Source organism: Microtus pennsylvanicus, chromosome 2 (assembly GCF_037038515.1).
Source record: "Microtus pennsylvanicus isolate mMicPen1 chromosome 2, mMicPen1.hap1, whole genome shotgun sequence".
Lineage (NCBI taxonomy): Eukaryota > Metazoa > Chordata > Mammalia > Rodentia > Cricetidae > Microtus > Microtus pennsylvanicus.
Window position 1 is genome coordinate 103,247,153 of NC_134580.1, and position 144,179 is coordinate 103,391,331.

At 44.0% G+C, this 144,179-nt stretch overlaps 2 protein-coding genes across 2 annotated transcripts; both read left to right on the top strand.

Annotated features, from left to right (window-relative positions):
• Positions 1-4,603: 4,603 nt before the first annotated feature.
• On the top strand, positions 4,604-89,420 carry Slc12a1 (solute carrier family 12 member 1). Its single transcript, XM_075962673.1, has 26 exons — positions 4,604-5,011; positions 12,358-12,489; positions 12,632-12,707; positions 17,693-17,788; positions 20,745-20,884; positions 22,107-22,217; positions 23,006-23,117; positions 25,237-25,364; positions 30,612-30,696; positions 40,166-40,317; positions 41,436-41,543; positions 41,859-41,982; positions 44,434-44,535; positions 46,545-46,700; positions 50,878-50,977; positions 51,724-51,835; positions 57,490-57,630; positions 60,966-61,072; positions 63,514-63,596; positions 72,159-72,302; positions 76,608-76,739; positions 77,276-77,387; positions 78,723-78,809; positions 84,917-85,052; positions 87,076-87,143; positions 88,149-89,420. The coding sequence occupies exons 1-26, from the start codon at positions 4,604-4,606 to the stop codon at positions 88,282-88,284; spliced, it is 3,288 nt and encodes a 1,095-aa protein (XP_075818788.1). The 3' UTR covers positions 88,285-89,420.
• A 12,042-nt stretch (positions 89,421-101,462) lies between these two features.
• Positions 101,463-110,880, top strand: Dut (deoxyuridine triphosphatase). The gene is made up of 7 exons (XM_075962016.1): positions 101,463-101,602; positions 101,959-102,112; positions 103,646-103,737; positions 104,783-104,827; positions 109,981-110,055; positions 110,187-110,257; positions 110,508-110,880. Exons 1-7 carry the CDS (start codon positions 101,530-101,532, stop codon positions 110,562-110,564), a joined length of 567 nt encoding a protein of 188 aa, XP_075818131.1. The 5' UTR covers positions 101,463-101,529; the 3' UTR covers positions 110,565-110,880.
• Positions 110,881-144,179: the final 33,299 nt, after the last annotated feature.

The window sequence follows — 144,179 nt, forward strand, 5'->3', positions numbered from 1 at the left end:
CGACATTAGCCTGACTGAGTACCGGGCTGAGAGCTTCGAAGGGGGTGTCCTTTGGCATCTGCCTGTCCCTTTGTACAATACTGTGTCTGGTTATCAACTTACCCTTCTCTTTATTTTAATAAGTAGATTCCTATCCCTGTCTTTAATGGTTGGTCTCAGAATCAGGGGTGGAAATAAAAATAAGTCACAAACCAATAATAAATATTGATAAAATAGTCCAAACAAGGACTATGTACAAACTGGTGCTGTTTAAACATAAACGTGAATTAGCTCATTTAATCCTCACAATAACTCAGCAAGCTACAGGCCATTATTGTCTGCATCCACGTTTGCATGTGAGAACATTAAAGCACACACAGTGAATGAGTCTCCTGAATTCATCCAGACAGGAAGTAGCAGGGACCAGAATTGAAATCAAGCATTCTTCAATCACTGCTCACACTTAACCACTATGTCACACCACAGCAGAGCCACCCAGCCAACTGGAAATCACCTGGATAGTTTCTTATTAGACACAGAGGACTCATTCAATCATCCTGATTGAAAACCAATGACAGAACCTGCACAGAATTGTGTGCCCTGTCTTGATCACCAGCTCTCATTTTGGAGCAGAAACTTCTTTTGTGAAAACTCAAAAATTAGATACGATTTTAAAAAATTGACCCTCCATGCAGAGACAGAAAAGTCATACCACTAGGAGGTGTACTCAGACACCAGGAAATGTACCCAGCCCCTGGGAAGTGTACCAATAACTGGGGAGTGCATCCAGCCCCTGAGAAGTGTACCCAGCCACTGGGAAGTGTGTCCAGCCCCTGGAAGTGTACCCAGACACTGAGAAATGTGTGCAGCCCCTGGGAAGTGTGTCCAGCCACTGGGAGTGTACCCAGACCCTGGGAAGTATGTCCAGCCACTGGGAGTGTACCCAGACACTGGGAAGTGTACCCAGACACTGGGAAATGTGTCCAGCCCTTGGGAGTGTACCCAGCCACTGGGAAGTGTGTCCAGCCCCTGGGAAGCATATCCCCTTCCACTTGAGCAGCTTAAAGTAGTTTTCCCACTAGGTAGAAATCTTTTCAATAATTAACTAATGTTATTCTCAAACCGTTCACTGCCTATGCAGAGAAGAGGCAAGGTGAGTAAGCTAAAATGACTTAATTAACATTTTCTAACTGCAAAGTATTGAAACCATCTTTTGAGGGATAATATTTTGGCTCCTATGCTGAGCAATAAAAGGTCACCAGGTCTCATCAAAAACAAGATAATGAGCTAGGCCTGGTGGCAAAGGCCTACTTCCAGCTACTTGGGAAGCTGAGGCAAGAGGAGGGCAAGTTCAAGGTTGTCTGGAGTACAGAGTGAACTCTGGGCCAGCCTAGACAATTAGCAAGAACCTGCCTCAAAATAAAACATCTAGAAATGGGGGTGGGAGGCTCAGTGGTAGAGTGCTTACTTAGCATATGTGAGGTCCTGGGTTCAATTCTTTTTTTTTTAATCTTTTTTTTTTTATTGAGAAAAGGAAGGAAAAAAAAAAAACAAGTTTCCACCTCCTCCCAGCCTCCCATTTCCCTCCCCCTCCTCCCACCCTTCTGCCCCTCCTCCCACCCTTCTCCCCCTCCTCCCACTCCTCTCCCCCTCCCTCTCCAGTCCAAAGAGCAGTCAGGGTTCCCTGCCCTGTGGTAAGTCCTAGGTCCTCCCCCCTCTGTCCATGTCTAGGAAGGTGAACATCCAAACTGGCTAGGCTCCCACCAAGCCAGCAGATTGCATAGGATCAAAGCCCCATACCATTGTCCTTGGCTTCTCATCAGCCCTCATTGTTTGCCATGTTCAGAGAGTCCAGTTTTAACCCATGCTTTTTCAGTCACAGTCCAGCTGGCCTTGGTGAGCTCCCAGTAGATCAGCTCCACTGTCTCAGTGGGTGGGTGCACCCCTCGTGGTCCCGACTTCTTTGCACATGTTCTCCCTCCTTCTGCTCCTCATTGGGACCTTGGGAGCTCAGTCCAGTGCTCCAGTGTGGGTCTCTGTCTCTATCTCCATCCCATCACCAGATGAAGGTTCTATGATGATATGTAAGATATTCGTCAGTATTGCTATAGGCTAGGGTCATTTCAGGTTCCCTATCCTCAGCTGCCCAAGGAACTAACTGGGGACCTCAGCTTGGGCTCCTGGGAGCCACTCTAGGTTCAAGTCTCTTGCCAACCCTAAGGTGGCTCCCTTAACTAAGAATTGTGCTTCCGTGCTCCCCTATCCAACCTTCCTTTATCCCAATCCTCCTTTTTCCCCTAGTTCCCCCCATCCTCCCCTTCTCACTTTTCTCTCCCCGTCTCCCCTTACCTCCATCCCACTCCACACCCAAGATCCCAATTTTCTACCCGGCAATTTTGTCTACTTCCCATAGCCAAGAGGATAACTATATGTTTTTCCTTTGGTTCACCTTCTTACTTAGCTTCTTTAGGATCACCAATTGTAGACTCCGTGACCCTTATTTATGGCTAGAAACCAATTATGAGTGAGTACATCCCATATTCATCTTTTTGGGTCTGGGTTACCTCACTCAGAATAGTGTTTTCTATCTCCATCCATTTGTATGCAAAATTCGAGAAGTCATTGTTTTTTACCACAGCGTAGTACTCTAATGTGTAGATATTCCATACTTTCTTCATCCATTCTTCCATTGAGGGGCATCTAGGTTGTTTCCAGGTTCTGGCTATTACAAATAATACTGCTATGAACATGGTTGAACAAATGCTCTTGTCATATGATAGGGCATCTCTTGGGTATATTCCCAGGAGTCTGGGTTCAATTCTTATGGCAAGAAAGAGAGACAGAGACAGAGATAGAGAGAGAGACAGAGACAGACAGAGATAGAGAGAGACAGACACAGAGAGAGAGACAGAGAAGCAGAGACAGAGATAGAGCGGCAGAGACAGAGAAAGAACGGAGACCGACAGAGACACAGACACAGACAGAAAGAAAGGCAGACCGTGGGACTAAATTCATCTAGTACCAAACAACTGAAGCAATATTTTTGAAGGATTTGCTGTTGAGCAATCTGTGAATTAAAGAAGCTTTATTTTGTTTACTGTCTAAAAGGATTAATGATTTACTACGAGTTACTAGTTGATGTGGTACTCACGGTTCCCCAGGGCTAGTGACTGGCAGGGCTTCTTCCAGCACTCCAGGCCAATGACTGAAAAGTCATCTCTTTCAAGAAGTTTTTGACCAATGAGGAGAAGCCTAAGCTTGTGGGCTGAAAGCTAAGGCTCCATATATGCTCGTGTGCCATGCTGAAGTGGCCTGCGCTCCTCAGAAGGCGGCTGCCAGATGGGAAGGTAAGTATGTGGGCTGGGCAAGAGCTTCCCTTCATAACATGGCAAAAAGCGGACCCCGAGGACTGGGCTGGAGATGTCAGGGACCGAGCAGTGTTAAACGGTCTACAAAGCTAAGGGATATGAGCTTCACTGGTCATTTTACCAGGAAAGGTTATTTATGAGTTTAAGTTATATGTGGGTGGGTTTTTTTTCTTAATTCAGAGAAATCCCTTAAAGCACTGCTTGAGAGTTTTTGTTTATATCATTCTCATTTTTTTCTACCTTTATTTAAAAAAAAATCAAAATTTAAGGTATCTGCAAAGAAATATCACTCTAGAGACAGTATTTACCTTTGGCACATCACTGTAGAACTATGGAAATTATTGTGTGGCCTATTGAACTCACAAAATATTTCATTAAAAGGAGCGAGTAGAATGTAAGCCTTTAGTGAGAGCTCTAATTTATTTTCATATCCCAAACACTCATTTCGTAAGGCTTCCTTAATGGCATTTATAAAAAGCACAAATACGCGAGCAAGCGAAGCACTTCAAAGGCTACTAAAAATTTTGAAATTTCGCAATCATCTTTGCCAGCTTCATTTTTTAAAATTTTCATTCTGAAATGTAACTTTTTACTTGTTACACGTGTGAAGGCCTTTCTGAGATACATTTATCATTGACGATGTATGGATTTTTGTAACAAACAACACACACTTTTCAGCATTTTCAGGTTTCCTGTTTCGTATATCAGCCAGTGTATAGTGCTATCAAGGTAAAAGACTTTGCCATCTCGGCATTTAGCCGGTCCGTGGAGGCTCCTACTATTCCTAATTGCTAGTAAGCTTTCTAAAAGCCCCAGTGACTTCCAAGCAAACAGGACAAACAGTCACATGCTAGTGACTTCATCGGAAGTTCTGTTTACAGAAATCAATCCCTGGTTATTTGTTAGGATTTTGTTGCTCAGGTAGCAGGGATTCCTGAACAGGTCATTTTTAGTGAAACAAACTTAAAGTTGTGTATCTTAAGTTAAGTGCACCTTAAACCACAGCCCTTCTTAGGTTTGCATGCATCGCCTGGAACAAATTGAATTTTCTTTCTTAATAACAGCGTTGAAGATCATTCTGAAGATTAAATGGGAGACAATACAACAACGATCCAGCAGGAATCTAATTATTGGGTCATCCAGGGCCAAAGCTGAGCCCTCCGTCCTGTAAACATACTCTTGTCTGTTTTGAAGCAGAAATACACAGAGTTAAAAAAAATACCTAAAATAGGTAGTTCCAGAGTAGATTCTAGGAGATGTCAGTGAACACCCCTTCCAGCTCAGTGCCCAGTGGTGCCAGCCGTTTTCAAGTTCATGTCGTAAACGAGAGCCGTGGCAGCGCCGCCGCCATGAGCGACAGCACGGACCCCCCACATTACGAAGAGACCTCGTTCGGAGACGAAGCCCAAAACAGACTGAGAATCAGCTTTCGGCCTGGGAATCAGGAGAGCTACGACAATTTCATCCAAAATGGAGACGCTGCTAAAACAGACACCACCTTTCATGCCTATGACTCTCACACAAACACGTATTACCTACAAACCTTTGGCCACAACACCGTGGACGCTGTCCCCAAGATTGAGTACTATCGCAACACGGGCAGCGTGAGCGGGCCCAAGGTCAATCGGCCCAGCCTTCTGGAGATCCACGAGCAGCTGGCCAAGGTAAGTTTGAAGGGCATGGTAAGTGCCCTTCCCCAGCATTCCCTCGAGGTAAGAACACTGTACACTCGGTGCTCCAATAGAGAGGGCTGCTGTGTGCCAGCCGTCTTCCTTACACAGCTGTCTCTCGTTCCCAAGAAACAGAAAAGGTCCAGGTGCTTCACAGATGGTTGCTGACTTGGGAGAGAAGTGCAGACTGAACTCCGAAAGTGAGGCAATGTTTCCTATGGTGTGTGTAATAAGGTTCCTCAAGTCCCAAACGGCTGAACATGAGTTCTAAGCCGCTTCCACCTTAGTGCTAACAACTCCACAGCCATTCTTAAACAAACCGCTGTGCTTCCATAGTTCATATTGTGGCAGCCACCCTGTGGCGGAGGCTGAGTGACGACTCCTTTTCCTATTCTTTAAGGAAAGAGCAAAAATACATAAGATTCGGCCTTGTGTACCTTTGCCGGAGGCTCTCGGCTCTTCCAGATTTAAGCTCAGAAACCCAGTGGCCAGACTTCCTATTTAAAGAATGCACAGGGGGTTCAAAGTCCCTGGAAGACTCTAAAGCTGTGTACATCATTTAGAAGCTTAGATTTCTTCTGTGACTTCCTCCAATATTTGTTGACAGACTATCTTCCTACCTTTCTGGCCTTTGTAATGAACGTCACTGGTATTTGGTTTTTGGTTTGGTTTGCATGGCACTCCGCATGTGTGCCTATTTGTATATGTGCCTGTCTGCATGTATGCCTGTCTGCATGTGTGCCTGTTTGCATGTGTGCCTGTTTGCATGTGTGCCTGTTTGCATACGCAGGTGTATGTGGAAGTCTGCGGCTGGTGTTGGACATGGTCCAGTTCTCTTCCTAGAACCCAGAGTTTGACAACTCATAGCTTAGCTAGCTTCCTCTGTAGATCTCCTGTCTCTGCTTCCTCGGTGCTGAAATTACAGGTAGGACAGACACCATCCCAGGCCCTTTCCATGAGTGCGGAGATTCAAACTCAGGCCCTCACACTTCCCAGCAGGTGCCTTGCCACTGAGCCATCTCCCAACCCCTGAGTATCACTTTGTGGAATATGGTTACAATCTAGGGGGAGAATTGGATATTATATATTCTAATATAGTTTATTTACTCACACCCAAGCTTCCAGGAAAACAGAACATGAACAGTTCATTCCATAATCATTCATTTATTCATTCTGGTTCTGAAACATTAAACAGGCTAGGCATGGTGGTTCAGACCACCTCAGCACTCTGGAGACAGTTCGTAGTCAGCCTGGTCTACAGAGTGAGTTTCTGGACCACCAGGGCTGCACAGAAAAAAACTTGGTCTTGAAAGAAAGGAAGGAAGGAAAGAAGGAAAGGGGAAAAAAGTTATAGTCTCCAATCATCCCTACCCCCCACTCAGGATGGGTTCTGTCAAGATGATTCTGGAAAAGGCACTGGCTCTTTTCTTACTTCCTTCTCACCTTCTTCCCGGAGGAAAGACATCTCCAAAATTTACTCCCTGGGCTGTCAGGGGCCCAACTCCATACTAGGACTTCCACTCTGTTCTGTTCTACCCAACTCCCCACGAGCCTTCTCCTCTGTCCTCTGTGCTGTATCTGTGACTATCTGCCAACTTTAGGCTTTCTCTGAGCTACCTGGTGCTATAACAACAACAACAACATTGTGGCTATTCAGATACATTATCAGTTTCCAGGGAGAATTTTTTTAAGGAAGGTCATTTGATATTTTAGGTAAGCTGCTTGTCAGTTTCTTTCTCTAAATGAGGGGGTAGGGGAGAATGGCCGGGAACAGGAAAGGGGGAGAGAAAAGAAACAGCAGACCAACAGGAGGGCATGGTGATCCCAAGTTGTGGAAGGAGCAGAAGGAGGAGTTAAACAATACACGGAGCTTCCAATTGTCTGAAGAAGTAAAAAGAACCAAAACTGTCCAGAAAAAGACATAAAATTCTCCCCACCAAGTCCTGTACGCTACATATAACTTATAAAGCTGCCCCCTTCAATATTAAAATTCCATCCATTCCCACAATTTACAATGAGGAAAAATAATACCTTAGACCTCATTAAGAAGAAACTAGAAGCAGGGCCTGGTAGGTAGTTCAGGCCAGCAATCCCGGCTATGCCTGGAACCTGATTTCCAAGTCAGAAAATGACTTGACAAAGATTGGCCTATAGGTAAAATGAGGGTGGAGAATTAAGGTTCAGGGACCTTAATGTCTTCATTGCAGAATGAGATCAAAGCCAGCTAGGGCAACTTTGTAAGACCCTCTCTCAGAATTAAAGTTTGAATTTAAAACAAGATTAAGCAAACAACTGATATGGCTCATTCTGGGCGCACTTGCCCAGAATGTACGAAGCTATGGGTGCAGCCCCTAGCACTGTTAACGGGCTGCAGTGGAGTAGGAGGAAAGCTGCTCTTAGGACAGACATTAGAAAGAGAAAGGCACATTATGAGTAAGTTCTAAAGGCCTAGCTTACGAAGGTCTTGAAGTTAGGGAGATAAACTCAGAAGCACTGGTTTCTCAGTATGCCATCTCAAGGGCCACGCAGAACGCTGGCACTGCCTTTGACACAGCACATTGGAAAGCTTTGTGGACTGGCGAATCAGTTTTTGAACAGATGGAATAAGACCAAGGCTTTTACATTGTTCCTGGCTCTGCTTTCTTCCCCACACCGTCGACCTTGGCGATCTCTCCACATCAAAGAACGCACAGTGATCAGTTGGCGTCTGAGGAGGATTGTACTTCATAGAAAGCATTGTTTCCAGTTCCCCTCAGAATGCATGTGATTGGAGCTGCATTCATTTTTTAGTATTGGGAGAGGAGAGACTTGTCCAAAATTGCCTTCCTTTCTCTTTAAATGCACTTTATTTTTCTCTGCGCTGAATCTGCAATACACAAGGAGAAATCTTGGGGAATGGATGGTCATTCCAGAGAGTTAAAAATGCTTTTATGAACAGTTAAGGATCGTCATTTAGGGAAACAGAGTGTAAACAGGAAAATTAATTCAGATTGTGACAAAAAGAAAAAAACAGCTACAGGCAAGATGTCATCACAAAGCTTTTCGTCTTTGACACATGGGCCGGCAGCATCCAGATGTCCGTGAGCCCCCTAGGCAGAGCTTAAAACCCTTGAGGCACCCACGAGCCCCCTCTCAAGTCAGTTCAATATTCGAATGAGACATTGAATTTGCTGTTCTTCTGGCATACAAAGAAAGCATATATCGAAGAGTGAAACCAAGATTTGCTTGACCACATAAAAGGTGATTTTGCCTAAATAATATTTTTTTTAAAAAAAATCTTGGATGTGTTCTCATTTTAACTTCTTAAGAAAGCAAAGAGTAGCTTGCTGTAGGACGTGCCCTGGATTTATTTCATGACAAAATTAGACTCCACCTGTAGTTTACAAGATGCAGAGCCCTTTTGCTCCTGTATTATAGTGAGCCAAGAAAACAGCATCATCCTTGTGAATTTACTGTTAAACATTAGCACAGAAGGAGAGATACATTAGAGGTCACTGGCTCCGAGTCCTTGATATCAATGTACTTAAAACTTCAAAACACTAGCAAGTTCCATTTGTCTATGAAAAGAGACATTGACTTTGCTTTTGAACAATTTAGGAAATTATTGCTGTACTAACTTCCATGTCTGGTGGTTTACCTGCCCTGCCTGTCGACTGTTCTTTTTGTATCATGCTCCACAGTCCAAGTGACAGACTCGAAAACCATGAAACTGTGAGCAGGATTAGCATCCACCAGGAAATAAAAGGCTTCTTTTGATGGATAATTTTAAATATGCGATTTATTTTTTTATCCTGCCTTATTGTTTTGAGGGTGGTTTTCTCATTTGGCTTATTGTTGTTTTCAGTTGTTCTTGCTCTCGTTCTCCACATCTAAGGGCCAGCGTCTTCACTGGAGTTCATCAAGAGCATGGCAATCTCCTAGGTTTTCCTCATCAGCTTTTACCAGAAAGCATAGGCTTTATTCCCAAAACCACATCCAAAACGACAAGTGGCCAAGGCTTTCTCACATGACCCCCAGCCACAGAATGGCGATTAACTAATGGTGACTAATACTGGTAATTATAAAGTTGGCTTCTTTTTTTTTTTTTTTGATTTTTTGAGACAGGGTTTCTCTGTAGCTTTTTGGTTCCTGTCCTGGAACTAGCTCTTCTAGACCAGGCTGGCCTCGAACTCACAGAGATCCGCCAGCCTCTGCCTCCCGAGTGCTGGGATTAAAGGCGTGCGCCACCACCGCCCTGCTAAAGGTGGCTTCTTGAACTAAATTGAAGAAGTGAATTTTCTAACCAAACAATCCCTTCAACATTCTTATTAACACACCCGTAACTCCTATGCTTTTAAAGACTGTATGTTTTAGTCATGGGAAGTAAAAGCTGTGGCTGGGAGATGTCTCCAGGTGGAAAATACTTTGCAACATTGCTTGGTGTGGATGCATAGGGCAAGAGAGAGAGGTAAAAACAGGAGACTGCCTCTCCAGGAGCTCTACGGCCACTCAGCCTGGCATACACATCAGCAAAGAGCCAAGAAACCCTATTGCAATCAAGACGGAAGGCAAGGACCAACAATCGTGGTTGTCCTCTGACCTTCACACACATGCCATAACACATTAATGCCTGCACTCATACAAACACAAACACACATGCACATACATCATTCACAGCACAAACACATACATCCTATATACTCATTCACACACGTCAGAAACACAGACACATGATACCCAACACGTACAAATAAAAGTAAAAGCTACAGGTGACTGTTAGATGCCTTATGTGTCTAGAAGTCATAAAAAGAAAACCACTTTTACTTGGTGTGTGAAAAGCACCTGATGCTTTTATCAGAAATATATTGTACTGTGTGGGCCTCTATTTAGCCAGCCCATACGTGACCCATGACTACTGAGTGCTGAAAATGAGGCTAGTCTAAGCCAAGATGTGTTGTCAATGGAAAATACACATTGGATTTTAAAAATTTAGCATGGAAAATATTTATATAAAGGCTTCCTGATACTTTATGATGACTATAAATTTGAATGGTGGTATTTTGTACAAACCCAACTAAGTAAAGCACAATCTAAAATTCCTTGTGATTCCAGTCCCTTCTCCAAAGTGAGGGACCATGACTGCCAACACACATTTACATTACAAATATCTGTAATGCAATTTCCTAAATGAATTTTAAAATTTGATTATCATGTGATGATTTTTCCCCTTTCAAAGTAGCTACTAGAGACCGAGAGCAAACACAACAGCAAAGCATGGGCTTAGCATGAACTAGACAAGAGGTTCTCAATCTGTGGGTTGCAACCCCTTTGGGGTCAAATGACCTTATCACAGATGTCACCTAAGACTGTTAGAAAACACGAATATTTACATTATAATTCATAGCAGTGACAAGATTACAGTTATGAAGTAGCAACGAATATGATTTTATGTTTGGATGAGGTTGGGAAGAAAGAAAGGACGTGACTTGAGATTCATTCTCTTTCTCTCCCTTTTTAAATGTGCCCTGCACAAAGGGAACAATGAAAAATGGATAAGAAACAAAGACTAAATAAAATACCTGAAATTATTCAGATATATACAGAAGAAAAATTAGAGAATGAGAGCTCTTCTTAATTTGAAGTAAACATATTTTCTCCACGTTGTATTCAAGGGCTATCATACAAAAAAAAAAAAAAAGATCTTTCAAAAGGAAGTTTTTGAAAACTGGCCACAGAGATAAAATCATATACTAATTTTTTTCAAAAATTATTTATGTATAGTTCTTATTGTTTCTACTGAGGAGTCTTGCAGAAGACAGGAAGGAAGGATTGTAGGAGCCAGAGGGGTCGAGGTACCAGTAGAACAGGCCCAGAGAATCAACTAAGCAGGGCTCAGAGGGGCTCACAGAGACTGAAACGGTAATCATGGAGCCCGCATGGGTCTTCACTAGGTCCCCTGTATATATGTTATGATTTTTCAGCTTGGTGTTTTGTGGGACTCATAATGGCTGGAGTGGGAATATCTCTGACTCTTTGGCCTGCTCCAGGGACCCTTTATCTCCTACAGGGTTGTTTCATCCAGCCGTGATGTGAGGGTTTGTGCTTAGTCCTTATCTTGTTATGCTGTGTTTGGTTGATATCCTTGGGAGGCCTGCTTCTTTCTGAAGGGAAATGGAGGAGCAGTGCATCTGGGAAAGGGAGGAGGTGGAAGGGGAAAGGAACCAAGAGGAGGAGTGGAGAGAGGGGAAACTGCAGTCGGGATGTATCGAAAACAAAACAAAAAATTAAATTAGATTGTTTTAGAAAAAGGAATTTCCTTTTGGGATTAGAGAGATAGCTTAGCTGTTTAGGGCATTTGTTTGTCTCTGCAGAGAACGTGGATTCTGTTTTCTGTACCCACATGGTTGCTCACAACCATCCGTAACTCCAATTCGAAGGGATCTGAGGTCCATTCTGATCTCAGTACACAACAAACACACACATGGTATGCACACGTGCAGGCGGGTAAGCATTCATACATATAAAATAAGTAAATAAGTTAAATTAATGAAAGTTCTCTTATGGGATGAATAGTTTTGCAGTCACACATGCCTTTAGCCTTCTGTAGACTGCCAGAAGCTGCTCTGTTTGTGTGTGCAGAGAAAACACTTCTTTGGGTTTTACTGTTTACTCTCTTTTAGACTTTGGTTGAACAGTCTATTGCCATTACTTATTTTTAAGAAAAGTTGTAGTTTATTAAGAAACTATTTTAACAGAGTAAGTACTGGCAGAGAAAAGAGTTAGGGGAGAGATTATATTCTCATCTAAAAATTAATTGGAACAGGGATTGAAAAAGAAGGGAAGATGGGGTGGGGGATCACTTTAACTAACTGAATGAAATGAAGCAAAGGGGAAAGAATTCCAGCTTCGCTGCATCCAGGAAGCTGATCACTCTGGTCCTCCAAACACGTGGCACAAAAGACTCATCTGCCTTCCCTTGAGTCCATTGTCTTGTTTTTATCCATTTGCAACTTATATTCATTTAAGTTTGACCACTTTTTGCTGTTAGTGGCAGATAGCCTAGGCTCTGCCTACCATCCTACAGCCTTAGCCATGGTTGGAAATGGCTCATAATGGGGACCCATTGGCTTCCAGGTAAGAAGCAATAACAATATTATTTGCTGAAGTTATTGAAATACTTCTTTTTCCTAGAGTTTTATGGCCACTGTTTTGATTTGGCTTTGAAGGTTTTAAAAAGCTGAACCATTGAGAGAGAGAGAGAGAGAGAGAGAGAGAGAGAGAGAGAGAGAGAGAGAGAGAGAGAGAGAGAGAACTGACTGAACCATTACTGTTTTGCTTTGTGTTTCTCTGTAAAAATGCAGAATGTGGCCGTGGCCCCTGGCTCAGCCGACAGGGTTGCTAATGGTGATGGAATGCCTGGAGATGAACAAGCAGAAAACAAGGAAGAAGACACAGCCGGAGTTGTGAAGTTTGGATGGGTGAAAGGCGTGCTGGTGAGAAAACTTCTGCTTACAAAGGAGAGCATCCGCCCGGTGATCTGATGGGCTTCACCGGCTAGTCATGGACACCAGAGTTGCCAAGGGGGTGGGCTGGGCTTGGCTCAGGACCCCTTTCCATCCTCACTTTCATCCACAGGTGAGATGCATGCTGAACATCTGGGGAGTCATGCTCTTCATTCGCCTCTCCTGGATTGTCGGAGAAGCCGGAATCGGTGAGCAATTTCCCCTCCTAAATGATTTTTATGTAAATCGCAAGCTTAATAACAAACTGGGCTCACTATGAAAGCTGCAGAAGATGAAGGTCACAGAAGACATTTACACTTGAGAACTTTTTTTTTCCCCTCTGACAATGCCAGGAAAGAAAGGTGAAAGACTAACTCCTGAGAGACTGGAATTTTCCAGTTTGCTCAACAGGGGAATGGTCAAGCAAGTATTTCTCCCTTCTTATAGAGTTTCATGCATATGGCTGTATGAAGCATATCTGTTTCAAATAACTAGGGTCACACTTTTGGATATATTGACATTTGCATTTTACTTGCCTCAGTCCGTCCCGCTTATGAAGAACGGCAAAACTTCACTTAGCAAAAACAACTTGGAAAGTGCGAAAATGTGCACACAACCACATACGTGACCTGATTCGTAAAAATGCCTTGTTGCTGAACATTTTCCAAAGAAAATAACTGTGTTACTGTCAGATACCAGCCGTAAATAGCAAATGCTCATAAAATATTCCCAACTATAAGCTTTAAAAGATAGTTGAAATGACTCTAGTCATTGCAAGTGATCACTTAGAATGTAGGTAACCAATTTAAAACAATCGTATTTTTAAAAGTTGTATTATTCCAGGAGTGATGATTTATTGCTTTTCAATAATTTGCCACTTAAAAGTTCAGTTTTGCAGAGGGTTTTCTTATTAAGAATATAAAATTTATTTGAAAAACTTAGTTGTGTTTTTACCTAAGTTCCTAACTTACTGTGATTAAAAAAAAAAATCGACAGTGTTCTATTCTATGTACTCGAAAAAGAAAGGTTGAGTATTGAGGGGAGACTTAGATGTGAGTATTGGTATGGAGAACACAGAAGTTCAGCTGCGCCTTTCTATGCCGTTCGGGAAGACATCTCAGTTTGTATATGGAAAGTTCCTGGTGTTATCTACCCCCTTCAACACACCTTCTGAACCAGCAGTTGACAACTCGACCAGGAAGGCTGCCCTCCAATGGGGAGCACTGAGCCAGCCCCGTCGTTTTTTTCCATGTTTCTCGCTCAACAGCTGCTATGTGCCTGGCAGAAAGGCTGCTTGCTGGTTTGATGATGCGTAGCAAATGAATGCCTACAGCCGCAGGGTCCAAAATAACTAGATGCCGTTCCATGGAAAATGTGCAGCTTAATATTGCCAAGGCTTTGCTCCGGGCCTTCATGCAAAATTAGGTTTTTAAGGGCAGTTTAGTAACTTATTGAGATCATCAAGACGCAGTTCTTTGTGTGGAGGTGTGAGCACAGACAGCCCAAGGCAAGAGTAATTCTTTCTAATGTATGTATTTAACACCCATATGTTTGGGCGACAATCGGAACTTTAATCAGATCTTACACAACTCTTCACAATCAACCCAGTTTCAGGTTTATTACAAAGGTATAAAGGATCCTCTCTCCGCTAAGCTGCCTGTTTCACTTTTAGACATTAGTGTCTCTCAACAAAAATCGCTTCGTTTGTATAGTGGAATCACACACACAGTCAGTAGTGATCGCTGTAACTGATATTGTTGACTGGAGTTGTTGGCGTTTTTTTTTTTCTCATGCTCTTTTAAATCTCAGAGCATAGAACGTAGTGAGTAGTAGAAACATCTTATCAACCTACATTGTTATAGACCTAAAACTAGTGGAACCAAACCATCCCTCTGCACCTTTGAGTTCAGGCCTGCTGGTTTGGGTAACTCTTCTGGGGAGGGGTCCTCTTACTGAGCCTCCTACTCTTTAAAACTCAGTCCCTGGTACCATTTGTTGAGGCATCTTATCACACACACACACTACACACACAAAACTGTCCAGCTGACACTGTGTTCGGCTTACTTCTCTCTATACTAGAGAAGAAAAGACACAAACGCAAATGTTTTCCTCTTGCTTTAGGCATAGTTTAGGGAAAGAAAATAAGTTATTTATTTTTGAACCCAGAGCCTGGGGATAAGCTAGGAGGAATCTGGTGATTGTAGTTACAGTTCATGGGCAGCCATGCTGGGCCTCTGAGTCTGGGCTGCCCTAGTCCTGAAAACATGGCAGACTGAGCTGATAATGCTGTCCGGTTGTTCCTCTCTTTGGACACCTAGCTGGGGCAGTATCATTTCCAATTAACTCAACATTAGGCAGGGAAGTGGAACGTGGAAAGTGGATGTGAACCGAAGCAAGTCACTTCCACTCTGAATTTCACTTTGCAGCTAAAATATTTTTAAAAAAATGAGTTAATTCTCCCCCTCAACCAATTATTTAAAGAAAAAATCTTGCTGAGTGGGCAGATACAAGTTGAGACGGGCTAAGGCTAAACTACCCATCTCGCTACAGGAAGAGCAAGAATTATCTGAAGTGGAATAGAAGACCGCAGAGCTGGGATTCACTTTCAAAGCTTTGAACCTAGCAAATGTGGGCATTGCTAACAGGCATCCCCAGTACTTCCTGCAGCAGGTCATGAAAGAGCCACGATTTGAGGAATCAGCGAACTGAATGCTCCCTCAGCTGCCTTGTACCCTGGGACTTTTCCTTTGTTTGTTTGTTTGTTTGTTTGTTTGTTTGTGAGAAAGAAGCAAGCTTCTCAACATGTTAAAGTAGAAACTGGCATTCAAACAGGCTACAGAAATGTCCGCAGCACGACAGAGTGAGGTGGGAATTGCTCAGGAGACAGTGATCAGGAAAGAATGAAGTTAGAGAGAGAGTGATGTCGTGCAATGCAAACTGGCGAGCCCGTGACGTGTCTAGGGGGTGCTAAACATTCATCCTCAAAAATCCTAAAAATCAAAATAATGTGTGGAGGCTGGGAAGAAACCACCAGCACCTGCAGCCACACAGGAGAAGGGATGCTCCTCACAGCGTCTCTGTCACCTAAAACATTCATGTGTGACCGCTTCTTACACCTCCTCTCCAAGGGTCTGTGGCGGGGGTGGCGAAGTAGGAATGACTGCCTTATGTGTGGGAGAGCACTCAACGTGACAGAGCAGAACACTCGGAGTCACTGAACTCCCCAATCTTATCTCTGAATTCTATATCAGTTTCTCGTGACAGGGGGAGAGGAGTGTAAAAATTTCCTTCTGTCCATCTCGGGTTCATAGCCTCATGCTTTACACTGTCAGACATCATATTCACAAATGAATGTGCTGATTAATGTCTTGTGCAAGCACATGGGAGGACGCAGTGGTGGGTGGTGATGCAGAGGGGTGTATATCGTCCTAACAAAGGAACAATGAAGCTGCAGGAAGCCTACTAGGCAAAGAGAAGGGAATTTGAGTTTCTAGGGTGGCCAACCGTGGGGAAGGAAAATAGAGAAATTTGCTAGAACAAAAAAGGACTAATTCAGAAGGTTCCTGGGTTCCCCAAGAATCCTCTGCAGTCTGGTAAGGGCCTGCACATGTCTCTGTGGTTGAGCATCAGTCCTTCCAGATAACGGAAGCATGGACGCATTCACATGCGTGTGCTCCTGACCTGGACAAACAGGAAAGTCAAGAGCTTTCCTTGTGCCTGCTTGGTTTATTTTCACTTATGTAATTAAAAAAAAGTACTTATACCACAGTGATATATTCTAATACATTCTATGCCTTCTATGCCTGCCTAAATGCCCCCCCAACACACATGCACACACACACATGCACACACACACACCTGCTGTGAGTGTCTTGAAACTAAAAGTATGTAAGCCTCTCCTTTGAATTTGGCCTTTGTCAGTTTCTCCTCATAACCGCTGCCCTTCTGGACCACAATATCCTCAAGGGTGGCTTTTTCATTCTGGTGTGTTTGCGGCTTGCATTTCTCACACTGCCAACCACACAGCTAGACATGCAGAAGGCTTGTCAGAAACGCTGGTATTTATGGGTGTTGTGGTTACACTGAGCGAGCCACCAGTGAGTTCTGCCTTCTGTGCACCACGTCAGCCACTTCACACATCCATTCCTAATGTCACTGCCATTCAGGTGTCAGAAAATAAGTAAATTCTGAGAACGCACCGCAAATAAGTTAATGAACCTAAATTCGGCTCTATCCGATTTACCCGTCTACCTAATGAACAATTTGCTAATGAAGACCTTTACTGGGAAAGTCAAAATAACCTTCATTAACACTAACAGCTGGAGGCTGTGGGGAACTTCATCAAAGACCAGGTTCATCCTATGCTTTGACCAACCTCAACTGTTCACTTGGGGGGTCGCACAGCTCTGCACGCCCCTAATCTTAACTCCCTTAGTACCTGAATGGCGATTTCATGGCCAGCTTGTTTAATTCAAATGTGATCCTTCAATGACTACCCAGATGTGTTTGCTTTTATGTAAATGACCCAATGAGCTGTTCCACCATTTAATCGCCCGTATTTTTCCTCTCTCAACCGAGGTCTCGGTGTGATTATCATCGGCTTAGCCGTGACAGTGACAGCCATCACTGGTTTATCCACCTCTGCTATCGCCACAAATGGATATGTCAGAGGAGGTAATTAAGGTTGTGAGCCAGTTCATCAGGCATAAGGTAAAGGTGACAGGCTCCGATAGCTCGCCGCTGACCTTTCTGGGGTGTTTTCGAAGGTAATGTGAGTTGGTTCCTTTTCTCCCTCAGGCAAAGGGTGCAAGAAAAATGAAGAAGGATTTAACCTTTGTCAAATCCCAAACTTTCCCATTCAGGTTCCTCTCAAACAAGAGAGAAGGTCAAATGTCATGTTTCCTCTTTCGCGGCTGGGGTAGCTTCTCTCCCAGGACAGCGAGAGGAGTCGGCTTTTCCTCTGCAGGACTGTACGTTAGACTGTGTTGACCACTGGATCCTTCATCATAATGAGTGCTTCTTGGACTTGATCTTTATGCCAGGCATAGCAACCCAACCTTTGTACAAAGAAACCCCACTGGGGCCCAAGACATGGACTGGAAAAGTTCAATTAAAAGGCAGTAGATGTTGCAGGAGTAGGGACTCCAAGGAAGAAGCATAAAATGTAATATCTTCTGTCTTTCATTGCTGACAGGTCTTGGAGTTCTTATAATTCTTCTTTCCACCATGGTAACCTCTATCACTGGGTTGTCAACTTCTGCAATAGCAACCAACGGGTTTGTTCGTGGAGGTAAAATCTCTAAGATCCCTAATACCCTCATCACATACGGGTAGGCACACGTTTCTATATACTTGGTGGCTGATGGGCACAGGGAAGTGTCGAGGAGCCGCATGCAGACAGCAGCACGGTGAGCGTAGTTCAAGTCCACCCAGGTCACGGCTAACGGAATCCTGGCACATTACAGGTCCTGCGTCAGGAGCGCGGAGTCCTTGGGGAAAGCTCTTCTTTTCCAGGTCAGTCTGTACAGTCTTGCTGGTCATTCACAGGAAATGACTCCTCAGAATGGCAGCGGTTTTAAGCACAGTGCTTTTCAGGTGTCTCCCACACGGCCGCGGAACGGAACCATTATGTTAGAGCATTTCAGGTTTCTGCAGGGAGACGGATCTTCTGTGACTGGCACTTCCTGAAGGAAGGGTGATCTCTCTCCCTACTGGAGTCAAACGCCTTTGTTGGGGGTTTTGCAGGTCTGGGAGTCATCATCATCGGCCTGAGCGTAGTAGTGACGACACTCACAGGTATTTCTATGTCTGCTATTTGCACAAACGGAGTAGTTCGAGGAGGTAAGCCAACTGATTTACTTGTGATTATAAACTATGGCTGCACATCCTGTCTAGAGTTGTCTACTAACTGAGTGTGTAGATTTTATGTTGCCAGCTGGTCCCTAAGACTTGAAAGAAAACAAAATAAAGCAGAGTCCAAACAACAAGGTAAAATTCTTCTCAACTGAAAAAGAAGAGATCTGGAGAAAGGGCTCCTTTGATCCATTTCCTGTGGTGAATCCCAATGGGTGCTCAGCACCAGGGTGAACTATACTGCTCCCTCCTGGGTCCCCGCAGCAGCCTGGGTGTTCCCCAACATCCCGCCTGACAGTGATGATTCTCACGTAGACAGCACTCCTGCCCCAGCCGTCAGGTTCTCCCCAAATACTCTGCTTCTATCACAAAACACCACCAAAAAGAACGTTTAAAAATAAATAAATGAAACAATGAGTTACTGCCAGGTTTTCGGGAGCAGGCAGGCTGGGGTAGAAAACAACGCAGATGAAGATTTTCCCTGTCCTGATTGCCCTTGCCCTGTTCATCGGGTTCACTAATTTTTGCTTCAGCTGTTTTGTCCAAGTCTCCCTGCTTAGGACTTTTTGTTGTCAGTGATGGGTTCTGTGGGGAGGGGTTGTTTTTGTATTTTTAAGATTTATTTATTTATTTTTCTTTAAGTGTGTGTGTGTGTGTGTGTGTGTGTGTGTGTGTGTGTGTGTGTGTGTAGGGGGGTATGTTCACATCAGTATGGGAGCTAGAAGCCAGAAGACGGCAGTAGAGTTACAGGTGGGTGTGAACTACTTGGATTCTGGGCACTCAGGTCCTCTGCTAAAACAATACACACTCTCAGCCACTGAGCCATCTCTAGCGTGATTTTGGTGTTTTGAGACAAAGTTTTACTCTGCAGGGCCAGGTTGGCCTTAAGTCCACGACAATCCACTCATCTTAGCCTTCCAAATCCCTTGGTTGCAGGCACAAGTACCACCCCTTCTTACCCCTGCCCCAAGCAAGGCTTTCTAAAACAACCCTAGCCACAGAACCCCTTTCCTCTCAACTTATGTTTTATTCATTGCTTTTTAAAGATTTATCTTATTTTATGTGCATGAGTATTTTGCCTGCAGCTATGTGTATGTACCCTGTGTACTTGGGGCCTGAGGCAGTCAGAAGAGGGCATCGGAACAACTGGACCTAAAATTATATATGGTCTTGAGCCGCCACGTGGGTGCTGAGAATTGAACCTGGGTCCTCTGCAAGGGCAACAAGTGCTCCTAACCACTGAGCCAATTCTCCAGCCCCTATCTGCCTCTTGTTATGCCCATGTAACTGCTCAGCCAATTTGTAGAGGAAAGTTAAGTTTTAAAATTCCAGGGGATTTGCTCTATGTTCCATTTTGAGAACTTACCCACACCGAGCACAGTTTCTCCTCCATAAAAGGGAGTTTGTTCTGAGTTTTCTTGTCCCATGCTGACTTCGCAAAACGCCCGTGACCAGCTCCGCCTAAGAGGTCATTACAATGTTTAGTTCCCTCATTAGTCCCTTTCTGTGTCAGTCACTGGCCCTAAGCTGTGAAGCGAACCCCTTCGGTTTTCACGTCACGGAAGTGGGTGGCCAATCACAAAGCTATTCTTTAGGGTGGCCAATCACAAAGCTATTCTTTAGTGTTCAGGGAAGAGCGTTGGTTCCCAGCGCTCCCCCGCCCTTCTTTTCATCCCACAGCCTTATTATGGGAATTGACGCTTCATTAGGCTAAACCCGGGAAACAAGCCTGCTTTCCAGAGTGGGTACACACACCCCAATAGAGCTGCTCATTTTACAGATTAGCTACCAGAAAAGTTTATACAATAGAATGGGAGCCAGAAAATAAAATAATAAAAAAGGATCAACCGCTTTGTTCTTTTGAGCCAGTGTTTTATGTAGCCCAGGCTAGTCCTCAGTTTACTATAACTGAGAATGACCTTGGAGACCTAACTCTCCTGCCTCTGCCTCCCAGGACCAGGATAACAGGCTTGTGCCACAGCACCAGAAAAGAACAAGTCTTGCCATCTCATTTTCTACCCTGGTCTGTCAGTTTCTGGAAATTTTGAATTCAAAATTGTACTTCAGTCACACTCTTCATTTGGGTACTCTAAATCAATTTTTTTAAAAGACAAAGCATTTGGGTAAAGCTTGTTGCTATTATTTATTAACTTAGATCAGGATTCTAACTTGGAAGTCTCAACAGATTGAATTTTACTGGCACATACTTTGCAGACTCCGTACAGCTTACAAGGCAGGTATGCCTGCAGGGCCTCATTATGACGACCCAGGATTTATAGCATGCCTAGGAATCCGTAATACTCTTCGTGGGATGATTAACAGTTGGAGATTAACCACGGGACTGGAGAGCTCAGCTTCCCCTCCAGGTGACACACGCTGCTTTCTTGTTGCAGGAGGAGCCTACTACCTGATTTCCCGGAGCTTAGGGCCCGAGTTCGGAGGGTCTATAGGCTTGATCTTTGCTTTCGCCAACGCAGTGGCTGTCGCCATGTATGTGGTGGGGTTCGCAGAGACTGTGGTAGATCTCCTTAAGGTAATTAAAGCTCTTCTTTGTACAGACAAACAAAGTAGCTCAGCTTTTCTTCACAGGGCCCTAGGGGATAGTCTCAGGTCAAGATAAGAGAAGGAGAGTTCAGGATCAGGGCAGGAGCCCCAGGCATAAGGTCAGATGGTCTGGCTTTGACTTCAGCTCTCCCCTTACCACCTGGGAGACTTTAGACCTGTCTCCTCTACATCGGAGGCTTATTTATTTTCTAAAGCTGAACGAGGAGCTAATTTACTGCTTCATGCATTCCCCAGGAGTTCTGTGCATATCAGATGGAGAGGATGTGAATGGAAAGTGTGTAAAATACAAAGCTTCAGGTAGACAACAGGCACCATTTCCTGTAGGCACACCACTAATGCTCACAAGGTTTCCAAAAATGAAGAAAGTTCAAACATGGGCACAACTTGCTGCAGAAAAATGAGGCCTCTCTTAGCTAAGGGCCCAACCCAGGTGCTCTGGGAACGAGGTCTTTAAGCCTGTGTAGTATGGGAACTCCTCACCGTCTCGCCTTAGATGCTCTACTGGTGAAAGTATGTCTATGTGTAAATTAAATGAATCAATGAACATAGTGTGTATTCTTCTTTTTTTTTTTGAGACAGGGTTTCTCTATGGTTTTGGAGCCTGTCCTGGAACTAGCTCTGTAGACCAGGCTGGTCTCGAACTCACAGAGATCCTCCTGCCTCTGCCTCCTGAGTGCTGGGATTAAAGGTGTGCGCCACCACCGCCTGGCCATAGTGTGTATTCTTATGGTCTACTCTCTTCAAGAGATGTGTTACTGAGTTTGTGTTCTCTGTTATTAAGTTGAGCAACGCTTATTTTCCAATATTCATATTGGAAACCTCCCATTTTTATTCTTCTAAAGTTCCCCTTGGCACATAAAAGCAGCCAGCCCTTCTGCTGAAGTACCACACAAAAGGTGTGGCCATGCAGACTTCTGCTCAGTGCTACATTATCTCCCGCATCTGTGGCTAGAAGGAGTGTCTAGCCTTTCTAGGCCCTAGCCTTGTCTATCAAAAGCCTACATCACAGATAAAGTAAAATTAGAATTTTTTTCTATTTTGTCATCTGGAACTTACAAATACTTCATTTTCTTATTATCCTATATGCCCCCAGGCATTTGTGTACAGCTTCCTTTCTTCATGTTGAATATTATAAAAATACTGAGTGCAAAGAACTATTTTTAATCATTTGAGTGATTCCTTCCCCGCAGGAGAGTGATTCAATGATGGTGGATCCAACCAATGACATCCGGATAATTGGCTCCATCACCGTGGTGATTCTCCTAGGAATCTCAGTAGCCGGGATGGAGTGGGAAGCGAAGGTGGGTGTCTCTAAACAACACTGTAACAAGTGCTGGCCAGGCCCTGACTTAGTCACAACAGAGGGAACACCATATTCACAAAGAACAGCTGCTGTTCCTTCACTATAGCAAAAGGCACGAGTACATGAAAGGTGGCCATCATACCACTAAGTACCTGTAGTCGAACTTTCCTTTGGGCCACCAGCTCACACACAATGGCACTGAGACTTGTTGTCACTTATGAAAGCTTGGCCTTAGCTTTGGCTTTTTCCTCACTAGTTCTTATAACTTTAATTAACCTGTCTTCTGCCTCAGACCTTGGTTACTTCTCCTCTGCACCGTACGTCTGACTTCTTCAGTGTCTTGCTATCATCCCTCATGTACCTAGATTCATCCCGAGTTCCTCTCTCTGCCCAGAAGTCCCACCTATTCTCTCCTGCCTACCTATTAGCCATTCAGTTCTTTATTAAACCAGTCACAGTGACACATCTTCCCACAGTATAAACAAATATTCCGCAGCAGTACCAAATCTGGTCAAGACTTGATTGTATGTGTCAGGTCATAGGGCCACATTTCATCTTGCTTGTTGCCATCGTGGTGACACAGCCAGCAAGGTTGGTGCGTTTTCATGTACAACTCTTGTCCAGACCAGCAGCACTGCATACTTGAAATCCAGGTCTCGTCCTCAAGACCTGAACAGGGACGAGGGCAATATATTAAGCTTCAACTGTGCAGTGAGCATGTCCAGATATGAAGCTAGTTTATATTGTTGTTGCTTCTAACTCTGTCCCTTTCCTGCGGTGTCACAGGCCCAGGTGATTCTCCTGGTTATTCTTCTCATTGCCATTGCAAACTTCTTCATTGGAACTGTCATTCCATCCAACAACGAGAAGAAATCTAGAGGCTTCTTCAACTACCAAGGTAAGTGGGGCCAATCAGTCCCTTCTCAGTTAATGTGTCTACGTTGTTCTCTCCATTGCTACCTCTCTCACCCATCCCCAGCTACGAGGATTCCAATGTAGCCTAGGAAAGGCCTGAAGTTGGATTCAGGAGACCCATGGGGTTTCAACACTAGCGTATCAGCTGAGCGGGTTATACAAATCCTGTTTAGGTCTCAGATTTTCCCATTAAATTAATAATGACAACTTCCTGAGGAAACTTTAAAAAGTAGATATGGAGGGTACTTAAAATTTAAAAGCAATTTTGAGAAGTCAGTCTTTTTCAGTTGAAGATGAGAAGGTCTCTTGTAAATCCTTGAATACTGGGCTATCACTAGATGGCTAGACAATAGGAATAGAAGCTACATGAAGGGAATGAGAACCGGGAGCTGGGAAAGATAATCAGCCTCTGCTGAACACTAGCGTCAAATCAAGTCCTCTGTCTTCCTGGGAGACTCTGTAGCACCCAGCCTTGCTGGGACATAACCTGCTGCAACCTCTGTCAACCTTTCAAGCTGAGTTAGGAGACTGCTCAGCCCTCCCCAATAGCTCATAAGCATCTTTACATCCAGTTCCAAGGGATCCAGCGCCCTCTTCTGGCCTCTGTAGGCACCAGGCAGGCAAACAGTATACATACATACATACATACATACATACATACATACATACATACAAAGCTAAACACACACCTGAAAGAAATGATGGGTGAATTACTTGTGTATCTCCTTGTGGTAACATCACAGTGTACGAATTTGACTTTTCTCTCCCAGTTCTGCTTCTTCTACCTTCTTATTTTCTACCCTAGATTACTCAATACACAGCTAAGGCTATAAAACATATAAATTGCTCAATTACATATTCAGTTATTACCTGTGACCCCCTCACCATTTTTATGTGAGGTATTTATTGTGGTTCTTTCGTTTGCTTTGGGTTTTACTGTTCTTTCTTTTCTACCTTTTCCCCTACTTTATATCTTCTGATGTTTTCAACTGTTCCCCACCTTTTCTCATCCCAGATTCCTTTCTTTGTTTGGTTTCTTTCTCTTTCTTTCTGCCTTTTCTCTAGAAGGCTTTCTTTTCATGTAAGTGATTTGGTGACAACCTACAGGACAGGACAGTACTGCTCTAAGGACAAAGCAACTCACCATATTCTTATTCTCTGAGAATTTGGTATAAGGACCTAAGATCCAAACTCTGAGAGGAAGAGCAGAGAAAGCCGAACACTAGAAACAAGTCTACTCTGCAGCCCGCCTCACACGGGTCTCTCAAGGCTTGTCAAAGGCCTGAAAAGACTGTTTAAAGATACATATGTGTGAGAATGTGGTCATGAGGGGGGCATGTGACGTATGTTCTATATTTTGAGGTTACTAACATGTTTCTGCGAAAAAATTTCTTGGCAATATTTATTTGTTTTTATATATTTTAATTAAAATTTTTTATATGATATATTCTGATCATAGTCTTTTCTCCCCCACAGCTCCTCCCTAATCTTCTTCATCTTCCCACCCAACCAACTCCATGCCTTTTCTTTCTTACTCTCCTTAGAAAACAGATAAATAAACAAACAAAATAAAAAAGTAAAAAGAACAAAAAACATAGACTCACACAAAAACCATACCCATAAAGCACAAAATCAGAAGCCCGTAATAGATAAGCAAAAGAACTGCAAGATGAAAAAGAAAGAGAAAATGTTCAAATAAAGCAATATGAGACAAAAGTCTGCAAAACATACCCTTGAGTTTGTTTTTGTATTGACCAGTTACTGCTTGGCTTGTATACCCAGTGAGACCCCAATGAAAGAGACTAATTTTTCCTTCTGCAAGAATTCCTTATTGCTTTTTCCCATTTCTTCTATTTTCAAAGAAGACAAGCAAGCTTGGTCTCTAATGACCTTCCCAGAGCTCTGTCGAGAGATCTAAGACCTAAATGTGTATGTAAAATGATAGGCACCTTGGTGCTCGGAGAAGAGTAACCAACAGTTTCAGGTTCACTCTGCTCCCATTCTAAAGATCCGTTTTCATTTAGAAACACAGAGGTCAAGAACGTAAGCTTCTACAGTGTGCAAAACCCAACAAGGTGATGTTCCTCTCACTTGCATTTCAGCATCCATATTTGCAGAAAACTTTGGGCCAAGCTTCACGAAGGGTGAAGGCTTCTTCTCCGTCTTTGCCATCTTTTTTCCCGCTGCCACTGGGATCCTTGCTGGTGCCAACATCTCTGGAGACCTGGAGGTATGCAGTTTCCTCTGCTTGGTAGCCTTGGTGGTGGGAGTGCAGTTGTTGGTAGCCTGAGAAGCTGTGCAGACTCAATATGACTTATGTCCCAGAGACACAAGAAGGAAGGTTTCTGAATGATTTTTTAGATATTTATTCTATCATTTATCTATCTATCTATCTATCTATCATCTATCTATCATCTATCTGTCCATCTATCTCTTTCTTTCTCTCTCTCTCCCCCTTTAATTTTAAATCTAAGATCTTGACAATATAGTATAATTACAAAACCCATATTCAGTGACATCCAAAGGCAGAGTATACTTATGGGAAGTTATTTTTCAATAAAATGGATTGACTTACTTTCAGAGTCACCCTTTCCCTTTAAAAATCATAATGACTAGAAATACAAGACATTTGCGGGAAAACAAAACCAAATCCACAATAGCAAACAGTCACATGACCACTTGGTCCTCAGTTCACAGCATTCTCCATCAGCTGCCATAGGGATCATTGACTTAACTATGGATGGGATTTTAGTGTTTTAAGAAGGATCATGGCCAAAACAAGATCAGACTTTGTGCTTCTGGAACATGCATAGGCCATCCAACAAAATTAGAACATCCACTTCCAAAGACAGCCCAAGGACTCAGAGAAACCTCTCCTCTTTCAAGTCTACCTTGGGTGGGGCTCAGCCCTATCTTCAAGGTCCTGGGTGATTAATCACTTCCTGGTTCACGCTCTACCTCTTTCTGTTGACATCCCATTGGTCTGGATTTTGGCTCATGTCCTTACCTAGCTTCAAAGGACTCTAATGAAACGTTTACTGAAGTAGGGTAGCCATATACCCCAATAAAGGCTGAGGCATTCCAATAGGACAAGAAGGGTTAGAGGACAATAGAAGTCTCTTTCATAAGACAGACAACCGTTTTATCTCACATACACAAAAAGAAGCTGCAAATCTTATCTCAATGCATTCATAATCAACATCAGAGGTGAGCATTTGCAAGACTCATTGGGAGATAAGTATTAAATGAAAAAACATGCAGGGGTCAATGGGTGGGGAAATAAAAATACTGAACAAATAGTTGTTGGGCTGATCGGAGTTAACTTGGGAAGCAAAGGCTAGAAGTTGGCTATTGGAGAGGAACAAGGCAAGTCTGGCCAAGGAAGCAAGCAGAGTCTTGAGAAACCTGAGGACAGCAGGGAGTCTATTACAGGTTAAACGGAGAAAAACTGAGGAGGCTGAAGAGCCTCACAAGGTTCACAGGAAAGGAAGTGGCTGCAGCTGCTCACTATGGGGCATCAAACTCTGAGGATGTGGCAACTTGGCCTTGGGCTTATTCATTGGCCAAAGATCTTCAGAGAAAGCGTGGTAGGAATAGACACTGACTGAGCTGAGTACTTAGATTTGTTATGCTAGTGACCACACTGCCAAGGTAAATTCTTGAGCAGACAACAGCAGGGAAAGGTCATGCCAAAGCTCAAAAGGTCACAAACCTGCGCCAGCTGCTTCAGCTCCTCTCTTCGCTGAATGAGATCTCGTTACGAACTCCTGTTTTATCACTAAGTAGGAAAATATCAGAGGTCACTGATTTAAGCTTTCGGAAGCTACAGGCAGGTTTTTAAATTGGAAAATACTGTGCTTTCTTTAGACTCCTTAAAAACAAGGTGCTTAGTCAATTCCTCTTACTTAATGTCTGAACGAAGGCCTTGCAGGAGACGGAGGTTAAAGCTCTGCCTTTGTTAGAGCTAGAAGCAATGGAAGGAATTCTTTTACTAAACCACAGTAAGAAAGCATCATAGGTCACAGCTAAATGCAAGCAATGCCTTTTGATGTTTCTACATCAGTTCTATCCGATTCTGGTCTTTAGCACTGGTTTCGCCTCACTGAATCGATTTCACAGCATAGTAAATGAGGAAGAGGTGGATCAGGCTCAGCTAATGGGGTTGAAACAGAAGTAGGACATCGCAAGTGTCTGGGAGGCTGAGGGAGTCTGGAGCTCTAGGAAGGAAGACAGGACTAGAAGCTGCTGCATGGGCGAACTCACCCAGGTAGGTACAAGAGGAAGGCAAGGAAGCTAAGGAAGCACTCAGGGGAGTGTGGGCACCCAGATCATTATTGTAGAAAAGGGGGAGAGGGAAGAGAAAGAGAGAGAGACAGAGACAGAGAAACTGCTTAGTGGATGGGGAAACCAACAGCCCTGAGGCCCAGGAAAAAGGAAAGCAAAAAGAGAAATTGTCTAGGATGTAGAACATAGTTAAAAGCCAGAGTGGTCAGATATGTTCGCTCCCAAAGATGAAATATTCTGGAAAATGGCAAGGAAATTTCTGTATCCATAACTTTATTTCTCTCTGAGGATGAAACCCAAGATAATTATAATAATGTTAATCATAATTGAGTCAGTTCGATTTAGGAAGCGTTGTTTATAGAATATAGGGAGATACAGATGAGTACTTGGCTTCCAGACTCAGCATCCTTCTCAGGATGTCCCCACACTGCAGGGAAGAGTAACCAGGACAACATAACAGATGAGGATCTCATCCTGAGCGTTCTGTATGGAACAGCAATAGCATGGCAAGAACTGTCCTGAAAATCGGGATCTGGAAGAAGATCTGAGAAATATTTCTGAGATGCTAAAAATTAGGAAGTGGTTGTTAGACCCCCCAAAAAGTGGAAACCTAATTGATTACTTATATTCTGTCCTGGCTAGGGGGTCACTTTTACTGACAGGAAGGAGAAACAGCTTAGATTTGGGGTTAATTCTGGAGGAGGGGAGAAACTTAAGAATGTGTCAAATTGCCGAGCTCCCTCTGTCGGGAGCAGGACCGAACAATTCCATTTTATACAGGATGGCACATCAATACACTGACGTCATATGCTACCCATGAGTGCCTTAGCATCAAGTTGACCCTCACGTCACGTGGCCTCGGCAGCTTAAGAACTTACAGTAGGCAGCTGCAGGGGAGCGCTGGCTTCACGTCTGTGTCACAGGCTGCCTTCTACCTTCTACCTCCTATTCCATCACGCTCCAGTTAGATGGTTACAACTTAAGCCAGATCCCATGAAATTTTTGTGAGGTGTGTGCCTGCTTGTGTTCACCTAGGGAGGTGTGTGTGTGTGTGTGCGTGCATGCGTTCGTGCGTGCGTGCTTGCCTGTGTGTGTGGGTGTGGGTGTGGGTGTGGGTGTGTGCTTCTGAAGGCCAGAGGTCATTATCAGGCCATTCCTCAGGACACTTGGTTTGGTTTGGTTTGGTTTGGTTTGGTGAAAGTCTCTCACTGGAAACGAGTCATCAACGAGGCCAGACTGGCTACCCAGTGAACTCCAGGCCTCCACCTGCCTCACCTCCCCAGTGCTGGGATTATAAGTGTGTCCTACGTTTTTCTTTTCTAAACATGGATTTTAGGAATTGAACTCAGACCCTCATGCTTTCGCAGCAGACACTTTACTGAGCCACCTCCCAGCTCCCAATAAATTCTTCCACAATAAGTAAAAGGTTAAAAAAAATGAATTCAATTAAGAAGGGCCCATTTCAGCCCCACTGCCCTTGTCCCCCTCCCCGGAGCCGCTGTATTGCACCACCTGTACATTTGCTGTGGCGTCAGTAGTATGGAAGGAAGAGGCCGGGTATAACTGTACCAGCAAAACCCCAATATGCAGATGTTCCTGGAAGAATTGGAGCATAGGGATAGTGGCTGCACAGAGCTGGTTACACCCAGATGTGGTGAGTGTTTGCTTGGCTAAGTCATGATCTCCAGAGGTTGGGTTTTGTCTGTAGTCACCAAGTGTGACCTTCTCAATGGACTTGATCATCATATTTAAGCTTAGAAAAAACAAGTCCTTAATCTTCATTTGCCTGCATTGATTGCTTGTGTGTATTGATGAGACTTGTGTCTCCAGCTGGGAGACCAGTGCCTACTGGAATTGTACTTTTCTCTGTTCAGTATTTATTGACTCTTTCTGAATGCCAGACAACTGCCTACATAAGAAAAGCACGCCTCGAATTATCTGTTTAATAATTTCTTAAATTGAATTAAATATAATCCAGTGTGTTGCTTGGAAGTCAGTTTGATATAAATTAGCAGTTCCTTCCAAAACCAGGTATAACATGATGAACTAAGTATCATCTGGGCTCAATTTGGTGTGTGCATATACATTCGTAAGCAAGAGAAAAGCCCATTTTCTGGTACAGGGCTGACCTTACGTCTTTCCCGAGCTTACTTGAGGAAATGAAGACCTTAGAGAGACTGGAGAACTTACTAGATGATTCTTTTTTGCTCAGTCAGATAGGTGTTTTTTGTTTTGTTTTTGTTTGTTTGTTTGCTTTAATTAAAAACAAGCCTAAACTCAGGATAAAACAAACATATGCCCAGATACCGTCAACCTGCCAGCTTTGTTTGTGCCTGATGCTTCTACATACAATTCACACGGAGAGAGAACTAGCTATTCATTTCTGTAACTTCTCTCTTCAGCACTGAGGTTTGGCTTGTTTGGTCTCTTTTTTTGGTTTTTTATTTTTTTAACAGTTGGGTTTTTGTTTATTAAAAATAGAACCACTTTTCTCTTTTCCTTTTTTTTTTTGAAAATGAAAAGAGACGTTTTTCATGCATAGGTTCTGATTACAGTTTCCTCTCCCCTACTCCTCCCAGGTCCTCTCCACCAGATCCATTCCCTGCCTGTCTCTCCTTAGAAAACAAACAGGCACCTAAGACACAATAATAAAATGACATGTAATACAATAAGATAAAAGAAAAGCAAACAAATAAAGGACAAAATAACCAAACAAGAAAAAGAACCAAAGATGTAAGGGGGTAAAAAAAAGCCTGACTTATCATGAGACAAAGAACCTCCAACGATGCCGTGAGTTTGTTTTCTGTTGACATGGAGCCTACCCTTAAGAGGGGTTTGTTTCCCCAGTGAGACTCCCCTTGGAGAAAGCTAATTTCTCATTTGCACATGGTTATCAATTGAAAACAGCTTCTGGGTTAGGGATGCAGGCCTGTGTCCACTTCTCCTTTCAGCTCTGAGACCCCATCGGCTAGGGACTGGGGCAAGCCCTGGGAGTTCATACGCAGCACCATGTTTAATAGCCCATCGTTCGCTCCGGATACTCCGCCCGAAGACTCTTCACCTCCCCATTGCTAGGCAGTTTCTTTAGAGCTCGCCTTAGGAAGCATGGTTTAATATCATGAAAATACAGCGAGAACTCCTCACACTCTGACTGTTACTGAGTTCTGTTTTCCCCTCTGCATGTTTTCCACAGGACCCCCAGGATGCCATCCCCAGAGGGACCATGCTGGCCATTTTCATCACCACTGTTGCCTACATAGGTGTTGCTATCTGTGTAGGTAAGGAAAACATCCCTGATGTCAGAATGTCAGGGAGCCCAGGGTGTGTGTGTGTGTGTGTGTGTGTGTGTGTGTGTGTGTGTGTGTGTGTGTAAGACTGCCAGTGGAGCCTATGTAAGTAGAAAGTCTTGTTTTGTCTTTACGGCTGCACTTTTTGGTACTTAATAGTTTGTGTCTTTGGGAGCCGTTGTTGCAATTAAAGTACAATGGAGACATCTTCAGATCAGTGTTTAAAAAGAGCCTATCACGTTGTTGTTATGCCTGACCCAGAGAAGTCCGGGTTTTGCCACCCTTGTGACTGCACTGCTGAGGAAGCTGTCGCTTCTAGCACTCAGCTCTCCTGCCCTCTGAGATACGCGAGAACAAGGGCCGAGCAAAGTAGGGGGAAAAAAATCAAACAAAACCCAAACCCAAACCTGGCAAAGGAAATTATGAAAGATGAGGAATTCATAACAATATCTCATCTCTAACTTGGAAGTGTCATTGACACAAGCTGCCAGGAGATCCGAACAGCCCCAGCTGTTAACAGTGTGAAAGCCAGCCCTGTGCTTCTCAGTGAGCAGAGTTTGCGTTTGTGGCTTTTCCAGCTGCCACAAGGCAAGCTTTGGCTCTACCTACTGCCTGCAGCCACACCTCCTCTTAGGGCCACGGCACGCTTATGCCATAGTGGGAAGGAAGGAATAGGTTTTCCAACACACAGAGAAGAAACCCTCTTCAGTGCACGGTGAGGGATGCAGGCCCAGGTTGGGCAGCTATGGAAGCCTGGTGGCCATTTGACCAAAAGGTGAGCTCCAGTAGTCTCTGCTTGCTACAATCTTAAACTGATTTCTGAAGAAAAGGAGGAAGAGGAGGAGGAGGAGAAAGAGGAGGAGGAATAGGAGGAGGAGGAGGAGGCAAAAAGCTAAGACTGGTGCCTATTTTGCTGCTTCTTGTGTGAGGAACCTGACCGCCCTGTCACATTCTGTGCAGGGTTACAGAGGAAGACATTTTCTGATTCCGTGTGTTAGGACATCAATGACTTCAGAATGACACAGCTTCCAACTGTGGTTTTAGGTGAGCAGGGGCATGTTTAAGAAACACCTTAGGAGCATGGTGACACACACGACCTGCCCGACTTTACATAGATTTTGGATGTTCAAATGCAGGTCCTCATTCATATGCAGTGAACACTTTACTGAGACATGTCCCTTGCTCTTAATAAGAAGGTTTATCTAGGATTAGAACCAGTGACCTCTTACTCCATAAGCAGGGGTCATACCCTCAGACCAATGAGCCACCTTGGGAGCTGTCTTAAAGGTAGTCGTAATGAGTAAGAGACCACCCAGGGTGAGATGGGAAAGCCAAGGGAACAGCTTTATTAGTTGGCCCTTGGTTTACAAAGATCCTATCTTTTATGCATTTTAAAATCCTTATGTATAATTTATATCCATATACTTCAAAAACTCTCAAATATACAGTGGCAGAGATTATAGTCATAAAAACTTATAAGTTAAAAAATTAAAATATATATTCCATCTTTTTTCTTTGTTTCATTTCCTTGACATCTTATCATATATATCACCATCTTAACTTTAATTTAACAATGGCAGTGTTTTAATCTCCAGCCAGCAATTGCTGCTCCCCAGGTTCCAGCCTACTGATCGAGCAGCAGGCTGACCACTCAGGTCTCAGCCTAGCGAGAAGGCTGTTCCCACAGGCACTGGTCCTGTTGCTGGCACTATAGGTAGCTTTAACTAAATCTCTATCATTCTAATTATGAGTAAGACTCAGGATTCAAAGGTTGGGGTGAAAACCTGTGAGGTCAGAGAGGTTGGGTAGCAGCTAGTTAATCCTCTCTCCTTGCTGGTGTCCATGGAAGAATTGGCTTCTACTTCACCAAACTGGAAAAAGCTGTGCCAATCCAAACCCTTCCCTACTACTTCCTGTCTCTCTCTCTCTCTCTCTTTCTCTGATGCCCTCTAAGGCTCTATGATTATTTTCTGTCAATGAGTTGCCCAAGCACCCTCCTGGCCCAAGGTTGATTTTATTTAATTAACAAGAATGCAAACTCAGAGTTCACAGTGTGATCAAATTTTCTCATCCTTGCCCCGCACAGTACTTTCTTGTATTGTATGCAGCGTAATGACCAGGCTAGCTTAATATGAAACAGCAAATTTTAATGAAGGGATAGCTTACAACACCAGGGATCCAGTGATGGGCAGGAAATACAAAAGGGACCGGCGGGGCCCCACCCGCCAGATTTATACATAAACATTAGCCCAAGGCGAACACGCCTCCCATTGGGCTGGGCTTACCCTACATCTCCCCCTTTTGTCTAAATAAGACAGAACTAAACCAAATACAACTATATACAATAGTAACAAATAATAAATATAACAAATAATATTGAGCGAGAAACATAAAACAAAAGTTTTGCTAAACATTCTATCTCAAGGAGTCTAAATAATGTAGAGTAACTACAATTATCTAATCTTTAACTCTGTCAAAGATCTGAGAAGGGAATTAATATTACTTAACAAACGAGAGATATCCAAAATGTGCAACAAATGAAGGAGACAGCTGACTACCTGGGCAATCACCCAAAGTCTCGTTTGCAATGTTGAGTCAACCAACTTTGGCTAAGGCTTAACATAACTGACATACCATTATTAAAGGCAAGGAACTTTTTTAGAACTATCCTGCCCTATCTTGGCAAGATAAGATAATCCTGTTTTATCCACTGATGGATATTTTGTATCTTTGTCAGTAGTTGAGGTATGGGCTTTTCTTAACCCAAAGGCTAGTTCTGCCAAGAAGACAAGCTCCCAGTGGAGTGTCTTTGGTGCTCAACTGTTGTAATAAAAGCATCGGGCTGCTTCCGGCCACCCGGCTAGCTTTACCCGAAATAATTACACAGAAACTGTATTCTTTTAAACACTGCTTGGCCCATTAGTTCCAGCCTCTTATTGGCTAGCTCTTACATATTGATCTAACCCATTTCTAATATTCTGTGTAGCACCACGGGCTGGATTACCAGGAAAGATCTTAACCTGCGTCTGTCTGGAGTGAGAGAATCATGGCGACTCACTGACTCAGCTTCTTTCTCCCAGAATTCTGTTCTGTCTACTCCGTCCACCTAAGGGTTGGCCTATCAAATGGGCCAAGGCAGTTTCTTTATTAATTAACCAATGAAAGCAACAGATTAGAAAGAAATCCCTCCCATATCACTCAACGTTCTCTCAGGAGTAGAGTGGTGTTGCCAGGAGTCTCATTGGCACAGAATTCTAGGTTAGATTAAAGGCCATTTTCTACAGCTCTTTGAAGAGGCTGAAGATTATACTATCTATACTAAATATAATCTCTATGTATCTAAAAAACCTGATTAACCTAAAAATAAATATGACAAACATATAATTCTCAATACCTATCTAACTTGAAGACTAAGAGAATAAACAACTGTGCAATATATTAAGACAATGATCTTCAACTGTATATAAATAATATCAGAGGTAGAAATGTACATTGTAATATGGTAGATATATCAATACAATATAGACAAAGTTATAAGCATACTCTTATATAAAAATAGAGGTAGGAACACTCACATTCAATATTCAATATATCAATATACAAGAAACAGTACCAATATAATTTTCTAAAAACAGTAATTCACAAATATCAATCATCCCATCAAACCAGTTAATCCCCCCCTTTTTTTAAAATACCCCTAATGCCATAAAATATCTCCCCCATCCCCTCAACCCTAAACCAACCACTAAATGATGTCCCTAACCCTGAGGGCAAACTCTGTTGGGAGAGGGGACATCGTCCTCTAAGATTGCTCCCAGCTGACATGGAGGTGACGTTCTTCTCAGGGGGTCCTGAAAGCAAACGATGGTAAAATTCCCAAATTAACCTTAGACCTAAGAAAATTGTAACTAGCCTTTGAGCGTTTTGAGAAGGTCTGGCCAGAGTGTTGCAGGAAATACAAAAGGGACCAGCGGGGCCCTGCCCTCCAGATTTATACGTAAACATTAGCCTGAGGCAAACACGCCCCCCATTGGGCTGGGCTTACCCTACATTGTACCCCCTTTCCCTCTCCCTACTTAGTCCCCCTTCTACTTCCACATCATATATATGTATGCGTATATGTATATGTGTAGGTATGTATGTAGATATATGCACATATAGAGATTTAGACTTAAATCTAAATTCTACATATGAGAATGCTTATTCTGAAATATACCTGAAATATTTATTTTTCTGAGTCTGGCTGATTTTGATTATCATGATGCTTTCTGTTGATCCATTTTTCTAGTTTAATAGCATAAATTTTATTCTTCTCCAGAGTACTTGTTGCTCTTGAGAAGGACCCAAGTTCAGTTTCCAGCACCCACATGGTAACTCACAATCATTAGTAACTCTGGTTTCAGGGCCTTCACTGCCCCCTTCTGACCTCTGCAGGGAACAGGCACATATGTAGTGCCCATAAACACATACAGGCAAAGCATACATACACATAAAAAACCAAATAAGTACATGCAAAAACAACATATTTTTAAATGCTCACAATTCTGTTTTGAAGACTCTACCCTGGAGAACTATTTTAAAATTTAGAAGAAAACATTAACAGATAAAAGTGTTTACCATACAGAGTTTATAATAAAAATAGTGGAAGTATTCAAATGTGAGAAAAAAAGAAACAGAAGTAAGATGGTCTCATCATTAATATTAATGGCTAATTAGGCAATAATAATATTTATCCCAAAGTATTGCCTTATGATTTACTTATTTTGTTCAGTTAACATACAGAGGGATGCATGCCTTTACAGCATCCCCAGAAGTAATTGTCAGTACTCTTGGTCCTGAGTTGTTCCCTTCTTCACTGCTCTTTCCCATGCCCTCCTCTTACTTCTTTCTTCCCCATGCCACTTCCTGCTTCTGCTTTCCTATTTCCTGTGTCCCATTATCCTCTCCGTTTCTCACTTCTCCTCATATCACTTCATCTCTCATCATCTCCACTTTAGTTATATGGCCTACAAACACATATACACTCACATGTGTGCATCATTTTAAACCTAGGTTCTATGTCTGAAAGAAAACAGGCAGCATTTGTCTCTCTGAGGCCGGTTTGTTTCACTTAACATAACAATTTTCAAATTTTCCTGCCACTGTCATAATTTCACTTGTCTTTCTGGCAGCAAAATTTTCATTGTGTAGACATCATGTATGTTCTCTGTCCATTTATATGTTGACAGACATTTAAGCTACGTCCATGTCCTGACTATTGTGGACAGTGCAGTGATAAGTATGGATGTACACATATCTCTGAGATATGTCTACTTAGAACTTTTTGTGTTTATAGCCAAGAGTATATCTGGGTCTTACATTAAATCTATATTCAGTTTCTTAGGGAATAATCCAAAGGAGCTACACAAGTTTACATTCCCATCAATAATAACCATATTTCCACATATCCCCACCAATATATGTTGTCCTTTGTCTTTATTTTTGATTTTAAACTATAATTGCATCATTACCCCTTCCTTTTTTTTCGTATGATATTCCTATAAGCATCTTCTGCAGTGTGGGCTTGGCACACATCATTGCCATAGTACTTACCTGCCTTAGGGGCCCTTATTTCTCCATCAATTCTAAAAGGTAATTTTGCTGGATCTAGCAATCGTGGCTGACAGTTATTTGCTTTGGGTATATCTCATTTGTATATCTCATTCCAAGTGTTCTTGGCTTTGAGGGTGGCTTGTGAGATGCCTGGTGCTATTCTGCTGCTTTTGCCTTTGTAGATGAGTTGCTATTTTCCCCTTACATCTTTTAAGATAGTTTTCTTTTCTCTGTATTTTTGACATTTTGACATCATGAAGCATCTTCTCTCATCGTGTCTGTTTGGAATTCTCAATACTTCCGGTGCTTGGATATTGGTGTCTTTCCCTGATTTGGAGAATTTCTGGTATAATTCAGTAGATTCTTGATGTATTCAGTGCTGGCCTCTTTCTTCTGTGTTGAGGATTCTGTGCTTTAGAGTCTCAGAGTGCTTAGATGCTTGTTTACCACTGGCATTTCCTGTGCTGATATCTGGGCGCCATGCTCCATCGACCCCATCCTCCGTCTCTGACATTCTTCCTTCTGCTTGTCAGGTTTCTTGGTGACCGGTCCTGCTGTGCTTTTTATTTGATTCAGTGAGTTTTTCATTTTCAATGCTTCTGGGTTTTTTTGTTTTGCTTTTCAAAAAATCTTTGTTTCCTTGCTGAGTTTTCTGTGTTGCCAACTTTTTGGCCTGTATTGCTGATCTTCATTTTGTTGACTTTTTTTTTCTTAGTTGAGGATGTTCCTCTCTATGGCCTGATCAAATTCATCTGCTTGTTTGTATCTTCTTTTAGGATATTAATCATTTTTACTAGAAAACTGAAATCATCACATTGCATTTTACATATCTCTGTATCTTTGGGTTTCGCATCCATGGAGTTACAATCTTTTGTAAGAGTCATACTGCGGACTTTTTGAAGTTTCTTATGTTTGCTGTGGTTAGTGCATCTCTTGGTTTAGATGTCTGGATTTTTTTTGAGGGGGAGGACCTTCTTATTTGGTTACTTACTCTTTCAGTCTCAGTCCCCGCCACCAATCAAGGAGGGAACAAAGCTCTGTTCCCGCAATAACATCAAAGCACACGAGACACAGATCAGTTACAGCCACTGATACATCACCAGTGACCATGGGCTGAGAATGATATTGTTTCAGATATAAATAAAGTGAGAAATAAATGAGATACAGGAAGAGGAGGAGAAAGAGGAGAAAAATAGAGAAGTGAGGTGAGATAGATAAGAGGAAAAGAAGGGAGTGGAGAAAAGAGCAGAAAGAAAAATAGAAAAAGTTTAAAGGAATAAATATTTCCCGATTATGAAAAAAGGTCAAAACAAATTTGAATAAATATAATAAAGAGGATAAAAAAACATAGCATATAAAGATTATAAATGTCTGGGCAGGAGAGATTCTAGATAGGTATTAAGAGTACATGGTACCCTTGCAGAGGACCCAGGTTCTGTTCCATTCCCAGTGCCCACGTTGAGTGGCTCAGAACAACCTGTAACTCCAGCTCCAGGAGATCCAATGCCTGTGGCCGCAGTGAGCACCCACACTCATAAGCACATACCCCCACATAGACATACACAGACACATGATAGAAAATATAAACCTTTTTTAAAAGAAAGGAATCAATAAAGCAAATTCAAAATACAATAAAATGTAGAAAGATGGTGGGGGAGGGAGAGAGAAGGGCCAGAAAAGAAACAAAGAAGAAAAAAAATTGCCTCAAAGTGAGGAATAAAAATGCATAAAAATAAGATTAATGTATGAAGAAAACTCAGTACAAATATTAAAAAGTGTCAAAAGATACAATATAGTGAAGAGCCTGCTAAATATGCGGGGCAGAAAGAATAGGGGAGAATGATGTCAGAATGGCTTCTGTCTGGGTCTTCAGAGTTGAAGCTCTGGTTACAAGCAGTGGGGGAGGACAGTCAGCTGAATGTGGGCTCTCATCTCTCCTCTGGTTTATACCATTGCCTGGTCTGTACTGGACAAACGCACGGTGCCTGCCAGGGCTCACTGCACTGCGGCTAGTCTCCTCCGTAGGGCACCAGGGGCCTCTGCTGGCCTCTTTGTGTCCCTTTGTGAGCTGGACAGGTTCTCTCACTTTCCTGAGACTCCCAGGTCATAGACCTGATGTGCCTGTTCCAGCAGAAGGCTGTGGGAATGTGGGAGCTACCACAGCACCAAGATGGGTACACGTGGAGGGCCTGACTTGGCCTACCGAGTGTTAATAACCTGCTGGAGGTTGCACCCGTAGAATTTCTGAGTTCTTGGGCTGTAGAGCAGTGGACCACAGTTATCTCCAGCTTCAGGCTCAGAGACACCACATGCCAGGCTTGATGAGATCTCTCCCTGGCCGCCTGTACCTTTCAGCACATCCATGTCCAGCTCTCTGCTCCCCACAGCCACCACCCTGGTTCTTCTTCACCAAAGTGTTATGACAGACCCAAGGGAGGATCCCCAAGATGCCTCCCAACCCCCACTACCCTGAGTCCCATTGACTAATCACCGATGTTGCCTCACCAGCTGGAGAGATCACTGTCTCTCCAAATATTACAACTGGATTTAAGCTCAGGAGGGCTTTGACTTGTGCTGGGGGCGGAACTGCCTGACCCTCACCTAGCTTGTCTTTGGGAAGTGGCTTCTGAATTCCATGACCCAAGCCAGGGAACTGCACAGAACTAGAGGTTCTGCTAGCCTGGTAGAGTGGGACACCCTTGTTCAGCTTTTTTCCCCCCTTTCCTTCCTTCATGGATTTCCAAAGCCTTGTCTATATTTCTGTTTGGGATGAAGTCTAATATTTTTTATTCTATCTTCACCAGTGCTCACATAGGCAGAAACTATGCAAATGTCTTACTGGGAGGTGCTATCTTTATTATTAGAGCACTTAAAATGATATATATTTGACCAGAACAAGGAGGACACCAATAGACATGCTAGCATGGATGGGGGGTGGGAAAGTCCATGAAATCTCAGCCTCACACCAAGAACTATAGGGAAGTAAGGAAAGCTGAGAGCAGAAGAAACAGTCTTCCCCAGGGAAAAGCACAGCAATTCATGATCGAAGGCTATATGGCCAGCTCAGAAAACATACAGGCAAACAGCATACAGACTAAGTACACTATTCATGTGTTTAGAAGCACACACACACACACACACACACACACACCAATTAAACAAAAAAGAGGCCATGAATTTGAAAGAACAAGACAGGTGGATATGTGAGAGGGTTTGGAGGAAGAACAGAGAAGGGGAGAAATGATATAATTACATTATAACCTCAAAAAAAAAAAAAGCTTTTAAAATTACATCTAAAGTAGGGTTATTGCTCTGTTTTCTAAAATGTATGCAAAGAATTAGTTGAAAACGAGGCCTCATTCTCTTGGTTATTAGATTCCTTAGTGCCTTGCCTCGGTCTCCTCTTGGGTAATGAGAATTATTAAAAATCATGTGGTCAGTAAGAAACTGAGCAAGGTATGAGCTGTGTGCATGTTAGGCCAAAGCACCGCACATTTTAGGAGATCAGAAAATAAGACAGCATCTCAGCCCCCAGGACTCCTATAAGAGAGCCTCAGGGGTGAGGACCACCCATGGCAGTGTGATCGGCAGCTTGTAAAAGTCAGGGTGTACACAGGACTCAAGAGTCTGGGAGCTCCAGCGACCATGTCTCAAGAAAAATTGACATTCGGCACAGGCCCTGGAAATATACGTTCAGACTCAGTGCCAGGCAAGCATGGTTGAGAACGAAGCCAGGATGGGGAGAGGACGTGGCTCAGGGATTTAGCTCAGGGTTAGTGTTTGCGTCACAAGCTCAAGGCCCTTGGTGCTGTCCCTAGCACTGAAAAGGAGCTAGGAAGGAAAGAAATGACAGACATTGTTTCCTCAGCCGCATGTGTGGTCAGAGACGCCACTGGAAGCATAAACGACACCATCGTTTCTGGGATGAACTGCAACGGGTCCGCAGCCTGCGAACTGGGCTACGACTTCTCAAGATGTCAGCATGAACCTTGTCAGTACGGGCTAATGAACAATTTTCAGGTATGAACTTTGAGGAGGGAGTTTATTGCTATTGTCTGCGTTTTCTGAATATCATGTCCAGAGAGGCTTCTGGATCTTCAGCTGATTACATATTGATTTATTTGAATTACATGTGGGAGAGAAAGGAACCATGCAGGTGTGATGTGGTAGCAATCTCTGTTTTCCAGGCACTGTGGTAAGGTGGCAATACCGGTGTGGGTTGTGTCGCCAGGAGGGAGCACCATGATGTTCCCTAGCTTTCAGTCAACTCCGTGAGATACTGTGCTGGGAAACAGAGGCCAGCTGGCCCTCGGGATTCATTTTGTGTACAGGCGTTAGATTAGAGAAACCTAAGGTAGCCCCACATGGCCAAGAGACACGGCAAGGAGAGATTGTGAATGAGAAACTGGGGCAAGGGGAAGTACAGAACTTGAAACATAGCAGTTGTCATCCTACATGGTGGGTAAAGAGAGGAAGAAGCAAAGGGACTGTGACGTCTGCGTCCATCTAATCCTAACAACCAGCACAGAGACATCATCTCAGCCGAAATCGTTATTCCAAAGTATGACTCACTCTGATAGGTTCCTCATAAACATGTAAAACCTTTTCCCAGGGATCATATTGGTCCTGGTCCCGTTCTCATTGCTGTTCTGGGGACATCACAAGTATCTCGATTATGTCAAACAATAACGTTAGGTTTAAAGAGCACAGGAAAAGCAAAGGTTTAGAAACTCTTTGGTAGAAGGAAAACCGATGCGTTAAAAAGAGCAAAGGCAGGCGAGCTGTCCTCACACGGGCTCACCACTCACCACCACCCACTGTGGGGTAAGAGCTTCTCCCACCCGAGCTACAGAGAGCACAGGGGAGGTGCTGTGAAGATCCTTGAAAGCATCCCCTTCCTTAGCTTTTCCGGGGTTTTCTAAATGTTTTGTGGTGGGTATCTAGTATGTGGTAGATAAAAGAAGAGGTCATTCTACCTTAGAAAGAGAAGTATTACAAATTCAAGGGTGGGGGAGCATTGGTTTATAAGGGTGAGACTCACAGGAAGTGGAGAAGGAAGAAACTGTCTTGGAGAACAATTAACTTTCAAACTGTCCGTTGGGTGAACTGCCTTATCCAAAGCCCTCTCTCTTCTCAAGGTCATGAGCATGGTGTCAGGGTTCGGTCCCCTCATCACCGCAGGGATCTTTTCCGCAACACTCTCCTCGGCCCTGGCCTCCCTCGTCAGTGCACCCAAAGTCTTCCAGGTAATACAGCCACGGGGGGTGGGGGGGGCACGCTGTCTCCACTGCATGCGAAACTAGCTGGAATAGCGGTTCCCGTCAGCCATCACTTTCCATCATTTTCTGCAACCGTTAATGTTTGCATCTGGCTCAAATGCTGTGTCTGCCACATAGTCGAGATCGATTCTGATAATATAAAGAATGATGGGCCTCAGTGTTAACTTGCGCCACGCATTGCGCCTCTCTTAATCTTTCCCAAATCTTCTTTTCTGAATCACCTAGAGAAAATGACTGTGCATAGACAGAAATGACAAATGTCTTCTCTTTTTTTCCCATTAGGCCCTGTGCAAGGACAACATCTTCAAAGGACTGCAGTTCTTCGCAAAGGGCTATGGGAAAAACAACGAGCCCCTGAGAGGATACCTCCTCACTTTTGTGATCGCCATGGCATTCATTCTCATCGGTGTGTGGTTTTCGTGTGCTATAGAAAGCCAAAAGAGTCTTCTTATGACTCAGGCTTTTGCTGTTGGCTTGAGAAATTAGCTGGTTTGTATAAAACGCTGTTTGTCTGAGAAGGAAATGAGAAATCCTTACATGAAGAGGGCATTTGAGGAGGGGTGGGGGGCTCTAGGGCTTCTGTCTGTTCTCTGAATCCTAGGAGCCTGGCTAGCCAAGCCCAACTGAGCCCTTCCTCCAATTCAACATGTCCTAACCAGGAGACGCCATCCTCTCCCCACCCTGTTCTGTGCACTAGTCAGATAGCTCCAAGCTGGCAAGCTGAATCATCGGCACCAGTGTTTCTCAAATGTACCTCCTTGACCATGCACTCAGAGTCACCAGGGTGTTTCTGAAAGCCCAGATTTTGCAGACCCAACCCCAGGGCTGCTGAATTGAAATCATCAAAGATTTGGAATCTGCATTTCCCAAGCTCCTCAAATCGCTCCTAGATGGAGCTTTTTTGAGAATCACTTGCCTGGACTATAATTTAAGTTTTCCTTCCCAGGCCAACTAGAAGTAACCACATGGTCTTGAGAAGGCTTCTTTGACAGCTTCATGACCCTTGTTCTCCCTTAAGGCTAAAGCTAAGAGTTCCTTGTGTGTGAAACCCTGGGAACCACTACAATTTATATGTCCTTAGATGATGTCTATGAAGTTGAAGGGTGGCTACGTGTAACTCCTATCAAATTTGCTATATTTTTAAGAAATTAAATTTATTTTTTAAATTTATTTATTTATTAAAGATTTCTGCCTCCTCCCCACTACCACCTCCCATTTCCCTCCCCCTCCCCCAATTAAGTCCCCTCCCTCCTCAGCCCGAAAAGCAATCAGGGTTCCCTGTCCTGTGGGAACTCCAAGGAACCCCCACCTCCATCCAGGTCTAGTAAGTTGAGCATCCAAACTGCCTAGGCTCCCACAAAGCCAGTGCGTGCAGTAGGATCAGAAACCCATTGCCATTGTTCTTGAGTTCTCAGTAGTCTCATTGTCCGCTATGTTCAGAGAGTCCGGTTTTATCCCAGGCTTTTCCAGACCCAGGCCAGCTGGCCTTGGTGAGTTCCCAGTAGAACATCCCCATTGTCTCAGTGTGTGGATGTACCCCTTGCGGTCCTGAGTTCCTTGCTCGTGCTCTCTCTCCTTCTGCTCCTGATTTGGACCTTGAGATTTATGTCCGGTGCTCCAATGTGGGTCTCTGTCTCTGTCTCCTTTCATCGCCTGCTGAAGGTTAATATTCAGGAGGATGCCTATATGGTTTTTTTTGGGTTCTCCTTATTTAGCTTCTCTAGGATCACTAATTATAGGCTCAATGTCCTTGGTTTATGGCTAGAAACCAAATATGAGTGAGTACATCCCATGTTCCTCTTTTTGGGTCTGGCTTACCTCACTCAGGATAGTGTTTTCTATTTCCATCCATTTGCATGCAAAATTCAAGAAGTCCTTGTTTTTTACTGCTGAGTAGTACTCTAATATGTATATATTCCATACTTTCTTCATCCATTCTTCCATTGAAGGGCATCTAGGTTGTTTCCAGGTTCTGGCTATCACAAACAATGCTGCTATGAACATCGTAGAGCATATACTTTTGTTGTATGATAAGGCCTCTCTTGGGTATATTCCCAAGAGTGGTATTGCTGGGTCCAGGGTAAGTTGATCCCGAATTTCCTGAGAAACCGAAGAAATTAAATTTAAAAAATGGTTTATAGAGAGAGATAGTCCAGTAATGTACTCTTTAAGACTTCAAATGCCCTCCGCTGCATTTAAATGTCTTATTACGTGTGTGTGTGTGTGTGTGTGTGTGTGTGTGTGTGTGTGCATGTGTGTACACTCCTGAGCTTGAAAGCAGGTCAGGAGACAACTTGTGGGGAGCTGGCTATCTCCTTCCACATGGGTCCCTGAGATGTAACTCCAGGGGTCAGAATTGGCAGCATACCCTTTCCCTGCTGAGCCATCTTACCAGCCCCCTTCTGCATTTAAATGATCACACAACCAACTTTTTAAAAATGTATACATTAAATTACCTCCTTTAAAAATGATCTAACATATTGTACATATTAAATTATCTCCTTTAAAACCCCATGAATTTCCATCCTCAGAGCCTCTTGACTGTTTATATAGCAAGTTTGGGCACACCAAAGAGGTCATTATGGGCTTAGTCCTGGTATAGACAGAGATCTGGGTTGTCTATTTTCCGATTAGCAGGTTGTCTTGAGTCTCACCCCATGGAAACCTTGGCTGAGCGTACGTACATAGCCTCAAAGAAAAATCACTAACTCCTTAAACTTTGACAGATTTTAGCTGTTTCCGATTTCTAGAAAAGGTTGAGCTCCCAGGCCTTAAGAGCTGTCCACCCCCCCCCCCCCAACACACACACACACTCTCGCTGCTCAGAGGTACATGCACTGTTCTGCTTCTCTTGCAGCGGAGCTGAACGTCATCGCCCCCATCATCTCCAACTTCTTCCTGGCCTCGTACGCACTTATTAATTTCTCCTGCTTCCATGCCTCATACGCCAAATCTCCAGGTAAGCCAATATGAAAACCATAAGCCTAAGCAGTTAGTTTGTCTCAATAAAATGAAATAAGTCTGAAAAGTGTTCAATCTGTGTTTTTATGTTTCCTTATATCTTAGTAGGCAGCATAATCCACTTTATTTTGGTGAGTTGGGGGATGACTTCCGAAATAGAAAAAGAATCATATGAGCAATGGCCTTTTTGACCAACCGTAAAGTCAATTTTCTCCTGTGGCAATAAATTATTCATTGCAAGAGAAACCACATTTATTTCAGCAGTGGAAAAACACCACTATTTATTTCCAGGGTAAAAGTGACCACAGAAGTGGAATAAATGTATATATTTGAGACTTCCTCACTATCAATTTGTTTCCTGCCCATGGTGCAGAAGCGAAGGATGAACAGTTCCCGTAATTACCTGCTGAGGAGAGACAATGCAGATCCAGTGTTGTGCTCACCCCAGGGGCATCAGCACACACCGGGCTGTGCTCTTAAATGCTTTCAAATTCCACACCCAAGAGCCTTCCTCTAGCTCATCACCCTTCCTCTCTTCTCTGCTTCCACTGCCAATAAAATTCCTTCTGTTGCTTCCAGAAAGTCGTCTGGTGGTCATATGACTCTCAGAACATTTATTATCATGAGGACTTCTGTCCAAGACACTAAATAAATACTCTTTTAGAGTTTGCCACCATCCTTAGCTTTATGGGAAGCAAGGTTTGCAAAGGAGGCTGGGGAGCCTCTATCCACGCAGGGCTACTGGGTTACAGAAAGTAACTGAAGAGTTAGAATTTTAGTGTGGTTTGTCTCTTAGCATGAATCTATAAATGCCATGTTTTTCTATTTTAAAAAAACAAAACAGTTACAATAATTATCAGAAGGGTAGAAAGGAATAATAGGAAAAAATAAAAGGGGGAAGAAAAATAGAAAAAAAAACATATCAAGAAGACTCAAGTAGATACACAACCCCCAAATATGACTCCCCAAATCCACCCCACTCCCTCCCCATCCACCTGACCTCCATTGGCCTCTCAAAATGAAGCAGAAGCAAAATTTGGGCTTTTCTAATGGTGTTCTTGGAGTGCTATTTCCATCTTGTGGTCATTGAGGAAATTGCTCCTCTAGAGAGCCATCAATTGTATTTCAGCAAGTCCAGATTTAAAGTTGTATTCATCCATTGACCAAATGCATTCTCCAGCTCAGGTTTTCCCATCCTGACCAAAGTCTCTTTCACTTCAGAAAACTAATGAAACATAGAAACCTATGTGTATTGTAACTGTGGCAGATACTTTATAAAATATAATGCTATGCCGGACGGTGGTGGCACACAACTTTAATCCCAGCACTCGGGAGACAGAGGCAGGCAGATCTCTCAGTTCAAGGCCAGCCTGGTCTACAAGAAATAGTTCCAGGACAGGTTCCAAAGTTACAGAGAAACTCTGTCTTGAAATACCAAATAATATATATAAATTGTTGGGTTTAAGAAACATTTCTAATAGAAACATTTCCCTCTTCTGTAAGATTATTGCTCTTGAAGGTTCAAACACTTTCCTCTTAGAATAATAATAAGGCAGGCAGTCTCCATTGCTCTACAAATGGAGCAAAGGGACCACTCTTGTAACTGGTTCTTGAGTAGATAGGAGATTCTTCCACCCTACCTATTGCAAAAACAACGTATTTTCTAACTTACCTTCTTTCGTCCCATTCCTGATGGTGTTGATTTCAGATGCTTGAGGTCTGGTCATTTTGGAGGACAGCCAGGACACGCAGGAAGCACAGAGGGGTCTGGTTGATGCCCACCTACTTCAGATGTTTTCTATTTCCCAAATCTTACAGCATCGTCTTTGGTATAAAAAAAGACCTCTTTGTAGACCAAGGATCAAAGAACATAGAAAAACAGTTGATTTAGAAAATGAACCTAAAAACTACATTTTTTTTTTATGCCAGAGGAAGACACGTTATCTGCCCCCTACCATAGAGAGTAGATCAGCAGCAAAATTTTTCCTGTGCTATTTTTCCTTCCAGGATGGAGGCCGGCATATGGGATTTACAACATGTGGGTATCTCTTTTTGGAGCAATTTTGTGCTGTGCAGTCATGTTCGTCATCAACTGGTGGGCAGCTGTCATCACCTATGTCATCGAGTTGTCCCTCTATATCTATGTGACTTATAAGAAGCCAGGTAAGAGAATAAAGGCCGCCTAGGATGGCCTTCCATGGCCTTCTCTGTCCAACCAGTGAATGTTTATCATGTAGCTTACACATGCTTACATGTGGTGTGTGCAAGGCAGTCCATCACAATGCTGCATAATCTAAAGACAATGGTCATTAGCAGCATGGAGCACTATACAAGTCATTTATGTATGTACGCTCGTTTAATCTACACAGTGATGCTGCACACCTGATGGTCTGAGGCTCACTTTATAGTTTTGGAGAAATTCCAAAGAATTGATCACTTGCCAAAATAAAAGTCAGGGCGTGATAGAGCTGACATTTAGATCACAGTCATGTGACCACAAACCTCACAAGCCTTCCCTTCCATCTCCTTCTCCTAATGTCCAAATGAGAGAGGGCCCCTGTCCTGAAGGAGTTCTCAGACTCACAGCCAAGAGTGAGTACCACAAGAGCAGTTTAACAGATTGCTGTGGAAATAGGGAGGCACAAGCAACCTTAGAGTTGTTCAAAATTCTTTCTTGGTTCACAGTTTGTACTCACAGAGCCAACTACTCTACATGAATTTAATAAATATTTGTTGATATGAATGGATTAAGTTCTAAAACAATATCAAGCCCACTTGGAGGTGGGTTATGCCAGATCCAGAGAACGAGCCTCCAGGGAGAAGAACAGGGGTAAATTGTGGATACATACAATATTAGTGATGGGTACAATTTACTGCTGGGAAAGTTCCACCCCCTTTAAATGTGCAGCCTTAAGTTTTGGCAAACTTATAAGCCCTTGTCACCATCACAATAAAGGTGTGGGATTTCCCCAAGAGTCCCCTTAGACACCTGTGTGTTCAGCTCTTTCTCAAGAACTTAGCTCCTAGCAACCACTTTTCTAACTTCTGAACCTATGACTTGGTCTTTTCCAGAATACCATATAAATAGAATCATGGTATAGAGTCCTTTTGGATGTCTTTGGGTTGGCATGAACTTTTAGATCTGTCCATACTGAAGCATGTATAAGAAATTTGTCCTTTGATATTGATGAGTGGTGTTCTATAGATGAACATTACACAAGTCTCTGCTGCTGATTGACAGTTCATAGACATCTGGGTAATTTTCAACTTGGAATATATATGTTATATACAATTTTATATATTAGTATCATATGTGTTACTTATATATTAATATATACATATAATTTAAGTAGATCGGTGTTTTTATTTTTGTTAAGTAAATGCTTAGGAGCAAGACTGCTTACACATAGTGTACATAACTTCACTGCCAGATTGTCCGCCACAATAGCAGTATTAGTTTCCATTCCAAACAGCAGCCTAAAACGGTGTCCTGGTCACTCCACACCCTTGTCAGCAGGTAGCATTGTCAGTTGGTTTCTGAAGTCCCTGTAATAGAGGCGTAGACCTAGCCACTGTCACTCAGTTTGCATTTTTCTAGTGACTAATGACACTGGAAATCGTACATGCCATTTATACATCTTATTAAGCAGCTATTTAAATCCTTTGTCTTCTTTTTTTTTATTTTTTTTATTTTTTTTATTGATAAAAGGAGGATAAAGAAAAGAAAAAAAAAACAAATTTCCACCTCCTCCCACCAGCCTCCCATTTCCCTCCCCCTCCTCCCACTCTTCTCCCCCTCCTCCCACTCTTCTCCCCCTCCTCCCACCCCTCTCCCCTTCCCCCCACTCCTCTCCCCCTCCCTTTCCAGTCCAAAGAGCTGTCAGGGTTCCCTGCCCTGTGGTAAGTCCTAGGTCCTACCCCCTCCATCCATATCTAGGAAGGTGAACATCCAGACTGGCTAGGCTCCCACCAAGCCAGCACATTGCGTAGGATCAAAACCGCGTGCCAATGTCCTTGGCGTCTCATCAGCCCTCATTGTTCGCCATGTTCCGAGAGTCCAGTTTTATCCCATGCTTTTTCTGGTAACAGTCCAGCTGGCCTTGGTGAGCTCCCCGTAGATCATCTCCACTGTCTCAGTGGGTGGGTGCACTCCTCGTGGTCCCGACATCTTTGCTCATGTTCTCACTCTTTCTGCTCCTCATTGGGACCTTGTGAGCTCAGTCCAGTGCTCCAGTGTGGGTCTCTGTCTCTATCTCCATCCATCGCCAGATGCGAGTTCTAGGATGATATGCAATATATTCGTCAGTATTGCTCTAGGGTAGGGTCATTTCAGGTTCCCTATCCTCAGCTGCCCAGGGAACTAACTGGGGACCTCAGCTTGGGCACCTGGGAGCCCCTCTAGAGTCAAGTCTCCTGCCCACCCTAAAGTGGGTCCCTTAACTAAGAATTGTGGTTCCGTGCTCCCCTATCCAACCTTCCTTTATCCCGATCCTCCTGTTTCCCCGAGTCCCCCCTCCTTCCCTTCTACCTTTTCTCTCCCCATCTCCCCTAACCCTCATCCCACCCCACCCCCAAGATCCCACTTTTCTCCCCGGCAATTTTGTCTACTTCCCTTATCCAAGAGGATAACTATATGTTTTTCCTTGGGTTCACCTTCTTACTTAGCTTCTTTAGATTCGCCTATTGTAGACTCCGTGAACCCTATTTATGGCTAGAAACCAATTATGAGTGAGTACATCCCATGTTCATCTTTTTGGGTCTGGGATACCTCACTCAGGATAGTGTTTTCTATTTCCATCCATTTGCATGCAAAATTCGAGAAGTCATTGTTTTTTACCGCAGCGTAGTACTCTAGTGTGTATATATTCCATACTTTCTTCATCCATTCTTCCATTGAAGGGCATCTAGGTTGTTTCCAGGTTCTGGCTATTACAAATAATACTGCTATGAACATAGTTGACCTTTGTCTTCTTTTTTTTTTTACTGCTTTTTAACTCAATTGTGAGGCTTCCTTGTGTAGTCTGGCTCCGCTTGCAGTGTGTGCTTTCTAACTATTTTCTCCAAGCCCACGGCTTCTCGCTTCATTTACCTGATAGTTCATTTTTATCAATGCACGTTCTTATTTTTTATCAAGATGAATTGATCTTTCTTTTTTTATATTTTATCTTTTGTAATGCACTTGTGTGTGTGTGTGTGTGTGTGTGTGTGTGTGTGTGTGTGAGAGAGAGAGAGAGAGAGAGAGAGAGAGAGAGAGAGAGAGAGAGAGAGAGAGAGAGAGCTGAGACATCTTCCCTCAACCTAAGGCTACAGACATTTAGAACTTTTGCTACTTTGATAATTGATTACAGTCCATTATCTACTGCAGTTAATTTTGGTATATAGTATGGTTTGAAGTTCCTTCTTTTACATATGAAGATCAAATTGACTAGTAGAGGGTTTTGCCTTAAAAGGGTGAGTATCGGGGCAGCAATTTAGCTCAGCGGGTGAAATGTTTGCCGTGTAAGCCTGAACACCTGAATGCAATCTTTCAAGCCTACAGAGGAAGGAGAAAACCCCACTCTCAAAACTCGCCCTCTGACCACCAACACATTTGCTGAGCCATGAGAGCACACACACACACATACACACACACACACACACACACACTCAACACTTCGTATTACTCTGCTCGATCCTCAGATAAAATATTCACTTGTGCCCACGCCCCACAAGAAGCCTTGGGAGACCTGCCATCTGGGAAGATCTGTCAGTTCACCCCTGAGAGTCCCATCATGAGACTTACCAAGTTCATTTAATATTTAAACACACTGCTTTTGAAGCAGGGAGAGCGCTGAGCTCCCTCTTTGAAAGGTTAGTTTCTGGCAGGCCAGACTGAGACACTCACTAAAGAGCCTAAAACTCTCCTCAAGACCCCTACAAGCAAAACTTCCCAAGCTGATGAGCTCTGCTGCTCAGAAGAGATAGATGACTGCGCACTACCCCTGCACACAGAAATTCCTCTTTTGTTTCCTGTGAAGAATTTCTGAAGGCCTTGGGCTTTCCTCCTGTGTGGGCATCACCACGCAGCCTTTCTTACTGAGCAGGCTTTCTGGGGCTGCAGATTTACACTGTGACCCTGGCTGGAAGGGAGGCACATTCCTAAGGATTCACGTGGTGCTCACGGGAGGGTACAAGGCTCTTTCCAGGAAACCCTATGTTGTATTTTCTCTAACCTGGGCTCTCATCACTGCTTGCATAGGCAAGAAAACTTGCAGGAGAGAATGGTTTACTAAAAATTATTCAAGGCATGCAGAGAAAAGGTCAATTTTGGGGAGGTACCAATTTCCTCCTTTGTCCACAGATGTGAACTGGGGCTCCTCCACCCAGGCGCTTTCCTATGTGAGCGCTTTAGACAATGCTCTGGAATTAACCACAGTGGAAGACCATGTGAAAAATTTCAGGTAAAGTTGGTTTTGGGGGGTCCCCCGGTGTTTCCCATTCCAAGTGTCTTTCATTTAGAGGAAGCCAAATACATCAGTGTAGTTGCAAGTAGCTTTGTGGGCTCATTTCAGACGCGAATAACAAAGCTACCTAATTTCACAGTGGCAGAAGGCCTGCGTTCTTGGATAGAATTCACGCTGTTACCAAGAGCAGAAACGAGCATGTTTTTCCTTCCGTTTTGAGCTCTGCCCGCCTAGAGCCACAGCTCCTCACCCCGCTGTTCTGTGCCTGGAGTCACAAAGACTTAAAGGACACGATGTCAGATCCCCATGTGTGTTAATCCCTGGTTTTATCTGCATTCAATGTGGGACTGGGTGGTCTAATGAATTCCCTGAGGAGAAGCAGTGATTTTAGGTCTTCATTAGTTATATATAATGGTGCTCACAACATAAGCCAACAAGGGAGGTCAGTGAAAATACTGATGAGAGATGGGCAGGCTGTCTGGAGACTTGGGGTGATGTAGTGCCCAAAACAGAAAGACAAGGGGAGCCTGGGACTACCCTTTCCCTACTTCATACTTCTGCTGTGATTAGTTAAACAAAACTTCCTAAGACGACAAGATGCAGTCAGGATAATTCAAGGACTCTGGTGGAAAATCCAAGAAATCATTAAGGAAATGGATGTTCCATTTTTTTCATGTTTTCTGATCTTTTTCTTTACACATGCTTCTTGCACTGGCCAATGCTCATGTCTTCTTTCCTTTCAGACCCCAGTGCATTGTCTTAACAGGGGGACCCATGGCAAGACCCGCTCTCTTGGATATAACGCATGCTTTTACGAAGAACAGCGGCCTCTGCATCTGCTGTGAAGTCTTTGTGGTAAGAGTTGCTTTATCCAAGGGGAAGTATTCACCCAAGGGGAGTATTCACCCAAGGGGAGTGCTCACCTAAGGGAAGTGCTCAATCCAAGGGGAGTGTTTACCCAAGGGGAGTGTTCACCCAAGGGAAATGCTCACCCAATGGGAGTGCTCACCCAAGGGAAGTGTCCACCCAAGGGGAGTGCTCACCCAAGGGGAGTATCCACCCAAGGGGAGTGCTCACCTAAGGGGAGTGCTCAATCCAAGGGGAGTGTTTACCCAAGGGGAGTGCTCACCCAAGGGAAATGCTCACCCAATGGGAGTGCTCACCCAAGGGAAGTGTCCACCCAAGGGAAGTGCTCACCCAAGGGGAGTATCCACCCAAGGGGAGTGATCACCCAAGAGGAAGTGCTCACCCAAGGGGAGTGCTCACCCAAAGTAAGTGCTCACCCAAGGGGAGTGCTCACCCAAGGGGAGTGCTCACCCAAGGGGAAGTGCTCACCTAAGAGGAGTGCTCACCTTGAGATATTCTAGGTGCCGCAGCTGATACCTGCAGTAATAGGGAAGTGACAGGATAGCTTGAACAAGAGTTCTCTTTGATTCAGAACTAGCAGAAAAAGTAATAGTGAATTTAAATGGATAGATGAAATATATTTCTGATTTCTCAGGAGACCACTTAAAAGTGATAAATATTTTTTAAGTTACGGCCTTTGACTCAAGAACAGAACTGGCTCAGAAATAAAATGGAGATATCTGGGTTGATAATTGTCTAAATTAAAACAGTGGGAAAGATCATACCAGAACACTCATGAGTCTATGGAAGCCAATGAGAAGAAACCAGACATAATGGCCTTATAACCACACATGGATATTAGATGAAATATTTAGATAATTGGAGAATTATGCTAAGCATTCCATGCCTTTGACAGAGGTGAGCAAATTTCCTGTTACTTGAGACTGTGAGGGGGACTAACAAGGGACTAGAGGTTTTTCTAGAAGGTTTTCAAAGTAGATGCTAAAAAGTCAACAATAATTATTTACCAATGCTCCAAATAAATAGAAAGCATTGAAATTAAAATTAAAATATATCTAAATCCTCCATACTAACCTGCCTTTGTGTGTATTCTCATTTTTCTCCTTCTCTCTCCTCTCACTGTCTGTGTGCTCTCTGTCTCTCTCAATTTAAATGTTTATCAATGCGTGTTTACATGACTAAATACTTACATAGTCTTCAAAGCATCTTCCCAGTTTCTTATTTGATCTGCAAGCACATAAGACACAGAAAACAAAGAAATTCTTGTTTTTTGTTTTACTAACTGGAAAAAAAAAAAGCAGAAAAACTTAAATCATGTACTGGGCCATCCTAACAAGAAAATGGCAATTGGGATATCATGGCGGCCTCCCAGGGCGCCTATTGTTAGGCCATGAGGAAGAAAGCCTGGACGGCCTGAGACCACTATTTACGTTTCCAGTATTACTAAGGAATGCATGTGAGGGCAGTCAATGCTACAACGACGCAGTGAACTAATTTGCCATATTGCATCTTAAGAAACACTCAAACATCTAAAACTTAGCAATATCCTAAATGCTATGAAAGTTGGCCACGTTCTCTTTTCTTTTCTGTGCTTAGATGACAGTAACTCAAGCAATATTACTAAATACAATTATCCAGTGGGGTGGAGAGAGCTACTGAGTCGGGAAGATTGACAGGTTAGGTTATGGCCAACTGTGACTCCAGAGAATTTGTTAAAAACTTATCAAGAGCCTTTCTCTCTTATTATCAACTTTAGTGCCCTGGATTAGTGGATTTCATTTTGGCCAATATAATATAGGAACCGGTTTTGATGGAATAAGCAGTTTGGGGTGTTTTTCTGCCCTAGCAATTTAGAGAAAATTTGGTTTAGCAAGCAAGAAAATATCTTCAGGACCGGAGAAATGAACAAGAAATATAAACAGTCATATATTGGCAAGGGAGAAAAGGTCTTCCATGGAGACAAGAAACCCTGCTTTTAACTAACCCTTTGATTTCTTAGCTGCAAAAAGGACCACAGTCCTGGAAAACCTTTTCATGTGAAGTAAGTGTGTGATCTGGTAGGTTCATACATATGTTGGATAACACTTCACATAACTCTGTCTCCTTGAAAGGCCCATGAGTCCGACTCCCCAATGCCGAAATTCTCTTGGGAACAGAAAACAGTTACTGTATCGATTAAAGACTTCCCGGTTAGTTACTTCCTATGAACTCCTGAGGCTGCGGATGCTGTCGGAATGTTTAGATTCAAGGCTCAGCTGTCAATCATCTTTCCAAGGAGACAGATGGAAAGGGATGCAGGGGAGGCAGCGTACCACTGGAAATGTCTTTCCCCAAAGAATACTGATGATGGTTAAGCCAGCCTTATGGAAATGTTAAGTAGTGATGATGGGAAGGGAGCTACAATTTTGTTTTCAACTCCAGGAAGCAAGTTCCCCAGGGTCTTTGAAACTGACAATCAAATTCGGAGCCACTATTTAGCTACTTATTAGCTTTGATTCATTTGTACGCGAAGCTTAGTCTCTCTGAATAAAAGAATCATCTGTTTTAAGGTCATTTTGAGAATTATATGTGACTTCATGCACTATTTTGTGTCTGTCAAACAGTGAATACTGAACTAACTTTGTTATTTTTGGTAATGTTGTGATGTTATTATTGAGAGAGTATGATAGTTGCTATTTTCGTTCCTGAAATATGTAGTCTTCAACCAAAACCCAGATACCCACAGGTCCAGGCAGTGGATCTGCTAGACCCCTATGCACCTAACTCATGTTCAGCCATGAAGAGCTATCCCTTCACCCTCTCCCTTCCCTTGTCTTTTTCTTGTTCAGCTTCCAAATTTCAGATGAGGGATGCTAAACTCTTTGTGTCAGTGGGCCTCTCTATAAAGACGCTAATAAAATAATGACATTACAAATAGAGGAAGAATGACATGACCTAAGAATGAACAGTAGGGTGTATGCCATGGTTCATGGGCCAAATCAGAAAAGGAGAGAAAGTAGCCTCTGGTAGTTCCAACCAGAGAAGCAATGAAAGCAAAATCATGAGTCTCTCAACATATGGAAGCATAGTTGATATAAATATACACATTTTTCAAATTGGAGAATTAATTCGTGTGCTCATATTTGGGAATGCTGATGGAAGTTAATCTCAATAATATATTAATTGGGGGATAAAATCCATTTTTGTGATCATGGCATATTTGACTATTGGTTAATTATGCTCCAGAATGTCCCCCTTCTGTTGGTGGCTTTAGCCTTCTTACGTGCCTTCCAGTCTAACTCATATTAATGAGTGCGCTACGAGAACATCATAATCCCTTTTAGCAAAAAGAGATTCTGTATGAAATATTTTTATGGCTTTTCAGTGTGGCAAACTCAGTCATTAAAATAAATCTCTCTGTCACCATTAATGTTTAATCCAGATTTTTGTAATACTAACAGACATACGTTAAATATATTTCTTTAAGTAAGCGCCGTTTTCCCCAGGATTTTCTAGTCATTGCAGGGTAGCTTAGGACTCTGATGGTCTAACATCTTTCTCAGTTGTTGGTTGTTCTTCCGTCTGATGGTTGTCATCAACATTAAGCGGCCTTCAGTACAATATTCTTTCCTCCTCTTGTCGTGGGTGAAGCCTAGAATGCCCACGGGAGGGCTAGGAGTTTAAAAGGCACTGACTTCTGGAACCCTGAGTGAAACTTCTCCCATACTATCATACCTTCCTTACGTCCAGGTCATGGGGCTCAATGACCATCCTCCTGATGGCTCCACCTTTTCCATCTTCATTGAATACTCCTGCTTTTTGACTAACATAAGTGAATCAATTTTGGGGGAATATTGGTAACTTCTAGAACATATGCTGGCAACTACTAGCTACATAAAGAACAATCGATCCAATTTAAACAAAATACCAAAATGGAAATGGCCCCAAAGCTCAATTAGTGCTGTATGACAGAAATATAATATGTACTGTATGCATAGTTTAAAATCTTCTAGTTGTCAAGTAAAAAGACAAAAGATAGATAAAATTGTTTTTAATAATTTCTGTTGTTTAACTCAAATATATCCAAAATGTTATTTCAACATGCAATCATCACAAATGCTAATGAGGTTATGTTACATATATTTGTGTACCAAGACCTCTAGGATATCTCTTATGCTCAGGGGCAACATGTGGATGAGAGCTGTTATATTGGGCAGTGGTGACCCAGAAATTGCCTTATTTGTATAAATATATTTTCCCTCAAGAAAGGACACCATTTGTGCCAGCGCCACATTTAAACCCAGCACTCTGACTCCCAGCTCACTGACATTCCAAAAGTGCGGTAGAGCAGACACAATACAGAATTAGGCCTGGGATGTCAGTGAAATTAGGAACATCCACTTGCAATGGCAGAAGCAGGCTACAGGTAGGCACCTGATGCTTTCTAAGCTTAGCACGAGATGCCTTACTTACTGTTACTACTCAGACAGCCATGCAGGAAAAGGGCATTTATTCCCACATCCAGAATAAGATTTCAAAGCTCAGAGATAACCCATGACCTCCAAAGTAGCCAAGCGTCGTTGGGCTAGAAATGGTCTGTCTGACGCCAAATCCTGAACCTTATTTTCTTGTATCCTGAAATTCTTTGTTTCCTGTCAAAGACCCCTGAGTCTGCCATTCTAAGTGCAGTCTGGGGAACCAGTAGCGTCTGAATCATCTGGAAGCTTATTAGAAATGTGGGTGCTTACTCCCTACTCCACACCCTATAGGGGCAGCCCACTACAAGGGACTCGAAATCAAAAACATCCAAACAAAATACAAATCCCTCTTTAGACTGGAGAAAGTAAGTGGCTCACGTCTGTCTGGCCAGACGCATAGGCGACAAACAGAAATACCTCTGGGACTACATTAAGTCATGAGAGGAAGGGGAGGAACCTGGACCTTTAAGGAAGAGGACCTGTTAGTTGAACATTGGTTTCCAGAATTAAGCCTTGAGCTTACTAGATGCTTTACCACCACCATGCCTGCCTTCGCTTCCCTTAGGCTGTCTCACTTCTCTCATATCATAGACACAAGGCCTTTCGTCCCCACCAAATTTAATAAACGAGAAGGAAGCATTAACTTGCCCAATTATAAGTGTATTGATGCAGGGAAAGAATAGAATGAAGGAATTCTTACCTCACCTACAGGCAGTGCTTAGGTACCAATAGAACTGCCGGGACGTGCGCTTGTGGCAGAACTTGCAGTTCGTCATACACTGGCTTCCAAGAGCTCGGTCCATTTCTTGAAATCGGGATCTAACTGAGATTTCTCTGAGGTTCATAAACTGTAGAATCACAGATTGATTGTGGATTCATCATGAGCCTCTTCAGTCACATTGAGTGTATTCCCCGTGTGCCACCCCCACCCTCAGCTTTTGTTTCCATTCTGTAGAAGGCAGTTGTTTATTAAGCCTGGATTTGGGGTGGAAAATGAGTTATATTTCAAAACGAGCAGCACAGGTCCTCTCCCAAAACAAGGTTCCCATTTAAGGGGGTACATTTCCCTCAATCCTGTATCTTCATTCAGTGGGGCTTGACTGGCTGGCTTGGTCACTTGGCAAACAACAGTAGTGTGACGTATGAGAGTTGGGCTTCTAACTAATATTTCCTTGCATCATACAGGGCCCTCGCAAGCTGTGTGTCAAGGAGATGAACAGCGGCATGGCTAAAAAACAGGCCTGGCTCATAAAGAACAAAATCAAGGCTTTTTATGCGGCAGTAGCAGCAGACTATTTCAGAGACGGTGTCCGGAGTCTCCTTCAGGTAAGGCAGGCACTGAGGGAGTGAGCCCAGAGGCAGACGACAGCGTCTTGGTGGATGAAGCACCTCAAACCAATGGCTAGCGTTAGGCCACTCACCAAGGAAGCATCGGAGACCGAGACAGATGATAAGGGAACACATTTCAAATTCTCTGTGACAGGCAAAAGCCGAGATTCTGTTACATTGAACTAGAAATGATCGACTGGAAGCAGAAAATGAGTTTGCCTTTGGCTACCAGCACCGTTCTGTCCCCACACTCATTGAAATGCAAATTTGTTCTGCTGGTTGAGGACATTCAGGACCCTATTAAAACTTCAAACTCTGCGTCTCGTACAGCAGGTAGCCGTGGTCTGGTCAGGCATCTTTCCTATTTTTTCTTTTGCAAATGACGGGTGAGCAGCTGTGAGACTCCACTAATAAATGCATGTAGATCAGGGTGGAAAACCGCCCCAGCCTTGGGAATTATTTCCAGAACATTAAATAGATGTGATCATGTCTATGGCTACATGCCGGAGTCTGCAGTTTTCTCTCTCCCTTGTTCTTTCCTTTGCCCTTCCCTCTTCTACTTCTGTAGTGAATACAGAAACTTGTTCCCCAGTTCTCATCTCTGTAATTTAAAGTATGAAAAAAATGTAAAACAATCCAAAAGACTCTCTGAATATAGCATTTGTGTATTTCAAAATATTAGCCTAGTGACTCCAAAAATATTAACTGGCCCACAGAGGGAGGCAATAGGAAGTTCTTGGCTCTGAATTTGCAGCATCCCAGTCTCGCCACACCCTTGGATCAGCTGATCAGACTTTGTAGTCACAGCCTCTGCCCAGGCATTCTACAAAAATCACCTATCTGGCAAGACACCCCCACTTGTGTAACAGCGGCGTGCCCGTTATAGAGATAACTAGAGACTTTTGTTTGGATTTGAGGCCTCCTCCATACTAGGGACTCTTCATAGAAACCTGGTCAAGAGCCTCTGAGTAGGGAGGTCACTGGCCTCAGAGGAGAGACCGCTCTTCTTATTTTACTAAATAGACACCATGTTTATGGCCACAGATTAGTGCTGGTTCCAGCCTTCATCAGAGAAGCTTCTTTTGTAATAGGTGTTCCTTAATGTTGAAAGACTCACAACTAGTCAACCTATGAAGAGTAAATGATTGTGATGTACTGAGCCCTAAAGGGGTTGCAACATCATCCTCTCCAAGGCTTGGGGATGTCACAGTAGAGGGAGACAAAGAATGTAAGAGTCAGGGGCTGGGGCTGCTACAAAATAGCATCTTCCAGACATGGCACGGGCATCACAGCCATGACTCACTGCAGCTGTGGTTACCTGCACAAGACCTACACAATATTGGACCAAGACTGATTTTGTCATGCATGGGGGAGGGGACTCCGGAGCCTCACCCCCTATAGAAGGGCTATGGGCAATTTATAGGTGCAGGGGCGGGGGGAATAATGTCATTTTCTTCAGCTATATATCCACCAATAAGTTGACTGTGTACCGGTTAATAGCCTCACAAATATTTTTGGCCATGCAACTGACCACAGTTAAACTCAGTGGACTAAGAAGATGGCCATCGAGGCTAGAGAGATGAGCCCTGCCTGCTCTTCCAAAGGTCCTGAGTTCAATTCCCAGCAACTACATGGTGGCTCACAATCATCAGTAATGAGATCTGGCACCCTCTTCTGACATGCAGGCATACATGCAGACAGAACACTGTATACATAATAAGTAAATAAATCTTAAAAAAAAATGGCCATCGAAACAGGTGTTGGCTTGTTAGGGAAAAGGGCTTCTGCAGAAGGCAAGGAGTGGAGAGGGGCTGAAGGGGCATGAAAAGGCCTAGGATTCAGCATAGATGTGAATAAAATTGTCAAAGTTTTTTTTTAAATAGTAAAAGAATCATGAAAAAAATGAAAGTAAAGAAACATGGTACATTTACACAATGGAGTACTACACAGCAGAAAAAAATGACAGCTTGAATTTTGCAAGAAAATAGATGGAGCTAGAAAAAATTATTTTGAGTGAGGTAACCCAGACAGAGAAAGACAATTATCACATGTACTCACTCATAGGTGGTTCTTAAACATAAAGCAAAAAAAGCCAGTCTACAAACCACAATCCCAGAGAACTTAGACAACAATGAGGACACTAAGAGAGACTTACACAGATATAATCTACATGGAAAGTAGAAAGTAGAAAAAGACAAGATCTCCTGAGTAAATTGAGAACATGGGGACTTTGAGGGAGGATTGAGCGGGGAGGGGGAGTCAGGGAAGGGAGCAGAGAAAAATGTAGAGCTCAAAAAATATCAATAAAAAAATTTTTTTAAAAAAGAAAGAAACCATTCAAATAAATGTAAAAAAAAAAAGAATTAAACATATGGCTTCACATGAAGCACACACCAAGTGTGTGAAGGCCAAGTTCATGCTGATTGTGCCTATGTCCTTCTACTCGGGATTGTGTCCTCTAGCATGGCTGGTGCTGGACGCTTCTCTAGTATCTTCAGGACCCAGTGGCCTTCCTTCATTAGCAGCTCTCCTTATCTCTACTTGTCAATGTCCAATTAAACTTGAAGATTCAGAACGAATGTCACTTCCCCATGAAGCTGTGAGCCATCAGCTGGAGTGCGAGTGTCCCTGAGCTTTCTCTGTTGCATTTACTCTTGGGTTACAACTGCTTATGTACAGCTTGTCTCCTCCACGTTATTACAAGCTCCAAGTACCTCAGACATCACTTTGTAATTAATACAGACTTGATAATATGACCACATTAAATCTGATTAACTGGAAGCCATATCCTGTCATTTAAAGTAGACCGAAACTTTTGATATGAAATATAATACCTAAGGACACTACCATGCAGGAGCAGTCTGTTTGGGAAGCACAGTTCAGTCATTCTTCGGTAAATAAGAGAAGGAAGCTTTCAATAGTCTTTGTATACAGAGATCTCCAAAACATGGATTTTATTGTTGATGACATTTTGGGCATCACTGTTGGAAATGAGTTCTGAACCTCCAAGTTATAACATGCACATCGACAGTTAAGCCAACCCTTACTTGAGTTTAAATTATTGAACCATTTTAATGAGTGTGTCAGAAGTAATGCAAATGACTGCTAATTTAGCAAAGCTACATTCCTGTCATCTAAAACCCATTTATGGCTGAGATGATTCAGAACTGATCTTCCTATTTTATGCTTGGGTACGGGCATGAAGGACATACATTAAGATGTAATCTAATCTTCAGAACATTACTCCAGTGCTCTTTGACATCGTTTTTCATTTGCAGTAGTATTTCACTGACACCGGAAGGATTGCTCATGTGTTTATGTCCTCTGTTTAGGCCTCAGGCTTGGGGAGAATGAAGCCAAACACTCTAGTGATTGGATATAAAAAGAACTGGAGGAAAGCTCCCTTGTCAGAGATTGAGAACTACGTGGGGATCCTACAGTAAGTGATGGCTTCCAGGATGGGCCCCTGTTGATGATGTACCGACCAGGGCAGCTTTGTGGACATACAAAGCTCTCTGTGTCAGATTCACCTGCTGGAGAAGAACGCATTCTCCTGCTCCTGTAAAGTCTTTACCAATGTGGGAAAATAAAACCCCACACCACCAATAAGAAGTGGAAGGAGTTGAAATATCTGTGGAGGTGGTGTGTGGTGATATTGGAGTCAAGAAAAGGCAAATGTTTAAGGTATACAGGTCACCCAGGGATATAATGTTTAAGGAATAGTCTGAAAGTCTTTTGCTAGATTGAAGGCAAGGGACAGGTAGAGGGGAAGGAAATTTTCTTTGAAAACCTTTGGGATCCTGGGTTGACTGTTATGCCAACAAACAGGGTGGGGAAGGAAAGACAAGTGCAGATAAGATATAACCTTACATATCTCTCTTATATGACATAGAAGATATAAGAACTGTGAACATCCTCACAGTCTAGTTTGATGAAGCATTCCTGTGATCAGCCTCCCATCATCCCAAACACTCAATTCCAAGGAGCAAAATGATAGAGCCTAGTAACATCAAACTGAGGAAGCCTCTGGCTTTTACAACACGTTAGCAACTGGTCTTCTTGGTAGTAAAATTCAATGTTAACTAATGTGATCCAAGTTTACGTTAGTATAAAATTGAATAATTCCACCTCCAAAGAGCAAGCAGGAGGAAGGTAGCCACATACTTCTAGAGCAAGGCTATGGTTACAATCGTGTACTGTCTTACTATCCTCCTGTGAACAAAAGGTTTGAAATGTCTGTATCACAACTATGGTTGATTTCACTTAGAATCTGTCTTAGTTTTTCTTATCACCTTATAGTTTGATGAGTTAGACATCTAACACATTTCTTATTGTGCCCAAATCAAAGTGGACCAGGCTAGATTGCCCATAGGAGGCCCTGGTATAAAGTCCTACCTTGCCTTTCCAGCTCCTAGAAGCTGCCCAAGTGGATGCGGCTGGTGGCCATCTTTTTCCACCTCCAATTCAGCCATAGCCACAGTGCACAGACCTCTTCTGTCTCTCAGCCTCATTTTCAAGCACCCTTGTCACTGCCTCTGGCCCAGGCAGATGCTGTAGGATGCTCTCCCCTCCTCAAAGCCTTGACCTAATCATAGCCCCCTTTGTCTTGTAAGGAAAAGCATTCGTTGGTTTTAGGACTTAAGATGCCCTTTCAAGCCCATGCATCTGCCTATAAAAGAATCAGCATGGTCTTTGTGAAACTAATTATCTAGCTTTCATTATCCAGTTTAAATAGAAACAAGGTTTGCTTATGTAAAGTTCTGTCTTAGAATACACCTACTTTGTTAAGTGAAGATAATTTAAGTTTGAACTTTGAGTGGAACTTCTTCCTATCATTCCCTGAAAGTTCAGGTCGACTTTTTATTGGAAGCTTGTTGCTTATGATGGCCATCACTGACCACATCAGTGATACTGTGGAGGGAGACCTGAGCAATCAATCACATACCACAGTGATACTGTAGAGGGGGGCCTGACCAATCAATCACAGACTACAGTGATGCTGCCGAGGAAGGCCTAATCATAAGGAATTCTGGCTCTCAATTCTGCAGATGAGTCAATAAGGGAACTTCCAGAGTGAGAAACATTTAGTTAGCACAAATAATAATAATAAATAAGGCTTGCTTCCAGATCTATAACGTGTACTACAGTAGCTGAGATAAACCAACCGTTTTTCCGTCTCGTCTACATCCTTTAACTTCCTTAGGCTGGGGCTGAGAAGACATCAGAGCCATCTGCAAGGACACAGGATTTCCAGGGAGAAGCACTTCTCTGAAGCCTGTGCAGAATCTGTAGCAAAAGCTCCTCAGAGAAACCAGAAATCTTTTTGTTTGTTTGTTGGCAGGGTTTCAACTCTGTAGTCCTAGCTGTCCTGGAAGTCACTATGTAAAGCAGGTTGACCTCAAACTCAGAGACCCACCTGCCTGTGCCTCCCAACTCCTGTGCTAGAGACATTTTAAACATGAACTCATTGCCCAGTGTCCCTGGAGATGTCTTACCACTGACAGGGAGGGAAGGTGGATAATTTCAAAAGATTTTTGTCATCTATATATGTTCCATTGTAAATATATCAGATTGTTTTGATCACCTAATAATAGATTAATTATTTTAAAGTGTGTAGAGAGCTTCTAATCAAAATAGCTACCTGGTGGGACTATGAGAACAAATCAGCTTCATAGTGAATTTACCTCCACCCAAAGTTAATTTTTTAATAGTACAAAGGAAGGAAAAAACAAACCCAAAGAAGACATCAGCTCTTAGCTGTATTCTGAAGTGAATTTTAATAGCTTCATGATATCAAAATCCTAGAGACAAGTTCAATATTTACCCTGTCTGAAGGTAGAAGAAAACGTTGGAAACTTAGTATGTTGCTTCCCTTTCCAGCGACGCCTTTGACTTTGAGATCGGTGTGGTCATTGTCAGAATCAGTCAAGGGTTTGACATCTCTCCAGTTCTACAGGTCCAAGGTAAGTATTTTCCTTATCCTCTCAACAGATGGTGACTTTTTCTAGGTGGTGGGGTCAGAACAGTGCTCAGCATGGACAAAATGCTTCTCCCTCAGCCCATGCTGTGTGCACTGCACGTGTGTTTTCCCGTGGCTCACACAAGTAGCCTTTGTCCTGGTATTCAGAGATATAGACTAACTCAGGACAGCTAACGATTTTTCTTGTTGTAATACCACAAAGCCAGCACCGAGGTAAACGAACACCTTCAGTAAAGTAGAATGCCAAATTAATTTCTGCAGGATGTTTCAGAAAATGAAGACCCCCTCCCCCATGGAGAAGTACGTATTTTGCTTTCAGGTGACAAGGACTGGTTTGTAGCCACCGTGAAAATGAATCTGAACGTGTCAGGTCTGTGAATCTCTAAGTAGCGCACAGGCAGAAACACTCATTCAGATCAGTACTATTGCTCCACTATAGAGAACGTGGCAGAGTTCTTTACTCTTAGAATTCAAATATATCCTTATGGTATATGAAGCAAGGAGAGCCACAGGAGAAGAGTTTCTGAAAGATTAGGATAGAACACAAGCCCTCCTTTTCAGCTGAGCTTTTCTACTGAGTCTTCTAATGTTACAAGGTAAGATGAGGGCAGAGCTTGGAGCATGCAGAGTGCAGGTGAAGGTGTTGGTATTAATGATAATATAGTGTTAATAAGCCTGGTTTCTACACTTAAGAAACTGGCATTGTAGAAGGGAAATGGTTATTAGTGTGGTCGTTATGTATGAATGAGAAATTATGGTTAAAAAGGGGGGCATCTAATTCCCAAAGAGGCTTCCTGGAAGAAATATGGTTTGTGGTGGTTGTGGTTTGAAAGAAAATGGCCCACCAAGGGGAGGAGCACTATTAGGAGGCGTGGCCTTGTTGGAGGAAGTGTGTCACTGCAGGGGCAGGCTTTGAGATCTCTTTTGTTCAAGCTTCCCTCAGTGTGACTTGTCAGTTGACTTTCTGTTGCCTGCAAGGCGTGGAACTCTCCACATTCCTTCAGTACCAAGTCTGCCTTTTTGCCGCCATGTTCTCTGTCATGATAATAATGGACTGACCCTCTGAAACTGGGAAAAAATACTTTTTTTTCATTTGTTAGAGTTGCTGAGGTCATAGGTCATGGTGTCTCTTTACAACAGTAAAGACCCCAACTAAGACAGAGGTTTAGTGGATGAGTAGAAGATAAGTAAGCAATGTTGAGGGACAGAAGAATAACGAGACTTGAGAACAAACATCTCTTGCCCAGAGGTGAGCGTGAAGAAAAGTTAAGATGAGGGACAGGGATGGGTGGGTACATGCATAGCCAGAGCAGATCAGTACCACTCAAGGCAAAAGTAGGAGGCAAGCAATGCTGAGGGCTTCCCACGCTTCTGCTGTACTCAAAGGGTGGGCTGTAGTCTGTCACCAGTGAGAACCCTCAGACGGATGTAAGTCACAGTATAATGGTCAAACTTGGCTAATAACGTTCATGCTCTTTCAGTCATTTGTGGCATGACTCAAAGAGGTCAAGAATGGAGAAAGAGATGTCACTTTCTCTCGTATACGTGACATCTAGGTTTAAGTATATATATATACATATATATTTAAAGTATAAAGTATGTATACGTATATGTGACATGAAAGCAGAATGGGGTACATTTGGAGGGAAAAAGGAGACCAGTAAGAGGGGCGGGGCAGACAGAAGAAGGCAGTCGGGGGCGGAGAGGACAAATATGGACCAGGCACAATAATACATAAGTATGAAAATGTCAAGAGAAACTCATTATTTTGTAGACTAAGAAGTTAATTTTTAGAATTCAAGGGTGGAGAGATATATACAAACATTGTAGGAGTGAGAGTTGATGATTCTAATTTGCTTTGAAATATTTTACCAAGAAAAAGACTGTAAAAATGTGTACTTGAAATAGATTTCTACAATAATGGAAGCAAGGGGAGGTAACAGCCCAAACTCGGAAATCTCCTTCAGGGATAAAGAGAAAATGGCAGAATGAAGAAGTATTTTGGAGGCATAAAGAGCAGCACTGGAGATTGATTGAATGTGTAAGATATGGGACAGGGAGCTGTGAAGAAAAAATGCCTTGGTTGACTGAGTGCCGGGTAACGAAGGAGAAGGGTAGTGTAAGAAGAGGTTTCAGCTTTAAGGAGAGGTGTGTGTCTCAACTCAAAGGCAGTGGGAAATCCTGCTGGGATGCTCAGTAGGTGGTCAATAGTCTTAATCTGCCTGCATCTGAGATCCAGACTTAGATGTTGCGGACTAAACCGTGCCTCAGGAACCACCGAATTCATATGCCAAAGTCCTAACCTCAGTGCCTCAGATTGGAACTGTCTACAAAGATCACCTTTCATGAGGCAATTAAGGTAAAACAGGGTCACACTGATGGACCACAATTCACCTCTTCTAATGCTCTTACAGAAAGAGATTAGGGCATGGAGCTAGGCATTACGGTGTTGGAAGCACTACCAGCAAACTAGGCCAAGTGGCCTTAGGTAATTACCTCAGTTAACACCTTGCTACTGGAATTCTCACTCCCAGAACTGTGAAAAACAGACTTCCCTTGCTCAAATCTCTTTAATGTGGGACGGTTCCAGGGCTATCCCCAGCAAATGAAGGTGGGAAATCATCGTAGATAAGGTGGAAGTAGAAACCACAACAATGCGAACACCGCCCATGAAAGAAGCTATGAAGGAGCCGGAAAGGGGCCAGGTAGCTGGTGCCAAGGGAGCCATAGGAATAATCAGCATTGTTGGGGACAGCAGACAAGCCCAGTTAGGGTGAATGAAATAAAATTAACATGACACAGATAATCGTAGTGAAAGAGATTTCTCTAGAATTATAGTGCTGGAATCCTTATTCAGGTCTTATTTAGGCAGCTTTATTGTTGAGGTGTCAAGGGAGAAATGTCCCTGTCATTTCTAAGAGACACACTTCAACAGCAGATTTCCTGGTCCTCTGGCTCTTATGATCATTACGCTCCCTCTTCCAAGATGTTCCCTGAGCAGAAACTGTGCTGTGGATCTATCAGTTGAGGCTGGGCTCCCCATCATCATTCATTGTGGATTTCTGTGATTCTTCCCATCTATTATAGAGAGCCGTTTCTTTGATGTGGGATGAAGACCACACTTAAGGGCATAAGTATAAGCCCTTCCAATCAGTTAAGAATTGTGCTGGTTTAGTAAAGTGGCAGTAGTAGGCTCTCCTCTAAGATTTATGACCTAATTAGTCCTGGGTAGTGGCTAGGCTTCCAGTACCAGGCATGATTTCCCTCCTGTTGAGAGAGTCTGAAGTCTGATTAGACAGCTGTTGGTTACTTCCACGATATGGCTGCCACTGTTGCATCTTTAGGGTCATCTTACCACTCTGCTCATTGTTGTGCTTCATGGGCATCACAGCTGGGCAGGACAATTGACTGCTTCCCTCCCATGGGAGCGTGCATAGAACCTTCTAGTACTATGAAAGCTGGTTCTCAGGGAGAAGGCTTCCTGGTCAGATCCAACTCAGATCCTCTGAATCCTATATACCATCTATTTTGATTTTTTTTTCTGGCTTTGGTGCCGTTGAGTTTTCTATCTAAAAATGAAAAAAGTATAATTTGTATTTAGTTTATGCATTTGCTTCATGTATTATATTAGACTGATGTGTGTGATATAGCTGAAAGTCATTACCGCTACTTCTTACTGCTCCAGGCACCAAAATGCACCAACCGTTGATTTCTGTGGAACAATAGAGCCGTTAGATTCTATAATGCGCCTCAAAAAATCTTGGCACTGAACTATAGCTCCTTTAAGCTTCCCAAAGAAAAAGTGCTATTTCGACCAACTTTGATGTTTGAAATATTTCTGCTTCTTAGCCAAGAAAGGGAAAATATGGTTGGATACTAATAAAATAATTATGAGTACCAATTACCTAGGTAAACAAAAATGCAATGTCACTCAAATACACAGAGAACATGTGAAAAAAAATGTAAGGACAGAAATTAGCTTGATGCCACAGCTCCATGCTTTGTTATGAAGCACCAACAATTTATGGCACAAGACTTATATTGGGTTTTGGATTAGAAGGAAAACAAACTTGCAGTTGGTTATATTATATTATAATATAGGGCTTAATACGAGCCTGATAAATCTTCAGGATTGCATAGAGGATGTTAATTATAATCATCATAGCTTTCCCAATGTGGGCACCGCAGTGTCCTCACGGATTATAATTTAAGGGGAACATTAGCAATTCAGAGCCCATATACCACAGTTAACAACGCATTGGGTAGAGATCAGCTTTCTAGGTAATTTGCCAGCTAATGACAATCGTCTCTGCACTGTGCCACAGACTCATATGAGAATAACTTTTTGTTTAAATAAGATCGATGCTCATAACATTAGAACTTGCTCACCACAGCAAGTCGCCCAATACTGATGACTAATAGTCTTCTAAATAAATTAATTTATTGCCTGACAACACACACACACAAAAAGATGTGCCATGTCATATTTTTTCACATTCCAGAGGTATTTAGCAAGTTTGCCAATTACAACGAAGTATCCAGATTGCAGCGGTAGTAAACAAAGCGATAGAGTGTGAGTCACAATTGAGTACCCTGTGTAAGTACTGCACGATTTATGACCCGCTCAGAGCACGGTGATCCTGCTGTGTCTGATCGAGTGGCTTAGCAAAATAAAGACAGATGGCCTAGCAGTAAATAATTGCTTGATTGGAAGGCAGGGCCGCGGGACTGCTTCCTGCCTTCCATCCAGCCTGACTCCACCTGGGGCTCAGCAACTGAGTCATATAAGCATTTGTGGCTTTAAGTTGATTGGCCAAGGAAAGAGTTGTAATTTAATAATGAATAAAGAAAAAGGAGGCTGTAAAATGGGAGGGGAGGATGGCTGCCCTCTGGCTCTCTCTGCTCCCCATCCTGCTGGCCTTTAGATTCAGGGCAGAGAGTGAACTATAAACCCCTAAATGATATCTATAGAAAAGCATGACACATTGGAACATGAGGCCATTTTGACAACTAAATGAATTTCAAAATACAGTCTCTCCGACTGGTTACCCTGTGGTCAGATTGTGAAGCGCTTAGGAATGTGATAACCTCTGTTCATAGCAGTTTGGGCACATCTGGCCTCACTAGAACTGTTTTGGGGTATGCAGAAAGAAAGTTATTCAAATCCTGCTCTCAATTGACAACCTAAAGGCCATCTACTTTCACCATTATAGTCTTGAGAAATTTCTCAAAATCTATGAAACCAAAGAGCAGACAGATAGCATGATCAGGTCACTGAAGAACAGTAAGGAACAGCAGTTCTCAACCTTTGGGGTTGAATGACCCTTTCCCAGGGGTCACCTACGTGATGACTTCTAGGCTGCAGAGGAAGACCCTGTCTCAGAAAAGAAAGAAAGAAGGGATGAAAGAAAGAAAGAAAGTAAGAAAGAAAGAAAGAAAGAAAGAAAGAAAGAGAGGGAGGAAGAAAGAAAGGAAGGAAGGAAGGGAAAGGTAAAGAAAAAGAAAAAGGAGAGTAGTTCTGGTATAGAATAGAATGAATTATCTTTAATGTCAACTCCATGGCTCCTTCTTGTGACTAATGATGACTTTTGCAACTCATTTGCCCAGTATCCCTCCCTCTTAAATGTCTTGGCAAAGTCTACTCCTCGTTCCCGGTGCAAACTGAGGTATGCAGTACACCAGTTATAATTCAAAACCCAGGTCATCCAAGGGGCGCTTCTGGTTCACACCGCAATGTGAGGAGCTACACGGGAGGGCTCCTCAATCTAGCTCCCACGGAGCAAACGGTGGAGAGTCATCTCTAATGAAGACTTGCGAGCCTACTGTGCAGTGGAGATTGCACCACTTGTGGCCCTGAGACCCAAGATAGCTAAGCAAGCTGATTTTAGCCTCCAGAAAGATTTCACCAGCTTGCCTGCTCTACAAGAGAGCTAGTGGATTTGAAGCGTAGGAGCAGACTTTGGTCTGTCTCCTGGGCCTGGTATTCCACAGTTTGCTTGCCCTGGATAGGCTCTGGACTTTTGGAACAAACGGCTAGAGTCACTTGGAGTGTTCTCGGCCAGCTGGCTCCTCTGCGAAAGAAGATTTAAACTATCTTTGCCCAAGCGAAGCACAGTTAGTAGCTAAACACAAGGTGTGCTGGAACCTGCCAAAGAAAGAAAGCGGAGCTGCCCCTCCTCCCTGCAGCCCTTATGGTCACCTCCAAGTAATTCACAGCTAAGCTCCTGGAAGAGGTCTGGAAGAGAATGTCCCAGCTGGAACTCTGAGGCAACCTCCCATCCAGCCCAGATCTTTAGAGCCCTCCCTAAAATGACATGTTCCAGAACCATCATTGGCACTGTGGTTTGCCTTGGTACCCTGTGCCTGCAAATGTTCCACTTCCTCTCATGGAGAGGCTAACAGTTAATAGAAACAGTTGTAAAGTAATTCTAACGAGCCGCAAGAAGGTCTTCATGCTGGGAAACACCCAGACTGACAGCCAGACAGAGCTCTTTGTACTTAAGCCCTGGCCTTGCTGGACGATAGCCATGTAAGCTATTAAACTTTTGGGGGCTTTGGTTTCTTCATCCACAAAATGAAGAAAATCATAGTAACCCTCTCTGAGGTGTTCGGAAAGGAAGAAAACAAGGTACCCAGAGAGTACAGTGCAATAAACAGTGTTAAAACAACTCCCAGCCTGAGAAGACCCATTTCCAGAAGGCACACAGATACCCTGCCTAAAGAATACATTGCTGCTCTAGTCTCTCTGAAGCTCCAAGGCACTCTGCTGTTTCGTCTTCTTATGAAGCTCAGAGGGTGGAAAAGGAAAGTATTCTGATCTTCCATTCCACAGGAAGTCTGAGACATGGAGTAAATGCCTGAAGTCACAGAACCACAGCTGAGCTCCTCTGGGTTGTGGTCCCCTCTGCAATGTAGACCGTCCTTACCTTTTAATTTCAGTGCAAGCGTGACCCACCTGGTCTCTAAGCCCATCAGCTTCGTTCCCAGCCTTTCTACCACCACTCATCATGAGAACTTGTGAAGCTTCGGGGAGATCACACAGTGATTTGACTCCAAATCGCATGCCACCAGCAAAGGATTAATTGCTAAGACCTGGAAAGGGGCCGGGTGGTTCTGTGGAGCTGGACAGATTTAGCTAAGGCAGAATGGTCCCTTCGCAGATAGATAAGGCAGTGGATTCTGAGAGTTGACATTTACAGAAGCCCTACCCAGGGTTTGTGACACTGAATCTGGTTTTCTGCCCTCTCCCTTGGAGCAGGGCTTATTCCCCATGGTTGACTTCTCAGCAGTCAATGAGATTTAGAAGATCTGACAGAAATTCGAGAATATGCTTGTTAGCTCAGCACTGTCACGTGACTGCTTATAGCCTCTTACTTGCCAAGGCGAAGGAGAGATTATGTATTATACTATATAGAGGAAGGAAAGAAGGGGAGGAAGGGAGAGAAGTCAGCTAGGAACTTTCCAACATGGTCATAACCCAGCAAAGCTAAAAGGCAGCCAGATGTAACACCGAAGCCTGGAGAGTGGTCCTGAACATTCTGGAGGAAATTTTGCACAGTTTGACTCTTGGTTTAGACTCAAGTGTTTCGAATGACTTTTCAGCCATCTGGACTCTGACATTCTCCCAGAAACCTCGGCTTTGGCTCTTTGCCTTTGGTCACTCACTCCATAATGCTATTTTTTATCATTATTGTTCACTTAAGAGACACAATTAGTACTGGACATTCGTTCACTGCAATCTGTATTCAGAGATCAGAGAAGCTGATTCTAAGACCTGATTATATTTCCATAATTCACCCCCATCCCATTTGAGACAGTCTTAGCATTGCCTGGGCTGGCATCACGGGTGGAGCCAAGGATGACCTTGAATTCCTGACTTTTCTGCCTCCACCTCCCCAGTGCTGGGATTACCTGTGTACACGAGCATACCCAGGTGTCTGTCTGCAGTTTCTGAGTTTTCTGTTTCAGTTCAGAGCCTTGCTGTGTGGGATGCATGCCCAGCAGACTTCTGCAATATTGTCACTTCTGCTGGCTGAAAATCTTCCCTAGTATCTTATTCATTAGTAATTAAATCAGTAGTTTAACAGTGACATCATCTCACTAAATCGGGTTTTCTGGGTGATGGTATAAAGGTGTCAATATGTAGTAGTCTTTAATCCCAGCACTCCTGAGACAGAAACAGGAGGATCTCTGTGAGTCAAGGCCAGTATGGTCTACAAATCAAGGTCCAGGACAGTCAGTGCTGTTACACAGAGAAACCCTGTCTCAAAATAAAAACAAACAAAAAAGTAGCCTTTCTTGCCCTTACAAATAAAAGCCCCATGGCTTCATGCATGGAGCTGTTTCTCCGAGCAGCTGTTACTACGTACTGAATACAATTTACTGGGAACATTACTTTTTAATGATCGGGGAAAGAAAACCATACCATCGCGTTGCCGTCTTATTGCATAATTATATGAAATGCCAGACTTGTCTTACTTGTAAGATCGTTCCTAGAGACTTTGTCCCTCCAAGCGAAGTTGCTGACTGTGTCTCCTCTCTTTAGATGAACTGGAGAAACTGGAGCAGGAACGGCTGGCTCTGGAGGCCGCCATCAAAGACAATGAGAGTGAGGAGGGAAAGGGAGGCATCCGGGGCTTGTTTAAGAAAGCTGGCAAGCTGAACATTACCAAGCCAGCTCCGAAGAAAGGTAAGTGCTTTTAAATCTTAGGAATAAGACTTCAAGATGAGCACAGAGGGGTCATCACGAAGGGGTCAGAAGGAGCATCTAAGACACTGAGTACGGGCAGGCACCAAAAGATCTCTTCCAGGAAGGATGGGGGGAAGTGCTCTACACCACCTTACTGAACAAAAACTAATTTTAAAAAGTGGTTGCCCGGTGCCCATGTAGACTGGGTGCCTCAAAATAGAACTGTCTGCTGAGATAGAAGAGTAGAAAATTAAGAGCCAGTAATACCCATCAGTTTTATATATACAGTCCTCACCTTGCAGACATCATGTCAGGGTCATACAGTTGGCTAATGCACGAGGCAAACAAGATACCGCTGGACCTGCTTCCGGGAAGACATCCGTGTAACTGCCCAGAATGAGAGCCGGTGCTTCGCCTGACACTGATTGCTTCCTGTGGTTTGGTTTAGTGGTAAACTTATCTCTGCGTGACTGGAAGACATCCCGAGGACAGAGGATCAAACATGAGAGAATTTGTTTAAAGTTGCAGAAATGGGAGATTTATTCACTTGCTTTTGAAAATTGCCTTCTTTCCTAAAGGAGTGTTTGAATTTAATAAGGTCCACAGCGGCCTCTGCTGGCACAAAATCAGAATACACACAGACCGCCTGAGATGGTCGCACACTGTTAGTCCAGTGGCAGGACCCCCTTACTGCGGCATTACCTGCTCCTGGTTTGTGCTGAGGGCCAGCTCTGAAAAGACCACGCCCTAACCTGTAAATAGTTTGGTCCCATTGACTTGTTCTAGTGCGTGTAGCCCAAGGTTGAAAATTTACCTGTGATATTAGAATGACAGGAAATATAATTTGTGTCCTACAGACTCCGGGAAGCTTAATATTTCCCACAGTTTTTTAAAAATGATTTATTCTTAATTTATGTGTACACGCAAGTGCCCAAAGAGGACACCAGGTGTCTGGAGCTGGGGCTACAGGAGGATATAAGCTACCTGACACGGGTACATGGCTGCTGGGAACTATACTTGCATCCTTGGAAGAGCAGCAAATCCTCTTAGCTTCTGGGCCATCTCTCCAGCCCCTTCCCATGCACCTTAAAATATCATTTCCCTCCCAGTATGGTGGTGCACACCTTCAATATGAGCACTCGGTGCAGAAGCAGACAGATCTCTGTGGGTTTGAGGCTAGCCTGGTCTACAGAGTGAGTTCCAGGTTATCAAGAACTATGTAGAGAGACCTTATCATACATACATACATGCATACACACATACATACATACATACTTTCCCATGAGAATTATATATTTGAATCTGAAGTTAGAATTGGTATAAAATTAGTAATAGGGCCCTGCGAGATGGTTTAGCAGGTTAAAGTGCTCGTCACCGGGCCTGATGACGTGAGTTTGTCCCTGGAACCCACAGGGCGGAAGAAGAAAACTGATTCCGCCAAGTTGTCCTCTGGTCTCCGAGTGTAAGCCGTGGCACACATGTGCCCAGACATGCACACGTGCAAAATAAGTGAAGGTTTAAAATGTTTAATTAGCAAGAAGACTTTAAAAAATTGCTTCTTTTTCCATTGTTGACCTATTTGCCATATGAATCTCTATTAAGTGACCCGGCCTGGAAAAGCAACAAAAAGTTCAAAGCGAAAGCACAGTCCTTCCGTCTTTCTATTGGCGGGGGAGAAGGAGGAGACGACACGTCTCGGTGTCACTCATGCTGGAAGGCGTGTTCACTCTGAAGTCCACTCCTCCATCACTGCACTTGTTCCCAACGCCAACCTGCCTCGGTGTTCAGAAAGACAAAAGCATGCACTGTGTACTTCAATACCCAGGCATTCAAACACTGCTCTACAGGGAGCCTACGCCACCCCGAGCTTCAGATGGTGAGAGCTCTTTTGAGTTCCAGCTCAAGCCCAAATCTACAGACTCTCCTAATAATCCGTCTAGACACTTTGATTTGCGTGGACGTAAGGGCAGAGTTTGGTCCATTCTACAAATAAATTTGTTCTCTCTCAGCAGTCCTAAGGATATAAAAACAATATGCGCTTGTTGCTTTAGAACTGACGGGCCCAGAATGCAGCAACAGAGGAAAGAGAACAAAGTGTCTTCAGAACACACTGGATCAGAGAGGGAGCTCTGAAGGGGCTGCCAAAGCTGCACTGAGCACGGCCCTGCTGCTGCCTCTTTACATTAGAGCCATGAAGCAACAACTCTCAAAGGCGAGGAAATTAGAAATAATATAGACAGCATGCCAAGAAAACTCCAGTGACAAGAGTTCTCTAGGAAATGAGCCTACTCCCCTGATGCTCCTCTGCTGTACCCATGTCAGAGTCAAAACCATTCAACATGGGGCTGGAGAGATGACTCAGTGGCTAAAGGCACTGGCTGGTCTTCTAGAGGACCCGGGTTCAATTCCCAGCACCCACAAGGCAGCTCACACCTGTAAACTCCAGTTCCAGGGCAGGTGATATCCTCGGCTCAACTCCGAGAGTACAGGGCGGGCACATGGTCCACAGATATACATGCATGTGAAACACCCACATGCATAAAAATAAATAGATCTGGGGCTGGAAAGATGGCTCAGCAGTTAAGAGCAATTGCTGCTCTTCCAGAGGACACGTGTTCAAGTCTCAGCACACACATCAGGTAGCTGTAATCCCAGCTCTGAGGATTCAATACCTCTGACCTATGTGGGCAACTGCATTTGCATACACATAGTGCACAGAGTGTGCATACTTACCTACACACACACACACACACACACGTAAAATAATAATAGTTTAGAAAAGTATTATTCACTTCTAAGAATTATATATGCATCCATCCTTAATTAAAACTCAAAGCAGTTTTTAATCTCTATGTATCCTGGACCTTTTTCATATCATTCGCAAAAATCCATACAACTCAAGGGATCTTGCTTTGCTTCACAGAACCCTTGAAAAGGAAATAGATGTGAACTGGGATTATAGAAGACTACCAACCAGACCTTTGGGGAGTTTATAACAAAACTGTGTTGAAATGAGTGAAATTTCCAATGAAGGAATAGTTTTTACATGTGTGTGGAAGTGTGTGCATGGATGTAAGGAGGTGCACATTGTACATGTGTATGGAGGCCAGAAGACAGCCTTAGGCATCATCCCAGGAAACCCATCCGTCCACTTTGAGGCGGGGCCTCTCACTGGCCTAGAGTGCTCCAAGTGAGGCAGGCTGCTTGGCCAATTAGCCCCAGAAACCACCTCTCTCTGCCTCCCCAGGGTTGGGACTGCCCACACACGACACCTCTCATGTCATTTTCTCATGGGGTTCTTCAGGCCAGCACTTTGGTGCCTAAGTGTCCTTCCCTGTCCCCTACTGCTCATCTCTAGAAAATTCAGTCACCACACGTTCTAGTTTAAAGTAAATCTAAAAATGTTCCATTCTAAAATTTCGGGAGGTTGGGGATCTGTTGATTTTCATCCGCTGCGTTCATAATTGGAGCATAACCAGGCTAAAACATCCCACAAGAAGCTGTTGTGTGGCCCTCTTCTAAAAGGAATGTTTTTATTAACATAAGCAGAATTAGGTTCTTTTTCAAACAAATGTTCTTTGTATTGTGTCTCCCCCACTTTGTCCCCCTCCCATCCTTCCCTTGTACCCTTCTCTTCCCTGGTAGCCTTCTTCCCACGTACATGTCCCATGTGACACTTTTTTCCCTCCTCCAAACCATCCCCATAGACACCGCTTCTTCTTTAACAGTCTCCTGGCCAAAAACAAGACAGAACAAAACTCACCTTAAAAGAGGAAATAGTTTGTGATTTCCAATAGCTTGTGATTTCAGAGAGTTTTAGCCCATCAGAGTAGAAAGGATGAACTCCTGTGGCTTCATCTTTGGCAGCAGGAGCTCAAGACAGATACTATTCACGTCAGGGCACACCAGAAGTGGGAGCCAGGCTATAACCTTCTAAAGTCCACCCCTCTCACTGAACTACTTTCCCCAACTGTGCTGAGCCCCCCTAAAAGCTCCTCAGCCTCCCAAAATAGCACCAATCAGCCAGGGTGGGGGGAAAATATAAGCCTATGGAGGTATCTTTGAAGTCACTATACACCTAAATTATAATTCCATTGTGAGATTATAAGAGAGCTAAAAATGATGCACTTCTTTAGAATATGAACTGTAGGCAGAACTGGGGGGCAATTCTTTTCTTAGTTAAGGAGGGTGAGTTAAATTATGGAGCTTGGCTTTGTAGACTGGAGCTCAGAAGGTTAATTGGAAAGTCACCTTGTGTCTGTCCTCAGAGGACAAACAGATGCATCATTGTGTCCTCCGTTTCAGACGGCAACATCAACACCATCCAGTCGATGCATGTCGGGGAGTTCAACCAGAAACTGGTGGAAGCCAGTGCTCAGTTTAAAAAGAAACAAGGAAAAGGCACGATTGATGTGTGGTGGTTGTTCGATGACGGAGGTAAGCTGTCCAGAACTTTCGCTAGGGAGCTAGGGAACTCATTTCTGAGTTCCTGAAGGCCACAAATTGTAGCACGAACAACAAAAACTCAGAGACAGATATTGGGGTTCAACCTGATGATCAGAAAAGCAGAGCAGCCAACCACTGGCTCTTATCTCTACCTCAGACTGAAAATGGGTGAGCCTGCCTCCAGGAATCCTCAGATTGAGACTGAGGGTGCGAACTGTCTCCTCCCATTTTATATTCCTCTCTAGTGCTGGGATTAAAGGCGTGCACCACCACTGCCTGGCTTCTACGGCCATTGTGGCTGCTGGGATTAAAGGTGTGTGCGACCACTACCCGGCCTGTAATGGCTGACTAGTGTGGCTGCTTTGCTCTGATCTTCAGGCAAACTTTATTTACTAAAACACAAATAATATACCACTATAATAAATCATTTAATAGTTATGATAGTGGGAATGAATAGAAATAATGCTCTCATTTTTTTTCTTTCAATTTCTCTCATCCTTCCTGTTGCAATTTACTCTTTATTCCAGGGTTAACGCTTCTTATTCCATATATCTTGACTCTCAGAAAAAAATGGAAAGACTGTAAGTTAAGAATCTACGTTGGAGGGAAGATCAACCGTATTGAAGAGGAAAAGATTTCGTGAGTAACTTGTGGCTCACCTTGCTGGTGCTCCTGAGCATGGGATGCTCTGTTGCTGACATTTTCAGTGCTTAAATACCTTTGAGCTAGCCGGGTGTGGTGGCACATGCCTTAATTCTCAGCACTGGGGAGGCAGAGGCAGCCAGATCTTTCTGGGTTTGAGCCCAGCCTGCTCTACATAGCAAGTTCAAGGCCAACAAGTGTTGAGTTCCGGCCAGCTAGGGCTACATAATGAGACCCTGTCTCGAAAGAAAGAGAGAGAGAGTGAAAGGAATTCTAATTAAAGTTGATTCACAAATCTTTGTAGCTTTTTCATTAATGTAGCCACTTGAAGCCGATGTGTAGATGTGAGAATAACAAGCATCCAAGAGCATGGAGTATTCATATATGCATATGTACTCATAATTGTCATGGAAAGCCTGGAGAGTCAACATCAGCAGCACTGAGTCCTGCATGATGGGCTAAAGTCCTGAGCTCTGTACCTTCCAGAAATTGTGCAATAATAACAGGCCTCTCATTCCATCAATTTTCATATTTTCTTTTTCCTCCCAGGTGAATGGGATTATGCTAAACACACACATATACTCACATTTATAATAAGGATATAAGTGTATTTATACATTTGCTTTCAATGAAGATATCACAATGCTTATACAATTATATCACATATATTGAATCCTTTAAGAGGTGGATGGACAGATAGATATAAAGAGAAAGAAACAAAGAAAATAACAAGCCAAATTGGAAAAAAAATTAAGCAAATGATAAGCCTAGGAATTTTTGGATCACCTTAGAAGACTTCTGTAAATTTAAGTTAAGATTACTGATTTCCAGGGGTGGTGGAACTACACTGTAGTTACCATTTGTCAGCAGTTTATAAAAGACGTCCAGCAGTAAGAATTAGCTGTTCTGTCTGACTGGTGGCAAGGATGGCTTCACATTCTCTCTCACGAAGATGAACGCAGAGGTCCCTTTGTTCTCTTCTCTGTATCTTCCAGGCTTTCTTTGTTTTTATTTCTTGGATTCATTTTTATAACAAGGTGTCTCAGAGTGTGTCCTGCTGGCCTCTAACTTACATCCTCCTACCTCAGTGCCCTGAGATGGCAGGTCTGTGCCACCGTGATCACCTGCACGGCTGGCTCTATGCCCTCTGTGGAGCGGCTTTGTCCATGACGTCTCCAACAAGTGTGCTAACAAATCTCAAATCTGAAAAGCCTCCATCTGGAAGCTATACTGATTGCTTTTGATGCCTTAATCAAACACAAAGACAATTTTGATAGAAAGTAATTACATAGACACTAATGATGGTTTTTTTCCTCTCTCTCTCTCTTTCAGAATGGCTTCTCTCCTCAGCAAATTTAGGATAAAATTTGCAGACATCCATATAATTGGAGACATCAACATCAAGCCGAACAAAGAGAGGTGTGAACTGGGTAGTAGGCTCTTTCCCAGCCCCTGCTCCTGTCTCATCTTTTCCGTGTTGCTTAGCAAAGGGCTGGAGATGTAATGTATGGGCTGTAACGTCTTCTTGACAGATATTAGAGAAGTCTTTTCCATAACTGTGGCCCAGAGCCATCAAGTCCATTTTAATGGAGAGAAGAGGGTGATGGTGAGAAATCAAAGGAAAGGGCCCCCATCCCAGGGATGTTTTAGGTTCCAGGCACTAAGGGACTCCATGCTTAGGGCTGTGAACTTTTGAGAGAACCTCTAAAATTATCTGAGACCCAGAGAGGTGGTTGAAGCCCCACTCCCAGAAAACTGAAAGTGACAAAGTAGAAACAATCATTGAAACATCTTCAAAGCACGACACCATTCTAACCCTTATCAACTGTTGAATTTCTCAACTGCATTATTATATTAGTTATTAACAAAATGCCATAGGCCAGGTGCTTTGTTTCTCGGTTCTGGTTGAGCAATCCAAGAACAAGATGCTTCGGGGTGTGTGTCTGTTGAGGATCCTCTTTCTAGCCTGAAGCTGGTTGCATCTATGTCTTCATTTTATGGAGAAAGAATTCTGGCATCTCTTTCTCTTCTGCTAGGGTACGAATTCCCTTGTGGGGCCATCATCCTTAGGACTCTTTCTAAAGTGAAGTGCCCCCTAGAGGCCCCACATCCAAACTTCACCACATTGGGGGTTTGAGCTTCCTGGTGTGAAATTTAGCAGACAACAAAACTTCAGTTCATAGCCACAGCATCTGAAATCTATTGGTATCATGGGTTGTATCTTCACAGGATATCCCAAAGGTGCAAGGAATCACGGTCAATTATAAATTAAATGAACTGCTTAGACTTGTAATTTAGCCATTACAAGAGGTTTTCAGTTGTTTAAAGTAAGCTATATTTACTGTCTCTTATGGACATGATTCAATGCATTTGACTTAGAGTAGACTGGAACCCACAAAGAAAGTCACATAGTGGGACACGAAGGCTTCTAAGTGTCTTGGGTCCTCCATTGCTGTTGGGTCTTCTTTGACCACAGTTTCTGCTTCCTCTGGCTATTCTTGGCAAGCCGTAGTTCTACAATCTCCAAGTCTTTTCACCTCTCCCCTTCTTGTAGTATAGTGTTTCCTTTATGAACTTAATAAATATCTAAAAATATTACGACTTAAGATACACTTTTTATGGACCGGATAAACTCGAACTTTATATTGTTTAGGGTGTGCATGAGTTCGCCAAAGCTATGGGTCAGGTAGAATGCTTAACAGGGCACCTTAGCTGTGATAAGAAAACTGAAATTGCTGGGCCAACCAGATATGCTCTGTAACATTTCCTTGTATCATACATACCTCAAACACGTAAATAAAATAACATATTTACAATTCCCATTGGTAAGTGGGGATACTGTTCTGAGCAGGCCTGGATTGTCGTGCCGTCTCTTCTCATTTGAAGAGTTGTAGCTCATTGAGTCGATGCTTCTGTGGCATTTGCAGCCGTGTGACCCCTCAGTCTTATTGAGTGGCTCTAGTTGGTAGAGATGGATCCTTCAGAGCAGAGCAAATCAAACAATTTTTGCATGAAATCCTTTGTGATAGGGTTTAGATAGCATCATAAGTCAAGGCCAAGCCACTTTCCCTTGTCTGGAGGGTACCACTGGTTCTTTTCAAGCCCTTGCTCAATGCTGAACAAAATTTAGCTGCCCAGTTCTTGAAGGACTAGAATTTGTCTTCATTGTTTATCTTTGTAAATAAGCAGCTGTTTCTCTACCCCCTTGTATTTTCACCCCTCAAGCTGGTTTTCTCTCCTTAAGGCTTGTTTTGGTTTTGTTTGTTTTGTTTTGTTTTGTTTTGTTTTGTTTTGTTTTCTGTGTCACGCAGGCTAGCCTCCATTCAGCAGCTGTGGCCACCACCCTGTGTTCTTACCCGTTCTGTTCTGTCACTGAACGTGTGATATGTTACCTTCCTTATCTGTCCTCTCCACGCTGGGAGAACCCGCATGGCATAGTACAGACCAGCTTTGCCTTATTTGTCCCACACTGTTCTCTTCCTGGGGTGTTTTCACTTTTTGTCCATGTGTATAAAGTTCATTCCAGAGACCAAAGAATTCTGGTGGCTAAAGTATATGGCCTTGAGAAAAGGAGACCATCTGCCAGCAAGAGTGCTCAGGAGAGCCTTTCTCCTCTCTTACCCTTCCACCACACTCTACCCACACTGACGTGTAAAATACCGTGTACCCTGCTGGTAACTCAGGTCCTGTGATTTGAAAGTAGCCCTAGTTTGGCACAGAAAACAGTCATTTGGTCCAGAGTACCTGTGGCCTCTGATAGCAGGTTAGGTGTGTTTGTGTTAACTCTGGGTAGTACAGTCAAATAGAGAAAACTCTTGTAGATGGATGTAACTCCAGGCCATTGAGCTAAACCATCAAGAGAATACTGCCTCAGTTCCAGTGCCCGTGATGGCCTTCTTTGCTGGGCAGTCTTCACCATCATTAACAACTGTCCCCAGATCACTATTTTTGTCTTGCTCACCTGGTGTTAAACAGAGCGGATAACAATTTGTCAGTGATGGGCTTGGGGAAGTCTAGTGTTAAAATATCTTTCAATCTTCTTTAGCAAGTCTTGCAGCCACCATGACATGTTGGCTCGCCATGTCGGAGGCATTTTGTCATAGAAACCTTATCTCTACATATGGGAAGAGTCAGGGTGAAGATAGCACAAAAGCCAACTAAATGAGAAAATAATTGAGCTTAGGAAAATATAGGACATATTGTGGTTAGAATCCATTTTTATTGTATAAACTGAAATAAAAGTCATGGGCCAAAGGAGAAATCTTTATATGGAAATCAAGGAGAAATTGGAAGCAATTAACTAGATAATTTAGCTTAAAGATGCTAGATGCTAGAATAATCTAAAAACAACCACAAAATGTTACTTTGAAAGAGGAAATCTTATGTGGACAAAGGTTAAAATTTTAAATTATTATCACACTTTTGAGATTAAAATATATCATTTTCCTCCTTCCCTTTCCTCTCTCAGGGAGCAAGTTTTATGCAGTCAAAATAGTATTGAACTTTGGTGTGAAGAAAATGATGGAGAAGGCAGGACAGCTATTAGTTAATTATCTGAATTAATCCTCATTTATATTTAACAGCAGATATTACTTGGCTGAGAGTCAATTAAAATGTGCTTTAAAGAAAGATCAGTTGGGGCCTGGAGAGATGGTTCAGCCAGGAGCACTGGCTGTTCTTCTGGAGGAGCGGGGTTTGAGTCTTAGGACCCATATGCTGGCAAATAGCCATCTATACCTCCAGTTCCAGGAGATCCAGTGGCCTACTCTGCTTTCCCTCAACACCCCCTTAGCGTGTTTCAGTGCAAGTGGAAAGCACCTCATAGTGATTTAGATGACAGAAATTAGTGTCACACATAATTAAGTACAGGTGTAGGCTGGCTTTCCGCTAAATGACTTAGAAAATAAACTTCATAACAAAGGATTGATTCTCTCTCCTTCTTCCCATTCTCCCTTTTTGTAGAGAGCTGCCAATCAAAGTTCATTTAGCTTATAAAAAGCAAGATGACTGACGATAGCAGCTAGGACTCCATACTTGTTCTTGTTCATTCGGTGGGAGAGAAAGCATCTCTCCCTAGTCAGTGAAGTCAGGGTCTTATAGTCTACTCAGGTTTCACTGTCCCCCTAAAAAACAGGGCCGTTCGTGGGAGGCACCATAGTACTGGGTGTATATTAGTGCAAAACTGCCTAGGCTTCACCCAGTCCTTGCAGAAAGCATAGAGATGTGTTAGCATTGGCTGATGTTGGATGGAACGCTTCTCACCCTGGATCCTGTCGAAGCAACTACCAGTTTCCACGCCGCCTCTTTCTTGGGAAATCATCCTTACGCTGTATTTTCTAGCCAGGCTCTGGATGAGGCACAGAGAGACTCAAACTGTTCCAAAATAATAATGTGTAAAGTTTAAATACGGTTTTCTACCCTGAAACCAAGTTCTGGGGCTGGTCAGCACAATGCTACCTCACTTTCCCAATGGTGTACCCACACCATCACCCTGGCTCTAGGTGGCCATTGTCACTTCCTTCTGTAGGCCAGATTAGCTCTAAGAGGAAAGTAGAAACCCTAGAACAATGATCCAGGTTCTGAGGCCAGACTGCATCTCACTGACTGTCGCCACAGCCCTTTCAGGGCTGACACCGTGGGAAGCAATAGCAAATGAACGTATTGTTGAAAGAATAATAGGAGCACATCAGTTCTCTTGCTTACCCATTGTCTCCCTGCTCTCTATGTGAGTCGGCACAATAGGAATCTATTGCATTCGGTGCCCTTCAGTGCTTTACAGAGGCCAATCGGGTACCCCTCCATCCTTAAGAGAGGCCGACCGGATACCCCTCCACCCTTTGCAGAGGCGTCCGAGTACCCCTCCGTCCTTTACAGAGGCTGACTGGTACCCCTCCGTCCTTTACAGAGGCTGACCGGGTACTCCTTAGTCTTTTACAGAGGTTGACCGGGTACCCCTCCATCCTTTACAGAGGCCGACTGGGTACTCCTCCGCCCTTTACAGAGGTTGACCGGGTACCCCTCCATCCTTTACAGAGGCCGACTGGGTACCCCTCCGCCCTTTACAGAGGTTGACTGGGTACCCCTCCATCCTTTACAGAGGCCGACTGGGTACCCCTCCGTCCTTTACAGAGGTTGACCGGGTACCACCTCCTCCTTTATAGAGGCTGACTGGGTACCCCTCCGCCCTTTACAGAGGTTGACCGGGTACCACCTCCTCCTTTATAGAGGCCGACTGGGTACCCCTCCGCCCTTTACAGAGGCCGACTGGGTACCCCTCCGCCCTTTATAGAGGCTGACCGGGTACCCCTCCGCCCTTTACAGAGGTTGACTGGGTACCACCTCCTCCTTTATAGAGGCCGACTGGGTACCCCTCCGCCCTTTACAGAGGTTGACCGGGTACCCCTCCGCCCTTTACAGAGGTTGACCGGGTACCACCTCCTCCTTTACAGAGGCCGACTGGCAGAGAGACAATTTTACTCCCTTGTAATCTCTGCACTTTTATCTGCAAGTCCTAAATCAGGTCAACTGATGAGATAATTAAATTCATCACCTCATATTTTAATTTCTTAACCCCAAAGCGTATGGGTTCTAATTATCATTCATCCCGAAGTTACTAAATGGTAAGTAAGCTAAATTATATAAAACCAAAGAAAATTATTCATAGTTGAAGTCTTCTTAAGCAGAGCTCTGAAGACTGCTCCTTCCATAAATTAGAAGCTTCACTTTGTGCCATAGTTTGAGGAATAAATCTTAGGAGATTATCATGTAAGACAAGAATGAGATTCTTTCTGCAATTTTTAAATGTTCCATAGCTCAGATGCCGCTTCTCGCTTTCTCCTCGATGATTTATTTTTAGATGCCCTAAGATGGCCTCAGATTTTTAGGCATTAAATGTTATTGATTTTTGTCCTCTCGCTTAACACAAACATGAATAATAGTCATTTGAAAATCCCAGGCAGCAACATCAAACACCAGGACAAGGACACCATTATTTTCCGCAGACATTTTTTGCGCTAGAACTGTTAAACCTGTGAGAGCCCAGGCTAGGCTATTTTCCTATCTGCCCGAAGTCTCCCAGCAGGCATGGGCATTGTCAGTTGACTGCAGGTGAGGAAGACTCCCAGCGCTCAAAGAATGGAGGTCATACTCTAACTACAATAACTGAGAGATGTTTCCCCTTGATCTGTATTACAAGCAAGTGGAGACTCAGATGTGGGCTTCAGTGTTTGTAGTATAAGTGGGTCTTTAACTACATTATGCAGAAAACATATATGTGGAATAATTATTATCTCCGTGTCCATGAATTAATAATATTGATGATCCTTGCAAACTAACTAGGCCTTCAAACACACGGGCTGCTTGCTTTGACTAAGGAGGGAGGCCTCTGCCCACGGTCTCGCTCACAGAGTGTTCCCTACAGAGGACTCTTAAAAGATTTGCATACCATTCAGCTCCGATTCTTTGCACCTGTGAAATGATGAATCCCGTTTCCCTCTATGAGGCCTCCTTTACAATTCCAATTTCAGCTGGAAAGTCTTTGAGGAGCTGATTGAACCTTATCGACTCCACGAAAGCCACAAAGATGTGACCACTGCTGAGAAATTAAAAAGAGAGAGTCCGTGGAAAATTACAGACGCAGAACTGGAAGCCGTCAAGGAAAAGGTAAAGACCTGTCTTCCCTGGTTTCCACTTCGCTGTCTAATTAGTGAAGAGGAAACAGCGGTTGGTTTTTAATAACCGATCCATCAGGTCAAGCTGCCTTCCTCAGCACCCCAGGCGCCCACATTTTCAGGGACATTTCAATCATATTACTGGATACAATCATTCAGAAAACATTTTAATTTTTTTTTCTAGAAAGAAGCCTATTTTTATGTTTAACAAAACAAGTTATTGGTCCATACTGTGAGGTCTCCTTTGAAATGTTTTTTTATTAATCTTAAAATAATTTTTCATTTAGGCATATAATGTAGATCAAGGCAAATTGACCCACAATTTAAACAATAACAAAGATCCATAACCTGATAAACACAGCTGTGAAAAACTAACATGAGTATCTACAGAAATGTTTGATGCATTGGTTGGAATAATGAGCACAGATGTTGTACCTGGGCTAACAAGATAGCTCATCAGGTGGCCCAAGCTCAGTTCGCAGATCCCATTGTGGAGACAGAAAATGGATTCATAGAAAGCTGTTCTCCGACATCTACAAGCGCACTGCAGCACTCACACACACGTCATACATATATAGGAATAGTGAAATAACTGTCTGTGTGTGTGTGTGTGTATAAGTTGCATCTGGCATCCACAGTGATATGAATGTAAAATGATGAGCTTTTCTAGATAGCGCAGTGGCCAGGAATTCCAGCACTCTGGAGGCTGAGGCAGGAGGCTCACAAACCCCCAGCCAGGCTAGGAGAACAGAGAACAACCGTAAGTTTCTCTCTGACCTGAGCGTCCATTGAGGTGGTAGGCAGTAATATAAGGGAAAGAACAGGGGTGAAGATTTAACTACAAAGCTCAACATGTTAGCTGGTCATTAAAGGACAGGGATCATGTGAACTTGTAGAGGAAGAAAATATTAACCCCTTCCAGTAGTGGCGTCAACAGCGCTAAAAGAGAACAATAAATTGTGCGTGTGGTTGCGTGTGGTTGCGTGTGGTTACGTACCCAGTCTTCACAGAGATATCACATATAATTAAACAAGTCAGACACATGAACCTAGTCCTGAAGCAGTGAAATGCAAAATAAGCATTAGTCCGAGCACTGTAAAATAATTTTCCAGTGACTTTATTGGTGGCTTTTTACTTGAAACTGTTATGCCCAGATCACAGAGCCCCCCCAAAACCAACTAGGAGACCAAATCCTGTATATAAAAGCAAATAGTCTTTATTCTTACATAAATTTGCAAACTCGGATTCTCCATGTGTTCAATATATTGAAGCAATTGGAGAGCCCCAAGGTCAGATGGGGTTGGGTTTTTATAGAAGCAAGGGTAGGGGTGAGCGCTTTCTAAGGTTCAGGACCCCTGATTGGCTGACATTTGTCTAGGGGTGTCCTGGGGAAAAGCGATGGATGTGTGCTGGCAGGTGATTCCATCTACAAAGGTTAGAATGTTAGGAATTTCCTTTTGAGGGTCTGTTCCTAGGTGGTACCTAGGAACCAGTTTGTGGTCTTTCTCGGAACCAGGTATTGCCTTAGGGTAAACTACTGAGACTCAGGCCTCTATTGAGCTTGTCATGGCTGGTCCTACAAAAACCAGTACTATACTAATATTATATTATCAGGGGGCTTAAAGGGAACAGGTTAGAGCACAGCCTGCTTTCTTAGGCTACCAAAGAGATAGCAAGATTCAGTGGGTCTTCTTCAGATGAAAGCCTGTTTCCAAATCCTCCGTTCTCATCTTTTTTGTTTTTGCTATCTGTGCTGTTCTACACCCCTAGACACACCCTACACCCCTAGTAAGGCACCACGCCACAGCGACAATCCACACTAACTCTTTACATTTCTACAATTGCCCGTGAAGCTTTACAGTAAATCTTTGTTTTTCAAGTACATTCTATTTTTTCTTAGTAATGACTTTTAAAAGTCATATCTTCTGCTTATTCATGACTTGAGGTAAGACAATAACTTCTTGTTCATAATTCTGGTAGAGCCGCACTGAACTCAGTCTAAATACTGTCCACAGAGTTACCGCCAAGTCCGGCTTAATGAGCTCTTACAGGAACATTCGAGAGCCGCCAACCTGATCGTGCTGTAAGTGTCGCCGGTGTGGGCGGCGTGGTCACCTGGTGGGGAGAAGGGAAAGGCTGAATGGGCTGATCAGACTGTAGGTCCAGGACTCCTCCGGTGGGAGGCGATAAGTTGGAGCGTGTGGGAGTTTAGCAGTGAAGGAAGACAATTGTCACTTTAAGACAGGGATGACCGAGTTCTGTGAACGTCAGCAGGACGTAGTTGGACTTGCTAGTGGTTCTTCAACAGACATGGGGCCAGGAGCGTGTGTCCATGGACTGAAGCTACCCTATGGTCCCATATGACCAGGCTCTAGAAACCTGGAACTCTGAAATCCCTCCCAATAGCCCAAGTGGGCCACAGGGCTCACAAGCATCTTCCCTTTGATGGGTGCCCCTGAGCTGTGTGTATACACAGCTGATTTCCTGAGTGGGTACTTCCGAGCCATGTGTGTCGTGGCTGACAGTGTGGGAACAGATCACCATGAGCTTTTATGTTTTCGTTCTTTCTCCCAGGACCCCACCAATGTTAGGAATATACCCACTGAAAGTATTACTCGTGTAATGGAGATTGGTGCTAAAATGGGAAAATGCCCAGCTATTTTATTTTTACCCCATGAACTGACCTATATATGAAAATATATGTATGTTTAAGCACGGTGTGGCCTGGAGGACTGCCACTTCTAATGTACACCCCCCAAAAAATTCCCAGGAGATATTGGAAGGAAGAGTAACTTTCTCCATAGAGCAATTTTTTGTTTATTAAATTCTCGGCTTAAAAAAATCAGAAGTTATAATTTTATTTTGTCTGTACAATGACTAAGCCATTTTTTCTCATTTAGACATGTTTGCATTATCTGAAAAATACATCAATTTAATTTCTGTATTTAAAATAATTGCAGTGCTCTCGTTTGAGGGGGATATGATAAACATTTCAGGCTACCGGTTATTATTAATTCAGAAGCGCAGATAATGTCCCTTCCCACTGTAATTTTTCTCTTTGCTTTTAATTTGTCTTCCATGCCGTCAGGAGCCTTCCAGTGGCGAGAAAAGGATCTATATCGGATTTGCTGTACATGGCGTGGTTGGAAATTCTGACCAAGAACCTGCCTCCTGTGTTACTGGTTAGAGGAAATCACAAAAATGTCCTGACATTTTACTCCTAAAGAGTGAAAGATGAGAAATGTTGCATCTTGACATCTAAATATGAAACACATCTGGTACTTTGTGTTCTAAAACCTCGTCTATAGATGTACAAACTTCCGGAGACTAGTCTACCTGATTCTACATAAATGTTGTCTTTAAAAAAAAGAGTTATTACTAATGAGAGGTTTCCCCATTAGTGTAAGGCTCATCGAAAGCCATGCCACTCCTAGAGAAACACTTTGTCGTAGTTGCTGGTAAGCATGAAATTAATAAAACCTCGCTGGCATGCTAATCTGGATGTGAGCTCCACGCAAACCTAATCCCATTTCTGTGGAGTCTGCACGGCCCGGCGCAGGCCTCAGGCCCACAGCAGGCTGCCCATAAGCGCTTATTGACGGGCTGGTATGGGGACGGCAGGTGGCAATCACAGGTAAAGACCTGCTGGGTCAGCGGCCTGATTCTGCTTGGCCTCCTGAGAGGCTTATGAAGATTTAAAAATCAATAACTGAAAACTTTGCCAAGAACTGGAGTCTACGGAATGTTCAAAGCAGTTAGCTAAATACGGTTTATTTAATGCTGCAGAGAATGTGCTTACAAGTGATGGTTGATAGCACAGGGCTTGCGTTTGCTGCCGGCTGAAGGTATTTTAGGCAGGCAAGTAGGAGACACATGTTCCACTTAAATGAAATCCAGGCGATTCTTAACATAGAAATTCCAATTGTCTACCCTACTACATATTTTTAAATTTCTATCTTAATATTACTTTGCTCATTTTTTTCTCTAATTAAGTGGTTTGCATAGATGAAAAATCAAAATAGATGTGTCATTGAAAAATAATCTCATAAATTTTCAATCTACTATTAAAAATACATCCAGACCCTACATTTATTTACTTCCTATAGTTCTTATATAGGCTTTAAAGAATAGCAAGACATCAATGAAGAAACTTGTAAAATTTAAGAATACAGGTGATGATTCTTCTTCTTGATAGTGTGTCCATAATATTTAATCACAGAAAAAAATTGTTTATCTGATAAATGGCTTGTTTTTTGTTTTGTTCTGTTTTGTTTTTTCCTTGGCATATTTTTGACTATTCTGGGGAAACATGTGGGGGCAAATTGACCTGAAATAAAATCGTTAAAATGTGTTTGCTTTGACAAAGTGATGTATTTTACTTTTCTGTGATTGAAATCAACGACACCATGCCATGGTACATAGGTATGAGCCTGAATAGAATAGTGCATCCCGTGGCCACACCTGCAGCCTGTTTAAAGCTGGGGTTCAGGGTGAGTGTTTCTAGGCCTAGCTGTGCTCAGAGGTTGGCAGAAGAACAGAGGCAAGGAAGGAGCAAGACCTGGACAGCTGGTATCCCTTGTCCACCTATGCTCAGCTCACCCTACGGATCTGAAGCTTGAATGACTAGTCACCTGATGAAAATGACCCTGCTTCCTCTGAAATACTAGAGCAGGTCTCGGGGAAAGGCAAGAAGTTTACTACTAAGCAACACATCCTCCTCACAGTGAACCTTTGGGGGTGGAGGAGCCTGGAAGTGGAGCAGGGGAACGGTGGAAGCAGTGATGTGGGAACTAAGGACTGGCTTGCCCAGCAATCTGGAACTGGGATGTTCCTTCAAAGTAGGCCAGGACAGAAGGAAGGTACCTGGGCTTTGTGCTCCTGTATAATGTAGGCACTGACTGTGGACTGTCCAGGAGAAGGTATGAACTTTTCTCTGAAGGGGCTGAGAGCTGAGGTCTGTCTGCTGACAGCGCTCCCAACTCACAGACAACAAGCTCTTTACTAACAAGTCTGGGAAAGGACATCACCATCTTTGCCAAAGGGAGTATATAACCATAACGAATTAAACAAACAAACAAACAAACAACCCTCTCCTCTCAGATTGGCCTGAGCTCAAGTCTCCATTTACTAATGGGGCTCATTCCTTAGACACTAAGGGATAGGTCAAGCCTACGTTTATTAGTTCGGGGTGATTTTTTTAGTTGTTTTTATTGGACAGATAGGGTAATATAGTTCAGTTTGAATTCAAACTCCCTCAAGACCGTGAACTGCTCCTCCTGCACCTGCATCCCAAGCCCTGGGATTCCAGTCCTGCACCACCACATTTAGTCTATGGTAGTGCTGGGGATAGAATCCAGGGCCTCACGCATCCAGGCAAGCCCTCTAGTAACTGAGCTACACCCCGGCCTTGCCAGGCCTGTGTTTAAAGGTTCACTGACCCAGATCTGGACTCTTGCCCTGCTTCACAGACCTTCTCTCATCATCAGAGAACTGTTTGAAGACACTGAGAACATAGACAGATCTTCACAGTCTTCTAATTATTGGAAAGGAATGAAATGACCCCAAATGACTAATATTTGATCTCAGTAGCTCCCTCTACTTCTTCTAGTCAAATTCTCTCTCATCAGTGTGCTTTTGATTGCTTAAAATACGTTCTAAGTCTCTGTGGTGAGCAAAACATTGCTCCTCAAAGATGTTCACACACTGATTCCTAGAACCGGTGTGTCTATTACTTCCAGGGGCAAAGAGACTCTGCATGCATGGCTCATGTGTAAGCTAGAGCTAGGGATAATACCCTGGTCAGTCTGGGTAGACACACTGCAGTTACAAGGACATAGGGGAGAGCCAGTCTAGGGTGTGACCAGAGAGCCAAAGAGATGAAAATAGCAGCAGAACTCCACCTGCTGTTCAAGCTCTGAGCACAAAGGGAGGAGGTCTGAGGCAGGGAAGGAAGGAGAAGGAACACATGACTTTCCCCTCTAGAACTTCTAGAAAGAAAAGCAGTTTTTTTAATGTCCTGTTTTATTTAGATTATTGATAACTGGGTTAGACTTTTGACCTAAAGATTACTTTTAAAGACCGTGTGTCTTAGTTAGGGTTTCTATTGTTGTGAAGAGACAGCATGACCATGGCAACTCTTATAAAGGAAAACATTTAATTGTGGGGGTTGAGACAGTTACAGTTTCAGAGGTTTAGTTCATTATCATCATGGCAGTGAGCGTGGCGACTTGCAGGCAGACATGGTGCTAGGGAAGTAGCTGATTATCCTACATCTTGGCTTGCAAACAACAGGAAGTAATCTGTGACATAGGGTGGTATCTTGAGCATGTATGGGACCTCAAGGCCCACCTCCACAGTGACACACTTCCTCCAACAAGGCCACACCTACTTTAATAAAGCCACACCTCCTAGTAATGCCACTCTTTTTTGTGGGGGGTGGGGCATTTTCTTATACACTACCACAGACTGTAGTACTTTGTTGTACCAACAGATTCAAGGTTGCTGAGTGTGGAGCTGCAGTCTGTAATCCCAGAATGAGGTTGGAGCAGGAAGATCATGAGTTCAAATTCTTTCTCAGGAAGTCCAAGGCCAGCCTGGACTTTGAGAAACCCAGTCTCAAAACAGCAAAACGAAATAAAAGAAACACAGAAAAGAAAGAGCAATGTGACGCCATCCAGAAGCTCACTAGCACATTTGAAATTTTGTCAATTTTCCCTTAGGAATGCCAGTTTGACTTAGATCTTGCAACATCTTCACTTCAAGTGAACTATACAGACCTCTTGTTCTTTCTTTTCTTCTTCTTCTTCTTCTTCTTCTTCTTCTTCTTCTTCTTCTTCTTCTTCTTCTTCTTCTTCTTCTTCTTCTTCTTCTTCTTCTTCTTCTTCTCTCTTCTTCCTCCTCCTCCTCCTTCTTTTGATTGCTTTTTCACTTTACAAATTCAATTCATTTCTGGTCTAGGTCACCCATGTCTGCCAAAGCCTCTCCTAATTCAAAAATATCACATCCCATCATGAGACTCAACAAAGCCACTAAAGCCCTCCAAAACAGTCCCAAGGTCCCTGCTGAAGCAACTTCCTTTTTACTGTGAACATCAACCTTTCTGGCCTTGTGAACTGGGAATCAAACACAGGTTCTCTCGGTCTCCTCAGTCACCCCATCCTTCCCTTATGGACCTCTCTTCCCTGACATTTACAGAACCTCAGATGGAGATAGCCAAGTGTTCCTAATGGCTCTCCTCCGCCAGTCAATGTCTGATTACCTCCTTTATCTTAAGGAGGCGGGGGTCATTGCTCAGGTTTTCTGTCCCCACCACAGTTAGATGGATTCCATCTGTTCCCACGTCCCACAGCCTCAGAAGCCAGGCTGAGACAAGCTTTTTTATTGCTTGTTTAGAAGTCTTCCCTAATTGGAGCAGTGTCCGTCTCCTGTGCCAGACCTTTGTTGAGGCCCCCAACTGCATGTCGGATCACAGATTTCCCCTTTTCTCTACTATAGGTCTGACAGACACGAGGGTTGTTTTCTATCCCTGCTGCCACGTTTTCCTTCCCACTCTCCTATTCTTCCCATGAGTTCCACGTTCTTGGACCCCAGGAAACGCTTCTTAGCGTGGATCTAACTTATGATCTTCTCCTATTAACCACAATGGTGAAAAGTGACAAATCAACACGTCTGCCTTCTCTTCTCTTTTATCTAATTTACCTGCCAAATCAGAGGTGAATACAAACACGGAGGACACTAGCTGCATCTCCCTTTCTCATGTGCTCCCTCCTGCTAAGCACCCACCTAGACTTCAGCTGAATCACTTCTTACACATAACCAGGACCAAGCAGTCAGACATCCCCAACTCATCTTTGGTTCTGTCATTTCTCTGTTTGGGTACCTAGTATGTGTAAAAGACTTTCCCAGGGAGACAAAACACACGCACTCTGTGTGTGTGTGTGTGTGTGTGTGTCTGTGTGTGTCTGTGTGTGTGTCTGTGTGTGTGTGTGGCTGTGTGTCTGTGTGGCTGTGGCTGTGTCTCTCTATCTCTATATGCCTCTATCTCTCTCTCTGTCTCTCTGTGTGTCTCTACATCTCTGTCTCTATCTGCCTCTCTATCTCTGTCTCTTTCTCTCTTTCTGTCTCTGTCTCTCTCGCTTTCTCTCATTCCCCCAGAATGGGATCCCAGGAAAGATGAAAGTAACAATTGACCAAAGTCGAACTTCCTGGACAATATCCAGCTGTTACCGGGTTACTGGCAGGAGTAAGGTCTAGCGTGCACTCACAGCAGCAGGGAAGACTCAGGAACAGTTGCAGCACTGATCCCACCCCGACACAGGTGACACCTCATGGAAGCCGCAACCTGGGAGCTCTCTGCACAACTTGCCGGCAGCTCAACAAGTCTGAGGAATCCCTCAACTTCTGAGATGGCTGGAGCTCAGTGTGGCTGCTCAGAGTTCAGATCCCGCAAGTCCCCTGTCCCAGTGATTCCTTGCAGTTTCTCAAAGCTGAGGAGGGGCCTTCAAGTTTCCACTTTCCCAGAAATTGCTCTTTTGCTTTGTTTTGTTCGTTTGTGTTTCTTTACCTCCCGACAAGGAAGACAGGGAAGCTTAGACTTTTTCTTGGCCTTCTCTCCCCTCAGCAAAGGCCATTCTCTCACCTGCAGGCCTCTTCCTACCAAGAAACCAAGACAACCTCCCTCATCTTTTCCTTACCTCCTCCTCTTCCACCCTGGAAACTTGCACTGTCTATCAAAGGAATCCTTCTCATGGCTTCACTTCTCTCTAGTTTACTTGACAGTTGATTTGTCCTTAAGTCTACTTTTCCACTTTTGTCTAGTTTCCAGAAACATCTACCACCCCATCACCTGCAGTCCAGGATGCTCCTGCTGGTTACTGGTATTGATGAAGTGATATTATCAGGTCAAAATGGGAAAAGGTGATATACTAATTCATTTTGGGTTCCATTTTTTTTCACTGTGACAAAATATTTAAGAATAACACCTTAAAGAATAAAATTTTTGTTTTTTTTTGTGTGGGGGGGTGGATTTGACACTTTTGGAGTTTCATACCCTCTAGCTGACTCTGTTGCTATGGGGGAGGTAAAAACATCTAGTAAATGGCAAAGAGAAGATGTTCCCGTCACAGCAAGTGAGGAGGAAAGGGCAAAGGCAGAAGAAGGGGCCAGGACGAGAAACACCACCAAGAATAGTGAACTACTTCCTCTCAGATTATTTACCACCTTCCCGAAATGCCACTGAATTATGAATTGATCAGTGGATTAATCTCTGAATTGAGCAGAGTCTTCATAATCCAACTGTCTCTCAATGGTTGAATCCAAGAACTAGATACCAAGTTTTCAATACCTAAGCTTTCTAGGGGAAACTTCGTACCCAAACCACGGGATCTTGTATATTCCTGAGGGAGAGTTAGGGGGACAGATAACTGGGAAAGTGAAAGTGGGCTGTCTGAGGTGACTGCTTCCTGTTCCCAGAAGTCACTTGGAGGAGAAACCAAGGAAGGCAAGGGGTTTTGCTCCCTGGTCTCTGCTGTGTGAAGAACCACAGACACAAGCTCCTGCTGCCACAAACAGAACTTCTCGACTTTGCCTCTATTATGCCATGATGGACTGGATCTGGAGGTGTGCCTCTAATAAGCCTGCCTATTCTCAAATTGCTTCTGTCAGACGTTTTGGATTCCGTAACAGAAAAGCAATGAATACAAAAGCAGGGGCAGAGGGAAATGCCTTCAGTTGGATCTCTGTACTGAGGCCCCCCTTTCTGCTGTTTTCTGTCCTGGTGTAGGAGACCATTCCATCTTTATAAATAATACACGTGTGTTTGGGGAAGTCAGGGGTAACCCGAAATGACGCCTAACACCTTCCTTCTACCTTGACTCAAATTGAAAATTCAAGTGAGTTACAAAACGTTGCGTGAAGGGTGTCTAGAAAAATGGTAAAAGAAAAATAAATTCTGCCCCAATGTCAGATGGAACCATATAAAGATGCTCTGACCAGAGCCCAGTCAACAGAGATGGCTACATTCTAAAGTTAATTTCGTAGTTCATTAAGAAAGTCCAATGAGGAAGGCATGCTGTGAAGTAGCACCAGTGAGCCAGGAAAGACAAAGAAAGCCTGTGGTTCCTCAAGGGCGGTCCTCCACTAATAGCTCCTCATCACTTAGACTTGCCCTTCTCATCCAACAGTAAAGTTTGACTTCAGCCTTCCGGTCCCACTCAGTGGCTGATGGGGCTATCTTTTGTGACTTGTCTTGACAGTCTCCATTCAGCTTACTTGAGAAAGCAGGAGACATTCAGGATGCTGTCTGTTTATTAATAAAATTATACCACAAAATTCTTGCTGGGGCTCGTGTATTTAAGGTGATGATGTCTCCACCAAAATGTTCGGAACAGTACGTTTGGTAGAGCTAGGAACAGTGATTAAAGGTGAAGGGATTCTTTCTAGGGTGTGATGAACCCACAAAATTCTCCAAAAATAAATCCCAAAGCAAAGGTCTTTGAACAGGATGAGCAACCATGGGCCCTGAGGTCTGGGCCGAGCTCTAGCCAAGCTCTCTGGTGACTGTCCTGTGTACTTCCCTTCTTAAAGCTGTCGCTTTTACACTATTTCCTTCAGAGGAGCTAAATGATGCCTTCAAATTAGATAATAGTAACTCATCTGTGAACTACAATTACAGAGATTGTGTCTCCTGACACGTCTGCATAATGTAGAATCAGTTTTTCATGATGGCCGCCTCGTTAAGTTAGATTGAGTATTCAGTATATTCAAGAGAACGTCACGCTCTCAGATTTTATGATAAGTATTCTATCCCCACCAACTTCTGCAGCACAATGAGGCAATAATTTGTGAGTCGGTTCAAATAGTTTTACAGCAAGAAATTCTTGTCTAATTAGCTTCCAGGCCACTTAACTGCCAGTCACTCTTGTGTCGGTCTGCAGAACTATTTCTCCTTAGGATGTATTTATTTTTATGAGTGTTCTGCCTGCATGTATATAAGTTCACTGCATCAGAAGAGGGTACTCGATCCCCTGGAAGTGGAGCTATGGATGATTGTAAGCCTTTGTGTTCCCGCTTGGAACTGAACCCAGGTTCTTTGCAAGAGCAGCCAGTGCTCTTAGTCATTGAGCCATCTCTCCAGGCCCTCCTGAGCTATTTGTATGTTCAAGATCCCTGGGCTTGTCTCACAGAATCAAAATCCTGCATCTGTTCATTGTGTTCTTCATGAGGGCCACGTAGGAATATTCGTATGTGGTTGCTACATTATACTCTAATAAAATATTTTCAAATATGCTTTCACACACTTCTGGGGGAGCAAAAGTCACCCTGAGAAGCTTCCCAATGGTATTATTTTGTAGGTATGTGTGTGTGTGTGTGTTTGTGCGCGCGCACGCGTGAGCACGTGTGTTTATGTTTGTCTGCGTAGGCATGTGTAGGCCAGAGGTCAGTCTCTGGTGTCATTTCTCAGGAGTCACTCACCTTGTTTGTACAGACAGGGTCTCTCATTGACCTGGGACTCACTAACTAGCTAAGATGGCTGCCCAGGGAGCCCCAGGGTTCTGTCTGTCTCTGCCTCCCAGTGCTGTGAACACAAGCGCACACCACTACACCCTATTTTTTATGTGCACAGTGGGTGTCAAATTCAGGTCCTCTCATTTGTATGGCAAACAATCTACTGAGCCACCTCTCCAGAACCCACAATGGTGTATTGGGCCAAAAACTTAAAAATAGTACATTAGCAAAATTAAAGCGTTCAGAAGTTCTGGAAGAATGGTTTTCATTAACATTATATTTTGTATTTTTATTTATGCTTCCCTGTCTGTATTACCAGTTCCTTTTCTAGCTTCCCTATTGTAACCATCTGTTTACAAAAGCACACTCCCCATCTGCCCCCAGCCTGCCTCGGATTTTGTTCCATGGTGGAAAGGCCTCCGGAACAGAAGCAAAGAAACACATTTCAGTTTTACTACCAGAGTCCTAAGTGACCTCGTGTTTTCTTGGCATCCATGTCTGAACGTCACAACCTTCCATGAACTTCAGCATGAGAAACCAAGTTGCTGTGGCCCATTTTGGAATGTTCTAAATTCAGACAATAAGGACAGTCTTCCATCACTGCGTACAACGCTTCTATTCCTGCATTATTGCCCAATAAGACAGACCCCCACCCAGAAGCAAGAGTTTTCAAACCCCCAGGTCTGAGAAAGCTCCTCTATGAAGGGCCCTCACCTCAGGAAGTTGGAGAGGAGAACAGTGACGCTGGCCAGAGGTCTGAGACACTGGAGGAAGATGGAGAAAGCAATGTTAGTCGATGCATCGGTTTGGATGCATTATTGATAAACCCTCAGCCACTAACAATGTATCGGTGTCTAATTAAGAAAGATAAATTTAAAATCACTTCTACTTGGTGTAATTTAACCAAGAGTGAGGGCAGATTTGAATTCTCTACTTGCCTTTCCCTGTGCCTTTGTCATTCTTTGTCTATTGCATGGGTCTGACCCTGTGGCTGACTGAGAGCTGTCTGGTGACTCTTACCCTGTGCCTGTGTCTGTCTCTGTGTTTATGCCCCCACAAAGGGCTTTGCTCTCTCTTTTATACAACAGCACAGAAAGCTTACATGGAGGAGAGAATGGGTGGTACTTTACAGAAATCTTTAACGGTTTTACAAGGGATTAAGTCAACCGACTCAGATAACAAACAAATCTTATCAAGCAACATCCATGCGTTGTTTTCAACACTATGGCTGTGGCGGTAGGGTGTGGGAGGTCCCTCTGTCTATGTGTTGCTTTGATTGGTTAATGAAATAAAGGGGAGAAAATCTGGAAGAAAAAATCAAGTCTCTTCTTAAAATGCTGTGTTTGTTTGTTTCATTTGGAGACAGGGTTTCACAATGTAGACCTGGCTGTCCCGGAACTGGCTCTGTAGGCCGGGTTGGCCTCAAACTCAGAACCTGCTCCTGCCTCCCAAGAGCTGGGATTAAATGTATGTGCCATCAGACCTGGCTCTTCTCAGATTTTTTTTTAAAGCTTGAAGCACAAGAATTTGAGAAGGATCAGAACTACACCTAAGGATGCCCAGGAGGAGGGAGGGAGGGAAACCAGAGAGAGGATGCAGACTGTGGAAGAAGCAGTCCCACAAGGGACCATTCATCAATTCCAACATGAAGTCATCTTAGCACCCGAGAGCATGGGCGGCGGCAGGCTCCGTGTTGCCATCCGGGTCTTCTAGGGACACATAGAAACCTGCAGAGAATGCTGAAATAGCAAGGATTCTGACACCAGAGCATCTGAGGTTGTGCGGCAAACTTCACCCGCAAAGCTCCTCTTTGATTCTCAGGTTTCTAGCCGCCGCTGGACGTACGCAATTAGTCAGCGGGACTGGTAGCTGAGTCCTGATAAAATAAACTGGGGTGGGAGATACCTCGTTCTTCTTAAGTAGGGTAGCTTGGACTGAAAGTCGATGTTCATTTTAGCTGTATCTCCACTGCCATTAACAATGACTTGTCGTGTTTCCCCCTCAGAATCCTGACACTCCTTTTCAGGTGGCTAATGGCCTTTTCTCCGTTCAGTCGAAAATGACCCAGAGGAAAAGTGATCGCAGTCAACACTTTCTATACCCAAATTAACGAAAAGCACATAAGGGCACTGTCCTGGTGGTGGGTATTATAAGGTAAGTGATGCTTTTGTTGGAATAAAACAGCCAATTAAGCACTTTGAAGCATTCATGACGTTATATGACTTTTGCTAATCTTGAAGATAAGATATGAGCTCACACACCAGAGCTAAGTGACAAATTAATGATAGAGTGAATGTCCTGGGAGATAAGACGGGAGCAGAAGTCACTCCTGGTTGTAAGTGTCTTGAGTGAAGAGAAATTTTGACCTGGGACTAGAAGAGAGCTATAATTATTACATGATCAGAGAAGCACAAATTCAAACAATTTCTCATGGGAACTCTCTTCAGAAACTACTAGAAAGGACTCCAGCAAAAACGAAGGAACACATTAAGAGCCAGACATTTGATCCCTAGAACCAAGCTTCAGGATGAGCGGGAACAACCTTGAAGTCTCGAGACACCCCAAGACCAAGTTCTAAGCACAATGACGACTTACTCGTCCCAGAGGGACAAAGAGCAGGGAATAAGAGACACAGATAGGGGACAGAGGATAAGGGAGAAGGGGAAGGGGACAAGAGAGTAGGGGGAAGGGATACTTGCCTCAGAGGGACAAAGGACTGCCTCTGGATAGAGAGGAGACACAAGTAGCCTGTGGGCAAATGGCAGTTTATTAAGGTAAAATGTGAAATTCCTCTTAGGATGAGTTGGCTAATTTTGATTGGACATGTTGATTATGGCAGCCAAAGGGGGGTTTTTGATTGCCAGACTTCAAGACTTTGATAGCTAAACCTTGGTAGTCAACCTCAGGAGAAGAAAATGGTCAAATGAAAGAAAAGACCTTGGTAGCTAACTTTAAGAATGCAAGGGAATGGGGAAGAAGGGTAAAAGTTACATGTTTGTCAACTTCAGGCCTGCATTGGCCATGCCCAGGCCTGCGTTCTCCGTGCCCAGGCCTGCGTTCACCGTGCCCAAGCCTGTGTTCACCATGTTCTGGCCTGTGTTCACCATGCTCAGGCCTGCGTTCACCAGGCTCAGGCCTGCTAGAGCCACTTCAAGCACCACAGACCAGAGCCAGACCATGGAAAAGGACACCCTGGGGGAAATTATAACTGAGAAAGAACTAAATGTGTCTTTCCTGTAGCATGCTTGGAACACAATACAAAAAATAATGGGCAAATTAGATGTAGCTCCTATAAAACAATTGGCTTGAGAGCACTGTGGTTTTTAAAGCATCACACTATTTGTGTTGGTAGTGAATGATAGCTTGAGTCAGGACAAAGGTCCTTCAAGGGAGGACCTGCTCAAACGTTCTCATTAAATATTCCCAGGAATGGTGTTTAGGACAATGTTAAAAGAATTATCCTAATTCAGAAGGTAAGTTCTGTATCATTTTAGAAGAAATGTCAACACATAATCTAGAGATAGGGAAGGAGATCCCAGCATGAGAAGCCCACACGTTAGGGGCCTTGTCCTTAAGGAGTGAGACTGGGAGTGGGTGTGCGCAGATGCTTAGGGAAGGCATCATACCTGTCTCTTATTCTGAAGAGTAATATATGGAAGAAAAAGCCTTCAGTTAATAATCAGAGGCGCCTTGAACCTCAGGCAGCAGGCAGAATTGGACACTGGGCCTGGAGTGAGCTTCGGAAACCTACCATGTTACACCAGGAATCTAAAAGGCCAATCGAAGGCTATAGGGGCCTTCCTTGATGGATTTTGAATCTAATCAATAAGTAGACAATAGACAAGAAAAATATACATGTATAGACTGTAGTAACAAGAAATGTAAATAGAAGAATATTCTGGCAGTAAACAGTTCTGAGGGGAGAGACAACTTAAGTTTTTTCAGAATGGCCTCCTGGAGATAAACGGAGTTTTGCCGAGGCCAAAGCTGGGTCTAGAAATGGTTAGAAAAACACCACGACCAGAGGGCGGTAGGACAGTCGCTCAAGCGGGAAAATGAGCAGAACGCCTGACCACGCTAGAAATTTCGAAGTTCTGGACATATAAATAAAATTTAAAGCCTGGCCCAGACAGCAGGCTCAGTGGGACAGTGAGCTTGTTGCTCAAGCCTGGTCACCAAAGGTCAAAGGTCCACCCCTAAACCCACCTACCGTGGACCGAGCTGACCTCACACCGGCATGGCCATACATGCAGAAGCACACACACACCATGTTTTTTTTTTCCTTTTCTTCTAACTTTTCCTTCCTTCCGTTTGTTTGGTTTTTTTGAGTCAGGGTTTCTCTGAGTAGTCCTGGCTGTCCTAGAACTCACCCCGTAGACCAGGATGGTCTCACACAGAGATCCATCCATCTACCTGCCTCCGCCTCCCAAGTGCTAGGATTAAAAGCGTGTGCCACCACCGCCTGGCTAATAACAGATTCTTTAAAGAGCCTCAGGAAGCAGAGTGTATTGCACACCCACCAGAGGACCGCACTGGCCTGTAGAAAAGGCATGGAAATGACGATCATCCCCTAATAGGTTTAGTTGGTATTTCTGTAAAAATGCCTTGGGCCTTCTATTTAGTTTGAAATCCAAGTGCATCACAACTGGGCTTCCACGTGTTTGTAGCATACTACAGACAAAACCGGAGAGTTTATTAAGTTCCTTCATTATCCCCTTTGTAAAGTCAAAGAATAATTGCCTGCCAGCCACGAGATCTCCCATGAGCTTTGGCAGAGAGAGATTTAAAAACGCTCTGCCGGTTCACTTGCAGAAGGCGAACGGTCTCTCCTTAAGCGCCGCGGAACGTCGGGCCGAGGAAGGGCGCGTAGGAGGCCGCTAGGCGGAGCGCCGGGCGGGGCGGGGCGGCAGGCTCGGGGCCTGCGGGGCCTAAAGTGCGAGCAGCGGCCCAAGGAGGGACCGGCCATGGCGCTCCTGGGCGCGCGCGCGCTCCTGCTGCGCAGCCGCCTCCTGCAGAGCCGAAGCGGCGACAGAGCCGGTGAAGTCCCCGCCCGGGCCGGGGGTGCGGGCGTTGGGCCGGGAGCGCGCGCTGGTGGAGGGGAAGTCAGGGAGGAAGTCAGCGCACGCAGGGGTGGGGAGGCTGGGCCTGCTCAGGTAGCGGGGAGCCGGGGCGGGGCTCCGAGCGCGGGAGCGAGTCCATTGGGGTCTCCGAGGGGGGGGGAGCACGCCGCGGTCGGAGCCTCCGCTAGGCTGCGCTCGAGCCTTTTGCGGAAGGCCGCGCCCCCGTCCTGCGCGGTGGGCTCGTCCAGGCGGGAGACGTTTTTTTTTTTTTTCTTCCCGGGCTGGCGGGCTCCGGTGCTCATTCGGTTTTGGCTTTTTTTGCCCCCCCGCTAGCCGCCATGCCCTGCTCGGAAGACGCGGCCTCCGGCTCGGTCAGCAAGCGGGCTCGGGCCGAGGATGGCTCTTCTCTGCGCTTCGTGCGCCTCTCGGAGCACGCCACGGCTCCCACTCGCGGGTCCGCGGGCGCTGCGGGCTACGACCTGTACAGGTGAGAGCCACGGCCACGCGGCAGGATTGCAAACCCCGAGCCTCGGTGCAGCCGTGGCTCCGCCGCGGTCTCGCGGAAACTTTTAAGAGTTCTACTTAAGCAAACCCTGTAAGGGATTCGGGCGAGGGGAAAGTAAACGGCTGACATAGCCAAAGCATTGCTGTGCAGCGTGCACGCCACCCTTTGCAAGGGGAAAGTCCGGTGAGCGCGGTTTATCCTTGACTGAGAGGTGACGGTCTGCGGCGTGCACGTTAGAAAAGCTATGTGGGAGTCTAGGAAGAGGATCCCTGGACGCTGTTTACATTTCTATACGGCCATTCCGTCCAAAGACTGGCAACTTAAAGAAAGGGGGGTCCCAGGCTCAGCAGTATAAGCACTTGGCGATGGTCATCAAGCCTCACCCCCCGTGGGTATGCATCCAGCAGGGCGAGTCTCTGGAGAGATATAAGATACTTTGCACATCTTGTAAGTAAGCTGGGGTCTTCTGTGTTTCGGAAGTGACTGGTGAGCACATACCACGTGAAAGGAATGGCGCTAACACAGTCCTCCAGAATTAAGGCCTCCCGAGTAACTTCCAGTGCTGCTCATTGTAGTCTCTGACGTTTTTATCAGGAAGGGAGCGCAGCATTTGGTAGGTGCACCTTCAGAAATCGGTTTTCCCACTGGGGATGGACACCCAAAATTGGGTAGCCAATTTTCTCCTCAGCCACAGCTTGGGAGGTTTGTTGATCTCCCTGGCTAAGAAGGAATGCCGCGTATCTCGGCGCCTCACCAGGTGTTTACCCTTTTCTTCTGCAGGTTCACCTCACTCAGGAGAGTCATGTGTTAGCAGGTTAGAACTGTGCCTGGTATGGAGTAAGGGCCTAGTGAGTGTTAGCTGTTGTTTGCCAGTTTCTTGGCTTTTCATTTTCTTTCCATAAAGTTTGTGAATTAAGTCTACCTTTCTGCTCCCCATGCTAATACCCAGCCATTGCTTTCAGAGCCGAAAACGCACAGCTGTGGCAGTGTTGGCATCTGCTCGGTCCACTGTTAAATTCAGAGAACTGTTAGCTAAGCTGTGAGCCCGTATTTCTTTCCCACCCCCAGCCAGGGTTTTACCATGGAGTTCTGACTAGCCTAGGCTCACCAAGATCTCTCTACCTGAGCACTAGGGTTAAAGGTGTCTGCCACCACCTCCAACCTAAAGCCGTCTTTTTAAAGCTAAAAGAAAAACTACCTTCTAAAGAAACGTTTTAGATGAGTTAGGAATTTGTCAATATTGTTTATAGGATCTAAGTTTATATGAAGTAATGACATAGCTATACAGTTTATATGCATTAACACAGCAAAGAATGTTAAAAAAACAGTTTCATTAAAGGTGGCACACACCTTTAATTCCATCACTTGGGAGGCAGAGGCAGGAGGATCTCTTGAGTTCAAGGCCAGCCTGGTCCACAAAGAGTAGCAGGACAGCCGTGGCTGTAATAAAGAGAAACCGTGTCTGGAAAGAAAAAAAGTTTAATAAATACTTACTTTATTTAAATGTCTTTTTAGTGCCTATGATTATACAGTAGCACCCATGGAGAAAGCCGTTGTGAAAACAGACATTCAGATCGCTGTTCCTTCTGGGTGCTATGGAAGAGTAGGTAAGTGGTTTAAGAAACAGGTAACTGTCACGCCTGCCCTTAGTGTCATGTGGGCACACAATGGCGAGCTGATGCAAGCTTGGACAGTGTCCATCTGGACGCACACAGCTATTTTAAAAAACTTCGATTCACATGTCTACGTTTGCCTCTTTTTTTTGCATTTTTACTTCAAATACCTTCTTGAGTTTATAGAGTTGTTACACTGACCCAATTGTTGGTTCTTAAAATGGAAAACATGGGCGGTTTTTAATTGGAGCTTTTTCTAGTAGTGTTGTAACTTTACAGAAGTTAGTCTGCATAAGAGGTCACATTCTTTGTAAATATAGTGATGAGCAGACTAATATTTGTGTAAGAAAGTGGGGTCTTACGATGGCTTTGGCATTTTATATTATGGGAGAGAGGCCTGAACCCACACCCACTGAGCCTTGTCTTGCTCTGTGCCCTTGCGATTAGAGCTAGGGGCACTTGTGTGTACCGTTGCTGCTGAGAAGACACGGACTGAGTTTCTGGGACGTGCCACTTATCTGGAGACACAGGCTCTTCCTTAGATAAGAGACCTGGACTAACACGGTCGTCACACACGTGTAGAGCCTCCAGTAGTACTTTGCCCCTTAAAAGGAGGAAAATGGGTTCTGCTGGTCTGTAGCATCGCTGATTACACTTTGAAGGTCCCAGCACAGGAGAGAATAAGTCCACAAAGATGCCTTCTGATCTACACACATACCCCATGCACGGCTATACTACTCAGAAGGCTTCAGGTTGAGCTGTACTTGCTCACTTTCCAATCCGTCCCAGCAACCCATTGCTCCCTTCGGTAGCACGACCAGCCGTGTGACTGTGCTTTGGGTTTGCTTTGAATTAAAACGGCATTGACTTTTTCTAAACTAGCCTCTTCCAGCTTTGGTAGTATAGTATATGGTAAAGGTGTTCTTTAAGAATGATCTGCCAACATTAAGGAGACTGTGGTACTTTAAGTTATACCAAAAATAGTGTCTATTTCCCCTTACCATTGAAAGTGACCACTGGTTTTCAATTTTGTTTTCAGCTCCACGGTCTGGCTTGGCAGTAAAGTACTTCATAGACGTAGGAGGTAACGTTTATTTCTTTATTCTATGAGATTTTGTAGTATCCTTGCCTCTGGGAATCACTAAGTCTGAATAGGCAATATTGCTGTGGTTTCAGATACTATTTGATAATGTCTGATTTCTACTGATCATATATGAAATGCATGTTGTCTTACTAATAACAGGCACTGTCCAACAAAGCGTTTTGCCTTGCTGTACTGATGATCTGTATTTAGTACAAAGATGAGGAAAACATTTTGTATGGTTATTGAATTAGAGTTTGCTGAACTATTTAGCAAAAGGTTCTAGTTAGACAGCTCTAACTTGTAAGAATTTTCTTAGCTTTGGAAGAAAGGCCATACTTGTTTTGCAAAACGTATCAAGGTTCTTTGCCCCACAGTACCAAGACTAACTATGTGCTTTTCTCTGTTTCCCGAAAGTGTCTTTGGTGGCACCTGTTTCTTTACCTTTGGGTGGTGTCACCTTGTAGCTACAGGGTTTCTAACCGTACCTCTGTATGTAAAGAATCTTCACTTTCCTGACCGGATTCTTTTTTTTTTTTTAAAGATTTCATTTATTTATTATGTATACAACATTCTGCCTCCATGTATGCCCGCATGCCAGAAGAGGGCACCAGATCTCATTGCACATGGTTGTGAGCCACCACGTGGTTGCTGGGAATTGAACTCAGGACCTCTGGAAGAGCAGCCGGTGCTCTTAACCTCTGAGCCATCTCTCCAGCCCCCTGACCGGATTCTTATGTGTGTATTCATTTGGTATATGTGAGCATTCTGCCCTTGTGTGTATATACATGCGCAGTGTGCATGCCTGGGTCTTTGGGGGACCAGAAGAGGGCCTCATCCCCTAATCCTGGTGTTACAGAAGGTTGTGAGCTGCCTTGAGGGTTCTGTCAGCTGAACCTAAGATCCTCTCCAAGAGCAACAAGTGCTTTTAATTGCTGAGCCATCTTCGTGGTCCTCCTGGAAGGATGATGCTAGGGCACATGACTTCACTGCTGTGGTGCCAGACTCTTGACCTTTCTTTGTCTTCTTCATCCAGTATTTTTGACTGCAGAGACACTGGCCTTCAGATACCTGTGTATGCTAGATTGTCCTGTGGCCATTTTTACAGAACTGTGTCAAGTGGGGGTTTTTTGTTTGTTTTGTTTTTTGTTTTTTTAAACGAGAAAATTGGCTTAGGATTGTGTTTCTAATAGGATCAACGCTGCCCATCCCCTCACTGTCCTGTCTTTATTGTTCTGTGCCAGTGTGGGTGTGGGTTGTTTAAGGAAGACGAAGGGCTCCTTGCCCGGACTTGTCTACCCGCGGGCCTCATGTTTTGGAAAGTACTGGTTATCTCCCATGGTGGCACTAGGTGGCACTGTGGGGCAAGGCAGATAGCCTAAATAGTTTCCTGTTGTGTGTAGCCTTAAGGTTGGTATTTACAGTTCTCTCTTGGATTAAGAATTCCCAGGGCTTAGTGAGTTACATTTAATTTTCAGAAATACTTTTTACAGACTGGAGAGATGGCTCAGCAGTTAAGAGCACTGGCTGCTCTTCCAGAGGAGCTGGGTTAAATTCTGAGCACCGCATGGCAGCTCACAACTGTCTGTAACTTCCAGTTCTGGGGTTCTGGCATGCTCTTATGACCTCCTCAGGCATAGAATGCTTGTGGTGCATAGACATCTACGCAGGCAAAGCACCCATACACATAAAATAAAAATTTTTAAAAATTTACTAATTCAAATATAGTTGGGATATACTAATTACCTAACTTAAAGTTATAAATGTTTTGTATATTTTTATTGAAACTTCAAAGGGTTTTGAAAGGGACTATACTTATCTGCATAATAGAATTTAGTGTGCCTGCCTCTGAGGGGTACGAGGGCTAAGTTCTGCGTGTGAAGCAGCCAGCAGTGTTTGGCACATACTTTAATTCAAGTTAACAGTTCTGTCTCCCAAGGACGCAGCAGATTTTTATGTGGAAACTTCTTTTTCCCCTCCAACCTTGTTTCTAAATTTTGCTCTGCTTAAACCAACTGTCTGGGGGAACATCATGTAATTGGAAGGTTAGTTTGCCTGGTGGTTGGTGTGAGGTTATTCATAAAATCACACTGCGGTATGTTCTTGGATGCAGAAAATCTAAGGAATTTTTCTTAGGTACAAGTTTATCATAGTTGGCCACTGAAGGGAGACGCTGTTAGAAGCCTCAGGCTGGAAGAAGGGTCAAAAGGAAAAGTTGACTCTGCAAGACTGTGTTCTGAATTCACATCTGGTAGGCGTGGAGCCTTTTCACTAAAGTTTCCAACAGTGACATGCCAAAGTCTTGACACAGAAAACCTTGCCTGAAGTCGATTACTGACTGCCAGTTCCAGTGCCTGGTTTTTCCAGTGATAACTTTCCAAGATACTTGGTGAATTTTCACGAAGAGATATTAGAACACACTGATCTTCATGCAGAGATTACACACAGCGTTCACCATCTTCAGAGACTGCACACAGCGTTCACCATCTTCATGCAGAGATTGCACACAAGGTTCACCATTCATGCAGTGATTACACGCAGGGGTCACCATCTTCAGAGATTACACACAGGGTTCACCATCTTCATGCAGAGAAGGTCTTTCTTTCTTTCTTTCTTTCTTTCTTTCTTTCTTTCTTTCTTTCTTTCTTTCTTTCTTTCTTTCTTTCTTCTTTTTATAATAGGGGTACTAGGGTTGACTTCCAAGGACTCACACAAATGCTCTCCCCTACCCCTTTTTTTTCTTTCTCTAGTCCTCTCTGTACTTGTAGTGGCTTTGTGGGTTCTGGGAATTGAACTCAAATCCTGGAAGAGCAGCCAGTGCTCTTAAGTGTTGGCCATGTCTCCACGCCCTCTTTTCCTGTCTTCATGAGAGAAAATCTCTAAGTTAGCAGGTGAGCCCCGAACATGGCAGTTGTTCTGCATCAGCCTCCCAGGCAGTTGGCCTTGAAGGCCTTTGCCACAGGAGCCAGCATTATTTTGGTTTATTTGCTTGCTATGTAGATTTTCACATTTTCATGTTCCGGGCATATAAAATGACATGGCCTTGTAGGATTCCAGACACCTAGCTGTTTGAATACTCTCAATAGGAGAACTTTGCAGATACACAGTGGAGATATTCTAGAAAATTACTATATTTACAGCTCATGAAAAATACATAAAAATCATAGATAAAATATGGAAATATATGGCAAGTGTCCATTGTACATAAGGAAAGAATGTCCACCCACAGGGAATGAAAAGACCATGGAATCTTTTATTTATCATTGACCAGTAGGTAAAAGACTGTTGCCATCTGGTCCTAGCACAAACTCAGCTGTGCCTCTTTTATCTAGCAATGTGTGTATGTGTCCGTCCTTTGACCCAGGATAGTTCCTGTGACTTCCTGGAGATAGCACTGGTGTGCATCAAAGGCTGTTTTGTGTATCAGCAAAACCATGAAAGCAGCAGGAGTGTTATGTAAGATATTTCCTACACATGCATATAAAGGGATCACTAGAATTTATGCTGTTTCGGTGAATAACTGATTCTTTAGGGCGGAAGAATTAAAGTAATTTAATTACTCTTAAAAACTTTATTACTATAATATTGGTTTTTATCTTGTGATGCTACTTGAGTAATTTAATAGTTTCCTAATAAAGTACTAACCAAAAGATTTGGAAGTCAGCCCTGGTTATCTTACACAGACTCGTTTGTAGTCAGTATTCTTGTTAGGCTGTGCCTCAGGTCTTCCACAGTGGAAGTTCTCCAGTCTTCTGTGGTCATTCGCTACAACGTGGGACAGCACACACTTATCCTGGGGTTTCCTTGTGAAGTGCAAGCTGCATTATTCCTGCAGTTAACCTTTCTCCAAAGAGTATGAGAACAGCTGGCCCAATCTTTGTCGGTTCTTTTCCTAAGTATTAAAGAGTAATAAACTGATAATAAAGGGAACCTTATATAATATTTGGATTGATAAAAGGTTTGTTGCTATTCTAATAGAAATGAAGGGCTGTTAGCCACATTATCTGTGCTTGTGGGAACACATCAGGTTCCAGACTCTGGGATGGCTGGGGGCAGTTGTGAGGCCTGTGTCTTCTGGGCTGTGGCAAGGACCTAGCTCAGGTTTCTTGTAAGGATCCATATAATTTTGTAATATCAAACATGTACTAATCAGATATTTAAAAGTAATCTTGGGCCAGCAAGATGGCTTGGCGGGTAAAGGTCCCCACTGTCAAGCCAGGTGACTGGAGTTCACACCCGCTTGTCCATGGGAGGAACTGACTCCCGGAGTTCACACCTTCATGTGGATGGGAGGAACTGACTCCCGGAGTTCACACCTTCATGTGGATGGGAGGAACTGACTCCCGGAGTTCACACCTTCATGTGGATGGGAGGAACTGACTCCCGGAGTTCACACCCGCATGTGCCATGTACATGGGAGGATGGGAGGAACTGACTCCCGGAGTTCACACCTGCATGTGGATGGGAGGATGGGAGGAACTGACTCCCGGAGTTCACACCCTCGTGTGCACAGGAGGAACTGACTCCCATAGTTGCCTTCTGACCTCCACTCATGCTGTTGCAACAACAGCAAAAAAATTTAAGAGAACTCATTAAGCTTACCAGCCAGTGTTAACTGAACTCTCGTGGTTTTAAAAACGATAGTGGTTTGAATTGAAAGGGAAAAATAACAGCAGTTCTGCCCCATTTTCTTGTTCAAGTGGACTATTCTGGTAGCTGCAAGACTGCTATGTAGCTTGTCACCACTGACTTTTCCCCTGCAGGTTGCTGGGCTCGGGAATGTTTTTCTCTGATCTAATCAAGGAAGGCTGTTAGCAGAGAAGACTTTCAGCCGGGAGGTTGGAGAGGATGTTTGCTTCACCCAGCTTGGAGTATAAGATGCTCACCACTTGATGAGCTTTCGGGACGGATTATTGGAACATGCTTTTAAAATACTTGTTTTTTAGTAATATCATTTGTTTCCAGAATGTGTAGGACCAAAGTGAAATTCACTTTGTCAGGTGTAAGAAGAATCTGAGGAAGTCTTTGGAAAAGTAGTTTTGAGATAATCTAAGACACCTGCTATTCTGATGACATAAATCAAAAATAACTATTTTAAAATTATTTTAAATAATTTTATTTAAATTTAAATTATTTTAAATTATTCCTTCCTCCAGCCGGTGTCATAGACGAAGATTATAGAGGAAATGTTGGTGTCGTGCTGTTTAACTTTGGAAAAGAGAAGTTTGAAGGTGAGTTAAATATGTAGGAAATTTTGAGTTACCTGTGTTAGTAAAATTGACCCCAGTTCTCATTTAATAAGGCAGGATAACAAATACATCTATAAATATCAATAGTAATCTGTGTTTTATTTTTTTTTAAGTAAAAAAAGGCGATCGGATTGCACAGCTCATTTGTGAACGGATTTTTTATCCAGACTTGGAAGAAGTTGAAGTAAGTGCAAATGCCGAGTGGAGAAGGAATGGCGTCTCAAAGTGCAGAGCGGGGGCGTTTGGGAGTGTGCTGCTTGGAGCTAAACAGTGTGCGTGACCCGTGCTAGTTAAGCTAGATTGGTTTTTCAGTGTGAGACTGTTGAATGTTTTCACCTGGGGATGGTAGGGTGACAGGGTATAGGCTAAGGGTTTGCGGGTTTTCCGGAGAGCTGTGACGGATTGGCGTGCCTTCTTCCTCTCTTGTCTTTCAGACACTGGATAACACTGAAAGGGGCTCAGGAGGTTTCGGCTCCACTGGAAAGAACTGAAAATTTGCTAAAGTGTTTTGCTGTGTCAGCGCTCTAAAGAGGAGCTTCATTTCTGGTAGCGTGCCATGGCCTAGGATGCAGGAAAGGGGACCTGTTACGTCACATGGGAATGTCTCTCTTCTGCCTCTGGTTGCCTGTGAGGGTAGCACTGAGAGGCAGGCTTGATGAAACCAAGTATGCAATTGTTTTTTTTTTATTGTATTATTTAAATTCTAGTCCTCGAACTACTGGTTTTGCTCTAATTGCTTTATCGATTGTAAGTTTTTTGTTTGTTTGCTTGTTTTTTAATTCAATAAAGTTGAAGTCTTTATCAGAAGCTGTCTTTTACATAAGCTGACTCAAGAACCAAAAAGAGGTCAAACAGTCAGGGCTGTAACAGCACTTGGGAACTGAGTCAGGAGCATTGCTGGGAGGCCAGCCAGCGCTACTGTGAGATGCTGTGTGAGGAGGGGGAGGCGTTGTGGGACTGCATTGGTGCTGTGTGACTGAGACCATCAGGTCTCCTCGCCCTGGATGGGAGCCCACAATGGGCAGACTCTAAAGTAGGACTTGTGCGTCAGTGGGGAAGGGGCTGCACCCAGGAGCAGAAGGGACTCAAAGGGACCTGCTCCTTACAGCCATTGACCTAGAGCACACCGCACAGCCTGCAAGCAGCTCAGCTGGTCTTGAGTGCCTCACTGTGGATGGAATTGGGGAGGGATTCTTCCCCGCGCTGCCATTATCACACAGTTCCCTGGCTCAGTAGGACCGGTGTTAGCTTTGGATTATCTGCCTCTAATTACCTTCCCTCGTGGTCCTGCTGCCTGTGTCTGCTTAGCCTTAAGGCAGTGACAGGATAGAAAACTTAAAGATAGGCCAATTTTAGCAGTAGTAATGATAGCGCTGTAATCCGTGCCTGGACACTTCAGTTATTTTCTGTTGGTATAAACTGTACCCTCCTACCCTACCCATCATTTTAGCTGAGAAATGCCTTCTTGTTTTTTAATCATCCCAAGAAGAGGTGGGGACGGTATCTTCCCCAAACAGATGTGTGTTCAACTCCCCCACTGGAGGCTGGCTGTGTATTAAGATGTTCCCATGCTGCCTTAAGTGAAAAAGGAAAGGCACGCCCTAAGGGAGCCCGTGAAAACCTGTAAAAGCTGTTTATTTGAAACTATGTGGCTAAATTGGGAAGGTTTTTTTTTAAATTAAGTAGATCTCGTGGAGTCTAGTGCCTGTAAAAGATTTTAGACAAAATTTAATAACATCATTGTGTTTTGGTCTTATTTTAAAGTGGGTTTATGGGAGTGAGGCAGGTGCCATGGTGGCTACTGGTCATGATCTAACTCCTACTGAAGCTCCTAGTGCCAGCTTCTCACCTCCTGGGGCACATGGACGCATGCAAATACGGACATACACACAAATGTAAAAAAATGTTTAAAAATAAATCTCTAGGAAAATACACTCTAAAATACTGCTTATTTTTGCTTGTTGTAGTTGGTAAGTTTTTTCCTTTTTGTATTTTCTATAAATTTTAAAAAATGACCAAAAAAAGTGTATGTGTGTGTATATATATATATATATATATAAATCTTTTAAACTGCATTTTCCTCTGATTTATTTTTTTTTAACTATTGATTCTTTGGGAGTTTCACATGCACCCCAATTTCACTTATCTCTCCTTCCCCCTCACCCCTGCAGCCCCCGCCCCAAAGGAAACAACGTAAGCAAGCAGGCAAACAAACATAAGAACAAAACTGCTTCTCCTTTCCCAGCTCTCCAGAGACTTCTTCACTCATCCTGGTGGCACTGGGGCCTCGGTGTATCATAGGTCACCCTTTTGTCTTATTAGCTTCACTAGCAAATCTTTGCACTGAGTCGCTGGTCTCTGGTACACCGTCACGGGATCCTCAGTGGAACTCCTCTGGGATAGCCTGTGGAGCTCAGGACCAGTCCCTTCCAAGCTCCAGCGCATCCTAGATGGGGTAGGGGTGGGCCTGGGTGGTAATTGAGCTTGTCAGTCCTAGCCACCACTCATGGGCCAGGGGTTGGAGTCAGCTCCCCTCCCCTCAGGGTTGGTTCACCCTCACCTGTAGTGAGGGACAGGCTCAGCTCTCCTGAGTGCAGGGTCATCTCTCTTGCTGTAGTGTCCCGCGAGAGGCGAAACCAGCTTTCCTAGAGTCAGCAATGGTGATATCCAGACGCAGCTGCTGCCCAGAACCATGTCTGGATTCGTGGTTCTATCTCTGCTGGGATCTGGGCTAAAGTCTGTGTCCCATATTGGCATCAAAGATCACTTAGAAGCCCAGAATTGGAACTGCGGCCTTGGTGGTCCCCGTAGCCATTTGGGTGCCCGAACTATCCCGACCTGAGTAGCCAGAATGTCATCTGGGTCCAAGCTGCTACCAAGGGCCATGTCTGGATCTGTGGTTCAGCTGCAGCTGGGGTCCGTGTTGATGTCTGTGGCCCATGTCACCTCAGGGACCTTAGGAATCATGCGAGATGAAGTCAGAGGGTCATACTGAGCTGGTCCTATGAAAGTGTGTCTAGGTTTTGAAGAAAAACAGCTATAAGGAAACTGAATTGAGGAACTTTACATTCAAGGTTAAGTTAGGTTCTTACTAAAAAGATTGAATAAACTTCTAGCTCTCCGGGTTTTTTAATTGTAAAGAGAATGTCTCATGTCTGGGTAAGGGCCCAGACTGTGACCATGGCAAAATGCTGCCACCTGGTGGCAGCTTTTTAAAATGAGTCTGAATTTTATGGGTAAAAGCACCACCCTTCAGGTTTCTGTGTCTAGTGTGTGGGTGCTAACATTGCGTTCACTCAAATTTGGTCTTTTATTCGATTATATAAATACAACTGAGGTAATGAACTGTCACACGCTATCCCTGTGACCATTTAATATATTGAGTCTCTGTAAAATAAAGATGAATATCATACTAGACAAAGTGGCGACCATGTAGCTAACAAATCATGTACAGCAAAATTCGCTCGGCCAGTGGTAGCAGTTATCCTCAGGAAAGTAGTTTAAAACAGCCTGGCGGTGCATACCTGAGATCCCAAACTCGTGCAGACAGGAGGATCACAAGTTTGAGGCCCACCATCGTCTCAACTTGGAAAGAGTGACGGAGGGGTAGGCAAATAGAGGCACAGCACAATTGTGATCAGAAAATGGCAAAGGCAAAGCAAACCAGACTAAACAGGTGTGCAATAGTGTACATGTTTTTAGCGGGAGTTTGCAGGGCTACCCGGGAGGGGACACAGTGCCAGGGAAGCTGCAGCCTGCTATGAAGCCATGGAGATCACTGGAGCTGAACATCAGGACTAATCTAGTGTCTGACAACTTGGTTAAGCTGCCACCAGCAGCCATATCGTGAGCAGAGACTGGCCAAGGAAAGATTGCTGCAAGTGGACAGAAACGAAAACCGTGGTTATGAATGAACAAGACAATGTGGGAAAGCGAGCGGTTACAAACGGACAGACAAGGGAGAGCCGAGGTGTGCTTGTCTCCAGACCAGTCCAAATGCAGCAGTCACAATGCTCGGATACTCACCCAGCCGCAGCTATCGTGATGCTGGGATGAGCCTACCTGCGGCTATCGTGATGCTGGGCTTGGGTTCTTGAGTGGTTCCGCTATCCCTTGCCCTTCCACGGGTGATGTGAATCCCACTTTCCAATGAGACGAACCCTGAATCAAAGAGGAGGCTGGACTTATGTCACACTATGCAAGTACAAGTTCAGTGGTTATCCCTAAGGGAGGGGGAAATAAGACAAAAATGGGTTTCCATAGGCCCACTCGCTGTGTTGGAAAGGACATTATACTCAGGTGGTTCAAGACAGGGTTTCTCTGTGTTGCCCTCGCTGTCCTGGAACTCACTCTGTAGACCAGGCTGGTCTTGAACTCAGAGATCCACCTGCCTCTGCCTCCCGAGTGATGGGATTAAAGGTGTGCACCACCACTACTCTGCTTGAACTGCCCTAGAGAAGTGATATTTGGATATCAGAGGTGATATTTTAGCAAGTGGTGGAGAAATCAGGACGACTGACAGGAAACTGAGGAAGTATATTGTGGGGAGGAGGAGCAAAGGCCAATAGGAATAAAATCCACAGCTGCATTCTGGGAGATGGCAGGGGCAACAGCATTAGGGGGGGAAAGCCACCACCACACCAGGTTCCTGTCCCAAGGGGAGCATGGCGTGATTCTGTAATAGCCAGATAATGTAAGTCAGAAAAGAAGCTGCCTGTTGGCTGAGATTACTCAGAAGAAATGAAACACTTTTTCACCATCAAAAAAAAAAAAAGTATACAGCCAAAGCAAAGAAGTTGTCTGATGACGAAGCAATAAACACCAGAAGGTGAAGTTGAAAGCCTTCATTTATTTCAGTTAACTGATCCCTGTGCCCAACTCTCTCTGCCAGCCAGCTCTGTCCTGGAATGTTACCAGTCTCCATGGAATGGAAACCGTCAGTCTCCTGGGAAGGGTGGGTAAAGAAAATGGTACTGGCAGAAAGAGACAAAAAAAAAAAAGTTTCTTCACACATTTGGAGACAATAGCACGTGCCAACTGTGACATACCCACTTTTCCATCGCTTAGGGATATTTTGGAAACGGGGTGAAAGCCAATTCTCCCCACTCCCCCCAGGCCCTAGTTCGCTTTCCTTCTAACCCCTTAGGGCTAGAAGGCAGGGAGACATAGCTTCCACCTTGTTAATTTATGTAGCTGTTGAGTGGAGATCTCGCTTCTGTGCGCACTTCAAAAGGAGTGTTTCTGATGGACAAGCACACCTTTGGGGAGTTTGAACAGTAGCCAAACCTCAGTCAGACCTTCGCTCAGATGTGTGTGCGTGTGTGCGTGCGTGCGTGCGTGTGTGTGTGTGTGTGTGTGTGTGTGTGTGTGTTTCCCAAGTAGACGACGCTGTTAAAGGAGCTGGGGCCAGCTGAAGCTGCGGCATAGTGAGGGTGCACCGCACCAGCCCTGAGTGCAGGCCTGTGCCCTCACTGCTCAGGTTTCCAGATCAGCCAGAGCTGTGTGAGCTCTGTGTTAGGGGAAAGGACCACAGGGATAGAGGGCAGGGTTTTAAAGGTTGTTCTATTTGGCCCAGCACAGTATCAATATTGAATATCTTGTTAAGGTGGTAAAATAATTGCCCATTTGCCATGTGTTCTTAAATACAACTTTTCTGTAGAGTTTAGCGTTCGGACTTTGAAGTCTCGATCCTGGGCTCCTGAATTAGAAAACACAGGAAGAGAAGGGCCTTTATAAGCATCATGTGAGCCTTTTAGAGTTATTTTTACCTAAAGGAGACAGATCGCCCGCAAACCTGGGCTGGACTGCTCAGGGCGAGGGTGGCAGTCAGCTCCTTTGTCTTAGTTTCTGATGGGTCCAAGAGTAGCCTGAAAAGAGGAGGCAGGAAGTTAGAAGGGACTCCTCAATTATGAAAGAGGGGACCTCCAGACGTGGTAGCAGACTGATGGGAGAAGAACCAGGGAGATATTTCCTGCCTTGGGTATTGCCAAGAGACTTGTTTTCTAGAAAATGTTGGATAAATCCCAAGCATAAGTGTGAGCGGCACAGAGGAGCCATGTCTCCTACGGTTCCAACGGCCCTCGCACAGAAGAGCCATGTCCTCCCATGGTGGGGAGAGAAGCCCACGCAAACCACAACGACCATGTGTTCCTTTTTCTGGTGCTAGCCTAAATACCCAGTGGAAGTGGTCCTGATCCTCCCCGGGGGAAGGTCAGTGCTTGGCAGGCTGGGAATTGGAGTCCAAGTGCTTGGCAGGCTGGGAATCAGAGTCCGGACCAGGGCAATTCTAAGGCCAGGGCCTGGGGTGACACTTCCAACTCAATATTACAGTCCAGACTCTTTGGATATTGGGGTGTTAGAGGGCTGGGGTCTCACTTTTGGCCAAACATCCCAGAGTCCTTGGATATAGGGGCATCGGCTCAAGTCTGGCTACTTCCTACAGGCATGGGGCAAATTGGGAGAGGGGAGAGCTGGGAGTTGGTGCGCTCACGTCCAGCGAGAGGTGGCTGCAGGAATGACCTGTAAAATATGCTTGAAACTGTCTGGGCAGGCAACTGAGTTTTTGGAGTTGATCTTGTATCCTGCCACATTACCAAAGGTGTTTATCAGCTGTAGAAGTTCTTTGGTAGAGTTTTTGGGGTTGTTTATGTATACTATCATATCATCTGCAAATAATGAAAGCTTAACTTCTTCCTTTCCAATACAAATCCCCTTGATCCCCTTATGTTGTCTTATTGCTATTGCTAGAACTTCAAGCACTATATTGAAGAGGTATGGAGAGAGTGGACATCCTTGTTGTGTTCCTGATTTTAGTGGGATGGCTTTGAGTTTTTCTCCGTTCAATTTAATGTTAGCTGTCGGCTTGCTGTAAATAGCTTTTATTATATTTAGGTATGACCCTTGTATCCCTAATCTCTCCAAGACCTTTATCATAAAGGGGTGTTGAATTTTGTCGAATGCTTTTTCAGCATCTAATGAAATGATCATATGTTTTTTTTCTTTCAGTTTATTTATATGGTGGATTACACTGATAGATTTGTGTATGTTGAACCAGCCCTGCATCTCTGGGATGAAGCCTACTTGATCATAATGGATAATTTTTCTAATGTGTTCTTGGATTCAGTTTGCCAGTATTTTATTGAGAATTTTTGTGTCAATGTTCATGAGTGATATAGGCCTGTAATTTTCTTTCTTGGTTGGGTCTTTGTGTGGTTTTGGTATCAGGGTAACTGTAGCTTCATAAAAGGAATTTGGCAATGACTCTTCTGTTTCTATATTGTGAAATACATTAAAGAGTATAGGTATTAGCTCTTCTTGGAAGTTCTGGTAGAATTCTGCATTGAAACCATTTGGTCCTGGGGTTTTTTTGGAAGGGAGATTTTTGATAACAGTTTCTAATTCTTCGCGACTAACAGGTCTATTTAGATCATTCACCTGGTCTTGGTTTAGCTTTGGTATATGGTACTTATCTAAAAAAATGTCCATTTCTTTTGCATTTTCCAGTTTTGTGGCATACAGGCTTTTGTAGTAAGATCTAATGATTCTCTGAATTTCCTCTGTGTCTGTGGTTATGTCCCCCTTTTCATTTCTGATCTTATTTATTTGTGTGTTATCTCTCTGTGGTTTAATTAGTTTGGATAGGGGTTTGTCGATCTTGTTGATTTTTCGAGCAAGGAACTCAGGACCGCAAGGGGTGCACCCACACACTGAGACAATGGGGATGTTCTATTGGGAACTCACCAAGGCCAGCTGGCCCGGGTCTGAAAAAACATGGGATAAAACCGGACTCGCTGAACATAGCGGACAATGAGGACTACTGAGAACTCAAGAACAATGGCAATGGGTTTTTGATCCTACTGCACGTACTGGCTTTGTGGGAGCCTAGGCAGTTTGGATGCTCACCTTACTAGACCTGGATGGAGGTGGGTGGTCCTTGGACTTCCCACAGGGCAGGGAACCCTGATTGCTCTTTGGACTGACGAGGGAGGGGGACTTGATCGGGGGAGGGGGAGGGAAATGGGAGGTGGTGGCGGGGAGGAGGCAGAAATCTTTAATAAATAAATAAATTAAAAAAATAATAAATAAATAAATAAATAAAATAAAAGAAAGAAAGAAAGAAACTGTCTGGGCTTAGTGTAGCAGAACTTTCTCCTGGAACCTCTAGGAGAACCGGAACAGATTTACATCTTGGTGCTATTGCAAAAGGCTATTGCTTTAGGTTAAAAGATATGAACATTTTAGCTGAACCTCTGAAGATACACCTGAAACCTGTTGATCCTGGACTATGAAGCCTGCTAAAGAGGCGCACCTGTCTGTATTTTAGCAGGAAACTTTATTAAATGTCATGGATGAAGTAATAAGTTAACAGTACCTTAAATTGTCAAATGCGATTAGACAGCTCTGGAAGGGATAAATGAGCAAAAATGAGACAGTTTTTTAGCTGACTGGCCATCCCAAATCCTCTCCTTTGTCCTTGGAGAACACCAGTTTCAGAAGCAGCGCTTGCCATTGGCTGCTGAGTACGAGAGGCCCAAAAGTTGTTCCTGTGGGGGAAGTCTACCTGTCTTGGCGGGATGAGCAGATCGATTCCCCAAAAGGCATCCAGGAAGCTGAAGAGGTAGAAGACCGATTTTTTGCTGTGTGGGTGGGTTTGCCAAACCCAAAGGCAAAGCCTGGAGGCAGACGGTCTTATGTCTTCTTGGAGGAGCTAAAGGGTGCTGCAGAAGCTGTATGTCTGTGATAGAAGCTCTTGTTAAAATGCCATACCCTCTGATCTGTAAATTGGGGGGAAATGGAAGTGGGGGCGGGATGGGAGCGCACATATAGAAACGGCAGGCTTTTGGAGCATTGTTAATTTAGGCTAGATAGTCCCAATTTAAAAGGAATTTTTGTAAAAGGCCATGGGAGGGTGTTTTGTGAACTGGCTTGTAATCGCAAGAAACCCATTAGAAGCAAGGGCAGGCCTGTGTGATTCAAGTCCGTCACAGCACATCGGCCGAGACAACTCTTGAGCTGAAAACGGGGCTGTGAAAATTGAATGGCAGGCGACCCTGGCCAACCAAAATTATCCCCAGCTTAGCCTGGCTCAGCCATTTGGATCAGGCTTTCGGCGCAGACAGTGGTTTCAGCAAAAGTCTGAAAAGCGAATGGATCACCCCAAAATCCTACCGGCCATGCACCTTAAAAGGGGAACTCACCTGAAGCCGACCTTGCCTGGTGGAGAGGGTACACAGGAAGACCGTTTTTTAGCATGGCCCTGGGTCCTGGGTCCTGGGCCCATAGGAAAAAACAGACCCTTTTGGTGGGGGACCTCCATCTATTAAAAATAATCCTTAAAAAGAGCCTCTCCGCCAGAGCAGAGAACTTCAATCAAACCAGATTAGACCGGATCAAAAATGCCCACATTTAATAAATGCCACATTCACGGGTGGACAGGGACAGCATGGTGGGGAGAGGAGCCCATGCAAACACCTACGTTTTTTCCAGCTCCAGCCTAAATATCCTGTGGGAGTGGTCCTGACCCTCCCCGGGGAGGGGTTAGTGCTTGGCAGGCCGGGAATTGGGGTTCAGACTGGGGCAATTCCCAGACCAGGGGCTGGGGTGACACTTCCAACTCAATATTACAATCTCCACTGACTTCCATTAATCGATCACTTGTGAAACTGGCAACGGTTTCCACCAGTACAGAAAGTGGACCAGCTGACTCTCCAGTGGTTGAAGTAGATTTAGATTTGTCAAAGGAATACTCTTTAGGCATAGGAACTGGAGCCTGTGGCTGGCAAGGTGGTAACCTTGTCTTCAAACTCACCCACACGGTTGGGGCTTGCCCTCGCTAACACCAGTGTCCAATAGCAGAATCCTCAGCTATTTCTAGGGCTTTATCCTGAAAGTTCTTGTTCATATTCTACAGCAAAAAGAATCTTTTCTGTGGGGACAGAAAATAACAATTCGCCACATGTATCAGATAGTCTTCTATCTGATAGGAAGTCTTTTATCTTAGGAAGAGAAAAGGCTATTTGAGAAAGACAATTTTTAAATAATTATAAAATAAGTTATTCTTGAAATTATTGTCCCCCAGAGATTTTTTTTCTTACTAACCTAGATGTCCACTAGATGTCACTTGTTGCTTGCGTTTTCACTTTTAAAATGACAAAATGACGGGGGGGGGGGGGGGGGGAGAGTATTTGCAATTCTGAATTGAAGACTCCCAGTGGAACCAAAACCTGGCAGAGAATGAGATGTAGCAACATTTGAGAGCGAGCAGGCGGGAGACCTTATAAGAGTGAGATTTGGCCTTAAAGAGTTGGGTGGTTGTGGGCTTTGCATAATCATTCCTGGCTTTCAAAAAGATGAGGGAAGCCAGCAGCCCTGCCCTCCTGCTGTGTTGAAACAAAATGAAAACCGCACCAAAGGACTGGATTCCCCCCATCTTCCATTTTCTCTTTTCTTCCCCCACCCCTGCCCATTTTAAGGAGAATGTGATTTTTAAATGAAATCGCTTGGAATACTTTAAGAGCGAGTCTTCCTTGTTTGAACTTTCTACCCACAAATTAAAACCACTTTAATCGTCATTATCTCTGCGAAAAGCATGCGGGACGTGTAAGAGAAGACTGAGAAGACTTCTAGAAGTTTCCCCGGGGGTTTTCTGGGGCTATCCATTTCCTGTACTTGCCAAAAAAAAAAAAAAAAAAATCTAACAACCAATTCAGTGAAGGCCGTGTACCCAGTGGTTTTGTTTCGTGTAACAGCTGTTTATTTTTTTAAGCTGTCATTGTATTTTGGCTTCAGGATGGTTAAATGAGTCTCGGTATTAAGTAAACTTCCCCGACCTGCCTATTTCCCGTCCCATCAAGCATTCCCTTGTAAGAATAACAGTGTTCTTTTATTTGGTAGTGTGCAGCGTGATGTTTTTGGCATGCCCAACATTTTTGACTTGCAAAACTTTGTGACCTCAAGTGTGAGCGAGCTGGATGCTTTCCTCAGTACCTCATAGGGTTCCAGTCTTCCCAAGTGTCCTGATGCAGATGCGTTAGCGCTGGGAAAGAATTGTCAGCCTGTTTTATTCCCTGGAGCATCCCAAACAACAACTAGGAATAGTTTTAAATACGTTACTGAAATGATTAAGCCCAGAACCCTTGGGCTGCTGCTGCTGCGCCTCTGTGATTCTCTCAGCTGTACAAAATGTGGTGGGTGCTTTTACTTGCAGATGCTTTATTGAGATCTTTAAAACATTGTTTTTAAACCACTAGCCATGTCACGGCCAAGGTTGCATTGCTATTCAAGTCAAAGGATGGAAGAAATGCCTTTGTTGTCTGATCTTTGAATACTCAGCTCTGTCAACTGTCCGGTGGGTTCTATAAGGCCATCACAACCAAAAGTCTCAACCAAAAGTCAGAAGGCCCCCCACACCTCCTTTTAAAAAGCAGTTGGTACCTCTAACTCTTGGGCTATCTGGAGACCCTGGAGGCAAGTGTGGAAGAAGAGAAAGAGAGAAGTGGGGGAGAAAGATGAGAGGTGGGCAAGGCCCACCTTTTAAAACGACACGGAGGTGCTCTTAGTGGCTGCAGCTGAGAATGTGGCCCGTGAGGACATATCCACTTAGGACCCCAAGGGCAGGCCAGTACCAATGTCTGAATACTAACATTCCACCCTTTTGCTTATTATATAAAGGGTGAGGAGTTAGAAAGGGGTAGCAGGTGAGGTAATGAGGATACTGTGTTCTCAAGACTCCATCATGCTGATTTTTAAATAAATAACATTGATGCTATGAGTTTTAACAGGCCTTCCTGGTACTTCTTCCTGCAGTCCAAAGCACGCCAAGACCCTGGAACCCAGTCCACATACGACAGCATTGCTTTTCCAACTAATTGATCACTGGGCCCCTTCATCCAACAGCTACATTTTTGGTGAGCCCCTCTTCTCCACCTCTGGCCATTTCCCATGAGTGAGGACTCATCTCTCCAGAGCATGGTTTCTCACCTATTGTCCTAGTCAAGTCCTGGTCCCAGGCAACCATAGCTCACTCTCTTGGGCTCGGAGCCCTTGGCCCCTTTTCTTCGCATGACAACACATGAGGCAGCCTGTGCCTACTTAATCTGATCCTCTCTGAATACTTGGGACGCTAGGAATTGCAGACCCTTGGATCTTCTCTGCCTCACTCATAGGAATGGCATCCACCTTTGCGTCAGACATGGTCTCAATTCCCCTTAGATATCAATCCAAATGGCTGCTTCCTAGCACTCCATATCCCGATTACGGGACCTTCGCAACATTTTGCCAGTGACCCGATAGATGGAAGGAGGAACACCTTTCACTCTTCTGCTCTCCCCTACCCCCAATAAACCTCTGACATTAACTCGGTTGAGTGCGGCCTGTTTGCTTAGTGCAGGACCCATCGAAAGGTAATCACTTTATGCCAGGACCCTACTCACCTGCTCCACCCTCAACAGATCTGCCCTCTTCCACCTGCAACAAATCTGCTTTCTCGTTCACTGGCAGCTTTGCTTTCCATTTGATACTGTTAATAGGGTCTCTGGCTGGGCTACCTGCCTCTGGCTATTCCCCAGGGTGTGAGGCTTCATTTCTTGAGCACAGTTGTCTCCTAGCCTTCTGGCTTTTCTCGAAGTCCTGGGGTGACTGTCTTTCTTGGACTCAAAGCCCTTGGCCCTGTTCTTGCGGGTGATGTATGGGACGGCCTATGCCAACTTAATTTGATCCTCTCTGAATTCCTGGGATGTTAGGAATTGCAGACCCTTGGGTCTTACTTCTCTGCCTCACTCCTGGGAACTGTGTCTGTGCCTCCTCGCTCCCACTGGGGTGTCTTTTGGAGACCCACTGATCTCACGCCTTTCAAACCAGTATCCCTTGAACCAGGCAGTCGGGAAACCGAGAAAGAATTCTTCACCTTCTTTTTCTTTGTTCCAGAACCTGCTTATGTCTGTCTGCTCTCGCTCTCTAAATACCCTGCTTGTTTGCTGCAACATGCAGGTCAGATGGAGAAGTCAGCTTCTTCTTGCCCGGCACACACCAGTTTATTTTTATTTACTCAGTTTCTGTTCCCATATAATCCTGCTGATCCTTCCCCTGTCACTTTTCCTTGACTTCTCAGGAGACAGCCTTACCAGTTTGGTACAAATTCATTCTGTTTCACTTTTTACTATTGCCTGCCCTCAGTAGTCAACCATCTGGCGTCTCCTGGTAACTCGGCTAGAAAGAGGGTGTCATGGCGCTGCTGCGGTGATGGGAATGGAGCGGGTGCTTTAAGTTCTTGTGAGCTCCAGGCAGTCGACCTGAATCCACCTCGAACAGCATTTTGCTAGATCCAAGCACCGCCTAACAATTCCACGTGAAACAGCCAGCACCCCAGCTTTCTCAGGTCCCCCAAAGGAGATCGACACCCCCACCACACACACACCCAGGTCAGCAGGAAGCAGTCTCGAGAACACAGTGTCCTCATCCCTGCCTCACCTTTTTATGATAAACAAAAGGGAGGAACGAATGTTAGCGCTCAGGCATCTACACTGGCCTGCCCTTGGGGGTCCTGACAGTACACGCCTTCAGCTGCAACACCTAAGTGCAACCCTTGCTATGTTCCCTTATAAAAGGTGAGCCTGCCTGCCTCCATCTTTCTTTCTTTATCTGTCTCTGTCTCTCTCTCTCTGTGTCTCTATTTTTCTTCTACCTTTCTTGTCCCCAGGGACCGGACTCTAACCCCCTCTCTACCCCCTTCTCTGTACCCTTTTTTGCTCCTTTCTCTCTCCTCTTCCAATAAATCTCTTATGTGAGTCCTGTTGTATGGCGGAGCCCTTCCGGCCGAGAACCAAACACATCGCTCCCCACAGCAGACGCAGAATCCTGCTGAACTCTCTGCCCGTTATATGAAAAACATCAGATGAGGTGATGTTAGACACTAGTATATCACACTTTGCAGTCACTACTTTTTATATAAAGTTGTACTGTGACATACTAAGATGCAAATTATAGTTTAAAGTAAAAATCAATATGCATTGTAAAAAATAATTATGAAAATCTACTATAAAATTTATCAGTTGCTGGCAGTCTGAGCTTGTCCAGTGGTGATGGTGCTGGCCGGGCCTGAGAGTCGAACTGTCTGTGTTCAAATCCCGTCCTTCATTGGTAACAGATTTTGGAAAGTTCATTAGTCTCTCTAGCTTCAGTGTGCTCGTTTGGTAAACTGAAAGGAATTATGTTGTTTATGATTTTTTTAAAAGAGTAAATAAATCCTATTTTCAAAATGCTCAGCCCAGGGGTTATTCCCCTGGAAATGTTTGATAGAATCTACTGTCCTTGTGTACCGCAAGGTTATGCAGTTAAGTCCTTACAAATCTTGTCCCGTTGGAATTAACGGCGTTTGTTATGTAGTCTAACTTTGAAAAGAATTTTGTAAAATTGAGAATTTGAAGTCAGACTTTCCATTTCTCTGAAGGACCTGAAAATACTTCGTGAATTTGTGTTGTAATCAGCTTTACCACCTTAATGCAAATGTAAGACTCGGTGACATTTTTGTTTTAAATTCTTCATATTAATAATGGGGTAGAAAATATTTTTAAATTGCTTTAACACGTTTTTACTCTACATGAATTTGGACTTAGATTTATTTATTTTTATTTTGTATGTAGGAGTGTTTCTCTGCATGCACATGTGTGCACATTCCTGCCTGAGGATGTCAGAAGAGGACACTGGGTCCCCAGAACTGGAGTTATAGCTATTGTGAGCGGTTATGTGGGTATTGGGAATTGAACATATCATCTCAAAGAATAAGGGCTCTTAACTGCTAAGCTATTTCTCCAGCCCCTTACAGGAAATATTTCCAAGTCATTGTTAAATATTTGCCCACTTAAGAGAAAATAGAAGGAAAGCTGATCAATGTGAAATATATTCACTTGCTACTTGTTCTCTAGTTTTAAAAGCATCCAAACATCTGCGCATCAGCTTAGACGGAAATAGCATCCATGTTTTTGCTCATGCTCAGTGTACAGCACAGGGCAGTGGACCATTCAGCCTCATTCACACAGCGCTCTGCTTCGTAACACATTTGAGATTGCTTAGGAATCTTGTAGGGTTTTGTGGGTTTTGTTTGTTTGTTTTTGACACAGGGTTTTTCTGTATAGCCCTGGCTTTTCTGAAATTTTGTAGATCAGGCTGGCCTTGAATTCAGAAATCCTCCTGCTTCTGCCTTCTTAGTACTGGGATGAAAGTGTGTGCCACCACCACTCAGTGGTGGCTTTGTTTAGTAATCTTTTAAAGATTTGTTTCCACTTCTATTTATTTCTGTATGTCTGTGAACGTCGGTCATGTGTATGAACGTGCCCGCAAAGATCATAAGAGGGCAGCTGATCCTGCAGAGCTGGAATCACAGGCAGTTTGTGAGCCGCCTGACATGGGCGCTGGGAACAAGTTGGGTCTTCTGGAAGCGCGGTAAGCACTTTTAACTGCTCAGCCATCTCTCCAGCTCCTGTTTGGCAATCTTGATTCCTGTGGGTCAAGAGATGGCCTGCCTTCCACAAACAATCTTGAGAGTGGTAGAGTACGCTAAAGTGCTGTGCTTCTGCCGTGGCGGCAGCTAGCCTAAACACGGACGCTTACCCAACACTCCGTCACTGTGTTCACAACAAACACAATGGCCAAAGAAATGCAAACAGAGACAACGTGACAAAATGCAGACTTCATACAAGGGCCTCGCATTTCTCCCGAACACTTAATGCCTGTCACGATAGTAGCTTTTGTTTTTAACGTTGCTTGAAAGTAGGAAGTTAAGATGATATGTTTTTCTTCCCATGTGCCAGTTTTCATCACTCATGGATTTAAGCTTGCAAGATGAGTATTTTGGGTGTGATTTATTACCTCTCTGGACTAGGGAGTGGAAATCCGGTGGATATAATGGGTGCCGTTGTCCCCTGGAAGGAGGCAGTCAGTGTGCACACAGGTGGGTCTGCCTCCCTCAGGCAAGATCAGAGGACCCGAAGCAGCATAATAACTCATATGCTTTTCCTTGTTGAGGGCCGCACACGTACAGCCAAGGTAAGCTTGATCCTTTTCCTGTCGCAGCTTTAAGGGTCTTCAATAGTCATTGCTAGTCTCATTCTGACACCTGTTTTAGTTCTCATGACGCTGTCTAGTAAGTAATATTATTTCTTTTTTAAGGATATAAGTGTAGGGCCGGAGAGATGGCTCTGTGGTTAATACCACCTGCTCTTCCAGAGGACCAGAGTTTGGTTCCCAGCGCTCCCATCAGGAAGCTCACAGACCACCTGTCACTCCTGCTCTGGGGAGTGGGGACACCCTCTTCTGGCTTCTGAAGGCACCTATACATGTGCGGCACACGTGACACATGCTTATCCAAATACACATACATACAAATAAAAATTGATTAATTAGAATATATAAATAGCTCCACCTAGGAATCGTGATAAAATATAGGCCTGTATCTCCCCACCTTTGAACAGACTGTCCATTATAACGCTATGCTCAGATTGCAGCTTTTTGCCACTGGTCGTGTACTGAGTTAGGGACTTTCTTAGCTTGCTGTTACTCTGAGATTACTAGGCTTTTCTGTTGATCAAAAGACCTAAAACTATATTTGAAGGGCCCTAGCAGGCACAAGGGTGGCAAACATGGCTCTGGCAGAACTTGCCCTTCCCCCTTTCCCTCTTCCTTACTAAACTGTTAGATTATATTCCTAAAGCTAGCCACCAAGGTCTGTTCCCTTATTTGGCCACTTCCTGAAGCTGACCACCAAGGTCCAGCTATTGAAGTCCAACAATCAAAAGCCCTCTTTTGGCTCACCTAATTAACTTTTGGGGGGGTTGTTTGTTGTTTTTTTCTCTAAGAGAAGCGCAGTAAGATTTATAGCTTACATAAACCCCCATCAAATGACAAAGCTCTCTATAGAATGTCTTTAAATTAATTCAAAATGTGCTTTGAAACGAGCTATTCGATCTTTGATTTCATGGCATTTCTGAACTGCATTTTAACTGTTTTACCATGGTGCTGAAAGATTGCACACATGGAGCATAGAAACCAGCAATGCAATAAGGCTTACGTTGAAAAGTCGCCTTGCTCATCTGAGTCAAACCACTTTCAACTTGTTTCAAGTTGTTTCCTTTGCTTTCATGTTTCTGGATAACATGTATCTTCAGGCATTTCTCCCACTCACTCCCTCAAATGCATGAATCTTGACCCAAAAGAGTGTTGCTTTCTCCTCGGGGATCTTTGCTACTTCCATCTCCTTCCTTCTCCTGCCTCTCATGATCTTAGGAGAATTAGAAAGTTTTGCTTGAGTTTCTAGCTGAGCTAAGAGTATCCTGTGGGAATGTGTTAATGCTACTTTGCCTGGATTGCTTCTCCATCAATAGCCTTTGCTCTTTTCCTGTTGCCTAGCTATTCATCTGTTTATTGTTATTGTCTCCTCAGATTCTAGGATAGAAGAGGACATCTCAGGAGCAATCCGATCTGATTCCTTCTCCTCTTTTCTTCTAGATGCTTTCTTCTGGTTCTCCCTGCAGCTCCAGTCACCACTGGCTTCCCTCTAGCCTGTACAGCTGTCGCTCTAGGACCCAGATCTTCCCAGGAATGTCTTTTTAAAATATGTATTTGTTTACTGTTTATCTGGGATGTGTGTGTGTGTGTGTGTTGTGTGTGTGTGAGTGTGAAGAGTGTGCCACACTGCACATGTGACAGTCAGAGGACAGCTTTTGGAAATCCGTTCTCCCATTGTGGGTTCTGGGGGTCAAACTCACATCATTAGACCTTCTCAACAAGCTCCTTTTATCCACTGAACCATATGGCCATCCCTGATGAATTTCTTATTATTTTTTTTTTATAATGTCATTGATCAAACACCTCATGGTCTTGACTAAGCGAGGAGCAGCCTCTTTGGAGAACTTCTATCACTTCTGTGATCTGTGGGATTTCTCATATCCTATTTTTTTCTGGTTTGGTTTCGCACACATGTTTTGGTCAAGGAGGCTTCAGAAGCTTCCCCCCAAACTTAGTTTCAGTTTGGAGTACAGCAGATATAGACAGCATACTGAGCTCAAGTGAGCAGTCCATTAAAGCTTTGTGTCCATATGTGTTCCTGTAACCACCATCAAGTGGGGAGCAGAGACTCCTAAGAGCAGAGTATTGTGGGCTAGTCTTTCTGCAGTCTGCGAAGATGTGTCTGTTTACCTCACCTGTCTCAGGCGCCTTCTGAAGGGATTAATACAGAGCTAATGCCAATATCTAGGCAGGAGAGGATAGGTGGGACTTCCAGAGAGAAAGGAACTCGGGAAAAGAGTCAGAGAGTGGTATTCGCCAGTGAGACAAGGAGGAAGTTAGACTATGGTGTGGAGGAGAGATAATGAGACACATGGCAGAACATAGGTTAATGTTAACTGGTTAATTTAAATTATAAGAGCTAATTGGAAACAAGCCTAAACTAAGACCAAGCTTTCATACATAATAAGTCTCTGTGTCATTATTTGGGAGCTGGTGGTCCAAAGAAAGTCTGACTATTAAGTAGATATGAAAATGCCACAATGAGTCTGGGACCTCAGAGGGAGTAGGTCTGAGCCAGGACCTCTGTGGGTCTGGGCATTGGTCTGGAACACCAAAGGGAATAGGCAGGAACCTGGAACCTCTGTGGGTCCAAGCATGAGTTTGGGACCTCTGAGGGAGTAGGTAGGTCCTCTGCGGTCTGGGCGCACCCGAGCCTGGGACACCTGAGGCAGTAGACTAGAGCCAGAAACCTTTCCAGGTCCAACTCCAACCCAGGAACTTCTGCAGGAGGGAATCCAGACCAGGTCAAATACAGATACAGGTCAAAGCCAGTAGTAACTTAGGCCACAGTTGCCCTGAGGCAAGGAACTCCACCTTGGGCAACAAATTCCTAGTGGGACTGCCTAAGCTACCTAGGACAGAGAGGGCCCGAAGAAACAAGCTCCACCAGGAGCAGAAACCAGGAGCCAACCCAGTCCCAGGACACTGGCGGATCAGGATTGAGCCAGTAACCAGATCCAGAGTCAGCAATCTCCGCCGGAACAGGTACAGGGGAGTAACTGCTGAATGAGTGAGCCAGAGCCAGAGACCGCTGAGGGTCTGGACGTGAATCTGGGACTTTCAAGGGAGTAGACCTAAGCCAGGACCCTGGTGGGTCTGGGTGAGTCTAGGACCTCCCAGGAACTGGGCCTGAGCCAGGGCCTCTGCCAGTCTGGGTGTGAGTGAACCTGGGACCTATGTGGGAATAGGCAGGAACCAGGGATCTGGGCAGGGCCAGGTATGAGTCTGGGTCCTCAGAGGGACCTCTGTGGGTCTGGAAATTGGTCTGGGACATCAAAGGGAATAGGCAGGAACCTAGAACCTCTGTGGTCTGAGCTTGAGTCTGGGATCTTTGAGGGAGGAAGCAGGTCCTCTGCAATTCCGGGCACACCCGAGCCTGGGACCTCTGAGGCTGTAGACCAGAGCCAGAAACCTTTCTAGGTCCAACTCCAACCCAGGGACTTCTGCAGGAGGGGTTCCAGAACAGGATTTACAGAAACAGGTCAAAGCCGGCAACTTAGGCCAAAGTAGGCCTGAGACAGCAAACTCCAAGGGAGCAGAGCAAAACACAGAAGTGCTGAGCTATCTCCAGGGGCACAGAGTAACCAATGGGGTAACTAGAACTGTGACACTGACTTACCATGAGGAACAACCATCTGAGCTTTGGCTTCACTGGCACCTAGAAGATTATTCAACAGCATATCAGACAGCCCCAACCACACCTATTAGAGGAAATGATGAGTAGAAAAGGTAAGAACACACACAACACCACAAAGAACAACACAACACCAATAAAACCTAAAGAACCTACAACAGCAAGACTTGAACAACCAAATATGGATGAAGCAAAAGAAAATGACCTAAAAATAACTTTAAGAGAATGTTTAAAACTATTAAAGAGGAAATGAGAAATTCCCTTAAATAAAGGAAAAAACAAAAAATTGGAAGATATCAGCAAACCACTTAAAACCAAGAAAAAGAAATCAAACATATGAAAGAAACTAATCAGGACTTGAAAACTGAAAAAAAGACAATAAAGAAAACACAAGCCAAGGGAATTATAGAAACAGAAATTATGAGAAAACGATCAGGAACCACAAATGCAAGCATGAATAACAGAATACAAAAGATGTAAGAGAGAATCTCAAGCACTGAAGATACAATAGAGGAAATAGACTCATCAGTTAATGAAAACATTAAATCTAACAAAAGCTTAACCCAAAAATATCCAGGAAATATGGGACGCCATGAAAAGGCCAAATCTAAGAATAATAGATATGGAAGAAGGAGAAGGAGTTCAACTCAAAAGCACAGAAAATATATTTAACAAAATCATAGGAAAAAAAAAACTTACCCAACCTAAAGAAAAATATGCCTATGAAGATACAAGAAGCTTATAGAACACCAAATAGACAGGATCCAAAAAAAAATCCTCTTATCACATAATAATCAAAACACTAAACATACAGAATAAAGAAAAAATATTAAAAGCTGAAAAGGAAAAAGGCCAGGTAATATATAAAGGTAGACCTATCAGAATTACACCTGACTTCTCATTGGATACACTGAAAGCCAGAAGGTCATGGTCAAGCATTATGCAGACATTAAGAGACTGTGGATGCCAGCCCAGACTACTATACCCAGCAAAACTGTCAATCACCATAGAATGACAAAATAATATATTCCATGACAAATCTAGATTTCACCAATACCTAGCCACAAACCCAGCCCTACACAAAATACTAGAAGGAAAACTTCAACCCAAGGAAGTTGGCTACACCAACAAAAGCACAGACAATTGATGGTCTCATAGCAGCAAATCCCAAAGAAGGGAAAAATGCACAAATTAACACCACCAACGATGAAAACTAAATCAACAGGAGATAGCAACCACTGGTCATTAATATCCCTTAATGTAAATGGACCCAACTCACCTATAAAAAGGCACAGGTTAACAGATTGGATACGAAAATAGAATCATCCTTCTGCATACAAGAAAAACATCTCACCCTCAAAGACAGACATTGTCTCAGAGTAAAAGGTTGGGAAAAAATATACCAATCAAATGGACCTAAGAAACAAGTGGTATAGCTATCCTAATATCTAACAAAATAGACTTCAAGCTAAAATCAATCAAAATAGACAAAGAAGGTCATTTTATATTAGTCACAGGAAAAAATCTATCAATAGGAATTTTCAATACTGAACATCTATGCCCCAAATACAAGGGTACCCTCAAATGTAAAAGAAACACTTAAATCATACATTAAACCACACACACTAATAGTGGGAGACTTCAACACTCCCCTCTCACCACTGGACAGGTCAGCCAGACAAAAAATGAGCAGAGAAATTACCAAAATTAAATCAAGAACAGATAAGCAAATTAAACATACCTATAACTGCTGAAAAAATAGAAACAGTCACCAAAAGTCTCCCAACCAAAAAAAAAAAAAAAAAAGCCCAGGACAAGATGGTTTCAGCTCAGAATTCTACAAGACTTTCAAAGAAGAAGTAATACCAATACTCCTCAAATTATTCCACACAATAGAAACAGAAGGAACATTGCCAAACTCTTTTTATGAGACAACAGTTACCCTGTTCCCAAACCATAGAAAGACATTAAGAAAGAGAATTACAGAGCAATCTCACTCATGAACATTGATGCAAAAATACTAAATAAAATACTGGCAAATCGAATCTAAGAACACATCAGTACCATCATCCACCATAATCAAGTCAGCTTCTTGTATTATCTCTCTTTTTTTCCCATGGTTTGGTGTTTATTTTAAGTTGCTCATTTAAAAAAAAAATCCCTCTTTTGTAGTGGAGAATTTCCGTAGATATCTGAAATCTTCGCCTGTCTGTCTTCATTTTGGTGCTTGAGATGTTTAAAAGGTGATGGGAATCTTGTATTTATGTGTTGAACATAAAGAGGAATGGCTTGCTTGTGGAAGGATGAGGGGGACTCCCACATCAGGCCCAGTTGACTACTACTTTTCAGCTGGCCAGTCCCCCACAGGAGAGTGAGCCTGAGTGTGGGGTTCATAGAGATGAAAGGAGGTTTGGCAATCTCACCTGCGGGTGGAAAGATGGATCCTTCACTTCATCTTTCTGTTTCTATCTAGCCCCCTCACATTGTTCGCGGGTATCACCCAGAGAGGAACACTGCTGGTCCAGCATCTCCAGAGTGCAAGTGCCCTTCTGTCAGGGCAGTGAGAGATGCTCTTTTGGACATGGAGGAGGGCTGTGTAACTTAACTCATGTAGACTGGCGTGCCCCCTCCATTCCTTACATCCTTAAGAGCAGTGAGAATCCTGACCTTCCCAACCCCGTTAGAGTGACTTGCTCTTGCTTAGTTGTATTGGACTTACAAACTGTAGGGATTTAAAGCTGCTCAACTATCAGCTACTATCATGTCTCCTCTTTCTCTTTCTTTCTCTTCTTGTCTCTTCATCTTCCAAAAAGCAGTCTTCAACCCTTGTCCAGTGTCTCCTCTTCGGTCATCTCTGCCCTCACGGTCATTTCAATAGATTTCTTCAGTTAGTACTCATAAATGCTTACTTTTGATTTTTATGCTTAGTTTTAATTGGACCTTTTTTTTTAAAGTTTGGAAGCTAGACTATGTTTGTACCACTCCCACTAGGAAGCACAGCACATACAGCGTTGATTCTGACTTCCCTACATCCTGGCATGACATCATTTATCACTTGATCTATGATAACTGTTCTCTTCAGCCAGAAATCTGCAACAAAGAAATTGCCTTCTAGTTCCCAAACACGACAGTTCTTCTTTGTTCTTATAGCTGCTCACACGTGCTAACCTTGCAGTATGTGACCAGATCTATTTCTTTTTCCTTCCTAGAAAAATCCTATTTCTTCCTTTTGTGCATTCTTTGCTTCCTTTAAATCCAAGTTGGCTTCATCTTGGGTCTTCACATAACGGTTGTATATCAAGGCTGTATTTTCCCGTTCCTGCAACAGAGAACTTAGACACGGCGTTTTCTGTCTGCACAGTGAGGAGCGGCTACGGAAAGCACTGCCCTGGAGGGTGAGGTGTGTCTTATTCTCCCTTCACTTTTCTAGCACTTAGCAAAGAGTCGGTCACATCTCAGACATTCATTATCCGGGTGACAGATGAATGAATAGGAAGAGACAACCTGAGGTCCCTCAGCTGTTGAAAACCAGGGGCACCCAAAGGCACACTTCACCCAGAAGCTGGATACGCAGCTAACCTGCTTGACCTGACTTTGCTGTTAGGCATTGCTCATTCCCACCTGTCTGCTCTCAGAATCTTCTCAGCTCTAGAATAGAAGAGGGGGTAAGAAAGTCTTTGGGGCAGCTGTAAAAAAAGAAAGTCACAGATGTGCCTCAAACTCTGGAACCGGTTTCCTAACTGCTAGTAAGATTCCTGCCTTGACCCTAAGTACCTTGACGGCAAGCTCACCACTGTAATGAACGCCCCGCATCTAGGTACATACTCACCCTTGCACTGCTCTTCCTGGCAATTCCTTCCTTTGGGAAATAGCACCAAGGCTTTTTCACAAGGTACGCCTTTTCGCCTGACCCTTGTTTGCTTAACACTGACCTCAGATGAGGCTACAAACAAGTCCCACCCCACAGCTGCTGTCCTTTTGTGTCATCATATTTGGGCTGGAATTTGTTTTGTAGCAAAATAACCCATCTGTATGGAAAGTCCCAATGGTTGCAGTCAGTAGAAGAGAATTCTTAGCTGTTTGTGGCTGAGGCTTTCTGAAGGATGCCTGTGAGAAATCCATCCCTGCCAAGGTACATCCTTCACACCTGTGCACTGCTTCCAACACCCCGGGGAAGCCCATTTGGGCAACACCGTTTCCTTTCAGAGCACCAGCGTGTATTTGGACAATTGTGGTTTGGTTAGGTAGGGGCATTACTACTTCCCGAAGTGCTGGTTGTGTGGTCTGAAGCCTGTTTCTTGAGGGACCGACCATGCCACCCTCTAGTTAGCATTTTTAAAAAGCTCGTCACTGGCTTTGATTTGTCAGTGTCCCTGCTGGTCCTACAGAAACACTGTCTAGAAAAATAGCGTAGTCTGGGATTTCTGCATCTTCCTGGGTTTGCCCTTTCTGGCTAAAGTGTAGTTGAGGAGGGAGTATAACAGACTTCCTAGCTTCAAGCACAGTGCCACCTAGATTTGACAACAGATGTAAATATGGAGATCCTGACTCTAAATAAGAAATTTCAAGAATTAAAACAAAATACAGCTAATGTGTCAGGAGCAGTGGTTCCCTCCAAAAGAATTTCTTTATAAAAATTTAGACACTTAAGCAATCACTCATTTTCCTTTGGAAATTTCCCTTATGTGAAAGCCATTTGCAGATAGTTACAGGATGACATCATCCCAGGCTTTAAAATCTTACCTCTGGAATCTCCCATGATACAGTATCTCTAGTTTTTCTCTGGCTCATTTAAGAAGGAGTAGCCAAATATCCAAATGCCACATGCCAAAAGTAAGCCAGCTTACCTGTCCATCTTCTAATGTGTCACCAACACATAGCAGCACGTAGGTGCGGTCATGCTGGCCCTGGGATCTCCAAGAGTTATTGGTTAGGAAGATGCCTGGCACTCAGTCATCTCGGGACAAACCCAACAAGTTAACACATGCACCATTGTCTGAAACTGTCTTCCTTAGATTTGATGTGCATGTTATAGAGCATGCCAGAATGCTCCTTCATGTATGCAGGAGAGGTGCAGTAAAATCGGAGACTGTCCTGAGCCCTCCTATCTGTTCTTCCAGCAGGTTCTTCTCTGTGTGTTTCGACTCCTCCTCCTTTTAGCCTCACACTCCTTGCTTATGAGGAAACTCGTGTCCTCCGACTTCTCTAACTGAACTATTGGAGTCGTCTTTAGGGCTATCTAACGAGTCTCTATGAAACATGTGGGTCCTCACTTGGAGAATCTGGGAGAACAGCTTGTAAGGCCCAAAGTGACATCGTGTTTTCAAATGAAGGATGGGGACATTCAGCTCTGCACAGTCTCCTTATTCCTAACTCTCTGCACGGTCACCTCATTCTCAACACTTTCAATGATAAGAGGTGACCCACTGGCCACCAGGAACTTCTTTTTTTAAGATTCATTGTATTTTAATTATGTTTGCCAATATGTGATTCTCTGTTGGTGTACCTGCATAAGTGCCATTGCCCAAGGAGGCCAGAGGTTTTTATTCCTTGGAGCTGGAGTTACAGGTAGTTGTGAATCATCCACTATGGGAACTAAACTTGGGTCATTATACACTCTTAGCTGCCATCTGGTTCTTTATATTTTTATTTCATGCATTTGCTATTTCGCCTGCCTATATGTACCTGCAGCACATGGATACCAGAAGAGAATATCAGATCCCTTGGAACTGGAGTTGTAGACAAGTTTGAGCTGCCATGTGGGTGCTGGGAATTGAACTTGGGTCCTCTGGATGAGCAGCAAGTGTTTTTAACTGCTGAGCCCAGAATTTGCTTCTTATTAAAAGCATAAAATCTTACCACTTTCGCACACTCATTTTCAATAAATCCTAAATATTATAGTTAGTTTCTTTTTAAGTGCAATGTTTTTCTTAAGAAATAAACTTCTGAATTGGGTGCTGGTGGTGTATACTTTTAACCTAAGCACTCTGGAGGCAGAGGCAGAGGCAGATGCAGGCGGATCTCTGTGAGTTTAGCGCCCACCTGGTCTACAGAGCAAGTTCCACAGAGAAACCCTGTCTCAAAAAAAAAAAAAAAAGGAAATAAGCTTCTGACACTGACATCTGTACAAGAAGACTAGAGAATTATTGTGCTACTTTCACATTGATAATTTAACTAATAATTTAACTTACCCAAGAGGAGAGTTTTCAAACCAGCTGGGAACAAGGATCAGACAGAGCAAGGAGTTGTTTATAGTTATCAGAAAGTTTTGCTGTTTTTTAACTGTGTGAAAGAAATGGGTCAGTTTCATGTCACTCTTGAGAAAGAGGCCCCAACAATGCTGCCTAGTATTTAGTCTGTTTTTCACATACAGAGTGTTTTGTGAAAGACACACCCAAACAGTCCAAGGGCAGAGCTTGGGAACCTCACTTGGTTCCAGACACCAGAGTTCCCACATAACTGCACAGTGCAATGCTATCGAGTTTCTAGCTCCCCACAGCGCCTGAAGCAGCAGTGAGTTCACCACTGCCACAGGGGGGTGGAAGTGCCAGGAAGGATGACCCAGTCTGAGTGTTTGCCGCACTGTGGATCACTGCGCAAAAGCCACGGCAGCCCAGCCCTCCACCTAAATGGTCAGCCCCAGGCCAAGTTTAGCCGGCATTAACACACAGCCGTCTTCTCCTCTGAGGTAACATTGCGTGTTGGTTTGTTTGCGAAGGTTCAGGAATCAGGGCCTTCTTCTGCTGATCTTGTTTTTATGCTTTGAAACATCACGGTATTCCCAACAGCTGCTCTCATCTGTCCCTGGGCAGAACAAAAGAACTGCTCATGGACTTTTGAAGATGGGTTCATGGTAATAAAGGTGAGGACAGTAGCTCATAGGTAAATGTCATCATGGTTATACTAGATTTTAACCTGTGTCCACTCTTGATCCTAAGTCATTAGCTGGTCCCAGGTCCTGACCTGAAAGGAGTCAGATTTACCAGTAGAATGGATGGGGCTTACCGAATGTGGACAAGAGCCAGCGTTGAACGTGGACTTCCCACACTTAAGAAGTGCTAAGATGACAAGATCAAGCTTTATGTCATGTGAGGGTTGAATGTCACTTCCAGGAGTGACGTGAACCCAGATCACGAAGAGGAGAATTGCAGCAGAGGTGTTGATGAGTTAACCCTCTGCAGCCATTGTCAATTTCCCATTCGCCCAGCACACATCCCACAAAGAGGGCCTGGCTGGTTCAGCTCTCCTCTGTCACAGCCTGGGTGGGCCACCTCCTGTGACCCCGGATGACCAAATCTCCAAGACATCTAATTCCATGTCTTAAGAACGATCATCGCCCTGACTCCCAGCTCCTACATCACTGTTTACCTTGCTAGTGGCAATCCTTGCGCTAAAAGCTATCCAGATGTCCTGGAGAGCTTAAGACAGCCAAAGGTTAAACAGTCTTGCAGAATGACTTCCAAAGCATTCTCCCAAGTAACAGATTAATATTAAATCTCCCGCAGATGCCTGATATCTAAAACAGATGAGTGTGGCACAGCTGACAATGTCCACCAGGTTTTCATATTAACCCTGAGGAACCTTTGCAGACTCTCCTCTTAGCATGGATTAAAAGCCATTATCATACAGGATTCCAGAAGAGTAGAGGAACCTATAGATGTGGGTATCATTTCAGCACCTGCTCTCTTAGCAATGACAACTTTTGCTCCAGGACCTGTCCCTGGACCCAAGCTTCCTGGATCTTACTCAGAGTAGAAGATGAAGGTGACCTAGAGTAGAACCAGCTCCCCACATCATTGCTCAGTTTGCTGTTCACGTTTCTCACCAACATCCTGCTCCTGAACTCTCTGTGAGCCTCTCGTCAGAGGAATTAGACTCCAAGCCACACCTACCTCTTTCCACCTGTGTAAGGGGCTTTCTAATGTCTACAGCCTTGATTTGTTCTTGGCTTCACTGAAGATATTAGTATACACTTTGTGAAGAAAAAATGAAAATAAGCTAGCTATCTAAAAGCATTAAATTATTATGATACATACTTTGAAATTATTAATACAGATACTAAAGATATAACAGTGAATTTTCATTGAGCTGCAGTCATCATGACAAACTTAGCTGGCTCCAGAAACACACACAGAAGATCCAGCACTGAAAACAAGCGAGCATCTCTTTTCAGGATGCCTTAGTGCTGTGACTGCACCGTTGATCTCTGTGCTACCAGCAAGTTTTTTTAAAAAAAAAAGATAAATGACCCATTTAGCAAAGTGCTGAACAGCAGAATATGGTTGACAAGCTCACATACTCGGCCACACATGGAAGATGGTGACTTTCTAAATAACCAGCATAGGAGATTTGGCCAGGCTCCTGTATGGGCTGCATCAGAGCAGGCACGTTTCAGCATTGCTCCTGGCTCATCATGTGACAGTAGCCACAGGACTCACAGAGGCTTCCATGAGGTCAGATAGAAGCACTCAAGGTCCTGGAGAAATGGTGGCCAATGACGGGGGAAAAAGGAACAGGTGTTTGGGCAGTAGACTAAGGCGGGTCTGAAACCCATTGGCACACTTGACAAAGACAAAGGAAGTGCTCAGCGATGATCTGGCACGGGAGCTGGAAGCCTAATGCTCCTATATCATCTCTTATTGCCCCAAGCCCACAGCATCGGTAGATGAAGCAGGGCGTCATGATCATCCTGACACACAAAATGGGGCTCATCAGAAGCCATGCTGACATTCTCCTGGCTAGACATGTAGTCCCAGAATCCCTTTCAATACAACTTCCTGAAAAGCCGCTTCCAAGAGTCTAAAAGAGACCTAAAAGTTCATTCTTGCAATTCCTACTTCACTCCCTTCTCCCATCCCTGATCCACTTCTGGCTATGACTAAGGACCCCAGCTGCGGGAGAGGAAGGGGCTGCATCCTAAATAGCCCCTCCGAGGCGAGACCCCGACTTCTAAGCTGTGGCCCAGCCACTCTCCACAGTAATGACATTTGTCTCTTAGCCTAGGTAATCCAAGATAGAATGAGGAGGCTGCTCTCTGATGAGAAGGAAAGGAAACCATGGGGTTGTACGTGAGAGTAATAAACAGTGACTTATCCCGGGTCAGTTCTCCATGACAAGACAAGATTCCATAGGGCTGAAATGGACTGTTCTAACATCAATCACAGAAATCTGGCAACAAGAGCTGGCTCTACCCTTACGGCTTTTTAATAACTTCTTCATTTGTTAAGCTTCCTGATGACTTCAAGCAGTTGTCCAGCCCAGGGGCCCTCCTAAGTGGGACAGTGAGTCACTGCCCCAGTCCTCCCCACGCACAGCTCTCTGGACCGAGGCCATCCTTGTTTTCCTCCTCAGTTCTGTCTTCCAGCCTCTCCCCAGATGAATAGTTAAGTCTCTTTGCTTAGTTCACTTACTGCTGGGCCTACCCCTGTGATTGCTTCACCCTCCCAGGCTGCCAGTATCTGTCCTGATTGCCCTTTTGGCATCTCTCTTTCCCACCCCATAGTGCTCTGGGCTGCATTACTGGACTTTCACCCACTCCTCTCTGCGTGGCTGTCTTCCATCCCCCATGCTTCTCTGTTTCCTGAGTCCCCACCCTTCCTGGTCCAACCCAGGGCTCCTCACCAAGGCCTGTCCTAGATGGGGTTCTTTCTTAAATATCCCCATGTTGAAATCAAGTTCAAAGGTTGGCCATTCTCTTGTCAAGCATTTGGCCCTTTTCTTGATGCTCTCTGTTTGGGCTCTTCATCTCCTCCTGTCTACTGGCCGGCTTTTGCCTATACCCTGCAGGAATCGAAAAAACAAGCCCATCTTTCTCCCCTCATTCCTGGAGGTGAGCAGGAGACCAAGAGCAGTGAGTTCCCGTGTAAATGACTGTTTGTATTGTGTGGTTAAATCCCCAGTAGGAAGCACCTGTAGGAAGGGTGGAGGCCGGGATGTCATCGCTTCTTCAGCCTCTGACTGCATCTGTGGCCTGTAGCTAAAGTAGAAGGCTGCAGGAACTTTCATGTCTGTCATTCAGGGTTTCAAGCCTGGATGCTCATGATTCCTGGCTCCGTGGACTGTAGAGATGAGCTGTTAACTTTCCCTACAGCTCTTTCCAGGAACCCTCCCTCTCTCCTTTTCATTGTGCTGTGAAAATTAACACACACACACACATGCATGCACATATGCATATAAACTGTCCAATTAATTAATATAAGCTTCTTGCCTTCTCTTTTTTCAATCTGTCAGTAATTCTAAAGTCATATAAATTTTCAAAGCATATTTTAAAGACTTATTTTCATATATGCATATGTCTGTGTTTCTGCATGTGGTTTTGTGCACAAATACAGGTGCCTGCAGAAGTCAGAGGGATCGGATCCCCTGGAATTGGAGTTCTAGCCCATTGTAAGCCACTTGGTGTGGGTCCTGGGGCTCAGAACATGGGTTCTCTGAAAGAACAGTAAGTGCTCTTAACCATGAGCAATCTCTCCAGTCCCAAATGTGTTCTTTGAAGTTCTGTAGGTTGCCAAAAGACGAAATAGGTGTAGCAGCATAGTCATTAAAGATAAGGAAGGCAATGAGGAATTGTTTTCTGGACACCCATTCTCTCCGGATTCCATCTGGGGCTCTGGCTGCTCTGCCCACTTCCATTGGCCCTGTTTTGTTTCCATTCACTTTCTCTCCAATGAAAGTGCTCAGTTCCCAGGCCTTGAAATTCCTCTCTGCTGGGAAGGGTTTGTGCCTTCCAAGTCTTCTCAGGACAGTGCCACCTACAGCAGCTCAGACCGGCTAGACTCAACAGAGAACTGTTCCCAGGCATGGTGGGGTCAAGGGAGGCTTTGAAATTGTGTGTGTTTTATCTCTCCTTCTAAAACTTGAGGAAAAAAGTGTTTACAAGCACATCCTCATCTGATTAAACCATTTAATAGCAGAGCATGAGGCTGTAGGTGCTGATTCTTAAGTCAAACTCGCCAGGAAGTGGGAGGTTTTTCCAGAAAAGCAAGGCTGTTCTTGCTTCAAGCTACTGAAGAATGTGCTTCAGGAAAAAAAAATAAGAAAGAAAACAAAGGAAGAAGAAAGCAGAGTTTGGCTCTCAGCTACAGAACCCATGAATGGAGCAGGGGAGCCTCAGAGATCAATCATGGTGGGGGATTCAATCAGAGACACAACCTGGAGAAGGGGCCTTGTTTCCCACACTAGACTCGAGGGAGAAAGCTTGAAAAAAGTCTCATCCTTCTTTACTTAAGAAAAGAGTAAAGACGAGGGGACAAGATGCAGTGTGAACTGCCACGCTGCAGGATAGACTGCCACGGTGCAGTGTGGACTGCCACGCTGCAGGATAGACTGCCACGGTGCAGTGTGGACCGCCACGCTGCAGGATAGACCGCCACGGTGCAGTGTGGACCGCCACGCTGCAGGATAGTCTGCCACGGTGCAGTGTGGACCGCCACGCTGCAGGATAGTCTGCCACGGTGCAGTGTGGACCGCCACGGTGCAGGATAGACTGCCACGGTGCAGTGTGGACCGCCACGGTGCAGTGTGGACCGCCACGCTGCAGGATAGTCTGCCACGGTGCAGTGTGGACCGCCACGGTGCAGGATAGACTGCCACGGTGCAGTGTGGACCGCCACGGTGCAGGATAGTCTGCCACGGTGCAGTGTGGACCGCCACGGTGCAGGATAGACTGCCACGGTGCAGGATAGACTGCCACGATGCAGTGTGGACCGCCACGGTGCAGCATGACTGCCACGGTGCAGGATAGACTGCCACGATGCAGTGTGAACCGCCATGGTGCAGGATAGACTGCCACGGTGCAGGATAGACTGCCACGGTGCAGTGTGGACCGCCACGCTGCAGGATAGACTGCCACGGTGCAGTGTGGACCGCCACGCTGCAGGATAGACTGCCACGGTGCAGTGTGGACTGCCACGGTGCAGGATAGACTGCCACGGTGCAGGATAGACTGCCACGGTGCAGTGTGGACCGCCACGGTGCAGCACGACTGCCAGGATTCATCTCGGATGCCCACTTGTCCTCTGTACTTTTATTTTACGAAGTCGCACTTGTTCTCCAACCTTGGACTCAAGGGATACGGTCCTCTGACTTCCGCATCCTAAGTCACGGGGACTCCAGGGGCCCATTACAGAGCCCAGCTCTCTCTTTTGCTCTCTTTTCAAGAATAACTGAAGAAGCTCGTGGGGTCGCAGCTTCCTGAGGCAAGGGAGACTGGCTGGAACAGCATGGGCTCTTTCTGTCCTCTCCTTCTCTGGATGTCTTGAGAGTGTCCTGATGTCTCAGAGAAGCCTTAATTCTGATGAAACTCACTAAAAACTACCACATTTTGAACCTGGACCGAGTGGCATATCCTCTCCCCAGAGAGCAGCCCAAGTCTTCATTACAGAGAACTACCAGGGAAATCTGTCTCCTGTGACTTTTTGCAAATATCCAGACACCAAAACTATTGGCAGCTTTTTCTACTAAAACATGTTCAAGTTACATCCATTGGCCATCCCTCCCCAGTGACTGCTTGGGTGCAGGCACTCAAGTTCCAGGTACTTTCAGTGTGGGCTACTTTAGGGCTCCACAGTTGTGGTACAAATGTAACATCTACCATGGGCAGTGTGTCTGAGCCTTAAGACACCAGCTCTCAGGGATCCAAGGCATCGGTTTTTGTCTCTGTCAATTCTAGAGTTTTAGAAGTTGTTTACAATGTACTTTCTACTTACTTAGATGATATTATATCCCTCTGGAGTCTTTGATGGAGTTGAAGACAAATGGTTATGGTTATAGTTTTCTTTATTTATGATAAAAGATAAATTAGATATGAAACTTTAGACTTATAAAGATTAAATAGATGATAGTATATTTTCTTTAATTTTCTCAGATACAAATAGACTAAATATTGTAACTGTAATTCTTGCTTGATACTTGTTTTGCTATATGTAATTTTACTATGTTAAAGTTAAAACCTTCCTTTTTAATTAGACAGAAAAGGGGAGATGATGTGTGATTCCCCTCTGTATGCTGTAAATATGTTTTATAACCATTGGTTAATAAAGAAGCTGTTTTGGCTAATGGCTTAACAGAGTAAAAGCAGGTGGGAAATCCTAACAGAAATATATAGAGAGAGTGTAGGTGGAGTCAGAGAGATGCCATGTAGCTGCCAAAGGAGAAAGGCACTGATGGAACCTTTGGTAAGCCGCAATCTTGTGGCAATATACAGATGAATAGAAATGGGTTAATTTAAGATGTAAGAGCTAAATAGGAATACTCCTGAGTCATTGGCCAAACAGTGCTGTAACAGCTCTGGGGTCATAGCATGCAATAGCATGGCTGTCTTGGTATGTTGACTTTTGATCTTTAAAAAGGAATCAATAGACAAACCACAGATGCTTGACAACTGAGCACAAGTAGATTTTAGTTGAAATGGTGGTGCAAATAATATGTCTGTGGTTATAGTTTACAAGAGAAGGGAGTAGCAGAAATTAAAATTAAGTAGAGTCTCATGCTGTTTGTGCCTATCCAGGACAGAGTGAACTCAGCAGCCAGCAGGATTAACGGTCTCTTTCTCTTTTTCCATGCTCTGTGCTCATTTTCCCTTTACTTGCTCTGTAGCCTCTAGAATGCAATGGTGAAGGTACCAACATCTGTGCTGGAAAGTCATTCTTTAAAAAACAAACATCACTGTTTCTAGGCTGGGGTTTCATGAGCAATGAGAAGGCAGTTTATTTACTGAGTCCTGCGAAGCTGGAAGTGGACAAGAGGGCGGGAAATTCCCAATGCCCGCACGCCTTCACTTTCTGTGCTTGGATGACAGTGAGGACACTCTGTGTATGCAGGTGGCCTCTTGCTGGACTGGGAAAGGGAATTGTAAACAGTGATTTCCAACCTGTTTACTCAAGTTTCCTGACACATTCTCTTGGCTCTGCTGCCCACAAGGAAAACCTGGAAGAAGAAGTAAGACTCTCGGGTTGGTTACTGGCTTAGCTTAGGGCATTCATCAAAGTACAGGGACACCACAAGGCCCAGTGACACTCCCAAGCTGCACGAGGTCATCTGTGACCACAATGCATGGCGTCTGCCCCTGTGGATGGGAGCAGCTGGGTGAGCCACCAGCATGGATATTGATGAGGGAGCTAGGGAACAGGCCGAAGGGTAGGACTTCCTCCCCAAACTCTAACCCAACATTTTGATTTTTGGTGCCCAAGAAACTAAAGTTCTTAGCACGACTCCTGTGAATCCCAACTCCCTCTGAAGGGTCCCTGCCTATGTGTACCTCAAAACTGTAGAAAGAGATGTGCAGGTTTAAACCAATGTTTACACTCTTAACTTCCAAGGCATCTTGCGTTGACATACCCACTTTAAATATCATACATCAGACTTTTTGTCCAGTGAGTTCCAATCCTGACAGCTCAAGCCATCCTTAGAAAAG

Coding starts and splice junctions, on each gene's coding strand:
- Slc12a1 (XM_075962673.1), top strand. CDS start 4,604: ATGTCAGTGAACACCCCTTCCAGCTCAGTGCCCAGTGGTGCCAGCCGT. Junction 30,697..40,165: donor AGGTGTTGCTATCTGTGTAG/GTAAGGAAAACA, acceptor TTGTTTCCTCAG/CCGCATGTGTGGTCAGAGAC. Junction 46,701..50,877: donor TGTGACTTATAAGAAGCCAG/GTAAGAGAATAA, acceptor CTTTGTCCACAG/ATGTGAACTGGGGCTCCTCC.
- Dut (XM_075962016.1), top strand. CDS start 101,530: ATGGCGCTCCTGGGCGCGCGCGCGCTCCTGCTGCGCAGCCGCCTCCTG. Junction 101,603..101,958: donor CCGAAGCGGCGACAGAGCCG/GTGAAGTCCCCG, acceptor CCCCCCCGCTAG/CCGCCATGCCCTGCTCGGAA. Junction 103,738..104,782: donor TGGGTGCTATGGAAGAGTAG/GTAAGTGGTTTA, acceptor TTTTGTTTTCAG/CTCCACGGTCTGGCTTGGCA.